Source organism: Haliotis cracherodii, unplaced genomic scaffold, assembly GCF_022045235.1.
Source record: "Haliotis cracherodii isolate W230 unplaced genomic scaffold, xgHalCrac1.p SCAF_5, whole genome shotgun sequence".
NCBI lineage: Eukaryota > Metazoa > Mollusca > Gastropoda > Lepetellida > Haliotidae > Haliotis > Haliotis cracherodii.
This window is the reverse complement of record NW_027266308.1, coordinates 37,457,076-37,578,971: the sequence shown is the minus strand read 5'-3', so window position 1 is coordinate 37,578,971 and position 121,896 is coordinate 37,457,076. Positions and strand designations below refer to the sequence as shown.

The following is a 121,896-nucleotide window of genomic DNA, read 5'->3' as shown; positions in this document are numbered from 1 at the left end:
GTATCATGATTGTAATTCCCATAATTTAACACAGACTTACGATAGCCGTAGCATCTAGTTTCTTGGTCTATCTCTATCCTATGACAATCACATGTACCATTTGAAAAATGGCTGATGTGTGTGTGTGCGTGTGCGTGTGCGTGTGCATGTGCATGTGCATGTGTGGGTCTGTGAGTGTGAGAGGTCTATATATACATATGGTTGTCTATGTCTCAGTTCTTCCTCTTCCTAACTACTTGACAGCATAATCATATGGGAAAATGACCCACGATGCAGAAAATATCCCAGTGTATCAAGGCAAGTATATTCCTGAAACAAACTGACCTATCAACTTGGGAAATCCAAATGTCTTTCTCAGCCTACCATGCAACTAATTATTCAAAAGTGATTCAGCATGTCATAACACTTCTTGAATGAACACTATTTCCAGACAACTACAACAGAACACTCCTAAATCGGTCATTCCGCAGCAACATTGTGGCAGGTTGGTCCCCCTTCTCCAGCAGGGTGTGAAACAAGGTTGTCATTTGAGGCCTGGTTTCTTACTGCAGTAGACTTCAGTCTCTTGACCTCACATTGTGAAAGGTTGAGCCTCTTGTATCTTTTATGGTCCCAATGTCATGAAGAACACTGACCTTATCTATTCTGTCAGACAGTTATTTATGGGATGCTTTGATAAATAATATGGTGTCAATTGTCTCTTTTCAATAATTTTGAGACCATACGGATTGCATTTTGAGACAGTTTGGCAGGCAACACAAAGGAATCTCTACATTAACCCCAAATGATGTTCTAATGTTCAAGGGTATCCTTAATTACAAATATTGCTTTTAAAGGTGAGAGACCTTTTTCTGCCATAACAACTGCCAGGGCCAAACCCAAGCAATAATGTATTGGGATATTCAATTCTTCATCAATGTACGTATATGAATGAGAGAAGGATTGATGGTTTGCTACTACAGAATTCCTCCATGGTGAGGCGTGAGCATAAATTGATTGATGTATATGAAGCAGGTCCATTATGTCCATTTTATCATCTTATTCGAACCCATCAATATCTTGCACATTCAATCGTGAACTGTTAAATATACCTTGACAAAAGGGTTCGAAAACTTTAGAAATGCATTACATATTGACAGTGGATACCAAGAATACATCCTTGGATGAACAGATGTTCATTCCCAAAGTGATAACACCAGACAACACCCACTAGTCCTATAGGCCCAACCCAAAGTGATAACACCAGACAACACCCACTGGTCCTATAGGCCCAACCCAAAGTGATAACGCCAGACAGCACCCACTAGTCCTACAGGCCCAACCCAAAGTGATAACACCAGACAACACCCACTGGTCCTATAGGCCTAACCCAAAGTGATAACACCAGACAACACCCACTGGTCCTATAGGCCCAACCCAAAGTGATAACGCCAGACAACACCCACTAGTCCTATAGGCCTAACCCAAAGTGATAACACCAGACAACACCCACTGGTCCTATAGGCCCAACCCAAAGTGATAACACCAGACAACACCCACTAGTCCTATAGGCCCAACCCAAAGTGATAACACCAGACAACACCCACTGGTCCTATAGGCCCAAACCAAAGTGATAACGCCAGACAACACCCACTAGTCCTATAGGCCTAACCCAAAGTGATAACACCAGACAACATCCACTGGTCCTATAGGCCCAACCCAAAGTGATAACGCCAGACAACACCCACTAGTCCTACAGGCCCAACCCAAAGTGATAACGCCAGACAACACCCACTAGTCCTATAGGCCTAACCCAAAGTGATAACACCAGACAACACCCACTGGTCCTATAGGCCCAACCCAAAGTGATAACACCAGACAACACTCACTGGTCCTATAGGCCTAACCCAAAGTGATAACACCAGACAACACCCACTGGTCCTATAGGCCCAACCCAAAGTGATAGTGCCAGACAACACCCACTGGTCCTATAGGCCCAACCCAAAGTGATAACGCCAGACAAAACCCACTAGTCCTATAGGCCTAACCCAAAGTGATAACACCAGACAACACCCACTAGTCCTAAAAGCCCAACCAAAAATAATAATGATTTACGTATCCATAGGATTAGAAAAGGTTTCCAGCAAAATGTTGGTTGTAACAGGCGACAGGCATGGTGAACTTGGATGATTGCATGTCATTGTACCCTGTTGGTGTGAATCGATGCTCACGATAGCAATCAAGGGATTGTCTGGTCTAGACTCAATCATATACTGCAGTTATATAGCTGAATATTGCTGAGTTCAGAGTTTAAATTAAAACAATAAACAAACTGATAGTAGAAGTTTGTAAAGAATGTTTTCCATATAGCTTCAGACCAAGGTCAGACCAATTTATTACTTGTTAAACAAATCTGTCTGTCACTTGAATGTTTAAAAATATAAATTGTCCTTAATCTAAAATTTACGATTTCCAGTTACATTGACATTTTAATTATGCTTGTTCAAAAATAAACTTCATATAGCATTTTTAACCTAAAAAATATGAGTATATGGTATTTTAGTTAGTGATTGTATTAATTTAAAATGTGATTTGTTTTTATATACATCCCCTCCTTAGAAGGTAAAAATCTTAAAACAAGTAATTAAATTAGTCTGGCCTAAGGACCACTTCATCCAAGGCCATGCCACTGCACCCTCAGTTTTCACCTGGATATAATGTCTCAAAGTCTGTCCTTACTGAATCTGGACAGCCTTCGTGGTCTAGAGGTAGTGCGTCCGCCCGGAGAGCGGAAGGTATGGAGTTCGATCCCAAAAGAAGTTTAAAGATGGTACTTGTTGTTACCCTGTCTTGTGCTCGGCATTTAAGGGCTAAAACAAGGACTGGTCGGCTTGGAGTCAGTATACTGTGTCTGAGTGGGGTATTCATGTTAAACTGCGGCATGGTATCTCAGTTGGGTAGCACTATAAATCGGCATCAGTCCGGACTAGTACAAGCAGCCACACACACACACGTGCATGCACGTTGCTATACAAGTGCAATAATCTTGGACGAGACATTAAACCCAATTTCATCTCACCTCACCTCACCTAACTGAATCTAGCAGAAATCACCAATAAAACAGAAGGTAAAGTTATATTATAGTTGCAATACAGAGCCTACAAGAAAGTATAACTGGGCACACATTACTGAGGGGGAGCTGGGTGTAACAGTTCTGAGAGTTCAGCTATACAATGATGTGTCTCCTTGACATGGTGAGGTGAGGTGAAATGGGGTTTAACGTCACGTCCAAGATTATTGCACTTATAAAGCGACGTGCATGTACGTGTGTGTGTTTGTGTGGCTGCTTGTACTAGTCTGGACTGATGCCAATTTATAGTGCTAGCTCACTGAGATACCATGCCGCAGTTTAACATGAATACCCCACTCAGACACAGGATACTGACTCTGAGCCGACCAGTCCTTGTTTTAGCCCCTTAATACCGAGCGCCAGACAGGGTAACAACAAGTACCATCTATTAACGTCATTTGGTATGACGCGGTTGGGGATCGAACCCCGGCCCTTCTGCTCTCCGGGCGGATGCTCTACCAAAAGACCACGGAGGCAGTCTTCCTTGACATGGAGGAAAGCCTGAAGTGATGCTGGTCTTAGACATTTACCACTTTGCTGAGACCCTGGAGCACAGGTATGGTGCTGACAAACCTACAAACATAATCATGGTGAATGTGGGATGCAAACCACCAAATGTGCTTCACAAATGAGACTACAATGAATTACCCGAGTATGTTGAATAAATAATTATTCCCCCGCCCCCTCAAAAAAAAAAAAAAAATTACTTGAGGATTTTTACTTATCAATGATGACCTCAAAATGGTCCTCAGTCCTGCAGTGATGATGGTCATGAGACCTAGTTAACAGGTCTTAAGTTAACACTGCACCAAATACCACCATACACACATGATTGATCACAAAGAAAACGCATGAAATCACACAAGCGTCAAACGATAAACTGTGCTACCTTCAGGACAGGTGACTATTAAATAGTAAATATGATCAGCATATATTATATATGGCCTACATTGCAGATGCGTGTATACACCTAGTACTGGGCTATTCCTTACAGTAGCAAGGATGATGCAAAAACTGCTTACACAAACTATACCCTGGCTTTAGAAACCTTCAATGATGTAATGTATTGTTTTTGGAGGTTGATGATATTGGCATAATGAGCTCTAATGATCTTTATTGCTGCATTCAACTATGCACAATGACGGAACAAAATCTGATGGGCTTTATACAAATTTGATAATAACCTTTATCACACCTCCATGTCAGAATGATGAGATCTGATTGGTCCACATGATCTTGATAATGTACTATGTATCCCACTTTGGATGAAAATACATTTATCAGTGGGAGAACAAATCCCTTATACCCCGCCTTGAAGCCATTGAAACTCTGGTCATGGTTGTTGTTTTTTTGTCCCTCATTGTGTATAACACCTAACATGGGACTCATAAAACCCCATGAACCCCTCGTCGCCCTGCTACAACTTATAGTACCTCTGTTGAAATAGTTCCTTACAATCAATTTAATAACCTGATTCTTCTCAGGTAATTTTTAACAAACATCCTTCAATACAAAAAACTGTCATACCCAAATCAACCTTTTCAAAAAATAGTTCCCGGTCCTGGGATTTGAATCCGGATACCTCATGGCATTTTGTTAATGATTCCGAACTCACTATCACTTCGGTAATTGAGGCCTTACGCACACAAGGAAAACATTGTGATATCATCCTTTGGAAATATTTGAAATTATTACTTGGAATAGGTAATAAATATGTTGTTTTTTCATCCTTGTAAATGGATCATAAACTGAGATGAAATATTAAATCTGAATGATTTAAAAAAATACTTATTGTCTTAACACTGATGAAAGACATAGACGGGCACTAATTGGTGTGATGAGAAACATGTTGCACGTGAGAAGTTGAACATGATCTGTATAGGGGATGTTGAAGCAGCCAATACTTGTTTTTGCTCAATATTTGACATATTTTTTCAATATATTCTGACATATTTGATCAGTATTTGTTGGTATGTACGTTAAAAAAAACACTCCTCCTTGGTCTTGATTTCCCTCAGCCATTTTTTCTCAGGTTTTACGATCATAAGCATAACCTCAGAGTCGTGTCTTATCCCATATATAGAACGACCCTTGACATGATATGATTATACCTGTACATCAAGGGTAATGGGGTATAATACCTGACTCAGTCATGTGTACCTGATACCAGGTATGGGGCATACCAATTACAGGTAGGTCAACTTCACAGGCGTTTCACATACATGACTAACTTCCAGGTAATGTGTTCAACACAAAAAGGTGATACAGTCCAAGTTGTTATTCATCTGTATTACTGCAAGGCTTGAATGTTCACATGAATATTTAATTACCTACTTCATGCTCTTGGAGTCATATCAACAGATTGTTAAAGTAAAAATGGGGGCGGTTGGGTAGCCTCGTGGTTAAAGTGTTTGCTCGTTACGACGAAGACCCAGGTTCAATTCCGACATGGGTACAATGTGTGAAGCCCATCTCTGGCGTCCCCCTTCGTGATATTGCTGGAATATTGCTAAAAGAGACGTAAAACCATACTCACTTACTCATGCATTTCGTCACTTGAAATCATGGGCAATCTTTGAAATCTTATGGTTTTTTCATATAAAAGGAAATATTGAGACAAGGCACTTTTTGACATTTATACATATGGTATCCAAAATGTAAACAAAGAGTGAGTGAGTGAGTGAGTGAGTTGAGTTTAACGCTGCCTTGAAGCGTATTCCAGTTATACCACAGCATGTCAGGTTGATATGAGGGGGGAAGCCTGAAGCAAGGTCTCAGACATTAACCACTTCGGTGAAACCAGTGGGCACGAGTCTGGTGCTGACAAACATACAAACATAATCGGGGCAACCTGGGATTCAAACCCATGCTCACATTTTCTGGCGTGTCCAAGGGACAGCATAAATAATCAAGGCTTGTCCAGACAATCCAGTGATTGACATCATGAGCATTGACCCACGCAACTGGGATACAATGACATGCATCAACCAAGTCAGCTACCTGTGAAGCACTAGAAGTTTACCAGTCACATAACAATCTTATCCTACCAGGTACCCATTCACTGCTGGGTGAACGGAGGCACATTTGACCAAAAAGTCGCTTGCCTAAGGAGACACCTACGAGACCAACTTTGCTTATCTTCACCTGATTCCTGGCCTGAGCTCTCAATCCTTTGCTTTCTTCTAGTATGTTGTTTGTAGAGTGAGTGAGTTGGGTTTAACACGGCTTTTAACAGTATTTAGATTGCAGCATGTCAGCATAATGTGGGAGGAAAGCCCGAAGTGATGCAGGTCCCAGATGTTTACCACTTTGGGGAAACCCATGAGCATGGGTATGGTGCTGAGAAACCTAGAAACATAATCGGATTCAAACCCACAATCACACATCCTTCCTTTTCCAAAATCAGTCAGTCTAGATAACTTGGTATATTCCCTTTCTTCCCTATAGTTTTACAAGAATCATAAACTCTGTAAAATGAAAGATATATAATCTACCAGGTATGTGTTTTGGATTTCAAACTAAGTGCCCTCGCTGGGCATATTGAGAAAAAAAAAGAGAATTTAAACCTATTATTTCCTTAAAAATAGAGGTATTTGACAATTAATACACTAATAATAACCTCTTTATTGTTTCTGTTGTCATGAAATACAACTTTACACAAGCCATGTATTTGTCATAACAACATCAAAATGAATTGGGATATTCTGAATTCCAATTTGCGAAATAGCACACATTTACTGCAGACTCGGGGCCACTTGTCCAGCCCTGAGCATGTCTAGGTACATCCCTACCTACCAACCTGTAAATGAACTGCTAGATTAGAGGTAACATGAGCATCACACTTACCATACTCAACAGTACGTGGGATATGCCAGCAGGGTGGGGAAGACAGACAGGTATACCCACCGGAGTATGAGAACTGCGGAGACCTCACTGCATGCTCATGCAAGTGCTTGTCGTCCTCCTGGAGAGGGGGGACGTGCAAGGACAATAAGACCAACATGACAATCATGGAATTAAATATTGACAAGGAACAGCCACCATGTGATCACGTTTCACCAGATCTTACCACAAACGGTTTCCAAATACAACTAAAATGTCTGCAGCATAACTTGAGAGGCTTAATGAAATATTCACATGCTATCCTATAGGATATAGTGACATGGAAGATATGAGAAATAGCAATAAGACTGGCACCATATCATACTGGCACTTTATGGCTTTATAACTTTGAAGCTTGGTAAAAATTAAAGATTTTGTTGCTTTAGTTATCAATTTGGCAACCTTTGATAAGGTGTTACAAATCTTTCATTAGTTTCAATAGGGTTTAACTGTATGCATGATCTTAAAAGGTCGGTTTGGTTTCCCACGTCACACTTTGAAGTGGTAGGAATCAGACAGCAATACTTGTATCACGAATGTGTGAACAAACAAGAAGAATGGTGTATCATGGCCATCAAACAGCCATTACAAAAGTCATGAAGCAATATTCACCACCGGTAAGTGCCCCACCTCGTTCTTCCTATCTCATAACTGATCTACAGCTATATTGTGCTAGAGGTATCGCAGAGCACTGAACACCTCATCAGCAACACTTCAGTACTTGTGATTGGTTCACATGAAGGAGAGAAACACTTCACACCACTTTGTGACCAAATTAGGTGACGACGATGCCCACAAGAACAGACAAGCCTTATATTGTATTTCAGGTGATACTTTTTTACCTTATAAGTTCATGGATTTGACCAACCAGAGCCAAAAGTCTCAATCAGTGACATAAACAAAATTAATATCAATGAAATTTTGATTGCCAAACAGCTCCATGTTTTATGCAAAACTATAATAACTATTACTTGATCAAATGTTGTCTCTGATGCTGTCAATCTCTCATAAAGTGAACAAAGGATTCTTAGAAGTAAACACATATACTTATCCTACCTTTCATGTAAAAAAATTGAATTTTACTGGTCAATGAAATATTGATAATGTCCATTACTATCCTACAGCATTAGGGCCAGCTGCCTGGAATACTCCGGACTAATACCAGTTGTAAAGTGCTACTGCACTGAGATACCGTGCTGCAGTTTCACATGGATACCCCACTCAGACACAGTGTACGGACTCCAAGCTGACCAGTGTTTGTTTTCTCCCCTTAATGCCAAGCGCCAGGCAGAGTAACAAACAAGTACCATCTTTTAACATCTTTTTGGTATGATGCATGACCCCTCCCCCACTCTGGACAGACGCAGTGGACCGCAGAGATCACTACTGATTCTGCTGCTGACAAATGTTATGCAGTGTTCATTACGACTACAATATGCAAACTGACATACCTAACGTTATAAATTCCCTATCTTGCCATTGGTAGGTATTTAGTGAGGAAAGTATCTAAATGCTGGTTTGATTGCATCACATGAGTGAGTGAATGTGTGGGTGGGTGAGAGTGAGTGAGTGAGTGAGTGAGTGAGTGAGTGTGTGGGTGGGTGGGTGAGTGGGAGAGAGTGAGCAAGTGAGTGAGTGAATGTGTGGGTGGGTGAGTGGGAGAGAGTGAGTGAGTGGGTGGGTGGGTGGGTGAGTGTGAGCGAGTGAGTGAGTGAACGTGTGGGTGGGTGAGAGTGAGCGAGTGAGTGAGTGAATGTGTGGGTGGGTGAGTGGGAGAGAGTGAGTGAGTGGGTGGGTGGGTGGTCGAGTGTGAACGAGTGAGTGAGTGAACGGGTAGGTGGGTGAGTGGGAGAGAGTGAGTGGGTGGGTGAGAGGGTGAGTGAGTGGGTGGGTGGGTGGGTGAGTGTGAGCGAGTGAGTGAGTGAACGTGTAGGTGGGTGAGAGTGAGCGAGTGAGTGTGTGGGTGGGTGGGTGAGTGTGAGTGAGTGAGTGAGTGAGTGAGTGTGTGGGTGGGTGGGTGGGTGAGAGTGAACGAGTGAGTGAGTGAGTGAGTGTGTGGGTGGGTGGGAGAGAGTGAGCGAGTGAGTGAGTGGGTGGGTGAGTGTGAGCGAGTGAGTGAGTGAACGTGTGGGTGGGTGGGTGGGTGAGAGTGTGCGAGTGAGTGAGAGTGTGGGTGGGTGGGTGAGTGTGAGCGAGTGAGTGAGTGTGTGGGTGGGTGGGTGAGTGTGAGCGAGTGAGTGAGTGTGTGGGTGGGTGGGTGGGTGAGAGTGTGCGAGTGAGTGAGTGTGTGGGTGGGTGGGTGAGTGTGAGCGAGTGAGTGAGTGTGTGGGTGGGTGGGAGAGAGTGAGCGAGTGAGTGAGTGAATGTGTGGGTGGGTGAGTGGGAGAGAGTGAGTGAGTGGGTGGGTGGGTGGGAGAGAGTGAGTGAGTGGGTGGGTGGGTGAGTGGGAGAGAGTGACTGAATGAACGTGTAGGTGGGTGAGTGGGAGAGAGTGAGTGAGTGTGTGGGTGGGTGGGTGAGTGTGGGTGAGTGTGAGCGAGTGAGTGAATGAACGTGTAGGTGGGTGAGTGGGAGAGAGTGAGTGAGTGTGTGGGTGGGTGGGTGAGTGTGAGCGAGTGAGTGAGTGAACGTGTGGGTGGGTGAGAGTGAGCGAGTGAATGTGTGGGTGGGTGAGTGGGAAAGAGTGAGCGAGTGAGTGAGTGAGTGGGTGGGTGAGTGAGTGAGTGAGTGAACGTGTTGGTGAGTGAGTGAGTGAGTGAGTGAGTGAATGGGTGGGTGAGTGAGTGAGTGAGTGAGTGAATGAATGGGTGGGTGAGTGAGTGAGTGAGTGAATGAATGGGTGGCTGGGTGAGAGTGAGTGAGTGAATGAATGGGTGGCTGGGTGAGAGTGAGTGAGTGAATGAATGGGTGGCTGGGTGAGAGTGAGTGAGTGAGTGAATGAATGGGTGGCTGGGTGAGAGTGAGTGAGGGGAGGAGTGTGTGAGTACAGGACATCAACAGAGTGAGAGAGTGAGTGAATGGGTGGGAGAGAGAGTGAGTGAGGGAAGGAAGAAAGGAGGGAGGGAAGGAGGAGGGAAGGAGGAGGGAAGGAGGTATTGATGTCATCTAGGATACTACAGATATGTACCCCAGGTACCTTTCTCTATACTGAAAAGAACCCTACCAAAAATCAGAATGCTCAAAATGTAGCATGATTCGGTAATAGACAGCGCTGAAACCAGGATGAGTCTATTATATAATGTAGGAAACCAGTCTCCTTGCAGGCTTGTGTAGCCTAGACAATATGTCTCGTGGGTTGGGTAGGGGTGGCTGCTTGTATTAGAACAACTGTATTATAACGGTAGATGATACACAAATATTTTCGGGGTGGACTTGGCCTTTGTTCAAAACATGTGAAGAAGTTATTGTAGTCACTCACTGGTTTAATCTGAGTCTCCACAAGGAGACCTAATGATAAATCATGGTTGCCAAACGTAAAATGGCCACATAGGGGTATATCTTGAGGAACGTCCACAGGTTAAGCATCATTAGATATGATACAACGGTTATCCATCAAGCTTCACGTCTATCAGCTTTGATACAGATAATCTACAGGCTTGTTTGCATGATCACAAAAACTAGACTGATTATGAGTATTTCAAGCAAGTGTCAACCTGCCCCTGTATAACAGTAGATTTACAATATCAGTCATCTCTAGAAGTCAAGGTGCCTACTGAAGAAGACAAGAACCAGTTTGGATGGCCAGATTAAAACACTGAACAGCAAAAGATAAATCCAGTGTTGACACTGACAGCCAAATCATTCATTTTGTTGGTCCTAATAGTCTGACATGTCTACATTTCTCTGCTGATACCATGGTGATTGACCTTTATTTCCTGCTTTGACATTGATCAAACGAACGTGAGAATTGGTTTAAAATGGCTTTGAACAATATTTCAAATGCACAATATAAGCACGACTTTCATTCCCATGCGCTATACAATGATTTCATAACATTATATATATAGAGAGAGATTTTTGGTGAAACAAACATTTGGAAAATGAGAGAATCTTTCTTTGCAACTCTATCCTATTTGTCAAGATGCACTGTCTATGGTACCATTATCCCGAAGTCTGTAAAGTGCAGTTGTAATCCCTGCATGTAGACTGCCCCAGATCAATAGCCATTAGATGCCCTGTCACCTGTAACAGGTAAGTCAAACAGCCATGATGATAGTCTGTCAAACAGGTCACTGTTTGTCATAGTTACGACTGTTTCTAAAACAAACTAGATGCAGAGGTTGTTTTAAGGGGTAGGTATCACGGACGTCTAACAGAGGGCTGACTTCGAGTTTTTAGACAGAGCATATGACCCAGTATCAAATAAAGGCTGGCGTGTATTGGAGACCTGGCGTCTAATAGAGAAGTGAGTGAATGAGTGAGTTGGGTTTAACACCGCTTTGAACAGCATTCCAGTTATATCACGGCGTGTCAGCTTAATGAGGGAGGAAAGCCCAAAGTGATGCAGGTCTCAGATGTTTACCACTTCAGTGAAACCCACGAGCACGGTTATGGAGCTGACAAACCTAGAAACATAATCGGGGCAAACCGACATTCGAACCCCCAATCATAGGTTTGTGGCGTGCCCAAGGGATGCAACACAGCACAGCGAATCGCAGCGCCTTAGACGACTTGGCCACCCGTGCCCCTCTAATAGAGAAAATACGCTAATGTGTATTCAGTATGGTAGACCTGCTCAGTGGATAGTAGATGCCACAAACTCATTACAAAAATCAATATCAAGTTGTGCCATACTGCAGGATTTCATTTCTAATTTTTTAACATGCATGATTAGCATGATTTAGAATAGATAGTAATTATATTTGGGTGTAGGGTTTATACTGTAAACAAATGACAGGGTTATTTTTGCTACAGGACTAAATGTCGTGTTATCGATTCATGACATCCCTTTTTACTTATTTGTCCTTTTTATGTCGATATAACAAACCAATTCATTAATGGTTATTTTTTCAAGAATCCTCACACGTGTGTAGATTTTACTTGGTAGTGATGACTTCACAATTAAGAAGTGGTCAATGTTTCTTCACCATTGTATGCATCTTAGAGAACATCCACTTACTCACTGATTTGATTTGATTTGATTTAACAGGTTATTGATGTATATTCTATTGGATAAATGTACCATGAACTACTTTGTATACTATAGGTCTATGGCTGTCTAGGTATAAAGAATAATGATTGATTCATTCATTACAAAGTTAGTACCAGTAGGCACTTTTTTCCTAAAACCAAAAATAAACTTGAAATAATTAGAAAATTGTATTTGCAATGTACTTGATATGTTTATTTATGGCTTTGATGATATTTAGTGGTGTGACAGAGGAACCACTTAAATATGAAATATGATATAAAGATAGCCTGTGTTTGGAATATATAACATTCTAGTAGGCCTGGGATGGGTAACTCTAGTTCTCAGACCCGTGGTTAGTCACATGATTATATTGTTTAATGACAAAAAATGATATAGAACTCTATGGTTACACTACAAGTCACTAATGTTCACATTTCTTCCGGACTATGCACCAATTCCTTCTGACTTTGATATATTTGAATAAAGACAAAACTTCAGTTAACTTCAGTGTATGCATGACCAATATCCAGGGCTAGGGTCAAACTATTCCCAATCGGACATTTGGTATCTATCTCTTGAGACCTACAGTGAGTACCCAGGTTAAGTCGGGTAATAGGGGGGCGGATTCCCGGGTAGTAAATTTGGACTTGTCCCAGCCCTACACTCTAGGTCTCAGCCAACGGCTGGTCATAATAGTGTGTTTCCTGATGCAATCTACCTGAACACTGAACACAGTGAATAGGACAAAAGGACCTGAATTTTTTAAAGATACAAGTTTATAAATTTGAATGTCCCAAAACAACAGCATCTGATCCTCAAAAGCTTCTTGGCACTACAACTTCATTAAAATTATGTTAAAGAATGGGAGTTTAAATAAAAAAAATGCATTGTACACATACAATTAAACATTCACATTCTCAAACACAATATTTAAACAGTTTATACATGTAGAATAAAACTAACACAAACATATTACATATTTGGCCAGATATCATTTATATAGTACAGTAAAAGAGTATTACCAGTATTACCTTCCCTCTAGGCTGTTTTCATTGGGTTGTTATAAGTGTTTTGCAGTAAAAAGCCTTATAAATGTCAGGTTTCAGGTGGATATTGGTTTTCATACTAGCTGGATATTAATATTCAGCAGATATTCCCTCTCCTCATTGATGAAAGCAGAATAAAAATTGTGCTATCAGATGACAGTAGAATACACATCTGTGTTATGTATATGATACAATCAGGTCAACCTGAGTGAGTGAGTGAGTGAGTGAGTGAGTGAGTGAGTGAGTGGGTGGGTGGGTGGGAACTTATCTAGGATGTCAAACTAACTTGGCAGGTAAACTGAAAAGTAAAAAGTTTCTATGTTTAATTGAGATTTTGTTTTGAAATTCTTATTTTTCGCAAATCAGAGCGTTTAACATTGCATTCAATGCAATACCTTGTAAAAAAATAAGCAAAAATGCAACTAGTATACTTGGACGTGTGAGCAGTGAAATGCAGTCACTCAACTAAGCCATAACATTAGTTTAATATAATGATTTGGGAATTCTTAAATTCCAATTTAAGAATGTTTACAAACATTTGTTGCAGAATAATGGGTTCTGACAGGTCTAGATAATTCTTGAGTTAACAATATTATATGATCGACCATATGTTTATGTGACTTTTACCACTACTCCAGTTATATCACAGTTATACCAAGAAAAGACTTCATACCCATATGGGGAAATGAACCCAGGTCATCTGTGTGGTGAGCCAACACTTTAGCCACTAGACTACCACAAAGCCCTTGCAGCATCATAAAAATTACAAGGAGTCTTACAAGTAGGTATTCAAACTTGAATAAGACGAACAGTGGTCAATGAGTGACTGGGTCTTCCTTATATGCACGGTGCGCCAACATTTTAGCCACTAGGGGCGGTTGTGTAGTCTAGTGGTTAAAGCGTTTGCTCGTCATGCCGAAGACCTGGGTTTGATTCCTGACATGGGTACAATGTGTGAAGCCCATTTCTGGTGTCCCCCGCCGTGATATTGCTGGAATATTGCTAAAAGCGGCGTAAAACCATACTCACTCCCTCACTCACTTTAGCCACTAGACTACCTGACAGCCCCCAGCAATATTGCAAAGAATACCAAGGTGGCTTGTAGGTGTTCAGTGTCTGAAACTCAGCAGAGTAAACTGATTGCCCAAGGGCCAGCACATTTAACAAAACATTTTATCAGAAGCTGGGAGACATACTCTGGCAATCTATATTACAAAACACAACCAGTCAACCAGAAGCTTTTACTGCTATCACACCGAGTTCCCAGAGACTCGGGGGTGATAGATGAAGCCTACATTTATCAGGAAAATATCAGCTTGTAAAACATCTTTGCTACTGTATGTCATACACCATTTGAAAGGGCTAATCCTATTGTTTATAAGTATGAAAGTTATGTTTATCACATAACTTAAATAATGCTTAATAAATAATTAGTACTTAAACTGTTGGCCGTAAGGGCCTGCTGAAAATTAAAACAGCTGGAGAACAAATCTGTCGGCCTCGGGATTATGGGCTGATGTCTGTATCGAACACTATAGGTATTCAAACTTGAAAATATGACACATGGTGGTCAACAGAGTGACCAAATCTTCTGCGTGATGAGAAACACGTTTACCACTAGGCTATGCTACAAACCCCAGCAATATTATAAGAATATGAAGCTGGTTTGAAGGTATTCAACCCTAAATGGTTGTCAATAGAGTGAGAGATACTATACTATAAGGAAGGTGGTACATATAGCAGTTATTACCTGACTATCCTGTAATCTGGGTCTAGTACAGAACACTGACGATGGCGTACACATTCTGTGTCACCTGATCAATATGCTGTATGGCTGCACAGTTGGAGCAACATGATCAATATCACATATGAAATGTATGGTAGAATATTGCATGCAAATGACATTCATACAATTTCTGAACACTAATCCGTCATATTGGCACAGACGTCACAGTGTGAACAGTTTAAGTAAAGCATGGGGACATGCTGACCAATATCACCTGAAAAATGCATTGTTACAACACTCATTGTAGCAGGGCTGCTTATTTAGCAAATTTATCCTATTTTGTTTGTTTTAGACTTTCATTAACAGGGCAGTTGTATATATGTGATACACATGTCAATAAAGATATCTAGGCCCTCGCTCCCCTGATAACCAGACCAATGAGAATTACTTATTACTCCATTGTTCTACACTAAGTGTTTCTGTAGTAACCAAAATTCCCAACCAACCCCCGAACCAACCTTCATAAGGGGGCATTTTATTTTTATTTTTGGTCAAACATCAACTATGTTCAACCAAATAAGGGGAGGTAATTATTTTTTATTAGCATTAGTAAGGTAACTTTCATAGAAAAGTATGGTTCATGGTTTAAAACAATGTACTCAAAGCGTTATTGGTTTCAAAGTTAACAATATCTGCATTAGTCGACTGATTTACTTCATTATAAAATAATATAACAACGTAGCTATTACTTTGGAAAGATTAATTATGAAGAATTATTAATAACTTTACCACTGTAGATTTATCAATGTCAACAGTATTATGTATACCACTATGACTGGGTCCACTTAATACCCGTTGTTCTTTGAAAACAATAACAAATATTTCAGGAAGTCATTATTGTGAAAATATATTACACGTTTTGTTTTCATGATAATGTTAGTTTTCTACTTTATATATTACATGAATACTTAAACTGAAATGTTCCATTTTCTCATTCCTGATTCTGAGGGTGCCACTTGCAAATTACAATTTGTTTTACCTTCCAGGCAACACATATGCGCTTTATGACATGATAGGTACGAGCATCAATACTTAGGTATCCTACGACATTTGTTTTGTGTTGATGCTGTAGATCAAAGTTATCTTGTATATATGTATGTGATATGAATCCATATCACACAGCAGTATACATTGATTGGCCTCCGTATAGCTATTGTAGTATTGCCACTCCATCATGTCCATTGATCCTCCTGCACTGCAATGCATAGTAACCAATCAATGCCTTGGAAAGTAGATTAAATGTCAGTAGATTATGAATTTACTGAATAACATGGAAGCATTAAGGGACATTTGCATTTTAATTTTATTTCTTAAATTTTCAAGATCCTTAGTTGAAATTTAAATATATTAAGTTGAAATTTTAAGGTTATAACTTGAAATTTCTGAATATATATCTTGAAATTTCAAGAAAAAAACCCAAAAAACAAATGCCCCTGAAAGACTTCCGTACTAAAAATCTTCCGTAGAATAATGCCATGAAAATAATGTTCTGAAAAATATACTGCTGTCAGTATGGGGACATGCTGACCAATATCACCTGAAAAATGCATTGTTTCCCTCTTTACAACACTCATTGTAGCAGGGCTGCTTATTCAGCAAATTTATCCTATTTTGTTTGTTTTAGACTTTCATTAACAGGGCAGTTGTATATATGTGATACACATGTCAATAAAGATATCTCGGCCCTCGCTCCCCTGATAACCAGACCAATGAGAATTACTTATTTCTCCATTGTTCTACACTAAGTGTTTTTGTAGTTACAAAAATTCCCAACCAACCCCCGAACCAACCTTCATAAGGGGGCATTTTATTTTTATTTTTGGTCAAACATCAACTATGTTCAACCAAGTAAGAGGAGGTGATGATTTTTTATTAGCATTAGTAAGGTAACTTTCATAGAGAAGTATGGTTCATGGTTAAAAAAAATGTACTCAAAGCGTTATTGGTTTCAAAGTTAACAATATCTGCATTAGTCGACTGATTTACTTCATTATAAAATAATATAACAATGTAGTTATTACTTTGGAAAGATTAATTATGAAGAATTATTAATAACTTTACCACTGTAGATTTATCAATGTCAACAGTATTATGTATACCACTATGACTGTGTCCACTTAATACCCCTTGTTCTTTGAAAACAATAACAAATATTTCAGGAAGTCATTATTGTGAAAATATATTACACGTTTTGTTTTCATGATAATGTTAGTTTTCTACTTTATATATTACATAAATACTTAAACTGAAATGTTCCATTTTCTCATTCCTGATTCTGAGGGTGCCACTTGCAAATTACAATTTGTTTTACCTTCCAGGCAACACATATGCGCTTTATGACATGATAGGTACGAGCATCAATACTTAGGTATGCTACGACATTTGTTTTGTGTTGATGCTGTAGATCAAAGTTATCTTGTATATATGTATGTGATATGAATCCATATCACACAGCAGTATACATTGATTGGCCTCCGTATAGCTATTGTAGTATTGGCCACTCCATCATGTCCATTGATCCTCCTGCACTGCAATGCATAGTAACCAATCAATGTCTTGGAAAGTAGATTAAATGTCAGTAGATGATGAATTTACTGAATAACATGGAAGCATTAAGGGACATTTGCTTTTTTATTTTATTTCTTAAATTTTCAAGATCCTAAGTTGAAATTTAAAGATATTAAGTTGAAATTTTAAGGTTATAACTTGAAATTTCTGAATATATATCTTGAAATTTCAAGAAAAAAACCCAAAAAACAAATGCCCCTGAAAGACTTCCGTACTAAAAATCTTCCGTAGAATAATGCCATGAAAATAATGTTCTGAAAAATATACTGCTGTCAGTTGTAAATTTTATCTGGCGTAGTTCAGTATGACACAATTGAAAGCAATACGTACCAGTCTGAAGTAATTCCTGAAGACTATCCAGATCTCCGAAGGTGTCATGAAGGAAATGGCAACACACAATACAAAAACTATGCAGACTTACATCCAACGGTGTCAGGAGTTTGGAAGACACACCCGCCATTACCGAGTTCCATATACTACTTTCGTATTCAGTGTCTACATTAAATGTTTCTTTTTCACGTTTGCCATTCATTGGTATTATCTTTTCATCAACATTTTCAACACTGAAACTTAACTTTACCATTAATGCATAAAATCGATATCGCAACATTATGCATTCGTTTTACGGTTCATGGTTTGTATTGAGAATCGATGCTTCACACAATAAATAGCCCCAGACGCTTTTGATATATTGCAGCTTTTGACAACGCTATTATGCTATGATATGAGCGTCTGTTGTTGCTTGTGTTTTTAAGTCGTAGATCAAAGCATGAAGCAATACGGAGCCCTCAAAATGTAAAACTAGAGTATTCTACCCTCTCTATTCTATGGGGAAGATGTACATAAATTACTTTCATAATCTCTCACATGTATGGGTGCTGATTTGAAAAAGCGATTTATGTTTTTCCGATGATTTCTTTCAAAAGGCAATATAATAGGTACGAGTTGATGCTAGTAGCGCAAAGGCTTCATTGCTTAAGAAAATAAGAAAAGGAAATATAACACTTTGAAGAAACCGATTTTGAGAACATGTTGTATTAAGCGATATATTATGTACGCTTCAAGGGACATTGTCTCGGGGACAGCGATCCGTAAAGATCCAGTGTAGAATAGGTCTTCAGCAACCCATGCTTGCTGTAAAAGGTGACTATGCTTGTCGTAAAAGGCGACTAACGGGATCGGGTGGTCAGGCTCGGTGACTTGGTTGATGCATGCCATCGATCCCAATTGCGTGGATCGATGCTCATGAAACCAATCACTGGATTGTCTGGTCCAGACTCGATTATTTTACAGACTGCCACCAATTAGCTGGAATGTTGCTGGGTGCGGCGTTTAACACCAAACCAACCAACCAACTCGGGGACAGTCAGCAAAAAACAATATTCAGTCTGGGTCTTGGAATAGAATACCTCCCAATGGAGATTCCATTCAGTTCATACCAGAGGTAACACTTTTTCAAAGCGGTACCAGAAACCAGTGAATAAAACAGTATCAGTTGACAGAACCGCGCCCTTAAAAAAGAGGAACATTACCCATTTCGATACATTCGCAAGCGAATGTTACACGTTCGTTATTAGCGTCGATGATCCCTAGACACGATGTATGTGCAGCAGGGTGTGGAGATGACCTCCTTACCTTATCAGCTTGCTGACGGGGTTAACCTTTGTTTATGTGGACATGGCGTCCGACCTCTAATCAGAAGGAGGTGGTTCGAATCTTATCACGGGACTCGGAAATTTTATGGCCGCTACATATGCACAAGATTTATTTCAGCTATCTTGATGAGTCGCACGTAAAATCTTCGCTCCCCGCGTTTAATGTTTGCAGGAATTCTGCCGCCAGAGTATGAGCCAACACCCTCCGGTGGCAGAGGCCAGTCTGGGTCTTAACAAAATATTTTGTGTCCCACTCATATTTTATAAACCTCCGAAAACGTGTCCCGTCTCTAGCCAGGATGTAAATTCTCCAATACATGTCATGTCTCTAGCCTGGATGTAAACTCCCCAATAAGTGTCCCGTCTACAGCCAGGATGTAAATTCTCCAATACATGTCCTGTATCTTGCCTGAAGGTAAACTCTCCAATATGTGTCCCGTCTCTAGCCAGGATGTAAACTTCCGAATATATGTCCTGTATCTAGCCATAATGGCTCCCCAGTGAAAAGATTGTGTTGATGAGCAAGCAACATTAATACTTAGAAGAAAACATTTGATCTCATTCAGTAAATTATACTACTCAAAAGAAGATAAGTACCACCCAGTCCTTTCATATTACTATAGTTTTACCCGTCATGGCTGAAGCGGGTGGTCCTTAACTTCTTGTGAGTTGTATATATACCGTCGTACACGCACGTGTGTGTGTTTTATAGTGCATGTCAGTTTGCCAGCCCACTGTGATACCCTACCGCAGGTTAACCTGGATACCCCGTCCAGACACAACACAACCCAACACAACACAACACAAATGCTCTCTTTAACGTAGTTACGTTTGACGCGGCTAGGGGAGCGACCCACCGACCTTCCGCTCTCCCAGCAGAATCGCTGTCCACTACATCACGGAGGTGGTCAGAAAGAAACAGGGGTGTCTAGGAACAACAGTCTTGTGATATCAAAAAGTCTTTTACGAACGCGTTAAAAAAACACACAGCTAACCTTACAAGTTGTAGATCTAAACTGCAATATAAGCAATATTACACTTAACCAACTCAACGCAATGCATGCTTGTCCGTTTCATTAACCCTTTCTGATCAAAATGTTAACCCTTCCAGGCCTGAATGAACATAGAAGACAAAACTGAAATTCTCTTGATCGAAACACTTAAGCACACAATTTCTGTGAATGAAAGTTATAAGTGGTTTGGTTTGTTGTTTAACGCCACACTCAGCAATATTCCAGCGATATGACGGCGGTCTGTAAATAATCGAGTCTGGACCAGACAATCCAGTGATTGACAACATGGGCATCGATCCACGCAAATGGGACCGATGGCATGCATCAGTCACCGAGCCTGACCCCCCGATCCCGTTAGTCGCCTTTTTCGACAAGCACAGTCGCCTTTTACGGCAAGCATGGGTTGGTGAAGACCTATTCTACCCCGGATCTTCACGGGCCCAAAGCGAGTGAGATAAACTGACACCACAAGGGAAACGTGGCAATCCTCTGAGTGTATACAACGGTCAGAGATAAGACTATAGCTCGCTCAGCCAGTGATCTGACCAAACATACAATATGGCCATTTTTGTGTGGGCTGTAGTGGCTCTTCTCCTAGGACAATCTTCAGCACGTTTAGACGGTAGGTAGGTGGTGTGTTGAAATGTATGTGTGTTTGTACAAAGAACGTTGACGTCACGTAATATTTTGAGATAAGATGCTCATATTTTCAAAAAACGTTGCCTGATCACGTGACTGATAGGAACTGAAGGTCCAGTGTATCATGTAGTGTATGGGATTCAGTATATAAACATTCACAGTGAACACGTGTAGGTCTGCTAGCTCAGTATTAATAACAAAGGTGCGTACCATTTAGAACATGTGCTTTAAGTGTTGAGCGTTGCCTGTAGATTTACCCGCGCTGAATTGCGTTTGGGTCCGCTTATATTAATATTAGGTCCCGCGGTGATCAAATCAGCTGTTTCAATCAGGCTTGAAACCCCGTAATGGCCAAAGAGATTCGGATATTTTCCATGGTGGACTATTGTGTGTTGTATGTGCAGAAATAGCTGGCTGTGGTAGAAATTTTGTTTAACATGTACACTTGCCCGTTTATTTTTTGCAGAAGCGCTCGCAAGATTGGACCTATCTAGATCTGTTGTTATCCAAGGTGAGATTATGGTTTTATGATATGATAATCTATGCCACCGAGGGGAAAGCATTTGAAGTTTTTACCCCATCAACGGATCAGTGTGCGTTCCCACCGTAGTGTTTCCGGTTTATAACTGGTCCCTATATCCTATTCTTGTCGTTATAGGTCGATTGATCAGCCTCTTTAACTTGGCTGATTGGTTGTGATCGTGCATTCAGAACTGGATAGCCTGGTCCAGACTCGCTTATTAACAAGACTCCCTGATATAACGTGAATATTGCTTGCCGTGGCGTCAAACAACTTTCATTCCAATTGCATTTTCATCTGCCGGAAGTATACAACCTAAACTGCCTCTAAGGCGCCAGACGGTTTCGTATACAATCTCATTCTGCCGGTTACCCAACCGCTGATTGGAGAACAGAGGCAGATTTCGAAACAGCATGCCTCAAAAAACACTATCCACTTTTACCATGCGCTTCATTGTGGAATATGACTGAAGCCCCACTCATTGTGGGATATGACTGAAGCCCCACTCATTGTGGGATATGACTGAAGCCCCAGTCGGTGTGGGATATGACTGAAGCCCCACTCATTGTGGGATATGACTGAAGCCCCACTCATTGTGGGATATGACTGAAGCCCCACTCATTGTGGGATATGACTGAAGCCCCACTCATTGTGAGACATGACTGAAGCCCCACTCATTGTGGGACATGACTGAAGCCCCACTCATTGTGGGATATGACTGAAGACCCACTCATTGTGGGATATGACTGAAGACCCACTCATTGTGAGACATGACTGAAGCCCCACTCATTGTGGGATATGACTGAAGCCCCACTCATTGTGAGACATGACTGAAGCCCCACTCGTTGTGGGATATGACTGAAGCCCCACTCATTGTGAGACATGACTGAAGCCCCACTCATTGTGGGATATGACTGAAGACCCACTCATTGTGGGATATGACTGAAGCCCCACTCATTGTGGGATATGACTGAAGCCCCACTCATTGTGGGATATGACTGAAGCCCCACTCATTGTGAGACATGACTGAAGCCCCACTCATTGTGAGACATGACTGAAGCCCCACTCGTTGTAGGATATGACTGAAGCCCCACTCATTGTGGGATATGACTGAAGCCCCACTCATTGTGGGATATGACTGAAGCCCCAGTCGGTGTGGGATATGACTGAAGCCCCACTCATTGTGGGATATGACTGAAGACCCACTCATTGTGGGATATGACTGAAGCCCCACTCATTGTGGGATATGACTGAAGCCCCACTCATTGTGGGATATGACTGAAGCCCCACTCATTGTGGGATATGACTGAAGCCCCACTCATTGTGAGACATGACTGAAGCCCCACTCATTGTGGGATATGACTGAAGACCCACTCATTGTGGGATATGACTGAAGCCCCACTCATTGTGGGATATGACTGAAGCCCCACTCATTGTGGGATATGACTGAAGCCCCACTCATTGTGAGACATGACTGAAGCCCCACTCATTGTGAGACATGACTGAAGCCCCACTCATTGTGAGACATGACTGAAGCCCCACTCGTTGTAGGATATGACTGAAGCCCCACTCATTGTGGGATATGACTGAAGCCCAAGAAAATATCAAAGAGTGGTCATCCATCCTGAGACCCATCTTCCAAAAGCAAGGGAGTTATCTGACTATAAATATTCAGTTCCCAGCCTTGTCGAACAAGGCTGGAATTATGAAGTTATATTTTGGCTTGATTAACGAGTCTATGCATAGTCCAATTAAAATCGCGTAACGAAATCGACATCCGGTTCCTAAACTGCCGTGCAGATTTCTGACGATTGCACGATTTGCAAGGCATCCTGGCGTCGTAGTGATTTGATGCATTTCGCGAAGTAAGACCCGTTTTATTACAATATACATCTTGATTATCGGTCAGATCTTTACCTTGCGACGCCATTTGATTTGATGCAAATGCATGTGATATGAGAGATGGAATCTGATTCTGAATCTCAATGGGAGGGACATAGAAGGGACATAACTCGTAATAGCCACTGGTGGCGCTACGATAGAGCCTAGAAATTGCAGTCCAGTTCAGCAAGGGTGGAAACTGGACTTTTACAGTTGCCTCGGGAAGATGCCTAGGACCATATACCAGAATATGGTCTCTACACCCATCCAACTACTCTCCGACACACTCGTTCCCTAACACATCTCATCTGTGGCTTGTGCGCTATATTAACTCTTCAATTACTGTACACGATAATAATAATTATACTGACACACTGTTTGTGTTGCAGACCCAACAGCTGCAGTGAATAACACTATAACAGGTAACTACTTCTGAGACTGTTACAACATAATCAATCGAGACTTCGTTCTCGTTATGTCGCTTTCCAGATGTCACTATCTAACAGTGAATATCGCCTAGACAGTTTGAAACGATATGTACGTGTAGCAGAGATAATTGATGCACAAATATGTAAATATAAGAGGTGGGCTATATTCCACGGTTTTTAATATGAATGAAAGTAAATATGAAAATCCGAGGTATATCTATTTCCTCGTCATTTCTGTGTTCCGAATGTAAAATATTTTTGGATTATGTGTACAGGGTTTCAAATTATATTTGTGTTGTTGCATTGCCTTTCCTTGTTAAAGGTAATGTGAGATATTATTAACATTTTGTCATGATAAATGGGGACTGCTCCAGCCTTCAGTTGGTTGGTTTGTTGTTTAACGCCGCACTCAGCAATATTCCAGCTATCTGACGGCGGTCTGTAAATAATCGACAATCCAGTGCTTGATAGCATGAGCATCGATCCGCCCAATTGGGATCGATGACATGCATCAACTAAGTCAGCGAGCCTGACCACCCGATCCCGTTAGTCGCCTTTTGCAACAAGCACAGTCGCCTGTTTAATCAAGCATGGGTTGCTGAAGACCGATTCTACCCCGGATCTTCACGGGTCCTCCAACCTTCAGTGCCGGCTTGAGTGCTATATAGTTACAGACAGATTATTACGGTTTTGTTTCTGAAAACAGGCCTTCGTTTTCTGAACCAATTTAAGAATATACAATATAGTTACAAGTCTAGTTACATGTCTTACATCGTCAACACAGCTCCAGGCAATGGTATGACCAAATAGGTTATGTCCCTACGAACACAAATGTTTGCTTGTGACATTTCTACAAATGAAGGTTTTTATAAAAACATTCTTGTGCCACCACAATTCATAACCACATTGACGCAGTAGTAGTAGAGATATCATTAACACAAACATATAAGGAGTCACAGTTATCTCCATATACATAAATTAGAAGACATTTCATTGGCTAACGAAGCAATTTCCTTGACAAAAGCAAATTAGGCCACGCCCAATAACGGGCTACTGTTTCCTGACTGGCTGATGATAGAATGGGTGGGGCTTGTGTGACATTATTTCACTAAACGATGTCACGGATTTCGTATCATTGCACACAGTATTTTGGTGTTGATGATTGAATAATTAGTCTGTAAAGTTAGTATTGTTGACGTATTTATTGACAAGAATTGACTTTAATGTCTTTTTTTTCGTTTATGAAGGTATACACGTAAAACTCTTTGTGTAGATCCGCGTACTTACACAAAGTCTGCACACCGGTTTTGACGTTTTTACCTCCATAATCAGTTATTATTAGTGAATTCTTGTAAATAAGTACGTTAATTTGTCATTGGCATCCCAGAATGCAGAACCCGTCCGGCCGACATCGTGTTCCTTCTGGACTCCTCAAGCAGTGAAGGTCAAGACGGCTTCACGACGCAGGTCAACTTTGTATACAACGTCACAAAAGCTTTCAACATCGGGCCCGAGGACGTTCAGGTGCATTGTCAAATCATACTTTCTTGTTAGAAGTTCAAAAGGAAAAACACTATTTTTGTGAAAATACATTGATATCTGTTATAGTCAGGGGAAGGCGTAACTGATATTCTGTCGTCCGAAAAAAGACAACAGAAGGGGACTTGCTATGATATCATGTCGATGGTGCATACTCACGCACAAATATATGTCCCTTGCGTAACCTTGATTCGTGGATATAGGGAAAGTTCACCCAAGTTAGGGGTTTAAATGTCCGATTTTGTTTTTTATACTCACTGATAATTTAATTCATCTATTAAACTCTAAGAAAATGACGAAGATTCCACTCGTGACTGAAAGGTTTGTTTACCGAAGCCATTTGCATTCATCAGCCATTCATGTAATGTACTGATGTACCAGTCACTTCAGCATGGAAGTTTGGTGCTTAAATGACCATACAGAAGTGAGTTAGGAAGGGCGAATCCACCTTATATAAAAGGGACCTGCAACATACTACATTTGCTTTTCAAAAGGTGAGGGGTGGGGGTCCGGACCCCTGTCAACCCCCCCTCTGGACCCGCCTTGGGTTAATGTGGTTTCAAGCCGCTTAGAACAACTCAAATACGGCTTCGAGAAAAGGAACGGCACATTTTGTGACCCAGAAGCGATTTTAGCAGGGTAGATTTTTGTTGAAAACATCCAACTTGGGTAGATTTAGCTTAGTATACCTGATAGCCGAGAAGGCTACTACTCTCTGCGAACAAAGTAGAATTTTAATATTACCTTTTCGTTGTGACCAGGTGAGTGTTGTGGTGTACGCATCGAGTCCCTTCAATCAGTTCTTCCTGAACGAATTCACCAAAAAGGCGGATGTGCTGGCCGCCATTAGAAGTGTCAACTATCAGTGAGTACCCGGATCTGGCTCTCGTTCCGTTATTTACAATGCAGACAAGGGCAGCAGCCAATAGTGGAAAACCAATGACAGGGTGTCCCTCAATACTGACAGGTTGAATGGGATTTATAGTGCGGTAGTTTTATGGACGTTTTCAACGTAATTTTCTTTATAATTTTCTCGCCACGCATTCATTTAGAAACCTTGATAAAAGCATGTTGGCGTGAATGTCCTTCACGTATAGAAAGTTATGCCTAGGGGATATTATATAGATACGTTTTGCTATCATAGAGAAATGTCGTTCAACAGTTCCAAATGATTCTTCTGCTCTCAGGCCCGGGAACACGCAGACGGATGACGGTCTCGCCTTCGTCCTGCACAACAGCTTCCTTCCAATACATGGGGGGCGGAATGCCTCTGAAAAGATCCTCATCGTCCTCACCGATGGCAAGTCAACCGACACGACCAGTACAGCCTCCGTAGCAAATCAGATCCATAACACCGACATCAAAGTTATTTCCATTGGGATCGGTAGCGGCATCGACAGGGCGGAACTGGCCGCGATCGCCTCGGACGCTAAACGCATGTACCTTGTGGCCAGCTTCAGCGTCCTGTCTGACATTGTAGACGAAGTTGCAAAGAAGACGTGTACTAGTATGTATTTGTGTATTTATTAGCGAGATGAGGCTTGGAGGTATATAATCATACCCTTCATTAGACAAGAGCATTTACTTTATATATAATTCATTGAACTAAACATGATATGATTTTACAAAAGTGATCCACTGACGGTTTTTTTGTGTTACGTACTTTCCAGTCAAACATGCTAAGATAAAGAGTACTATGATTAGACATCATTTGAAAAAGAAATTCCTCCTTCTATTTTGAAAGTATATTATTCTAATTTTTTTATCGACTTATTTTTATTTTACCAGGAAAAAAGACTTTTGAAAAAAAGTTGAAATTGTTATTGGTTATAAGCATCGGTTTGAGTAGAACACATCTTTCGTGTTTGTTTTTTATTTTTTACTTTTAGGACAGGTTCATAATAAATGAGTAGAGTGAGTTGAGTTGGCCGCCAATTCGAACAGTTTTTTAGTTATACCACGGCATGTCACCTTGACGCGGAGGAGAATCCGGAGTGATGTGGGTCTTGATAATTACCGCTTTGGTGAAACCGACGAGCACGGATATCAGGTCGAATGTGGCATTCGAACCCCGAAAATAGGTATCTGGCTCGCGTAAGGGACGCAACTCTGCGCGGCGAAATGCTGCGCCCGTGCCCCGTAAAGGCTTAAAAGTATATCAAGAAAATGTACTTGGTCATTGCTGTGGTATTTCTGTGCGGTGTCAGGCAAACAAACAAACGTTTACTGTTATGCAAATTGTGTGAGTGATGATTGGTCCTGGTGGAACGTGACAAGCTTACCCTTGTCGCGAACACCTGGTGCCATATCTCCGAGTTTCAGTGATCCATTCAATGTTAACCCCTATTTTCACTTTTCCGCCCAGTGGAATCCGTTTCGGCAGATAATCGAGACAGAATATTCTTTGGTGTTGACGTTCTATATCTACCTGCATTATTTGATGGTTTCAGGCACTGAATTAGGTAAGTACCTTTGTTAAACCTTTAAAGGCCTTTCCATCAACGTAACATGGCAACATTTAACCAAATCAGAGAAGTATTTCTTTTACTGGAAACGTAACGGTGATAAAATAATAACTTTAAGAATAAATATGAAGTAATAAAGAATGACAAAATCCTACACTATTGCTAGTGCATCTATTACTACTTCTACTACTGCCAGTTCGTCTACTACTTCTATTGCTAGTGCATCTACTACTACTTCTACTACAGCTACTTCTATTGATAGTACATCTACTACTATTTCTACTACTGCTAGTACGTCTACTACTTCTATTGCTAGTGTATCTACTTCTACTTCTACTACAGCTACTTCTATTGCTAGTGTATCCACTACTATTTCTACTACTGCTAATACGTCTACTACTTCTATTGCTAGTACATCTACTACTTCTTCTACTAGTGATAATACGTCTACTACTTCTATTGCTAGTGTATCTACTACTACTTCTACTACAGCTACTTCTATTGATAGTACATCTACTACTGCTAGTACGTCTACTACTTCTATTGCTAGTGTATCTACTACTACTTCTACTACTATTGATAGTACATCTACTACTATTTCTACTAGTGCTAATACGTCTACTATTTCTATTGCTAGTGTATCTACTACTACTTCTACTACAGCTACTTCTACTGATAGTACATCTACTACTATTTCTACTACTGCTAGTACGTCTACTGCTTCTATTGCTAGTGTATCTACTACTACTTCTACTACAGCTACTTCTATTGCTAGTGTATCTACTACTATTTCTACTTCTATTGATAGTGCATCTACTACTACTTCTACTACTGCTAGTACGTCTACTACTTCTATTGCTAGTGTATCTACTACTACTTCTACTACAGCTACTTCTTTTGATAGTGCATCTACCACTACTTCTACTACTTCTATTGATAGTGCATCTACTACTACTTCTACTACTGCTACTTCTACTATTGCTAATAGGTCTACTACATTTATTGCTCGTGCATCTACAACTACTCCCGCAACTGCTACTTCTACTGACAGTGTGTCTATTGCTACTTCTGTTACTATATTTCCTGCTTATACATCTACTACTACTTCTACTACTGCTAATACGTCTACTACTTCTATTGCTCGTGCATCTGCTACTACTCCAACAACTGCTACTTCGATTGTTAGTAATACTATATATACTGCAGTTACTACAATAACTTCTACTGCTAATATATCTACTACTACCTCTACTCCCGGTACTTCTACTTTTACAACTACAACTACTGCTATTTCCACAAGAAGGTTGTTTGATGCATGTCATCGTACCCAAATTGCGTAGATCAATACTCATGATGCCAATCCCTGCATTGTCTGGTCCAGACTCGATTATTTACAAACTGCCGTCATACACCTCGTATATTGCTAAGTGCGGCGTTAAACAACAAACAAACAAAAACAACAACTAGGACTCCTTCTAGAGCCGCCCGGAGAGCGGAAGGTCCTGGTTCGATCCCCGACCGCGTCATACCAAAAGACGTTAAAAGATGGTACTTGTTGTTACCCTGTCTGGCGCTCGGCATTAAGGGGCTAATTAAACAAGAACTGGTCGGCTCGGAGTCAGTATACTGTGTCTGAGTGGGGTATTCATGTTAAACTGCGGCATGGTATCTCAGTGAGCTAGCACTATAAGTCGGCATCAGTCCGGACTAGTACAAGCAGCCACACAAACACACACACACACGTACATGCACGTCGCTATATAAGTGCAATAATCTTGAACGCGACGTTAAACCCCATTTCACCTCACCTTCACCTCACCTTCTACAGCCACACTCACGCTTACCTATATTGACTTCAGTCTGCAGGTCGACCCCGGCCGACATCCTATTCCTGTTGGACACGTCCAGCAGCGAGGGCACACCCAGCTTCAACATTCAGCTGGAGTTTGTCAAGAACTTCACCAAGGACTTCGAAATCGGCGCGGATAAAGTCCAGATTGCTGTCGCCACATTCTCAGACACCACCCAGTCGGAATTCTGGTACAACGACCACGACAATAGCTCCAGCCTCATCGCTGCCATCGGCCGCATCATGTACCGCTCTGGAAACACGCATACAGAGGACGCGCTTAGGTAGGTGACGTGGTCAAGTAAAACTGAATCGGGATGTAAAACCTAAAACTTGTATATAATCCACCGGACCACTCCTTAATTACTAGTTTTCTAAGAAGAATCAACCCGAAAATACCCATAACATCTGACAATATCCGATGACATCTAACAAGAGAGAGTGTGTATCATTTAATCAGTAATATGCCCCCCGTGAAGACCCGGGTTAGGATTGGTCTTCAGCAACTCATGCTTTCGGAAGAGGCGACTAAGGGGATCGGATGGTCAGACTCGCTGACTTGCTTGATGCAGGTCATCGTATCCCAACTGCGTGGATGCTCATGATGTCAATTAATAACAATGTAGTCCAGACTCGATTATTTACATACATATATCTGGAATAGAGGGGCGTTAAACAACAAACAAACAAATGGTGAGTGACATATAGAACTCATCCTAAAGGTAAATAAGGGGTAAAAGGGATTTTGATTTTCCCTTTGTCTGCTACCTCAAGACTGATTAGGTATATCAATCTAGCAGTAAACGATTATCCAAATTAAACACAAAATATAATTACAACGACTGAACCATGACTGGAAACGCATTCCAGATTATTGAACGGAGCCCCCCTTTAAGAGTCGTTAAGCCTGTGTCGGGGTTACCTAGACCGTCCCCACGTCGAGAGTGTTTGAATTAGGCTGGTGACGGGTGGACTTCAACTGGGAGACGTGTCAACGTTATTTTATTTAGTAAAATTTAATGTACAAAAATATTTTTTTCTCAGATAGGTGACAGTTTATAGTCTATTGATAACCTTCACAATACAGATAGAATGTTGAACTACTTCGTAAATTGTTAAATTTCGTTTTGTCAGAGGGTTGTTGACTTTAGTCTCTTGATGACCTTAATATTCTAATAATTCTTAATATTGCCAACCTATGCCATATGACGGGTGTACTTTCAAGAGACCCTATGGTACACTGCACTTAGATTTGCACGAACTGAGGGCTTCGCCGCTAAGCACGGCGCCAGGAACGACTCCAACCACATCATCATCATCTTATCCGACGGCCAGTCCATAGACAAGAGTCAGACCAAGAATGAGGCGGACGGCATCCACAGCGCCGGCATTCAAGTCATCGCCATCGGCATTGGCGTCAGCATCGACCAACAGGAGTTGAGGGACATCGCTTCCGGTTCCGGCGACCAGAACGCCTTCTCCGTGGCCAACTTTCAGGCTCTGCGCACCATCGAACTGCCGATCCAGAAACAAACATGTGAAGGTGCGACAAGTGGACAGGGCGTCCGACAAACGCATTTCGAAACCTCTGTTTCTCTTTTCCGAGGTTTCTGTCATTCGTATGAAAACCTCTGATGATCTTTACTGCCTTGCTCAAGTATGCTCAATGACCTGCTAAAGTCACAGTTGATGGTGTTTTTTACCAATTTTATATAAACCTGTACCTAAGCTGAAATAGTTCCTCACTTTAAGGATAAAACACATCCGAATGTATTAAGTAAGATATTTATCACATGTATCCGAGGGATGAAACAACGGGCGTTAGCACAGCGTTTTTATTTCTGGGATGAGTATTTTAAATCTCATAAGAACTCTTATAACATATAAACCGTTTTCTGCCCTATAAAATGAATGAATGAATGAATGAATGAATGGTCTCTCGAATACAATGCAGGAGATGGATGCGCTGTCGTGAGTTCTTTGTCGCCTATACGGAATTGGAATCGATCGGCGCCTTGCTTCTATTTGAATAGTTATTTTGTCAAAAATTATTTATGAAGACTAATATTTTACCACTTTTTGAGAGAGTTTTGAAGCATCGTAAGGTAACGTAATGTTATTTATGTGAAGATATATACGAATAAACCACCCAGTTCAGTTGCACCTTTTGTGTTTTTTCAGTTCAGGAAGGTACAGTATTAAGTCCAAGGTTGTGAGTATACTGCTGCCTAAACTGTCGGAGCATTGGCAAAGTGATTTGACGTATGCGTTGGTGACTGTAAGATCTTACACCACTTTTAGCGGGTGGACACGAGACTTCAGCTTCATACATTGTATCAATGTAAGGAATCGAACGCGGATCTTCACAATGCATGAACCAATAGGTTAATCCACGGCCCCTTTTGATGATAGTCATAAGAGTCACGATGGGCGTATTTTGTGACAGTTGGCGTTAATATAAACAATCATTCGTATCTTTACAGGCTTAGTTATAGGAGTTGAGGTAGTGATTGGATTGAGGGCAATTTCTTTGTGGTATGGGTTGACCATGGAGTCGGATCCAATAGTCGCCATGACTGCGATCCTTGGTTTTCACCTTCATGGGTTTCACCAAAGGCGAACGCCGTCACTTTTGGCCTTTTACTCTGAAACGACCTAATATTTCTATGGAAAGGTGTGCCAGGCTGCGTTATCCCCAACTCGCTGCCGACTTACTTGTCTCCACCCCGGGGGATTCCGGGTTAGACTTGTTCCCCTGCATCCTATGCTGGTTGCTGGTAAGGCAACCAAATGGATCGGGAGGTCAGACCCGGTGACCTGGTTGATTGCGCGTCTTGGTACTGGTTTGGATAGTTGCTCACAATAACTATCGCTGGATTGTCTGACCCAGATTCGATTACCAACAAGCCGCCGTCATTTAGCTTGATAATTGCTGTGTGCGGCGCTAAACACGCACGCACGCACGCACGCACGCACGCACGCACGCACACACACACACACACACACACACACACACGTTTAAATGTCTCCCTTCATTTTTAAGTGTGTAGTACCCGGCCGTCAGATATCGTTTTTCTACTGGACACGTCCAATGGGGGTGAAGACAATTTCAAGAAAAGTCTTGAGTTTGTCCGCAATTTCGCTAGCAAACTCATCATCGGCCCCGATAACGTCCAGATCACCATCGTCAGCTACTCAACGTCATGGCAGACTGAGTTCCCTCTCAACAAGTTCAGCAAGAAACAGGGTCTCCTGAATGTGAGTACTTTGGGGGCTTCTCGAGAACTCTTTAGAGTTATCACAACTATCCTTTTGGATAGGGCATTTGAGTTCCTGATTACGTCGGGATTGGGTTTTTTTAACGTCAAAGCAACGATTGTTGATTCCTTTCAGTGAGATGTTTTGCTGCGGTAATGAAATGTCCGTACATATTGAATACCATCAGCTTAAACATCGAACATCTTCCCGAGGCAAGTGAGTTAACTGACTGTTAAAGTCCAGTTTCCACCTTTGCCGAACATTCCTGGAATTCCTGGGCTCGATCGTAGCGCCACTAGTGGCAATTACGAGTTTTGTCCATTCAATGCCTCTCCTACGGACCAATCAGATTCCACCACTCGTAACACTTGCATTTGCTTCAAACAAACTGGCGGCGCCCAGTCAAGACAATCTGATCGATAAAACGTTGTGATTAAACGGGTCTTACATTGCGAAGTGCATCAAATCAAGTGAGCACCTTGATTAAAAATATGAAGAGATTTGGAAAGTATTTGTTCTGAAATCGACCGAAATCTGCATGACGATTTTGATTGGACTATGCATAGACTCGTTAGTCCAGCCAAAATGTAACTCCATAATACCAGTCTAGTTCGGCAAGGGTGGAAACTGGACTTTTATAGTCAGTTAACTTAATTGCCTTGTGAAGATGACCTCAAAGGAAACTCAAGATAATTTGGAGCACATTATAACGGCTACGGTATGATTCTATTACTCGTTGCAACGATTTTTCTTACTTCTGATCCTAGTCTAGTACAATATATGTGCTTGTACCAGTCATCTAGCTCCCATTTGCGTTGATCGATGTTCATGATGTCAATCACTGGAATGTCTGGTCCAGACTCTATTATTTACAGGCCACCGTCATATATCTGAAATATTGCTGGCATTAGAAAACAAACAAACAAACAAACAATCAACCATCTATTGGTTGTTGAAGCGACAATCGTCAAGGTATGGTGATACTCAGATTAAACAACGGTCACCCTGCCAGTAACTATCCATACCCAGCAACCAGTGTGATTCCCCGATCCACATTTGGATCTTACAGTTACCATGGGTGACCGGTTTGCATAATGCTTCAGTACCCTCACGGGCCTCAGAGACAAGGGGGTAAAGCAAGACGCTATAGCATGTCCTATGAATGGTACTAAACAGGTAGACCATTTCTTTGAGACAAGCGAAATATATACCCCCCGACGCCGAGAGCATAGCTGCTACAATAATTTTCTACACTGAGTTTAAGTTGCCTCATCCCAGGCTGTCATCAATATCCCCTACCGACCGGGCAACACACCAACAGCTGATGGCCTCCACTTTGTTGGCGAGAACAGCTTCCAGAGTGGAAATGGCGCACGTCCCAACGCTAACCAGATTGTCGTCGTTATCTCGGACGGGGGTTCGGCGAAATCAAGCCAGACGGCCGTCGAAGCTGCCGCTCTGCACGAAAAGGATATCAAGGTTATCGCCCTTGGCGCCGGTCTAATGATCGACAGCAACGAGCTGAACAACATCGCCAGCGGTAACGCCTTCGTCTTCACCGCTGTCGACTTCGACGCTCTGTTGAAGATGGAAAAGGATATCCGAGATACAACGTGTAAGTTCGCGACATCCTCGGAGAGGTGGGGTGGGGTGGGGATGATGAGGGTTGGGGGTGGGGGCTAGACCTCACGATTTTCTGCTCAAGCTTGTGGTTGCGTGAAATTGAGACATTGTTTCCGCGTATTTAGGGGAATCACTTAGTGTTGGTTTATTATAGACCATATACCTCAGCCGATGAGTAAAGTCACGTCGAGAGACCGGTTTTAAATTGTCTGGGCCTGCCAAATACTCAAGGCCTAGACCGCCTTTTCACCAGAAAAGTGTAGACCTTTATTCTATTATGATATTGTCAATCATTGTCAGAATATCTTAGTCGTCAACTCGAGATAAAACACACGTATATATATAACTCTTGAAAATCACATTCGTGAAACCGGTTGAATAAATTATACAGCTCCTCATTGGACTTATTTTAATGGCACGTGGAGTTAAGTTGCTTATGTGTGTGTTTTTACAGGCAAGACTCAAGTACCGAGTAAGTATATCCTTAATATTTTCTTTTAATATTGTTACATTTAGTTACATATTCAGAGTTTCTTCACGTGTAGTCATTTGGATAACGTAAAACGATGTGAAACATTTATTTCTTTTATTTATCTCTTTAAAATATCTTTTCTTCTTGAGAGAAAAAGTGAGTACACTTAGGACATCAATTCAAAGGTATCGAAGTTAGATTCGATTCCTGTAAATTCCATACGAAACCCACCAGCACTTGTATGATGCTGATTCACCAAGATTCAGGCGAATCTAGGTTTTGTACAATTTAAAGCACATCTGAACATGTGGGATTATACAGTATGATTGAACACATTTAACTGTGCCTTGGGTATATTTTAAGATGCAAGATATATGTAAAATCAAAATTATTTCTCAGGGATTCTTTGACGAAGAACTTGAAATCATACGTGCATTCTGATTGGTTTGTCGTATTTTCGCACATAACATTCATCGATAGGGGGGACGAGGCGTCTTACAGGTTACGGAAAGGGGCGAATGGTGACGAATGCTCCACACAGTGTTTACTGAGAACATCACGCCACCCGTACTCAAAATTGTGTATACTGAGAGCATCACGCCACCCGCACTCCATACAGTGTATACCGAGAACATCACGCCACCCGTACTCCATACAGTGTATACTGAGAATATCACGCCACCCGTACTCCAAACAGTGTAAACTGAGAACATCACGCCACCCGTACTCCAAACAGTGTATACTGAGAACATCACGCCACCCGTACTCCATAAAGTGCATACTGAGAACATCACGCCATCCGTACTCCATGCAGTGCATACTGAGAACATCACGCCACCCGTACCCAAATATAGTGTATACTGTATATCTTACAAATGTGGGGAACTAAGGATAATAACATGGTTGAATAAATCGTAACTGAGATGCAATTTCTTGAAGATATATTGTATTTACTCGCAAAGTGCCTTTCGTTTGAGTTTCATGCATTCTGGCACAGCTATTTCAGTTTATACACGCATAACACCATTTTGCGTTCTATAACCTAGTACAGTTCACTGTTTATTCTTATTGGACAGCATGTTCCACAGAGCCAACAGAAATCGTCTTCCTTCTCGATTCGTCCTCAAGCGAAGGCTCTGTTAATTTCAAGAAGCAGCTTAACTTTGTCAGCAACTTCATTGACGGTTTTGACATCAGTCCTAGTGCTGTTCAGGTGGCAGTTGTAACGTTCTCGACTGTTGCCACCAACCGTTTCTTCCTGAACGATTATATGAGCAAGGCTTCTCTGAAGAGCGCCATCGCCAGGATCCCTTACAATTCTGGCAATACCCACACGGGGAACGGGTTGGAGTTCGTCAGACAGACATCTCTCAGGTACGTCAATGTTGTCAGACAGACATCTCTCTCAGGTACGTCAATGTTAGACCAATCTCTCTCAGGTACGTCAGTGTTAGACAAATCTCTCTCAGGTACGTCAATGTTGTCAGACCAATCTCTCAGGTACGTCAATGTTAGACAAATCTCTCTCAGGTACGTCAATGTTGTCAGACAGAGCTCTGTCAGGTACGTCAATGTTGTCAGACCAATCTCTCAGGTACGTCAATGTTGTCAGACCAATCTCTCAGGTACGTCAATGTTGTCAGACCAATATCTCAGGTACGTCAATGTTGTCAGACCAATCTCTCTCAGGTACGTCAATGTTGTCAGACAGAGCTCTGTCAGGTACGTAAAGTTGTCAGACCAATCTCTCAGTTACGTCAATGTTGTCAGACCAATCTCTCAGGTACGTCAATGTTGTCAGACCAATCTCTCAGGTACGTCAATGTTGTCAGACCAATATCTCTCAGGTACGTAAAGTTGTCAGACCAATCTCTCAGTTACGTCAATGTTGTCAGACCAATCTCTCAGGTACGTCAATGTTGTCAGACCAATCTCTCAGGTACGTCAATGTTGTCAGACCAATATCTCTCAGGTACGTAAAGTTGTCAGACCAATCTCTCTCAGGTACGTCAATGTTGTCAGACCAATATCTCTCAGTTACGTCAATGTTGTCAGGCCAATATCTCTCAGGTACGTCAAAGTTGTCAGACCAATATCTCTCAGGTACGTCAATGTTGTCAGCCCAATATCTCTCAGGTACGTCAATGTTGTCAGACCAATATCTCTCAGGTACGTCAAAGTTGTCAGACCAATCTCTCTCAGGTACGTCAATGTTGACAGACCAATATCTCTCAGGTACGTCAATGTTGTCAGACCAATATCTCTCAGGTACGTCAATGTCAGACCAATCTCTCTCAGGTACGTCAATGTTGACAGACCAATCTCTCTCAGGTACGTCAATGTTGACAGACCAATCTCTCTCAGGTACGTCAATGTTGTCAGACCAATCTCTCTTAGGTACGTCAATGTTGTCAGACAAATCTCTCTCGGGTACGTCAATGTTGTCAGACCAATCTCTCAGGTACGTCAATGTTGTCAGACCAATATCTCTCAGGTACGTCAAGGTTGATAGACTAATCTCTCAGGTACGTCATTGTTGTCAGGCACATCTCTCAGGTACGTCAAGGTTGACAGACTAATCTCTCAGGTACGTCAATGTTGTCAGGCAAATCTCTCTCAGGGATCATCAGACAGAGCTCTGTCGGGGACGTCGGTGTTGTCGAAATCATATTGGAATGTGCAAGTGTCACTATTGTTATTACAATGTATTATGTAGTGTTATTGCTTTTAGCGGAGTTATACATCGCAACATGACGTATATCAGGGCAAAACATTTGCCATATTTCTGTGAATATCATCTCCGTGAAGATGCGGGTTAGAATTGGTCTTCAGCCATACATGCTTGTAAGAGGCAACTAACGGGATCGGGTGGTCAGGCTCGCTGACTTGGTTGATGCATGTCGTCGTATCCCAATTGCCTGATGTGAATCACTGGATTGTCTGGTCGTGACTCGATTATTTACAGGCTGTCGTCATATAGCTGGTATATTGCTGAAAGCGGAGTCAATCAAACAAACAAACCAACAGCGCCATAATATAACTGATATACTGTTCAAACCGGCGTATCCCAATTGCATAGAGCGATGCTCATGATGTCAATCACTGGATTCTCTGGCGCAGACTCGATTACGTACAGACCGCCGTCATATAGTTGGAATATTACCATTATTGCCACATTTCAAACAAACAAACAAAACATTCTGACAGACGGTTTCGTTTCCAGCCAAGCACACGGGGCACGGCCAGGGTCCAAAAAGGTAGTGATCGTGATGACCGACGGTCAGTCCCAACAGAAACTGTTGACCGCCAATCAGGGCATCCTGCTCCGCAAAGAAGGGGTCATGGTCATTTCCATTGGCATTGGTGCAGCCATTGACCTGCCGGAACTCGCAGTCATAGCCTCTGATGACAAACACATGGTCAAGGTTGGTCGTACACAGACAATTTATAACCGTTTGTTCACAGGAGGAAGCGTCGTGATTGAGTGAGTATGGTTTTACGCCGCTTTTAGCAGTATTCCAACAATATCACGGCGGGGGGTACCAGAAATGGGCTTCACACATTGTACCCATGTCCGGAATCGAACCCGGGTCTTCGGCGTGACAAGCGAACGCTTAAACCACTAGGCAAACCAACCGGCCCGGAAGATTCGTGAAGGAGCATTGCATTTTAACATTAGTGAGTGCGTGAGTAAGATTTTCGTTGCCTTTAGCAATATTGCAACAATATTACAACGAGGGACGCGAAAAACGAAAGATGTGTCGTGTGGAATCCCAGGCTTTTTTCAGCTAATCAACTTATTTTCAAATGACTTTAAATAAAAAATACTGTCTGATAAATAGTGCTTAAAATATACTTTCAGAACATTCGGATCCATCCCTCTTTCAGTTGATATCTAAAGATACTATTCTGTGTTTGTGTCATGTTTGTGCTGGAAACTCAGTAACACGAGTGAGTGAGTGGACTGGGTCTTGCGCCATTTTAGCAATATTCTAGCAATATCACGTTGGGGGACACCAGAAATTGGCTTCACACATTGTACCCATGTGGGGAATCGAACCTGGCCATCGACGTGATGAGCGGGCGCTTAAACCACAAGGCTACCCCAGCATTAGATCACGAGAGGGATTAGCGTTTAATTAACATGTTTATTTCCAGGGTGTAAAAAAATATGGTTTTGTTTAGGTCAGATGTTAAGTTTATATGTGAGAAGAGATATTTGGTCAATAATTGGTGTATTGTGAAAAGTTGGAAAACGGAGGGGGTTTCTGTGAAAATTTCCTAATCTCAAATGCCATCTTATTGGCATGAATGTACAGACGAATATCTATTTTGTAATGACATACGCGTAATGTTACGATTTCATAATGTAACGTGCGTGCGTGCATGCGTGCTTGCGTGTGTGTGTGTTTGTGTGTGTTGTAAAGGACTACAGGTCAATATTTCGTCTGTGTAGGTGTCTAATTTCGACAACCTGAACGCCATTGAAAAACAGATCCAGGATATAGTTTGTAAGTAGTAAACAGTTAGAGGTAAATGAATTGATTCAACATACTTAGTCTTTATACTGTAACATGTTCATTAAATTTTTTCTGTGGTTAACTTATTTCTGCATGAAGAATTATTTTCTTATGCACAGCCAAGAGGTGAGAGAACATTTGCATATTGTCAGTGGTCACATGGGACGACAGATAGTGGTACTTAATTACGCACCGTGAAGATCCGGGGTAGAAAAGGTCTTCAGCAACCCATGCTTGCCATAAGAAGCGACAAACGGGATCGGGTGGTCAGGATCGCTGACTTGGTTGATGCTCGTAATCTTATCGCAATAGCGGAGATTGATGCTCATGATGTGAATGACTGTATATCTGGCCTAGACTCGATTATTTACAGACCGCTGTCATATAGCTGGAATATAGCTGAGCGCGGCGTTAAACAACAAACAAACAAACAAAGCGTAATTACGTGCAAGTTGAGATGTGATTAGTGCAATGTTTACCTCGATATGTTTGCTCATATTTCAGGTAGTGGTCTAGGTAAGTTGTAGCTTTGAGTTTCGTTTATGTGGCATTAACCTTGAAAAATAATCGCAAAGGCGTAATTTTCACAATTCTCTCTTTAGACACAATATTTTTATGGATAACAACTTCTTTAATACTGTGAAAAACGACGTTTCGGTATAGATCCTTAAACCGTTGTCAAGCAAGACAGTCTTGCTTGACAACGGTATAAGGATCTATACCGAAACGTCGCTTTTCACAGTATTAAAGAAGTTGTTATCCATAAAAATATTGTGTCTATCTTGTCATCCGTCAACTTCCAGGTAATGCCTATCAAACAAATTCTCTCTTTGTTAACAAAGAGCAACAATACATTTCCATGGTCATAAGAAATAATCTTACTAAAAGTATTGTTCATTGTACGATTCCGACAAAATCATAGCATGTGTTTATGAAATCAAATAGTGCTGATACCAGATATTCGCCTAGAGGTGAGCCTATCCTTCCCTACCGGTGCACTGATACAAACACACGCAAAGTCAAGTCAATTGTTAACCTGAAAAAAACAACAGGAACATATAGTACAAGTATTTCGACATCGATACCTAGTGGTCATTCCCAAGGTCAAAATTAATCCTGAAAGATAATGCTCACGAACCAGCATACATTTGAATAAGGTCTCATCTTGAGTACTTATGTATCTACATTTCAGTGTGTGCGTCCACGCCAGCTGATATCATGTTCGTCCTCGACTCTTCCGCCAGCATCGGCCCCTTCAACTTCCACGTCATGCTCAACTTTATCACCGACTTCGTCCGTAAGTTTGACGTGGGCACAAGCGCGGTACAGTTCGGTGTGGTCACATTTGCTAACGATGTTCACCCACAGTTTGATCTTGGACACTACGAGACCAGAGCCCAGGTGATCGCCGGCATCAGCAACATCCTCTACCGCTACGGCGGTACGTACACGGAGAAGGCTCTGCAGTACGTCAGGACAACAAGTTTCTCGCCAGGTCACGGGTCAAGGTCACTGGCCGCTAAGATCGCCATTGTCCTCACCGACGGACAGTCACAGTCAGTCGAGAAGGTAACGTGAACCCTCGATTATCCAGCGTTATATCTCCGTTCTATATCAGAAACTCTGAACACATTCACTCTTTCAGGAATTGACGCCAGCCTCAGTTTCCAACCCTCTTATCAGCAACTGCTGTCGTAACTGTGTTTGGGGGAGCTAAGGGACCCACATCAGTTACCTATACGGATTGCCGTTCTGTGTCGGCATGGTCTGTTTAAAACATTACTCTGCAACTCTCACGGACGTGAGGGTTTCGCTAAGACCTGGAGCGAGTGGTCTGACTGGTCTGTTTAAAACATTACTCTTCATCTCTCAAGATCGTGAGTGTTTTGCTAAGACCATGAGCGAGTGGTCCGACTGGTCTCCATAAAACATTACGGTCGTGTATGTTTCGCTAAGACCTGGAGCAGGTGGTCCGACTGGTCAATATAAAACATTACTCTGCAACTCTCACGGCCATGAGGGGTTCGCTAAGACCTGGAGCGGGTGGTCCGACTGGTCACTATAAAACATTACTCTGCAACTCTCACGGCCATGAGGGGTTCGCTAAGACCTGGAGCAGGTGGTCCGACTGGTCACTATAAAACATTACTCTGCAACTCTCACGGCCATGAGTGTTTTGCTAAGACCAGGAGCGGGTGGTCCAACTGGTCTGGTTAAAACATTACTCTGCAACTCTCACGGCCGTAAGGGGTTCGCTAAGACCTGGAGCGGGTGGTCCGACTGGTCACTATAAAACATTACTCTGCAACTCTCACGGCCATGAGGGGTTCGCTAAGACCTGGAGCGGGTGGTCCAACTGGTCTGGTTAAAACATTACTCTTCAACTCTCACGGCCGTGAGGGGTTCGCTAAGACCTGGAGCGGATGGTCCGACTGGTCACTATAAAACATTACTCTGCAACTCTCACGGCCATGAGGGGTTCGCTAAGACCTGGAGCGGGTGGTCCGACTGGTCACTATAAAACATTACTCTGCAACTCTCAAGGTCGTGAGGGTTTCGCTAAGACCTGGAGCGGGTGGTCCGACTGGTCTGGTTAAAACATTACTCTTCATCTCACGGTCGTGTATGTTTCGCTAAGACCTGGAGCAGGTGGTCCGACTGGTCAATGTAAAACATTACTCTTCAACTCTCACGGCCATGAGGGGTTCGCTAAGACCTGGAGCGGGTGGTCCGACTGGTCACTATAAAACATTACTCTGCAACTCTCACGGCCATGAGGGGTTCGCTAAGACCTGGAGCGGGTGGTCCGACTGGTCTGTTTAAAACATTACTCTTCATCTCTCAAGATCGTGAGTGTTTTGCTAAGACCAGGAGCGGGTGGTCCAACTGGTCTGGTTAAAACATTACTCTGCAACTCTCACGGCCGTGAGGGGTTCGCTAAGACCTGGAGCGGGTGGTCCGACTGGTCTGTTTAAAACATTACTCTTCAACTCTCACGGCCATGAGAGGTTCGCTAAGACCTGGAGCGGGTGGTCCGATTGGTCTGGTTAAAACATTACTCTTCAACTCTCACGGCCGTGAGGGGTTCGCTAAGACCTGGAGCGGGTGGTCCGACTGGTCACTATAAAACATTACTCTGCAACTCTCACGGCCATGAGGGGTTCGCTAAGACCTGGAGCGGGTGGTCCGACTGGTCACTATAAAACATTACTCTGCAACTCTCACGGCCATGAGGGTTTCGCTAAGACCTGGAGCGGGTGGTCCGACTGGTCTGGTTAAAACATTACTCTTCAACTCTCACGGCCGTGATGGGTTCGCTAAGACCTGGAGCGGGTGGTCCGACTGGTCACTATAAAACATTACTCTGCAACTCTCACGGCCATGAGGGGTTCGCTAAGACCTGGAGCGGGTGGTCCGACTGGTCACTATAAAACATTACTCTGCAACTCTCACGGCCGTGAGGGGTTCGCTAAGACCTGGAGCGGGTGGTCCGACTGGTCTGGTTAAAACATTACTCTTCAACTCTCACGGCCGTGAGGGGTTCGCTAAGATCTGGAGCGGGTGGTCCGACAACCGTTACTCTTAATTACTTACATAAACATGCATGTACCCGCGCACATGTATTAACGCAACATAAGGCTTGATACTCACATAAACTTTATCGAGCTCTAGTCGAACCATATCAGAATACACAACTGCATGGACAGGACAGGGTAAGCTCTTCACAGAGTGGGTGTCAGGAATGACCGAGATTCCACTGGATCAACTGACTGTTAACCCGCAAAACTCTCATAACGATGCAGCTATCTTTATAAAGTGTTCGAGCTCGACCTGCCTCTGTCACATGTCCTAATACATCACTTTGATTCGTTAAAAAAACATATCACACCATGAACCCTTGTTTGTATTTAAATCGAAAAAATACCGAGAACTACTGACCGGTTAGTCATCCTTTTTGGTTCTCTTCCTGGTCCTTATATTCTTCGGGGCGGTCGGGTAGCCTAGTGGTTAAAGCGTTCGCTCGTCACGCCGAAGACCCGGGTTCGATTACAGACATGGGTAAAATGTGTGAACCCCATTTCTGGTGTCCCCCGCCGTGATATTGCTGGAATATTGCTAAAAGCGGCGTAAAACCATACTCACTCACCTTATATTCTTCGTTACTGCTGAAATCCACACGAGTACATTTGCAGCTATTCGCTCTCACAACCGGGTAGTTGAAATACTATCAGGGAACACACGGACTAACAAAACGTCCTGAAATGACTTCAACAAGTTTTCATCAATATCCCTGCTGTATAAATCTTTTCAAATCAATGCTACATGCTTATCACGCTACACCCACTACGCAGACAGTATTCCAACAACCTTACAGTACATTTGTCCATGCAGCCAACTTCAATTAACTAAAATATCTCAAATGTATTCGTTATACAAAGGTTATACATTGGGAGAAATCCTAAAATAGCCCAACAAAGCTAACATTGGCACAAAAGTGCACTAGTATGAATTAGTAATGTTGTATCCAAGGTGAAAAGGGCCTAGTTTTCGACTCGTCTGTGTGCCGCCAGATGACACGAAAAGTAAAGTAAACAATATGGAACTTTTTACTTAGTGAGTGAGTTGGGTTTAATCCCACTTTCAATAGTAGTGTCAGCTTAATGTGAGAGGAAAGCCCGAAGTGATGCAGGTCTCAGACGTTTACCACTTCGGTGAAACCCACGAGAACGGGTATGGTGCTGACAAACCTAGAACATAATCGGGGCGAACCGGGATTCGAACCCACAATCATAGGTTTCTGGCGTGCCCAAGGGACTCAACTCTGCACAGCTGAGTGTCGTTTATACATACTGTAACGATTATTGTCTGGAAGCCCTTCGATGAATGAAGTAAGTTTGATTTAGTTCAAAATAATAACTAAAAGGGCTAAAATCTTGCATAAACCATATTCCATGTACTCGGGTGAAATCGCAACTTTTATTGTCCAGCGAGAAAATGGAAATTGCTACCTACCAACTTAGTCGACCCTTACCACCAGTTTGAATTGTGTACACATACTGACCATTTGATAGGAATCAATAATACTTGTACGTGTCCTTCACATACCCCTTGTATTGATAGTTCCATGCAAGACAGGGGTATTTGCTGTGGAGAGTTGCTTCCCCAAACTGCCCGGCCCCATTGGTGATGGGTTCAAATCCCCCATTTATACACCTAGTATGGAATACTATAAGAAGTATTTTCGCATTCTCGCATTCTCGACTTTCGGAAATAATCTAAGTATGTTTGTCATCACCTTACCCATGCTTGTGGTATCACCTTCCAACTAAATCTTATACACTGTGATAAGAGTGAAATACTGATCAAAGCGGTGTTAGCCTCATCTGACTCACATAGTTTTCGAGCTGGTACACTCTATCATATCTTGTTTGTTGTCAACTTAGACTAAGGCAGAAGCTCAAGCTCTGCACTCTGCTGGTATCGAGGTAATTTCTATCGGCATCGGCAGCGCCGTCAACGCCAAAGAGCTGACCAACATAGCAACAAACGTGTCCTACGTCTTCAGCGTGGCCACCTTCGACGCCCTCGACACCATACAGGCGGAGTTGCTGCAGGCGACTTGTTCAGGTATACTGAGTACTATGTATGATGGATTACAATAAAGGTGGTGGGGTAGCCTTGTGGTTAAAGCGTTCGCTCGTCACGACGAAGGCCCGGGTTCGATTCTCCATATGGGTACAAGGTGCGAAGCCCCGAACCCCCGTCATGTTGCTGGAATATTGCTAAAAGCGGCGTTAAACCCCACAATAAGCGAGTACAATTCCAGAGTAAACAGCTCCTGACCATGTAAACAATATGAAGACTGATGTAGACATGTTACGTAAACTAACAGTCTTGTTTAAAATGACCCGTGAAGATCCGGGGTAGAATAGGTCTTCAGCAACCCATGCTTGTCGTAAAAGGTGACAATGCTTGTCGTAAGAGGCGACTAACAGGATGGGGTGGTCAGGCTCGCTGAGTGGTTGATGCATAGCATGGTTTTCATTGCGTAGACCGATGCTCATGATGTGAATCGCTGGATTGTCTGGTCCAGACTCGATTATTTACAGACCGCCGTCATATAGCTGGAACAGCTGCGGCGTTAAACAACAAACAAACAAAAAGATGATGTACGGATGAACGAACACGGTAACGCAGCTGCTGGTAGTATCTAGGAACTGCGTGTCCGGTAGGTACTAAGAAAATATCCCTGACAAAATATAATCACAAACATGAATGTAATACTTATGCTAGTTATTCATACTTAAATTGCGTATCGAACCCTTGACTAATACGCACACCTGTCACCATTGCAGCACAGGTGACTCAACCGCCAGGTGAGATATTCCCTACTCTCTTTAGTTAAACAATATGATGACACACTATTGTTGTTGCAGTTGAGTCAGGAATTCACTGTTTTTTCTAAACTTACATTATAACATGAAAACTGACGCAACCATGTGCCATTATGCAAAATTACAGAGAAACTATCTATCAACCATAACATGGTTTAAGCCGGAGAAATCACTCGAAACGCCCAATACCTGATTCCCTCGGCTTCTTGTTTAAATGACTCGGTCAATTGGATTTACCTGCCTTAAAATACCCACTTCAGACGATAAACACGCGAGGTCAGTGCCTCCATCACAAGCACATCCTAAACTTCTCCTAAACTTCTCCTACTAAGAAAGGCATCCACATTCCATGTTCGCCCGACCCGTGAAGATCAGGGGTAGAATAGGTCTTCAGCAACCCATGCTTGCCGTAAAAGGCGACTATGCCTGTCGTAAGAGGCGACTAACGGGATCGGGTGGTCAGGCTCGTTGACTTGGTTGATACATGTCATCGTATCCCAATTGCGTGGATCGATGCTCATGATGTCAATCACTGGATTGTCTGGTCCAGACTCGATTATTTGCAGACCGTCGTCATATAGCTGGAATATTGCCGAGTTCGGCGTTAAACAACAAACCAACCAACCAACCAATCCATGTTCGCCCACAAAACCAACTCCTGTTATGTTCTGAAGCCATCTTGTAACTGTTTCAGCTACCGTCAAACGTAAGTATCATTTAGTAATATTATTTCAAAATTTCAATTTTTATTTATTATGAACCCATTTTTTGTAAGCTTTTTTACCTGGTATCATAACTATTTGATAGTGATATAGTCAGTGTCGCATAGTGGACTTTTAATCTGTTATGTTTGTCGAAATGGTTTTTGTCCCTTTTTGTAGCCAACACGTAGCCTCATTCAGTGGTATAATTAAGGGAATTGACACATTGCATGGATGAATTGATCTGAATGAAACAGCGTGTCAGCCGTGCTCGTAGGAAAACGTCTAAAGTCTGCATCGCTCCGGCTTTTATCCCACGTTAGGCTACAACCCCGTGGCCATGTGAAGATCCGGAGAAGAACTCGTCTTCAGCTACCCGTGCTTGTCGTAAGAGCAACTAACGGGATCTGGTGATCAACGTGCCGTATATCAGGGCAAAACATTTGCCATATTTCTGTGAATACAATCTCGGTGAAGATGCGGGTTAGGATTGGTCGTCACCCATCCGTGCTTCTTGTAAGAGGCAACTAACGGGATCGGATGGTCAGGCTCGCTGACATGGTTGATGCTTGTCATGGTATCCCAAATGCGTGATGTGAATCACTGGATTGTCTGGTCCAGACTCGATTATTTACAGACCCCCGTCATAAAGCTGGAATATTGCTGAGTGCGGCGTCAAACCGTCAAACCAACCAACAACATACAGCGCCGTAATATAACTGTTATACTGTTCAAACTGGCGTTACACCAACTCACTAATTCGCGGGAGTCGATCGGAGATGACACTGTTAACGACCGATATACAAGCGAATTATTTGATAGGAATTACTTAGACGTTGACGGATGACAAAGTAGACACAATTCATGGATAACAACTTCTTTGTTTATACGAGCGGTTGTTCTCGTTTTCTCACATATACTTCTCAACGTTTGATAGGGATACTCAGATAATGAAGGTACAACTATCCCTATCAAAAGCAGAGTGGTATATTCAGGTATTGTTGTCTGCTGCTTAATGTCCCATTTATTCCGTCAATACTGACAGCCGGGCCGTGTGTGTCGACCGACTCTGCCGACGTCATCTTCCTCCTCGACTCCTCCAACAGCGAGGGACCCAGCAACTTCCAGCAGGAGCTGGACTTCGTCGTCAAATTCGTCGACGACTTCCCCATCGGCCCCAACAACTTCCAGTTTGGCATCATCACATTTGCATCTAACGCGCGCATGCAGATCAGTCTGAACGACAACCCCACGGAAAGTGACTTGCGGCTGGCTATTCTTCAGGTAGGACACACAGCTGTATTGGTGGTGAGGTGAAATGGGGTTTGACGTCGTGTTCAGGACTACTGAATTCATATAGCGACGTGAGGGTGATTACGTGCATGCGTGTATGCGTGTATACGTGTGTCTACTTGTACTTGTTCGGACTAATGCCGATTTTATAGTGCTAGCCTACTGAAATACCATGCCGCAGTTTAACATGAATACCCCCTACACAGTGTAGTGACTCCGAGCCGACCGGTCCGGTCTTCGGTGTGACAAGCGAACGCTTTAACCATTAGGCTACCCGACCGCCCCCCTAACTGTGGGTTTATACAAATAATAATACTCAGAAAACCTGTTTGTAAACATTTAACATATGCAACCATGCTATGTTATCGTAATAGGGTATTGTCAGACGGGGAATACCCTTCACACACTACAATCGGATATGTATTAGAGTTGCGTCATGGTAGTGCCAGTTGTGACTCTGTATACGTCTTCCTGAATGAGAGTCGTGTGTTTGTTTGTTTGTTGTTTGACACCGCACCGCAATATTCCAGTTATATGACGGCGGTCTGTAAATAATCGAGTCTAGACCGGATAATCCAGTGATTGATATCATGAGCATTGATCCACGCAATTGGGATACGATGACATGCATCAATGACGTCAGGGAGCCTGACCACCCGATCCCGTTAGTCGCCTCTTACGACAAGCATGGGTTGCTGAGGTCTATTTTTACCCTGATGTTCAAGGGTCGAATCAGAGTTGTGCCCCATGCTTCTTAAGAGGTGAGGTGAAATTGGGTTTAACGTCTCGTCCAAGATTATTGCACTTATATAGCGACGTGCATACACGTGTATGTGTGTGTGTGGCTGCTTGTACTAGTCCGGACTGATGCCGATTTATAGTGCTAGCTCACTGAGATACCATGCCGCAGTTTAACATGAATACCCCACTCAGACACAGTATACTGACTCCGAGCCGACCAGTCCTTGTTTTATCCCCTTAATCCCGAGTGCCAGACAGGGTAACAACATGCTTCTTAAGAGCCGACCAGGATGAGGACTGGGTGGTTACAGTTTGAAACCTGGCTAAGTGTGTCATCGTTCCCGATTGTGTAGATCCGCCATATAGCTGGAACATTGTTGAGTACGGCGTTAAAGAACAAAGAAACGATAGTGTAGATCCTTGATCATGCAGACAACCACATGACTACATGGCCCAGACTGATTTATTTTACATGTCTCCATCATATAACTGTATTACTTACAGCTGCGCAAATCACAATTCACTCTCTCTTGTCCTGTCAGGTTGCCTACGATGGCGGCCTAACCTACGCCAACGAAGCTCTCGAGCTCGCCCGCACTGTGGGCTTCACCGACGTCAGTGGTGCCCGGAACGGGACCCGTAGATTTGTGATAGTCGTTACTGACGGTGCATCCACTGCACCCGCAGCCACCCTGAAGGAGGCTCAGCTTCTGAAGGACGAAGGTGTGACTATCATCACCGTCGGCGTTGGAAAACAAGTGGCGGAGACGGAGTTGAGGACGGTGGCCACTGACAGTAGTGGTGGTGTTTTTCTTGTCAACTCTTTTGGTGACCTTCAGACAGAAGAACATGACATCGAACTGAAGCTCTGCTCTGAGGTAGGCCAGTAGTTCTTGAAGAAACGTGGATTGAATTGCTCATGTCGGGCCATAGCTCTGCTCTGAGGTAGGCCAGTAGTTCTTGAGGTGAGGTGAAATTGGGTTTAACGTCGCGTCTAAGATTATTGCACTTATATAGCGACGTACATGCACGTGTGTGTGTGTGGCTGCTTGTACTAGTCCGGACTGATGCCGATTTACAGTGCTAGCCCACTGAGATACCATGCCGCAGTTTAACATGAAAACCCCACTCAGACGCAGTATACTGACTCAGGGACGGCTTGTTTTACCCCTTAATGCCAAGCGCTAGACAGGGTAACAACAAGTACAATCTTTGAACGTCTTTTGGTATGACGCGTCCTGGGACCGAACCCCGAACCTTCCACTCTGTGGGCGGACGCTTTACCACTAGATCACGGAGGCGGTTTATTGTTTCGGTCCGATTTGTAGATTTAAAGATGCCTTGTTATTGATGGTGTTGTGTTGTTGCAATGTTGCAGCTGCGGACGACGCTGCCGGCAGTCGTCCCTACAGATGTACCGACAGTGGCAGATGCTTTGTGATGCTTCAATTTATGTTTGCAATAAATATTTCGTACATGTTATCTCCTGTTTTTGCTGGCGCATGGCCATCTTGTTCGTAAGAAGGGCCACAACGTGGCAGGAAATTGATGCCATCTCTGTATGTTAGACGTTTCTATTCATGAGTACACAACGCTGTATCCATCCTGTGCCCCCCTTACAAGAATTGGAAGTGTGCGCTGTCATGTCAAATTATCTATTCTTTTAAAATGGAAACGATTGCCACGTAATACAACCCACAAATATAAATGATTGATTCATGTGATGAAAGCTCAAAATTCAGCTATATGACGGCGGTCTGTATATAATCGAGTCTGGACTGGACAATCCAGTGATTGACGTCGTGAGCATCGATCCACGCAATTGGGAACGATGACATACATTAACCAAGTCAGCGAGCCTGACCATCCGATCCCGTTATTGGCCTCTTACGACAAGCATAGTCGCCTTTTTGCGGCAAGCATGAATTGGTGACGATCTACGTGTATTCTAACCCGAATCTTCACGGGTCTGTCCTTAAGAAGAGAGCAAGAAATTGGAAATACCATGAAAGGTTGTTTTTCAAGAATCCGAAAAGAATGCCCAGAAGTTTGTTGTTTGTAGTTCAACACCGCATTCTACGAGATTCTACCCCGGATCTTCAATGGTGCCCAAGTAGTAAATACCTCGTGCACGGATATGGTGTTGAGAGACCAAGAACCATACTATTGACCTCGCCACTTGTAATAGAATCACGAAATATCGTCGATGATTAAATAATATGTAGGCTATATTTGGCAACGTGCACAGCATACGTTTATTGCCAGCGCGAACTTGAAAAAAACCCATGTTCAGATTGAGTATTTAATGTGATCAGGAGACATGTACGTTTCGACCAGATTCCATGAAGGAAATATACTGTGCCGGTTATTGCTAAGGCTGGAATAAAATTTGGCTAACCCAAAGTAGTTATGTCAGTTCAAGGGTCGAATTTCATATCAGGGTTGATTGAGCAGGTCATGACTATGAGTTGGGAACATGACAGATCAAATCTAGCATTTATCAGCCTGAGTCACAAGGTGCATTGGAGACTCCATCACACTCTAAAACTATGATCAGGATTTCCTGCTTTAAACTGAGGAGGAGGACGAAGGGATTTACTTGTTGTTTGCTGTAAGGGACCTCAGAAATCGTTAGGGTTCAGTCTTTGATCACATGTTTAGAGTGAGTGAGTTGGGTTTAACGCCGCTTTTAACATTATTCCTGTTATATCACGGCGTGTAAGCTTAATGTGGGAGGAAAGCCCGGAGTGATGCAGGTAGTGGTGTGGTTCTGACAAACCTAGAAACATAATCGGGGCGAACCGGGATTCGAACCCACAATCATAGGCGTCTGGCGTGCTCAAGGGACGCAACTCTGCACAGCGAATCGCGGCGCCTTAGACGACTTGGCCACCCGTGCCTCAACATGTTTAGAGAACATCTTAAGTATTTAAAGAACAATGGCTTAATGATCAATAATGTTTGGATTTACTAGACTATGTGTCTACTTGCTATCAGACTCTTGAGGGCCAGGATAAATGGAAGTTACCGCACGACAAATCGAAAGCCAGTTATTATTTTTTATGCTTTATTTCATTTTGGAGTACAGAAAGCCAATTATGAAAAAAATAAAATTTCAAGCTTCACTTGGTAGTTATGGCATCGTTGTGGTTAGCACGAGTCCAGAATCTGCAAAGACAGGCTACAGATAGAAAAGGCATATGGCCTGATACCTTTATTCTACAGTCCAACAGGCCATAAATCATGCACTTAACGTAATCCGTTTTTTTTAGATCAACCATTACCAACATGCAAATAGTACATTCAATGTTTGTCCAAACAAGAAATTATGTGTGTATTAGATCTTGGCGTTCATTGCTCAAATGCAAATTACTTTTTGACCAACTAACCATCCACAGTATGACTACATAGTACACCTAACGTCGAGCCAATCACCCACCTGTGCACGTTTTCTTCTGAACCTCTTTATGGATGGTCTGCAGCACATTGAAATCCTTCACCGTGAACACATGTGTCTTGTCCGTCGCCATCCCGTCCAGCTCGGACTGGCGCACCTGTGTCCCGACCCCGATAGTGATGACACTGACACCGTCATTCTTCAAATTAGTTGCCGCTTTTAATGTCTGAGTCGGCGACACGGACTCTCCATCTGTGATGACAATGACGTATCTCTTGGCGCCAGGTCGAGCACCATGAGTAGAAGTGAAGCCAGTTCCACGAGCCAGAGCCAGAGCCTTGTCGGTGTAGGTGGTGCCGCCCGTGTAGGATATGGAAGCGACTGCCATCTGAAGGGATGCCTTTGTTGTGTGGGTATTAAGGTCAAACACTAGTGAGGCGGAGGTACTGAACCGGATAGCCCCGAATTGCATGTGATCTGGGCCAATGTCGAAGTCGTTGACAAATTTGGAGACGAAGTCTAGTTCCTTTTGGAAATTTAAAGCTCCCTCGCTGCCGGAATCGTCCAGGAGGAAGATGACATCAGCCTTCTCTGACACTGGGCATGGGCCAGCTGGGGAGAGAAGGGGTGAGAGGGGATTGAGTGAGTATGGTTTTACGCCGCTTTTAACAATATACCAGTCATATCACTTAGCGGGGACACCAGGAATGGGCATCACACATTGTACCTGTAAGGTCTTTCTTCATGACGAGCCAACGCTTTAACCACTCGGCTACCCAACCGCCCTGTAAGAGAGGACCTCGTAAGAAGGGAGCCAGAGCGTGCTGGAGAAAGATCAGCTGCCTAAGGGACGAGCCATGGTAGTAGTGGAACGCCATGTTAGTAGTGGAGAGAGTTACACATATTGCATCTTTCCTAGGCAAGGGAGTTGACTGACTATATATGTCCATTTTCCACCCTTCCAAATCTTCACGTTTTTTTTATCAGTGCTCACGTGATTTGAGGCACTTCGCAAAGTAAAACCCGTTTTATAACAACATAGATCTTGCTTATCGATCAGATCGTCTTCACTGGGTACCGTCATTTTGATATCTGATTGGTCACTAGGGACATAGAAGGGACGTAACTCGTAATAGCCACTGGTGGCGCCACGATCAAAATAAAACACCAAACTTTATTACAATAATCCAATCCATTTAATTGTCTGCCACTTATGGGTGAATGGGTGTTTTCTTTGTTGCTCATTTTAGAGTGATCAAACCAGGATCAAGACGATGTTGGCAATCGAATTATCCTGACAGCTTCCTTTTATTACGATCTACACGTCACTGTCACGTATACTGCTTATCTGGACACATACAACTGAGTGAGTGAGTATTGTTTTACGCCAATTTGTACAATAATCCAGCAATATCACGGCGGGGGACACCAGAAATGGGCTTCACTCATTGTACCCACGTCGGGAATCGAACCCGGGTCTTCGGTGTGACGAGCGAACGCTTTAATCACCAATGGACGCATAGAAACATATTATTATAATTTTAACAACATAAGAAGTATACTTACGTTTTGTTGTTGCTGAATGCATGCAAAAAGAAAAGAAACATTAGAGATTATTTTGGAATACACTGTATGTTTATGTATTCATTAACAGTATATATCATTGACACTGCAATTTACTCTCAAGTTAGACTGTCTGGGTTCAGGCAATAGGTTCCATGGACAACTGGGTTCAAGAGATTGAAATATTCAGCAAAGAATCGACTCATACCTTCCCCGTAATTTTAGTTCGTAAAAATGCACAGTACCTGGGATAGCTGTTCCTTGAACTGTCAAAATAAAAATATATATAATGATGACTTTATAAATTTCCTGTATAAATAGGACATATCAACGCCAGAGAATAGCCAGTCTCGATTATCCGACGAAAGAGATTCCATGGGTTGGAGAAGGCAAAATAGCAGTGAAACGTATATGAAAGTATCACTGAAGATGATACCAACACAATTCAACAGTGCCTTAAACACGTTTCGATCATACGAGATACATAGTTTTGAAAAAGCACATAGTCATGTTTTGATGCAAATATTCCCATACCACCTACCAGCGCACGTAGTCTGCTGTAGCTCATTCTGAATGGTTTTGAGAGCATCGAAGTTGGTGACGGAGAAGACGTGCTTAGCGTCGCTGGCGATGTGGGCAAGTTCCTGATGGTTTACTCCAATACCTATACCGACAGCCATAACCTCAACTCCAGCCTTGTGCAAGATGTTAGCTTGCCGTATTGTCTGTAGACAGAGGGAACACGAGGGGTTATTGTCTGTAGATAGAAGGGGCCCAAGTAGTTTTGACTGTGACAGGGGTCATAAGGATTTATTATCTGTAGACGGAGGGAACACGAGGGGTTATTGTCTGTGGACAGAAGGGAGCAAGGTGCTATTGTCTGTAGACAGAGGGAACACGAGGGGTTATTGTCTGTGGACAGAAGGGAGCAAGGTGCTATTGTCTGTAGACAGAGGGAACACGAGGGGTTATTGTCTGTGGACAGAAGGGAGCAAGGTGCTATTGTCTGTAGATAGAAGGGGCCCAATTAGTTTTGACTGTGACAGGGGTCATAAGGATTTATTATCTGTAGACGGAGGGAACACGAGGGGTTACTGTCTGTGGACAGAAGGGAGCAAGGTGTTATTGTCTGTAGACAGAGGGAACACGAGGGGTTATTATCTGTGGACAGAAGGGAGCAAGGTGCTATTGTCTGTAGACAGAGGGAACACGAGGGGTTATTGTCTGTGGACAGAAGGGAGCAAGGTGCTATTGTCTGTAGATAGAAGGGGCCCAAGTAGTTTTGACTGTGACAGGGGTCATAAGGATTTATTATCTGTAGACGGAGGGAACACGAGGGGTTATTGTCTGTGGACAGAAGGGAGCAAGGTGTTATTGTCTGTAGATAGAAGGGGCCCAAGTAGTTTTACTGTGACAGGGGTCATAAGGATTTATTATCTGTAGACAGAGGGAACACGAGGGGTTATTGTCTGTGGACAGAAGGGAGCAAGGTGTTATTGTCTGTAGACAGAGGGAACACGAGGGGTTATTGTCTGTGGACAGAAGGGGAGCAAGGTGTTATTGTCTGTAGATAGAAGGGGCCCAAGTAGTTTTGACTGTGACAGGGGTCATAAGGATTTATTGTCAGTAGACAGAGGGCCCTTCAAGAGTCGTCGATTAAGACACACTACTTTACAATAGCTCCAGGTAGTTGTTATAGGAATGATATTAAATTTCATATCAGTAATGTTAAAATGTTTTACATTGAATAATAATAATTAGTCTTTTATTTACAATTGATCGATTCGTGGACTGCCCATCAGTGATGACGATCACGATCTTGGCAGCAGAAGGTCTAGCACCGTGAGCCGTCGTCAACGTCTTTTTGTGGACGTAGCGGAGGGCTTTGTCGGTGTAGGTGACGCCGGAGTGGTACTTGACGTTCTTGATGGCAGCGAGCAGGGCAGCCTTGCTGGCGTACTTGTCAAGGTCGAACTGAGAATACACGGCAGTTGAGAAGACAACGATGCTGAACTGCACTGCCGTGGAGCTCACGTCAAACTGGTCCACGAAGTTCTGGACGAATGTAACCTGTTTGTTGAAGTTAGTAGGTCCTTCACTCACAGAAGAGTCGAGGACGAAGACGATGTCGGCAGCGGAGGAGGCGCAAACTGGAGCAGGTGTTATGCACGTGTTAGAGAGTCACAAAGCATCAATATTTGTGTAACATGAGCACTATAGTACATGAGAGTGTGAGATTGATTTAACGATGGTTTGAACAGTATTTCAGTAATATGGGTGTCTCAGACGCTAACCACGTGGGGGATCACACGACGGATCATAGACGTTTACCCACGAACATGGATATGGTGCTGACAAACCCGTAAGACATAATCAAGGTGAACCAGGAATTCGAACCACGACCACACATTTCTGGAATGCCTTAGGTGCACAAAGGGATTTATAGTGCCTAAGACCACGGGGCCACCCATGAAACTATATATTTACTATAAAACTGTGCCACAGTGCAAACGTTGTGTATTATGTGTGTGTTGTGAAACACGTCAACTTTATACCGACAGATACTTGAGTGCCAGTACAAGAGTAATGAAACCTGTGTAACACGTGTCCTATAGATTAAATACCCATGGAGGGAATACCCTACTACTATTGCCCGGGCCAAGTGATCACCAACTAATCCCCCGGGTACCCTACTCTGATGGTTGAATGCATCATTGTCAATTATGACGACGCACTGATATGACTCTATGATAGTAGGGCATCAACAATGAATCAATCACCAGGAAGCCAAAATATTAACATTCTATTTCCTAAAACGAATACATTTCAGAGTACATCAGGTATATAATATATGCATTGTTAACCCACCACCTATTTCACACTGTATACGACATTTAGTAGTTCATGCTGATGTAATGGAAAGGAAATGCCTTACCAAGCTTGTTACCTGTAAAGAAAAGTAACATGTCATTAATATCATCGTTTAAACGTCAATGATATCCGCTCAGACTTATCTTCTCACAAGCAGTATACTTTAACACAATTATTGGCAGCCTGGTTGAATCCTAAGATGATTAACTGAATCTAATTGTGACCGAGAGAGTGAGTTTATATTTGCTTTCGCATTCGCTCAGTAATCTCATGTGGAGATCACCAATAATTGACAGCCAAATACTTTTAATGCCTTCCGAAATTATTTTATGTGCAGATGTGTTTGGAATCTAAGGTGATGAAAAATCCAGATCTTTGGCTTCTAGACATATTAAATATGTTCTCATTCAAACAAGTGTGGAAGCACCCATGTTTTTGTATGGGACATAAAAAGATGAAATTCAATCGACAGATAACAATGTTTGTAATAGTAGTCATCCAATAGCGATCAAGTATGAACGTCGAATGGTGACATCTGTGAACAAGGTAACTCAGACATTACCTTTAAAACCTGTAGTGTCTTTTTATAAAGTCACAAGAATGACAATGATGACAAGAACGCGTATGACCACCCTGGAAGTGGCCAAAGAATATCGTCCCCATAGCCAAGACCTGTCAGATTTCCATTGACATGATAAAGTTGGCTTCTGTGATTCAAACTGAAGCCTCCCGATACCATCACAGCACCAACCAAACCAGTCCCGCTCCCCGACTGTGGCATCCTGAAACTGTTCTCTGCAGCTGAACACTCTCACACGACCATTATTGAAGCCAATGCAGAAACGAGACTCGTCTGTGAACGCACCTTGCGACCACTGCTGCCTGTTCCAGCAGAGATGAGCTCGACACCATGAAAGACGTGCGGTTCTGTGACGTGCCAGTGGAGGTGGTCTTACAGCTGGACCCCTGGAGTTGATACCAGCAGCTCTGTTCCTGATAGTATGTGCACTGACATTCGTATGCGTTGCTGCCCTCAGATGAAGTTCCAATGGTCTTGCTGTCGTGAACATTTAGCGTAAAGCTGCCAGAATAACATGACAGACCCCAGCAATGGATGGCTGATCTCGGTCTGCCTGAAGGAGGTCGATCCTTGATTTCTCCATGGGCCTGGAACCTGTGCTACAGGTGATGGAGAAGAGAAGGTGCATTTTGTAGTCCTCTGGCAGGTTGTCTGATGGCTTTTCCACCTTGCAGCCATGCGATGACTCTTCATTTGTCAACTTGGCTTAATGGGGCGGTCGGGTAGCCTAGTGGTTAAAGCGTTCGCTCGTCACGCCGACGACCCAAGTTCTCACTCACTCACTTGGCTTAATGGTCGTCTAGATGCCATGGTGCCTAAACCAATGCAATGACAGGATTCAGCAGTATCAACTTGGATACCCAGCATAACCACAGACATCATGGAAAGGATGTGCATTGTTGTATTTGGATGATGCTTTCCTCCTTATCCTGACATCTGACATTGACATATGCCAAATTTTAACCCAAAAACTGTTCTTGGGACTAGTCTCCCAAACACAACAAATGTTGGCCAGTCAAAAATCATACTGGAATTCGAGGCATGGAATGTCCAGTTTTTGATATGTTACCAACAACATTAAATTGACGGTATATTGCAAGAACTGCGGCTACATGAATGTAGAATGGTGCAATATGTGGGTGTTCCTAACCTGGTTTGAATGAGAATTTATACCTTTGATATTTAGTTAGGCTACGATAATGGTGTAACATTTATATTTTATATACATGGAGCACATGATTTTGCCTACATGACTTCTGCTGTAGCTCCTTCTCGATAGTGTGCAGCGCGTCGAAACCTGCAACCTGAAATAACCAAACATATTTAAAGATGTCAACTACGATGAGACGGCACTTGCTATACAAAGCATAGGGGAGAGGAGTGAGCGAGCGAGTGAGTGAGTGAGTATGGTTTTACGCCGCTTTTAGCAATATTCCAGCAGTATCACGGCGGGGACACCAGAAATGGGTTTCCCAAATTGTACCCATGTAGGGTATCGAACCTGGTCTTCGGCATGACAAGCGAACGCTTTAACCACTAGACTCCCCGACCGCGCTTAGAGAGGGGAGAGGGGGGGGGGGGGGGGGGGGGGGGGGATGGTGAGTTCTGTACAAGATGACTGTAAAACATTAATTCTAAAATATCTGACATTCATCAGTGTGCAGAGAGTACATCACTTCCAGACCCGTTGCTATGTTTGTTTTGTTATAACCTTTTACATATGCTACCAGGTTTCTGAGATTAAATAGGCTAATTGACTTTCCCCTGGCCACAGTAAAATTCAACATACCATGAAGACATGTTGTTTGTCGCTTGCTATGCTGTTTAGTTCTCTGGGGCGGATTCCAGTACCTATCCCCACGGCTATGACCTTGACGCCTCTGTCATGCAACAGCTTGCCCTGCTCCTTCGTGGATAAGATGTTCTGGGACTGACCGTCGGTCATCACAATCACTACCTGACGGGCATTAGCCCGGGCACCATGGGCAGCGCTGAAAGGGATGGGATGGATTGAGATCTAGAGAAATTGTGATAGCGATAGAAAGTGGGAGATATACAGTAATAATAGAGAAGGAAGAGATATAGTGACATAAAGAGAGAGAGAGAGCGGGGGGGGGGGGGGGGGGGGGGGGGGGGGGCGTAGAGATGGGAGAATGAGAGGGCGATAGAGGGTGAGAGACAGAAATTGTGACGGGAGGGGGATTGGAGGGATAATACATAGTGACAGAGAGAGATTTATTTAGTACTAGGCAGAGAGAGGAAGAGAGTCGGAAGAAGGGAGAGGGGAGAGGGCAAGCGATACAGGACGTGCGAGTAGTAGGAGGTGATGATAGAAGGTGAGACTGACACTTCCAAAAGTACAAGTGAAAGTTGAAAAGTGGAGGGTTATAAGTACAGGCAATGGTTCAGATTTACCTGAGAGAGTTTGTCCGGATAAACTCCAGTCCGTCGCCAGTGTCTGTGGTACCTCCAGTGTAGGGGATGCTGGTGATTGCTGCTTTTAACGCTGCTTTGCTGTTGTAGTCGTTTAGGAAGAAGCGATTGTGGACAGCTGTTGAAAAGGTGACAACACCGATCTTCACGTTGTCAGGACCAATGTCAAAGCCGTCGACGAAGTTGCTGACAAAGTCGAGTTGCTTCTTGAAGTTGATGGACCCCTCGCTTGAGGATGAGTCCAGGAGGAACAAGATGTCAGCAGGGTCAGACTTGCATGCTGTTGGTGCCAGAACAAAATATAAACTGCTCAGTTACGGTATTGTTCTTGTAATGAAGCATGTCCTAGCTTACAAATTGGTGGGTGTCATTAATAGAACAAAGGCTGTCGGGCAAGGTTGTGTCGTATTCTCTCTAAATGTGCTGGCGGTTTGTTGTCATTGTTTGATTTAACAAGTTGCTTTTTGGACCCCTCGCTGGTGGATGAGTCCAAGCGGAATACGATGTCAGAAGGGTCAGAAATACTTGATCTTCGCGTCAAAGTACACTTTCATAAAACCAACATGTTTCTGACAAACGACGGTTTATCTTCTGGACAAATCTGGAATTGTCACGGCTTATGAATTCAGCTCTACCAAGGAAGACGTACAGACTATTGAACCAGTGGTGCCCCTGTGTGCGCCATAAACGTTGAGGTGAAGTTTTGCGTGATAGCCATGAACTTCAATTATTTCTTTTTTTGAAACGCATTGACCACATGTTAATAGGAAATTACTATCTCTTCAAAAATTTCACTTACCTGTTTGTGGAGCCTTACCTGCAGAAACAACAAGAGTTGAATTTTATAATCTGCAACAATAACTGTCTTACCTGAATGTATATACTGGAACTGAATCCACAAATGTCTCGGTGTTTCAAAAATGTTTAGCACTATTTGCATATCAAAATGTTGTTGACCAATTACCGATTTGCTTAAGTGTCCAATATTAACATGGACAAATCAGTCTGGGTTAATACAAACTTACATATTCTCTCATATCTTGGTGGTGGCTAACAACTATGTTGCATGGAGTGTCTTGTATCTGGTTCTAGGTTAACAACCACTTGAATCTATTTGGGTAAACGTACATATAGTTTCAAATACATGAAGTTGGGTTAACTTAGAACAATCTTACACAATCTTACATTCTAGTATCTCGGTCTGGGTTTACTGACCATCTTACAGGTAGTTTCTAGTATATCGAAAAGGTTAAACTAAATCTTACATGTAGTCTCTCGTATATCTGTCTCGATCTTCTGCAGAGCATCAAAATCTGACACTTTGAACACGAAGGAAGGATTACTGGCAAGAGCTGTGAGTTCTCCGTTGTCGATCCTCGCACCGATGCCCACTGATATGACCTTGATACCGGATTTATGGAGCTTCTCCGCTTCACTGGCTGTGACTGACTTCTGCCGAGATTCACCATCAGTGACGACAATGACCACTTGTTGAGCGTCGGGGCGGCCGCCATGTTGTGGTAGAAAACTGTTCGCCCCAACAAACTCTAGTCCCTTTCCTGTTTCCGTCAATCCCGGGCGGTACTGCACCTTCTGAACTGCCTGTTAGGAATAACGTTGTTGAGGCCAAATGAACATCATGATGTTTGCCTGACATCATCCACTACCAACCTCTGCCTGAGCCTCATTTTGTTTTGTATATCAATTGCATTCTACATTTGGTAGCATCATGGCTACCTTTTGTTTTATTCCGAAGTCACGTTTTGATGTACCACGTCATGGCGACTAGCGAGATGTTTTGCAAGTCAATGAAAGCGACGGAGCAATTTCTAGAATCATAAGACATCCATTGTTCGTAGTACGATTCCGACGACAGCATAAGCATATGTGCATGAATTACTAATACTTGGTAGGGATGATACTAGGTGTTCGCGGAAATGTGGGCGAATCCTGCCCAAATGGAGGCACCCGTCACAAACACACGCAAAGGCGAATCAGTTTACTTGAACAAACATGGGAAGGTATAGCACAAGTCAAATAGGGAATGGCATCAGACATTATTTTGGTCACTGACGCGACAAATTTGGAAATCTCATCCACGTGTCAAGAAAGGGTGCAATGTTTTGAAACCACCGAATGGCGATTTGGTACAAATGTGAATTGTGATAAGAAACAATTTTTATTTATTGACATAAGGTATATATGAACACACGTGTTTTTATTCTGTGCAGTCATTGGTATCTTTTAAAGATGACAAAGAACCTAATAGTATTATTATCCATAAATTTACCTGAAATATGAAGGGAGTTTTATCTTAAATTTATGTAATACTTTCTTTTAGACCCCAAACAATTTGAGAACAAAAATTAACAATCTTCTATTTTTAGCAATCTCAAATAAAATCTCCGCGTTGATAATAAAGTGTATTACACAAAACAGTTTTAGTAAAGTAAATAGAAGAAATTCATGAACACTTAATAAAAACGACCTATATGTTACAGCTCCATCATACAAATGTCATCCGAAAAGCTCCTTTCTTCTATCGTCCCAACATGAAGCTGGGTTCTTGAAAATTCCTTTATAATTAAATAATACTTTTATAGTAGCTATATTTTAAATAAACATAAAAAGCATACAGGGAGAATCAAAATGAACTTGCCACGGAATCCACCCAGGACACCCAAGCATCAAAACTACATCAAATAATATTCCTTCCATTTACTCACGTTGAGCAGATCGGCTTTTGAGTTAAAGTTGTTCAACCAGAACTCATTCTTGACGTTAGTCGCAAACGTGACGACACTAAGCTGCACGTTGTTGGGCCCGATGTCCAGCTCGCGGGCGAAGTTGTTGACGAAGTCCAGCTGCTTCTTGAAGTTGTCTGACCCTTCACTGCTGGATGTGTCCAACAGAAACACGACATCCGCCGGCCGTGAGCTGCACGCTACGACACAGGTATGAGACTTTTGTACCGAATATATTTCTGATTCTGAATTTAGAAAACATTCGATTCTGATTGGTTAGTCAGACGTTTGAAATGACAATAAGCACCTCTGATTGAAACAGTTGATTTGACGACCGCATCAACGCAGAAGCTAATATTTATAGAAAAGAACATCTTTCTCTATCACTGTCGGTTTGCGTTTTGAAATAATGTGGTGTACAATTATAGGTCACAAAATATATGTAGATTTACAGTTAGTGCAATTTTCAAAGTATGTGTGGCAATTAACTCCTAACTAACACCCTGTCTCGTAGAGTTTTAATAGGGACTATGCTCCACTGTCTAGGGCCCATTTCCAGGTTAGTTCAAGATGCATTCAACACTAATGCCTTGTGTGATACTGAACCTTCGTCTCTGTTTACCAAAGGAAATCATTAATAGCTAGATTGATATACATAATTTCAGTTGTCAAAGTCAACACGCAGTAAGAATCCATGTTTCATATTTACACTGTGGTAACATACTTACATTTACCATTTCCTTACATATGATAAACACGTACCCGTTTGTGCTGAAAATAGAACAAGACGAGAACATAAGTAAGCGTTCGCTGTATCGGTGTTTGTCTGATTGCGTCATAAGTCATGTCTAACTGTGACATTGTTTGAGGTATCTAGATCGAAGAGAAATTATTGACTGAAGGTTAATCGAGGTTGACGATGGGTTTTCCGAAAAATGGCTATTTAGAAATAGTCCGGGGACACAAAGAATGGGATTCACATGTACGCACCCAGGGAATCGAATCGGCATGACGAGTCCGCGCTATAAAACTAACGGGCTATACCACTTTCACTTATTCAATGTTAAATTATTTTCGAATAGTTTTTTTTTCTATTATGGGTTTTATCTTCTAACATTATATATTTGTTTAGGCTTACTTTTACATGTCTGAGTTTGGATCTCCTTCTCGATGGTGTGCAGGGCGTCAAAGTTGGCCACGGCGAAGGCGTTCTGGTCGCCGTCCCCGGAGGCGATGTCTTTGATCTCCTGTTGGTCAACGCTGTTACCGATGCCGATGGCGATGACCTGAGTACCGGCGTTGTGGATGCTGTTGGCTGCTGCCTTGGTCTGTGTTTTTTCTGACGACTGGCCGTCGGTGAGGATGATGATGAGGTGGTTGGAGTTGTTCCGGGCACCATTAGCTGCTGTGAACGCTGTCTGGGCGAACCTGTGTGTATATATATACGTCTGTTTGTCTATTTGCTGTTTAACACCTCACAACATCAATGATACCCATTTAACCTTGTCACCGAGCCTGGCCACCCGATCCATTCGATCACCTCTCACGACATGCCTATGTTGCATTTTCTAAGGGGCGGTTTAGAGGGGCGGTCGGGTAGCCTAGTGGTTGAAGCGTTCGCTAGTCACGCCGAAGACCCTGGTTCGATTCCCGACATGGGTAAAATGTGTGAAGCCTATTTCTGGTGTCCCCCGCCGTGATATTGCTGGAATATTGCCAAAAGCGGCGTAAAACCATACTCAATCAATCAATCAAACCATAGCTTTAGATGGTTTTAACAAAGCTATATTCTACTATCCTATCGCATAAACAATACATCCAAACGGAGGGTGGAAATATATTGATTACAATGATCCGACGTCACATTGTTTCTAATCTGCATTTTACTGATTTATGGACGTTAGAAAAGCTACATTTCACCTCCATTGGACCGGACATAGGTTTAAATTATTTTCAGGAATTTCAGGAGTATTCTGATTGGTTTGTGCGTTCCAATTGTTCCAAAAAATAAATGCATTGTCGCAAATTATTAAAGATGGCATTATCACTTGTAAATGTCTACACAAACAATTTTATTTGATCCAATGGTGGAGTTAGTGAGTTAATGTCCCCAATTCAGATGAGAAAACATATAGTTTTCTCAATTTTCTCAGTTAGAAGACTAATGGCAATATAAAGAATATATTCAGTAGTATTCACCCGGGACAGATAATACGTAATGCCTCATGGCTCGCGGGTAATTCTCCGAGTGTATAACTCACTTAAGCGCAATTTCCGTGTGCGTATTGCCAGTCCGATATTTGACCTTGTCTATGGCATTCATTAGATCTGTACTATTGTCGTAGTCGCTGAACCAGAACTCGGACATTGTCGTGGTGGAGAATGTCGCCAGAGCGATCTGGACGGCGTCAGGGCCGATGTTGAAGTCCTTCGTGAAATTCTTTATAAAGTTCAGCTGCTTATCAAAGTTGTTAGTCCCCTCGGAAGCGGAAGCGTCCAGCAGGAACAAGATGTCGGCGGGGGTTGATTTGCATACTACAGGAAGGGGAGACAATCAGCAAAACATGAGTTATATATCTCAATATTTCTCAATCTTTATGTAAATGTCTCTTATATATGTATAAATTGTGTTGTTATTGTGCATATTATTTAAAGGAATACCCAGTTTTTACAGAGCTTGGTTTGTACAATGAATACACTGTGTTCGGTATCGTAAACCATTACCAGCCCGTACACGATTAAACATGCAACGAATCTTTTTTTATCATCGCGGGTTCCCACCATTCGTGACCAACTCGTGTTTTTTTCCGGGAAAGGCCGAATACCGACTCGTGCCCCTATCATGGCCATTTTTGCGACCGGGTTCCGTCTTAGCGGAAACGGGCATACCTAAAACAATTGTCAACTCGTTGCGTTATGGTTCACGTTTATTTCCCCATATATTATATAAATTTCAGATGCAATTTAAAGCACATCGGGACATTCGGAATTATACAGTATGATTGAACACATTTAACTGTGTCTTGGGTATATTTTAGATGCAAGACATATGTAAAATCAAAAATTATTTCTGAGGGATTCTTTGACGAAGAACTTGAAATCATACGCGCATTCTGATTGGTTTGTCGTATTTTCGCGCATAACATTCATCGATAGGGGACGAGTCTTCTTGCAGGTTACGGAAAGGGGCGAGTGGTGACGAATGGGGTTCACACGTTCAGGGAAATATTTGTGTGTGACAAATGATCTATTAAGTCAAACTTTTATCGAAGTTGTGACGTAACAAGCAAGTGGCGTCAAACATTATGACGTCCGAACAAGCCGGCCAGCCCACATGTTTGGCTTTTGACAAGACAGCGACTGGCCAATCAGGTAGCTAGATTCTGTAATTACCGATGAGATTGACATTGACACCATTGTCTCCTTGACACTATCGTTTAATATTTTGTGATGGGAGACGGTGATGAAAGGAAATAATACTTACATAATCCCTGGGCTGCATGGAAATGAAAAAAAACAACCAACAAATTAGTCACCATCAACTCTATAAGTATTATATAACAGTGTATATCAAAGCAGAATCGTTTCAATCGCAGAATTCATTAACTTCAGATACTAAAGACACTGTACAAAAAAACATTAAAGACTATTCAGTGTCTGATATATGGTTTCGATATTTTCAAAATGTGTTTAAGAACACTAAGAACTGTCGTGGAGTACTGTCGTCATTCTCCGAGTTATATGTAAAGGATTGAATGATTGATTGAGTGACAGGGTAATGGTTGGTTTGTTGTTTTGCGCCGCACTCAGGTATATTCCAGCTATATGACGGAGGTCTGTAAATAATCGAGTCTGGACCAGACAATTCAGTGATTAATATCATGAGCATCGATCCATGCAATTGGGATCGATGGCATGCATCAACCTAGTCAGCCAGCCTGACCACCCGATCCCTTAGTCGCCTCTTACGACAAGCATAGTCGCCTTTTACGGCAAGCATGGGTTGCTGAAGACCTATTCTACCCCGGATCTTCACGGGTTGACAGGGTAAAAGAGTGATAGCGTAAAAGAGTGAGTGAGTGAGTGCCATGTACGATGGAAACAGTTGCAATATCGACCACCGGATGACTTGAAACATACTGATAGAAGAGAGATAAATATAGACGGCGGCAGATGTTGTGTAAACATATTTCATGTAATCTTACTGGTGCATGTCTTTTGGGACACCTCTTTCTCAATACTGGCCAGGCCAGTAAAGTTAGCCACTCTGTATACGTGCTTATCGTCGGTGGCGATGGTGTCCAGTTCGGAAGGGGAGATGTTGTCGCCAATGCCGATGGCGATGACTCGGATGTTGGTGTTGTGGATCTTATTAGCAGCCTCTGCAGTGTTGGTTGACTGGGTTGAGCGTCCGTCAGTCAACACAATCAAGATCTTGTTGGAGTCGTTTCGTCCGCCGTGGGTAGTTGTGAAACTCTCATTCAAGGCAAACTCCAGCCCTTTGTCGGTGGCAGTGTTGCCAGTTCTGCAAGAGAATGGAAAGACATTGCCAATAAAATCGATAATTGATCAGGATGTTTACTTAACGAAATAGGGCGGTCGGGTAGCCTAGTGGTTAAAGCGTTCGCTCGTCACGCCGAAGACCCGGGTTCGATTCCCGACATGGGTACAATGTGTGAAGCCCATTTCTGGTGTCCCCCGCCGTGATATTGCTGGAATATTGCTAAAAGCGGCGTAAAACCATACTCACTCACTCACTCACTTAACGAAATAATACTTTGAGTTGGGATTATAGTTATCAATGAAATACAAGTTAATATCCGCATACTGTTTCCCCCCCCTGAATATCTGATTCATTGAAACATTGTCATTTTAGGTGATTAAAAGATCCTCTGATTGTGGGTTCGAATCCCATATTCGACCTTTTTATCCTTGGTTGCAATCACAAATCCGTTTCCACAAAGTTTTGAACTTCAAAGACCTGCATCATTCTGGGCTTTCTTCCACACTAAACTGACGTGTTATAACGCGGTACAGAAAACTATGATTACGGGTTCGAATCCCGGTTCGCCTCGATTTTGTTTCTAGGTTTGTCATCACCATACCCGTGCTCGTGGGTTTCACCAAAGCGGTAAACGTCTGAGACCAGCATTACTTCAGGCTTTCCTCCCACATTAAGCTGACACGTGAAATAACTTGAATACTGTTAAACTGTTTAAACCCAACCAAATCACTCACTCACCAACTATTTGTATTTAAAACATAACCATTACATAAATTGACAGACTGATCTATTTACATGTATTTTGTGCTGTTGATGGCGTCGATGACGGCGGTCTTGTTCTCATACTGGTCAAGCCAGAACGCGTTGTGGACGTCTGTAGAGAACGTGACCACACTCACCTGAAAAAGGAAGTGTATAGGCGCATGATAATAACTCATATTTAATATTCATATTCGAAAGTAAAGATTATGGATAATTATATATTTTTTTATTCATGTTTTGCTAAAAAGATCGTTCTAACGGGTTGCAAAGTTACGCCCCTTAGTGCCTCTGTGGATCCGCTGGTCGTGGGTTCAAATTTCAGAACACCATTTTGTTTTGCCAGCACCAACATAGAAGTTTCATATTGTTTCACCAACATAGAAGCGGTGTACGACCGTCGTTACGTTGAAGCATAACTACGGGCGATGAACCGGTCTTGCGATCAACGAACTGGTGATTCACAACGCTCACGAACCATATGTGAAATGAAACATCAGAATGGCAATGGCAGACCTGGCAGAACTTTTCAGGTCCCTGGAAATGTGTAAGTATTAGATTGAAAAGAGTGGGGAAGACTCGAGATAATAATCAATCCCAGGAGGTTTGCCTCAAGTCGTCGAAAGACTACTTTACGGTCTTCGTCACGCAGAAGACCCGGGTTCGATTCCCGACATGGGTACAATGTGTGAAGCCCATTTCTGGTGTCCCCCGCCGTGATATTGCTGGAATATTGCTAAAAGCGGCGTAAAACCATACTCACTCACTCACTCACTATGCTGTCTGTTAATTCGGATGTTTTGACATGGAGTAGAACTTAACTTTAAGATTGCTACACAGACGCAATGTCTCAGTTCACACAAGGAACTAATTTCGATGGCAAGAACTTTACAATGTGCAAAGTCTCCCTTTAAGGTATTCAAACACCTACTACAAGTTTTGTGTTAACATAGGTGTTCTACAGGAATAAGGGGCGGTCGGGTAGCCCAGTGGTCAAAGCGTTCGCTCGTCACGCCGAAGACCCGGGTTCGATTCCCGATATGGGTAAAATGTGTGAAGCCCATTTCTTGTGTCCCCCGCCGTGATATTGCTGGAATATTGCTAAAAGCGGCGTAAAACCATACTCACTCACTCACTCACTCACTCTTCAGGATATATAACATAGACATGATGGTGATGGGGACTGTGTGAGTGGACACCTGAACTGCATCGGGTCCAATGTGGAACTTGTCCGCAATGCTTGTGATGAACTGAAGCTGTATCTTGAAGTTGGCCTTTCCCTCGCTACCAGACGAATCCAGCAGAAACACAAGGTCCGTTGGTTGAGAACGACATTCTGGGGAAATATGAGCAATAAACCCCTCGCCTTGGATATGCACCGCAGAATAACATGATTCATGAAATCAATAGCAACTGTTACAACATAACACACTTACAACATACCTCATGGAATATTATGTTTATTATGCTGTGCTTGGTAGATCTTTGTCCCTAGGAGAATTCCATGTTATGATGATCTGCGAACACTAGTGGGAAGAGAATGTCCCTCCTGGATCTTATTTTCCCATAACAAATGAGACTTTAATGAGGCTGATGTGAACGGAAAAAAGTTATTGCATTGAACGTCAATTTCAAGTACTAAAAATACGACATATATTTTTTTCATAATCACTTAAATTATGGTCCTGTTTCTGTCTGTTTTAACCTCATATTTAAATCTAAGCTTCTTATTTTACTCTTTTTATTATAAGTTAATATATAAATATTGTGTATGTGTGTGAGAGTTGGGTTTAACGCAGTTTTTAACAGTGTTCATGTATATCACGGCGTGTCTCCAAGTCCATAAAACAGTAGGTAAAGTTGTATTATAGTTGCGGTAAAGAGCCTACAAAAATTATAATTGTAATAATTATATATATAAACATATAAATATTAAGTAACCCAAGGCACACATGCTTGTATGTTTCGATATGTTTTTTTTTTAAAATCTGATCATCTATAAACTGATAATTGAATTGTAGTTGGTTGAAACAGAGACAGAAAAACATTTAAAAAGCTGTTGTATCTACAAAAACAAAAACAATGATCGATTCTTTTACGATTCCTCCATTTATTCTACAATTGGGATCCGACCCCAGGAGAGCTCGGCTCTTTAAAGGGAGACTACTCCACGACCTGGTGCTCATTTCCGATCTATGAATGATCATTGTAAACAGTACAGCGTTTGCAATTGAAAGATTGTCCCTGTGGAATTAGGGCAATTATTAATAGCTAGATGCATCTACACGTTCACATTACTGTTCGCAAATTACGAATGCGGGTTTATAACGAAAAAACAGGCCAGGTCTGCTAATTTGTATTGGGATTATCCCGATATATTCTCTTAGGATATGAGTGAGTGAGGTTTTTTTTACGCCGCTTTTGGCAATATTCCAGCAATATCACGGCGGGGGACACCAGAAATGGGCTTGTACCCATGTCGGGAATCGAACCCAGGTTTTCGGCGTGTGTGTGTGTGTGTGTGTGTGTGTGTGTGTGTGTGTGTGTGTGTGTGTGTGTGTGTGCGTTTATGTGAATGGTATCACAGAAAATCAGTGATGACACCCGGTGTTCATCGAAAGGGTAAGCATGTCCTGCCCTACCGGTAGCACCCGCCAGTCACGCAAGTTGCATAAAAAGTGAGTGTTTGTTGCCTGACGAGACACAGCAGTACTCCTTGAATAAACTTCTGTTTGGAAGTTGTTTGAAGTCGTAATTTTTTTTATCTGTAATGGTAACGCTTGGAAAGTTTCGACTCCAGTGAAAACTGTCTCAAGTTAAAGCCACAAATATTAACATATGTAAATGTATAGGTTTTCATATTGACCAACTGACCTGCGGCGATGTCCTGAAGCTGTCCCGTTACAGACGTTGCCATCAGCAGCAGCAGCCTCAGTATAACATCCATTTTATTTTCGGGTGAGAGAGCAGAAAATACCTCTCTACACAATCACAGTCTCACAAATCTCCACATACATTTATCGAGAAATCTATATAAAACCAGATAAAAAGCCTTATCAAATGATCATTTTATCAGATACCATTAGTCACTGCCAATTCCCTAGCAATATACTATCTATGCAATAGCAAACCTGTATTTGCCGATGAATTCCTATCCTGACCTCACTCAAATCGTCAAATGTATGTGTATCAGCCAATGGTTAATATGATAGGGTGACTGTAGAATTTCATCCTGAATGAATAACTGAATAATGTATATTTGGACCATAACTGGAGAAAGGAATTAGTTCATCTTGAACACGAAATTGGAGCAGATAAAAATACTGTGTTTGTTTGTTGTTTAACGCCGCATTCAGCAACATTCCAGCTTTATGACGGCGGTCTGGAAATAATCGAGTCTGGACCAGACAATCCAGTGATTGACATCATGAGCATCGCATTTTGGACACGATGACATGCATCAACCAAGTCAGCGATCATCAGTTAGTAGCCTCTTACGACAAGCAAAGTCGCCTTTTACAAGCATAGGTTGCTGACGACCTATTCTAACCCGGATCTTCACTCGTTGAAAAAAAGTAGTCCGATGACCTTCAACCAAAGTGGTTGAGGATCTGGTACAGAAAGACGAGTTTAGATTTGTTACTGAAAGATGGACAAAGGAATTATAACGATGTGCATAACTGTCGGTCAAAAACGTCTCAGTTTAATTTGGGTAACGTTTGCCCGTCATGCCTAAGGCCTAACATTGGTAAAATGTGTGACCATTCTCGTTGTTGCCCGTTTTCATATGGCAGGGATATTGCCTAAATAAAGAATACTAAACGAACTCCCGTGTAATACCAATTTTAAGAAACTATTGAATAGTTCTGGTATTTGACGAGCGAAACTTGCCATTTATAACTTTTTTTCCAGAATTTCACTGTCGTGTGTGAATAGGCAAACACCTACACGGTCCACAACGTAATCCAATTGAGTTTAATAGAATAGTTCTTCAAACACGTCAAACGTTGACACATATAGATTTAATAACATACAACCTTTAGAATTCAGACGTCCCTTCCACATAGTTGTCGTAGGGCTAAGGTTATCGTAACTCACATACTTTAACAGAAACTTACGACTGTCGTTGCGCTATGATGTGATTTGTGGAATTTTGTTGGAAGATCCACCGGCGAAACAATGCCATGTGACGTCAGCCTAGCAATGGGGTTGCTGGGGTCATTGAGTGTGCATAAGCTCCTCTCAGTGATCTATCATCTCTTCACGCAATGTCGTTGAATAAGCCAAGCGATGTTGAGAGCTTTCAATGTCTGTTAGTGGAACTTGTTCCCGCAGTACATAAGCACGCACTTTGGTTTTTTACACAATGTGTAATACAGCTGTATGTTTATTAAACAGGTGGTCTCTTCACGGGCAAGTAATAAAGCGACTTGTAGCAAAGCAGGCTTTATCGGAAAAGTCTTTGTGTGATATCCTATAGGGCTATCTGGCGTGTAAAGTTATGACAATATATGTTACCAAAGCCACGAGGAACCATGCCGGACCTTGCAATGAGTGAGTGAGTGAGAGTGAGTTTGGTTTAACGCCGCTTTTAACAGTATTCCAGTTATATCGTGGCGTGTCAGCTTAATGTGGGAGGAAAGCCCGAAGTGATGCAGGTCACAGACGTTTACCACTTCGGTGAAACCCACGAGCACGGGTATGGTGCTGACAAACCTAGAACCGGGAACCGGGATTCGAACCCACAATCATTCGAACCCACAATCAATTCTGGTGTGGCCAAGGGACGCAACTCTGCACAGCGAATCGCGGCGCCTTAGACGAGAGGGCCACCCGTGCCTCCCTCAGTACCTTGCAATGAGCAGAACATTACCAGACATATGCAAAATAAACATAGAGGCATTATCAAAGTCTGTACAACAGTTGCGATTAGTGTAAAAGTTCTGCTTTTTTATACCATTCAACGCATATTGGTTTTAATGCTTTTAGTAATTTAACCATAAAGTGAAGGGTGACACTACGGATAGGCTTGAATTAGGCGGCGTAAGATGGTGTTCAAGGTTATTGCACTGCTATAGTGACGTGGATATATAGATATGTGCGTCTGTATGCGTGCGTGTGCGTGCGTGCGTCTGCTTGTAATTGTCCGAAATAATGTCGATTTTATAGTACTAGCACACTGAGATAACATGCCACAGTTGAACATGCCGACCTAGTTCAGACACAATATGCTGAATCCGAGCCGACCAGGCCTTGGTTTAATCCCTTGATGCCGAACGCCAGGCATGGCAACAACAAGTACCATTTTAACCGTCTTTTGTTATGACGCGGGCGGGGATCGAACCACCCACATGTATAAAAACATCCGAAAACATGGAAAATGTACTTTTAAGTAGCTATTGAGTCGCTGAAATGTGAATTGAAAATGTCAAAAACTAAAATGGAAATGTCAAAAACCAAAACGAAAAGGTCAAAAACTAAAATGAAAATGTCAAAAACACAAAACGAAAATGTCAAAAACTAAAATGAATACACAGAAAACTATTTCCACCGCGGTGTAAATATTATCACCGCGGTGGAAATAGTTTTCACCTCGGTGGAAATAGTTTTCACCGCGGTGTAAATATTATAACCGCGGTGTAAATAGTTTTCACCGCGGTGTAAATATTATAACCGCGGTGGGAATATTATCACCGCGGTAGAAGTTTTAGTTTTTGACATTTTCGTTTCGTTTTTCAGCGATTCAATATCTTCTTTACACATGATTTATCACATATTTGTAAGACAAATCGTGTTAATTTGCAAAAGGTTACGATAAATGTAAGCGAAATATCAAAATATGGAAAAACAGACTCCATGTCCCTTATGGGCCACCGTAGAAAACGTCATAACTAAACGTGGTGACCATGGATGTAGTGCAATATATATCTTCAATGGTTCGGGACAATTTGTTAATATGAAAGGAACAGCCATCTTAAGTTTTGCTCAGGAAACGTGAAATACTAGACTTGGCCATTGATGACATCTATGCGAAATTTGGAGACATATTAAGGCTAGAAGTAGATCTATACCACAATGAACACTTAATGCGATCCACGATTTGATTATCTGTTTCTGCAGGCTGAAGAGACCAGTGAAATCGCCTCATCTGTTTCATATTTAGATTTACGTTGTAAAGACAAAACCAATCCACATGACTGCAAAACAAGGGGATGACTTCAACTTTCCAAATGTCGACTTTCTGTTATGTTGAGCCGGTTTCATGCAGCTCCAGACCTTGCTGTCTACATTACACAACCTTTGAGGTCCACCGACCATATTCTTTGTGCGAAGATTTCAAAGAGCGGCTAACGAACCTTGCTCAAAAGTTGTTTGATCAAGTTACAACATTCAAGGCCTCAGTAAAGCTTTCAAAAGGTCATATGGCAGACATGTGAAGGACATTTACAAATTTAAGGCATCACTGACAAACTGATATCCGATGCAATACCGTATTTAAACTAGCACCAATGTTCCCGGGCTTTTCATGTGAACAATTGATTTGCTTCTGAATATGTTTGTGACCGTTGCCGCCTCTTCGCGATGGGGATTAATAAAGACATGCTCATGATATTGTCGGAATGGTAGCAGATATTTCTTATGAATATGGAAAGGTTTTATCGCTTTTAGTTATTATGGTTTTGGTATTAATTATAAATATCATTATGGACAGTTTTTGTCACTGTTTATCCATGTGGAAAATTAAACCCCGTTCTTTGTTGTGTTCGATCGTACGCTTTATCCACTAGGGTACTCACCGCCCTTTTCTGATGTGAAGTGTATCTACCAAACTGGCGTATCAACACACAATATCTGTATGTGTACACGTGTATACATGTTTAACTCTTTCACAATATTAAAATACACCCGACAAGAACCATTTCCACTGTTTGATAGTGATTCATAAACACATGCGCATGATATAGTCGGAATCGTACAATCGACTCTGCTCTTAGCACAGATTTCTATTGAATATGGAAAGGTTTTTGTGGCTTATATTTACAATACTGTACACGTGATTGAGTTAAGATTTAACGTCACATCGGCAATATTTCAGCCATATTGTGACTACAATACTGTACAAGCAATGGCAGACGACATCTGGTGCAAGATAGGAGGTCCTTATTTTTATCCCACACTCTGACCACTCTCAGCAGATAAGGCATGACCACGTATAGAATCAGGTTATCTGACCCGGAGAAGTGTGTGAGCGTTGGGCGTCTCTGTACAACGTTCACCTGTTTCTGTTACATTAGGGCAGCCTGTTGCAAGTGTCTCTCTACAACATTCACCTGTTTCTGTTACATTAGGGCAGCCTGTTGCAAGTATCCAGGGCTTTCTTATATGTTGAAGTTTTCAATTTAGATAATCATTAACGATCACTGCCGCCCCCATGGGTGTAATTGATACATTGGGACCCCCTGCTGCATTTCTCCTGGCAGCTATGACGATGCACGACACATGCGCAGATGCTCTTATCAGAGGACTTCCGTAGTCTAGTGAACAGGCCTCAGACCACAGTTATCCCCCGGAAGGAAAATAGGAGAATATAGTGCCCTGTTCAAATGGACTGTTCAGCCTGTGCCAATTTTTTTGGAGTGACTTGTGATAGCTTAAATGAAAGATTAGACATTGTAGTATGTTGCCAATTTTTTGTTAGCCACATGCTGTGAAGGTATTGATTCCAGCCTCCCATGACTTGACCCCAAGTTGAAGGCCGCTCTGTGCGTTTCGGCTCAAAACTTCCGGTGAGCACTGTTGACAGTGGTTACCGCGAAAGGGGGCTGGTCAATACATGCCGAAACTTTGTGTATTAAGTGACAAGTGGCAGGTTGGTCAGCATGCAACAGGAGAACGGCCTACGACCGATAATACTTATGGTGGGCTGTCATGTCACTGTAGATAGCAAAGAAGGAAATTAATTGTGGTCTGAGGCCAACAACCATACGCTGAGAGTTAATTCCCCTTGCTTCCCCTCACGCGCACATGCTGACATGCACTGGTATTTCGAGCATTAGGCAAAGCGGAGTCAAAAACTACATCTTATCGCTTCAGGGGAACGAACATTTCAATTATGTTTCCTTTTCTGTACTTCTAGGCATTTTTGTCTATGCAGAGATTAGCATTACCGTGTGTATTTGTCTCGTAAACCAAAGTCTTTGCGTAAACTAAGCCGGAAACACATTTTCTCCAATCTTCCCGAGACAAGGGCTTTAACTGACTGTAAAAATCCACTTCCCACTGGACTTACATAGTCTCGGGAAGATGATTTTCTCACGGATGTACCGGTGACTCGGTGAGTTGGAGCGATCTGCCGATCAGTTGACACACGACTTCGCCGAAATTAATGTAAACAGTAATGAATGAAGTTTTGAATGAAATTAATAAAATTGATAACTAACAAAAGTCCAGATATACAATGGATACAATTGTAACCAGGGGGCACGGGTGGCCCAGTCGTCTAAGGCGCCGCGATTCGCTGTGCAGAGTTGCGTCCGTGGACACGCCAGAAACCTATGATTGTGGGTTCGAATACCGGTTCGCCCCGATTATGTTTCTAGGTTTGTCAGCACCATACCCGTGCTCGTGGGTTTCATCGAAGTGATAAACGTCTGAGACCTGCATCACTTCGGGCTTTCCTCCCACATTAAGCTGACACGCCACGATATAACTGGAATACTGTTAAAAGCGGCTTCAAACACAACTCACTCACTCACTCAATTGTAACCAGACAGAGGGATAACGGCATTAATATGCATACTTTGTCAAATGACTCCCGCCTCACTTTGTTTCAAAAGATGGATGAGAATCTGGTAATTAATTATGGCGTCGAGAACGACAACAGAAGACGAGGAAGAAATAATCATTATTATAGGTATGTTATGGTAAAGTTGATACGATATTACTTTTGTATTTAAACCAAAACAATTTTGTTCACTGATATTCTAATCAGTTATGATTATGTTTTTAAAGATTATTTTGAAAATGTAAATTATTTGATCAAATTTATCTGTCGTTCAGCAGAGAAAGTAGTCCAAACATTCCGTCTTTTAAACTGTAAATTTCAGCAAACGCAATCTCAACAAGACGATAATCAGTTAAAATGTTTTTTCTAAAAAAATCAGACGGAGACTTCAAACCTTTTAAGCATGGCTGCATGCACAAAATAATGGTCAAATGGTAAAATCTACTTTCAGTTTATTATGATAATGTTTTACCGAGATACATATACCGTAAGATGTGGCGTAATGAAGTGTTGTCCACAAAAAATAACAAGGTAATAAGTTTCGTGATACTTTCTGATGGACGTCCTTTACAAAACACCTAAATAAAAAACGAAAAACCAACAGGCCACTAGAAAGACATATAATAAATCTTCCGACGGACACCAGTAACTAAGGACTTTGTTTCATATTTAATTATGTTTAATGGAGTAATTTGTACAGGAAAATGGATAAATTGTAAATTTCTCGCAGGACGCCATTTGTTTCTTTTTGTACGATAAAAAATGGGATATGGTATGCTGTTTCTGTTCGTTAATTCAGAAGAATGTCAACGTACACATATAGTCACTTATATGTTATAAATGTCCTTTAACAAATCAAGAAAACTAACATAACTCAACATTTATAAATAAGTAAAGGTTTGGGGAAGTGGATACGTAGCTGAGAGGTTAAAGCGTTCACTCGTCAAGCCTAAGGCCGGGGTTCGATTCCCCACATGTTGGGTACTGGTGTCCCCCGCCGTTATATTGCTGGAATATTGCTAAAAGCGGCGTAAAACCATACTCACTCCCCCACTCACTCGTTTATCTGGAGATATGTTAATCGGAAAGATAAAGTTCGGTTTCACAAGATTTCATGTTGATCCTCTCTACAAAACACAAAAGCATGCATTTAGATCTGTATATTTCTTACACATTTTACACAACTATGGCTTCACGCTGTGTTTATGGCTTCGTTGTGGTCAGCGGTAGTCCGGCATCTGAAGACGTAGACAAGGCAGGTTACATAGAAGAGGCATATGATTCTCTAGTAGTTATGAATGCCTATAGATCAGGAATTTGATGTCAGTTGACAAGCTTTATTTCCCCAAATATTACTTTACGTTCATACAGTCACCGAGTGAGTTAATATTAACCGTATCATTAGCAACATTTCAACCACATGACACTTCTTTATCACAGATTGTCAATGGCAATTAAAATATCCACTTGTTCTCTGAATGCAAGAACGTACGGATATACGAAAAGTACAAGCTATCTAGGCCAACAATGCTACCACACATATACCAACATGTGTCGTGGGTTCGAATCCCGGTTGTGGGTTTGACCACTCACTCTAAAATACTCAAATGCAAACGCCTTTTTTTAACAACCAGTCATCCACAGTATGTCTACACTTTAAACACTTGACGTCGAGCCAATGACCCACCTGTGCACGTTTTCTTCTGAACCTCTTTATGGATGGTCTGCAGCACATTGAAGTCCTTCACCGTGAACACATGTGTCTTGTCCGTCGCCATCCCGTCCAGCTCGGACTGGCGCACATGTGTCCCCACCCCGATAGTGATGACACTGACACCGTCATTCTTTAAATTAGTTGCCGCTGTTAATGTCTGAGTCGGCGACATGGACTCTCCATCTGTGATGACAATGACGTATCTCTTGGCGTCAGGTCGAGCACCATGAGTAGAAGTGAAGCCAGTTCCACGAGCCAGAGCCAGAGCCTTGTCGGTGTAGGTGGTGCCGCCCGTGTAGGATATGGAAGCGACTGCCATCTGAAGGGATGACTTTGTTGTGTGGGTATTAAGGTCAAACACTAGTGAGGCGGAGGTACTGAACCGGATAGCCCCGAATTGCATGTGATCTGGGCCAATGTCGAAGTCGTTGACAAATTTGGAGACGAAGTCTAGTTCCTTTTGGAAATTTGAACTTCCCTCACTACTGGAAGCGTCCAGGAGGAAGATGACATCAGCCTTCTCGGACACTGGACATGGACGAGCTGGGGAGTTAGAAGAGAGAACCTGTAAGAAGGGAGCCACATGGATCTGCATGGGAAAGGAGTTACGTGTCTGAGGGACCTGTCATGGTGGTCCTGTGGAGAGAATTACATAAAATGTGAAGGTTCAGAGCTCAGCCGAGGACAGAGACGCTATAATAAACAAATTCAACTATTTCACAGTAATCCAATCCATTTATATGTCAAATAAATTGTCTGTATATTTGGGGTATTTGGGCGCTGCATCATTCAAGAATTGTCACTTTTATTATTATTTTTCTGTGATGCGTAGACTTATTGCTAAGTTATCAAGCCAGGATCAGGATGTTGACAATAGAATTGTTGACAGCTTCCTTTTATTACGATCTACACGTCACTAGCACGTCTACTGCTTATCTGGACACGTGGGTACATCATCATCATCATCATCATCATCATCATCATCATAATAATAATAATAATAATGTTAACCAACACAATAAGCATACTTACGTTGTGTTGTTGCTGAGCACATGAAATAAGAGCAAATACATTTAGTGAGTGAGTGATTTAAAATTTAACGTCGCATCGGCATTATTCCAGTCATATAGCGACGAGAGATACATCTAGAGACAATGTATTTTCTAAAATATGCAACTTTACACCTGTGGAAAAGTTAAGCACCACCCATAATTTTATAAACGTGTTAACTTCACACTGACTGTAAATCTTTTACGTTGTATGCATGAAATGTTACTTCAGTGAGTATGTGGCGTGTAATGTTCATTTGCACCAACACCTCAATAAAAAGTTTAAAATTATTTCGCATTTATTGACCTTTTAAAAACATGTGACATTTCAATTATTTTTAACCCAATATATGTATGGGCCCATGTGTAATGTTTTGAGGCCTATTTGTTGTCAGTCATCGAAAACATGTTGCTGAATCTGACAAACACACTGTTTGGGTGTAAATAGCTGGCGTGATCTGATGACATTTACAGCACGCCTACCTATGGAGGTCACCAATGGCTGAGTTCGCAACAGAGGTGTGTCCTTACGCTCCCCACGTAGGGCAGTTTCACATTCCTGAACAGTTTGTATAGGTGGGTTCTTGCTCCATGTGTAGGCGTGTATTATATCATTGACACTAAAGGCTACACGGAAGTGAGACTGGGTTCTTGGGGATTGTATTTCAGTGTGATATTCTTGTCTGCAACCAGGTTACAGGGTCCCTTGGTACTAGGATTCAGGAGAATGAAATATTAAGCAAAGAATTGTATCATGCCTTCCTATGAATATTAGTTGATAATTAAAAAAAGCCAATACGGTACCTGGGACTGCTGTTCCCTGAACTGTAAAAAATATTTAAAAAATTATATATAGTCCTGACTTTAAGAATGAATATGTTTGATACTCCTGTGCCATACATTAAACGTTATCTTAAACACACCTCCACCATACAAGATGCACAGTTTACCAATTACGCATTTATAATTAGTTGGTAAACATTCCCATACCACCTACCAGCGCATGTAGTCTGCTGTAGCTCGTTCTGAATGGTTTTGAGAGCATCGAAGTTGGTGACTGAGAAGACGTGCTTAGCGTCGCTGGCGATGCGGGCAAGTTCCGCATGGTTCACTCCGACGCCTACACCAATAGCCATAACCTCAACTCCAGCCTTGTGCAAGATGTTAGCCTGCTGTTGTGTCTGCAGACAGAGGGAACACGAGGGGTTATTGTTTGTGGACAGAAGGGGAGCAAGGTGCTATTGTCTGTAGACAGATGGAACGCAGGGGGTTATTGTCTGTAGAGAAAGGAAACACAAAGGGTCATTTTCTATAGACAGGGGTAACACAAAGGGTTGTTTCCTGCAGAGAGAGGAAACACAAAGGGTTATTTTCTGTAGAGAGAGGTAACACAAAGGGTTGTTTCCTGCAGAGAGAGGTAACACAAAGGGTTGTTTCCTGCAGAGAGAGGTAGCACAAAGGGTTGTTTCCTGCAGAGAGAGGTAACACAAAGGGTTGTTTCCTGCAGAGAGAGGTAGCACAAAGGGTTGTTTCCTGCAGAGAGAGGTAACACAAAGGGTTGTTTCCTGCAGAGAGAGGTAACACAAAGGGTTTGTTTCCTGCAGAGAGAGGTAACACAAAGGATTGTTTCCTGCAGAGAGAGGTAACACAAAGGGTTTGTTTCCTGCAGAGAGAGGTAACACAAAGGGTTGTTTCCTGCAGAGAGAGGTAACACAAAGGGTTGTTTCCTGCAGAGAGAGGTAACACAAAGGGTTGTTGTCTGTTGAAAGAGGGGGCACACAGAGGTGATTGTCTAAAGACGTGGGGCACGGTGGGGTGGGGTGTTAAAGGGTGATAGTATGTAGGCAGAGGGAACATAAGGGGATATAATCTGTAGACTGGGGGGACACGAAGAGTCATTCTCAACAGGTGTATTGAAGGCAGACCGAGTTATAATTTATCAGCTATGGTCGAAAGTAATTTAAGGTACACCCTAGCCACCTTTCAAGTGTCCACAGTCATAAGTCATCGAGACACTGTGTTATATATAGTTATACATGTTATTGGTCATAGATGGTTTTGGGTCACGTTAAATCTCATCGATTATGTGGAAATATTATATAGTGAAGAAGAACATTACATATCATTTCTGAATAAATTTGGGGATTCCCTTGATTATTGTTCCTTGTCTATTTCTTTGGATAAAATAGTATCGTATACTAGTGTGTACATTATATCGACTCGATGACTGCCCATCGGTGATGACGATCACGATCTTCGCAGCAGAAGGCCTAGCACCGTGAGCCGTCGTCAACGTTGTCTGGTTGACGTAGCGGAGGGCTTTGTCGGTGTAGGTGATGCCCGAGTGGTACTTGACGTTCTTGATGGCAGCGAGCAGGGCAGCCTTGCTGGCGTACTTGTCAAGGTCAAACTGAGGATACACGGCAGTCGAGAAGACAACGATGCTGAACTGCACTGCCGTGGAGCTCACGTCAAACTGGTCCACAAACTTCTGGACGAATGTAACCTGTTTGTTGAAGTTAGTAGGTCCTTCACTCGAAGAGGAGTCGAGAACGAAGACGATGTCGGCAGCGGAGGAGGCACAAACTGAAGCAGAGGGTCACAATGCTTCAGCAGTGATGTAGTTAATGAGTGCGTAAGTTTGATTTAACGGCGCTTTCAACAATGTTTATGTAATAGGGGTGTCTCAGACGCTAACCAACAAGCCAAGACTACGGTGGCCCATAAGGGACATGGAGTTGGTTTTTCAATTTTTTGATATTTCATTTACTGTTATCGTAACCTTTTGCAAATTAACACGATTTGTCATGCAAATATGTGATAATATTTATGGAAATAGTTTTCTGTATTTTCATTTTAGTTTTTGACATTTGCGCTTTTGATTTTGACATTTTCGTTTTTGTTTTTGACATTTTCATTTTAGTTTTTGACCTTTTCGTTTTCGTTTTTGACATTTTCTTTTCATTTCGCTTCACATTTCAGCGATTCAATAGCTACTTGAAAGTACATTTTCCATGTTTTCGGTTATTTTTATACATGATTTATCACACATTTGTATGACAAATTGTATTAATTTGCAAAAGGTTACGATAAAAGTACGTGAATTATCAAATTATTGAAAAACAGACTCCATGTCCCTTATGGGCCACCGTACAAGACACCTAGCACCGAATCAAAGGTTTCTTGTACTACTGTGTATTATGTGTGTTGTTTAACGCCGTACTCAGCAATATTCCAGCTATATGTCGGCGGGCTGTAAATATTCGAGTCTGCACCAGACAATCCAGTGATTGACATCATGAGCATTGTCACCTTTTCGCTGAAGACCTATACTCCCCCGGATCTTCACCGGTCCTGTGTGTTATGAAACATATTAACTTTGTACATTTAGCTACTTGAGTGTCACAGCGAAAGAGTATAATGTGTGTAACACATGCCTTAAACATCTACATACACATGTAGTGTGCATTCCAGTGATTCAGTGCGCTGGGTGTCTATGCATTCACATCACCATCTAAGTACGCCTGGTACCCATTCACTCCTGGTACCCATTCACTCCTGGTTGAATCAATCGTCGTCAATAGTGGCAATGCATTGACATGACATGTATTGTTCTTTTGCTTGTTGTTTAACGCCGTACTCAGCAATATTCCAGCTATATGACGGCGGTCTGTAAATAATAAAGTCTGGACCGGACAATCCAGTGATTTACATCATGAGCATCGATCCACGCAATTGGGATACGATGACATGCATCAACCTGACCACCCGATCCCGTTAGTTGTCTCTTTCGACAGGCAAAGTCGCTTCTTACGACAAGCATGGGTTGCTGACGACCAAATCTAACACGAATCTTTACGGGTCGATAATTCAGTGGAAAAGAAATGTCTTACCAAGCTTGTTACCTGTAAAGAAAAGTAACATGTTTTATTGATTATACTTTTTGGCATCAAGTTATGAAGATCATCGTTTACCATCATATCCGTTCAGGCCTATCTACTCACAAGCAGTTTATTTTAACATTTATATTTTGCTGATAGCCAGGTTGACTTACGAGTAACTGAATCGATTTGTGAGAGTGATTTTGGATTCGCCTTCGCGTTCACCAACATCATGGTAACATCACGCGGATGACACCAATAAGAAGCCCCAAGCGTTGTTCCCATCAGAGGGATGGACTTCCAATCTATTTTATGCTTAAACTTGTTTTGTATATCTTGAGATTTGACTTTTTTAAAAGTATGATGAATATATATCCATATAAGGGAAATTCCACATGTTTGACGTCTAGACTTGTGTTGGTTGGTTGGTTGTTTAACGCCGCTATCAACAGTATTCAAGCTATATGACGGCGGTCTGTAAATAATCGAGTCTGGACCAGACAATCCAGTGATTGACATCATGAGCATCGATCCACGCAATTGGCATACGATGACATACATCAAGCAAGTCAGCGAGCCTGACCACCCGATTTCGTTAGTCGCCTCTTACGACAAGCATAGTCGCCTTTTACGGCAAGTATGGGTTACTGAAGACCTATTCTACCCCGGATCTTCACGGGTATCTAGACTCATGTATGTATGTATGTATGTATGTGTGTATGTATGTATGTATGTATGTATGTATGTATGTATGTATGTATGTATGTATGTATGTATAGAGAGAGATAGAGATAGATAGATAGATAGATAGATAGATAGATAGATAGATACATAGATAGATACATACATAGATACTCGAGATTATATATATACACGCATACATGTTTATATTTTTTTTATATTTTATATACACGGATAACGTGGCATTGCCTACATGTTTTCTGCTGTAGCTCCGTCTGGATAGTGTGCAGCGCGTCGAATCCTGTAACCTGAAACAACCAAAGTGAGTGAGTGAGTCAGTTGGGTTTAACGCCGCTTTTAACATTATTCCAGTTATATCACGGCGTGTCAGCTTTATGTGGGAGGAAAAACCGAAGTGATGCAGGTCTAAGACGTTTACCACTTCGGTGAAACCCACGAGCACGGGTATGGTGCTGACAAACCTAGAAACGAAACAACCAAAGAGTATTAAGATGTCCACTGTGTTGGACAAAGCAAAGGAAGGTTCAAGGTACCAGGACACTAGACAGTGTCATGCCTAAAAAACACAACTCAATAACCAAAGCTTGTGATAATTCTAAAATATCCGACATTGGTCAATGTCGTGGAGAATTAGTTCATTAATACCCCACTTCCGGTATCGCTGCCATGGTTTTTCCTTCTCACTTGTAAGTGTAGGTGTATAAAACACATACCTTTTTCTCCTATTTCTAAAATTGTATATGAAAATGATTTTGGCTTGTCCACAGTGAAGTCCAACATACCATGAAGACATGCTGCTTGTCGCTGGCTATGTTGTTTAATTCAGTTGAGACGATTCCATTACCGATCCCCACGGCAATGACCTTGACGCTTTTATCATGCAACAACTTGGCTTGCTCCGTGGTATATGCGGACTGCTGGGACTGACCGTCGGTCATCACAATCACTACCTGACGGGCATCAGCCCGGGCACCATGGGCAGCGCTGGAAGGAATGACACATCCTTTAGCAAAGGAGAGAGAGAGAGAGAGAGAGAGAGAGAGAGAGAGAGAGAGAGAGAGAGAGAGAGAGAGAGAGAGAGAGAGAGAGAGAGAGAGAGAGAGAGAGAGAGCAGCGCCGGAAGGAATGAGTACATGAGTACATGTAGCGTTTCAGACTTTACCTGAGAGAGTTTGTCCGGATAAACTCCAGTCCGTCGCCAGTGTCTGTGGTACCTCCAGTGTAGGGGATGCTGGTGATTGCAGCTTTTAACGCTGCTTTGCTGTTGTAGTCGTTTAGGAAGTAGCGGTTGTGAACAGCTGTTGAAAAGGTGACAACACCGATCTGTACGCTATCAGGACCAATGTCAAAGCCGTCGACGAAGTTGCTGACAAAGTCGAGTTGCTTCTTGAAGTTGATGGACCCCTCGCTTGAGGATGAGTCCAGGAGGAACACGATGTCAACAGGATCAGACTTGCATGCTGCAGGAGCCAGAACAAAATGTAACTACTGCCTTACGGAATTATTCTTGAGGTGATTTATAATTGCCGGATATGACATCAGGGGTGTCATGTATAGAACAAAGGCTGTCCTGAAGGAAGTATCGTGCTCCCTCTGAGTTTGCTGGAGGTCTTTTGTCAGAGTTGGATGTCATTTAACACCAGTAGGATATAGCCGATGTTACTTAACACATGAGTGAGTGAGTGAGTGAGTGAGTGAGTGGGTTGGGTTTGAAGAATATTTCAGTGGTATCACGACATGTGATAGATGTGGGAAGATGTAGGGGATGCACAGGTATGAGCCACAGATACACAATCGGACAAGCCGTGCGAACGTGTATTCTAATAACATTTAAGGGCAATGAGTTACGATCGTCTAACAAAAAGAAGATGCTAAATATTAATATGTTTTACGTGAAGGCCATTAACTTCAATTTCATGATATGCATTGTCGATAAGAAATACATTTTTACATAATTGTTTATCGGTCACTATATATTTTATTATTCGTCCACACTTTGTCAACAAATACCGTATCATGCTGTCTTTGCCATATTAATTCCTTCTGGCATGTTTGTCAAAGGTTGCTTTGTATATTATAGCTTTGTATGATATTATACACACATGTCACTTACCTGTTTGTGGAGCCTTACCTGCAAACACAAAAATAATTAATTAATATCATTTTTATATACATGTTTCTTTTTATGTGACGAGTCTTCATATTTCTCCGTTTTACAGAAATATTTTTCCCGTACCTGGTCTGTGTTAACATCCGTCTTACATGGAGTTTCCTGTACCTGGTCTGTGTTAACATCTGTCTTACATGGAGTTTCCTGTACCTGGTCTGTGTTAACATCCGTCTTACATGGAGTTTCCTGTACCTTGGTCTGAGTTAACATCCGTCTAACATGGAGTTTCCTGTACCTTGGTCTGTGTTAAAATTCGTCTTACATGGAGTTTCCTGTACCTTGGTCTGAGTTAACATCCGTCTTACATGGAGTTTCCTGTACCTGGTCTGTGTTAACATCCGTCTTATATGGAGTTTCCTGTTCTTTGGTCTGAGTTAACATCTGTTTTACATGGAGTTTCCTGTTCCCGGTCTGTGTTAACATCCGTCTTACATGGAGTTTCCTGTACCTTGGTCTGAGTTAACATCCGTCTAACATGGAGTTTCCTGTACCTTGGTCTGTGTTAACATTCGTCTTACATGGAGTTTCCTGTACCTTGGTCTGAGTTAACATCCGTCTTACATGGAGTTTCCTGTACCTGGTCTGTGTTAACATCCGTCTTATATGGAGTTTCCTGTTCTTTGGTCTGAGTTAACATCTGTTTTACATGGAGTTTCCTGTTCCCGGTCTGTGTTAACATCCGTCTTATATGGAGTTTCCTGTACCTTGGTCTGAGTTAACATCCGTCTTACATGGAGTTTCCTGTACCTGGTCTGTGTTAACATTCGTCTTACATGGAGTTTCCTGTACCTTGGTCTGTGTTAACATTCGTCTTACATGGAGTTTCCTGTACCTTGGTCTGAGTTAACATCCGTCTTACATGGAGTTTCCTGTACCTGGTCTGTGTTAACATCCGTCTTACATGGAGTTTCCTGTTCCTTGGTCTGGGTTAACATCCGTCTTACATTGAGTTTCCTGTATCCGGTCTGTGTTAACATCTGTCCTATATGGAGTTTCCTGTACCTGGTCTGGGTTAACAGTCGTCTTACGTGGAGTTTCCTGTACCTGGTCTGTGTTAACATCCGTCTTACATGGAGTTTCCTGTACCTTGGTCTGGATTAACATCCGTCTTATATGGAGTTTCCTGTACCTGGTCTGTGTTAACATCCGTCTTACATGGAGTTTCCTGTACCTTGGTCTGGATTAACATCCGTCTTACATGGAGTTTCCTGTACTTTGGTCTAGATTAACATCCGTCTTATATGAAGTTTCCTGTACCTGGTCTGGGTTAACATCTGTCTTACATGGAGTTTCCTGTACCTGGTCTGTGTTAACATCTGTCTTATATGAAGTTTCCTCTGCCTTGGTCTGAGTTAACATCCGTCTTACATGGAGTTTCCTGTACCTGGTCTGTGTTAACATTCGTCTTACATGGAGTTTCCTGTATCCGGTCTGTGTTAACATCTGCCTTATATGGAGTTTCCTGTACCTGCTCTGTGTTAACATCCTTCTTACCAAGAGTTTCCCGTACCTGGTCTGTGTTAACATCTGTCTTATATGGAGTTTCCTGTTCTTTGGTCTGTGTTAACATCTGTCTTACATGGAGTGTCCCGTACCTGGTCTGTGTTAACATCTGTCTTACATAGAGTTTCCTGTACCTGGTCTGTGTTAACATCTGTTTTATATGGAGTTTCCTGTTCTTTGGTCTGAGTTAACATCTGTCTTACATGGAGTTTCCTGTACCTTGGTCTGTGTTAACATCTGTCTTACATAGAATTTCCCGTACCTGGTCTGTGTTAACATCCGTCTTACATGAAGTTTCCTCTACCTGGTCTGTGTTAACATCCGTCTGATATGGAGTTTCCTGTTCTTTGGTCTGTGTTAACATCCATCTTACATGGAGTTTCCTGTATCCGGTCTGTGTTAACATCTGTCTTATATGGAGTTTCCCGTACCTGGTCTGTGTTAACATCCGTCTTACATGGAGTTTCCTGTATCCGGTCTGTGTTAACATCTGTCTTATATGGAGTTTCCTGTACCTGCTATGTGTTAACATCCTTCTTACCAAGAGTTTCCTGTACCTGGTCTGTGTTAACATCCGTCTTACATGGAGTTTCCTGTACCCGGTCTGTGTTAACATCTGTCTTATATGGAGTTTCCTGTTCTTTGGTCTGAGTTAACATCAGTCTTACATGGAGTTTCCCGTACCTGTTCTGTGTTAACATTCGTCTTACATGGAGTTTCCTGTACCTTCGTCTGTGTTAACATCCGTCTTACATGGAGTTTCCTGTACCCGGTCTGAGTTAAAATCCTTCTAACATAGAATCTAATATATAATTTCCGGTATATCCATACGGGTTAACTCACAACAATTCCACGTGCATGGCATGTAGTTTTCCGTATATGGATCACGGTTAATTAGCAACTATCTTGCTTACCTTGCGTGGGTAATTAACATTGCTACATGCAGTTTTAGGTATCTCGGTCTGGGCTAAGAGTAATTTTATATGGCATTTCCCGTATCTCGGCTTTTGTTAACAACTATCTCAGGTGACATGGAGTAGGCTTGGTTTGGCTTGTTAGTGGTTTAACGCCGCTCCCAGCAATATTCCAGCTATATGATGGCGGTCTGTAAATAATCGAGTCTGGACCAGACAATCCAGTGATAATTATCATGAGCATCGATCGACGACATGCATCAACTAAGTCAGCGAGCCTGGCCGCCCGATATCGTTAGTCGACTCTTACGAGAAGCAAAGTCGCCTTTTACGGCAAGCATGGGTTGCTGAGGACCTATTATACCCCGGATCTTCACGGGTCTTACATAGAGTAATATGTGTATCTATTTGGGTTAACTTACAACGATGTTACACGTTGTTTCTAGTATATCAATCTGGGTTCATTTACAACGATCGTACACGTACTTTCTGGTATCTCAGTCTGGCTTTACTGACCATCTTACAGTACTTTCTGGTATCTCAGTCTGGCTTTACTGCCCATCTTACACGTACTTTCTAGTATCTCAGTCTGGGTTTACTGCCCATCTAACAGTACTTTCTAGTATCTCGGTCTGGGTTTACTGCCCATCTTACACGTACTTTCTGGTATCTCAGTCTGGGTTTACTGCCCATCTTACACGTACTTTCTGGTATCTCAGTCTGGGTTTACTGACCATCTAACACATACTTTCTAGTATCTCAGTCTGGGTTTACTGCCCATCTTACACGGAGTTTTTAGTATCTCGATCTGGGCTAGCTCACAACCATCTTACATGTAGTCTGTCGTATCTCTGTCTCGATCTTCTGCAGAGCATCAAAATCTGCCACTCTGAACACAAAAGAAGGATCACTGGCAAGAGCCGTGAGTTCTCCGTTGTCGATCCTCGAACCGATGCCCACCGATATGACCTTGATACCGGATTTATGGAGCTTCTCCGCTTCGCTGGCTGTGACTGACTTCTGCTGAGATTCACCATCGGTGACGACAATGACCACTTGTTGAGCGTCGGGGCGGCCGCCATGTTGTGGTAGAAAACTGTTCGCCCCAACAAACTCTAGTCCCTTTCCTGTTTCCGTAATTCCCGGGCGGTACTGCACGTTCTGGACTGCCTGTTAACAATAGCGTTGTTGAGGCAATATATATTTTTTCATAATTTGATTCTCATCACAGCCGACCCTCAAACTATGCCAAAACCAATGTATTTGTATCATATGCATTCTTTATGTGGTTCCCGTTTCGCATTTATATATTCTATTTCGAATTTTCATTTTTTAATATAACCGAACATGACGACTAGCGATGCTGTTGATGATTTTTCAAGTCAAGGAAGGCTAGGACGTTTTGAAACCATTGAATTGCACTTTGGTATAGTTGTGAATTGTGCCACGAAATAAGACTGTGAGTTATGTAACTTAACGTAGATATGAACATAAAAGCGACAAAACCCTTCCATGTACAGTATATATTCAGTTCAAATATTATTCTCGCTAAAAAATTATTAATGAAAATTATATTATTGTTATCTTCCATATTCAGTATATATTCAGTTCAAACATTATTCTCGTTAAAAAATGATTAATGAAAATTATGTTATTATTATCCACAAAATAACCCAGAAATATACGTCAATGTAAGTTTTATCTCAAGGTTGTATAGAACTACTGATATACAACAAAGGGATTATATAAACTGAGAAAAAGTGTTTATATTTCATGTTGAAGTTTGAATCAAAGCGTAAACTGGTGTACGCCTCTTCAATTATTTAAAGCTAAAAAGGAATCCCGAGTTGATGGTAAAATGTACACAAATAAAATTCTTTAATTACTGAAGTATTTGTTTAAAGATACAAATGTTATCCAAAAAGCTTTCTTCTTCAATCTCGTCCCATGAAGCTGGTCTCGCCAAACATCATATAACATTTTTATAGCAGGTTTGTTTTAAATATGCATAAAAAACATACGGGAAAAATCAACACGAAATTTCAGCAAAATCCACCCTCGATACCCAAGTATCAATGATGCACCGTAAGTCTCAGCATTCATCGTCCTGACTCACGTTGAGCAGATCGGCTTTTGTGGTAAAGTTGTTCAACCAGAACTCATTCTTGACGTTAGTCGCAAACGTGACGACACTAAGCTGCACGTTGTTGGGTCCGATGTTCAGCTCGCGGGCGAAGTTGTTGACGAAGTCCAGCTGCTTCTTGAAGTTGGTTGACCCTTCACTGCTGGATGTGTCCAACAGAAACACGACATCCGCCGGCCGTGAGCTGCACGCTACGACACAGGTATTAATACAAGAATTGTATTGAACATCATCTTATGAATTTGGAAAAAGCTGGATTCTGAGTGTCGGAGGTTTCAAATGAAATTAACCAGCTCTGTTTGAAGCAGATGATTTTGATGGCCGCATTAACGCGAGAGGCATCTTTCTCAGGCATTATCGGCAGGCATATTGAAAGAATGTTTTGCACAATTATAGGTTACAAAATGTAGAGTTATAGTAAGTACAATATCCAAAGTAAGCGTGATTCCTAATTGAAATGCAGTCTCGCAGTGTTTAAAGAGGGAACTTGTTCCACTGTGTGTAGCACACTTCCAGGTTAGGTCCAAATGCATTCAGACCCAAGAAGATCCCGGGTAGAAAAGCTTTCAGCAACCCATGTTTGCCGTAAAAGGCGACTATGCTTGTCGTAAGAGGCGACTGACGGGATCGCGTGGTCAGGCTCGCTGACTTGAATTGATGCATGTCATCGATCCCAATAGTGTGGATCGATGCTTTTAATATTAATCACCGGAATGTTGTTTAACACCGCACTCAGCAATATTGCAGCTATATGACGGCGGTCTGTAAAAAATCGAGTCTGGACCAGACAATCCTGTTATTGACATCTTGAGCATGCATCAATCAAGTCAGCGACCTGACCATCCGATCCCGTTAGTCGTCTCTTACGACAAGCAGAGTCGCTTTTAAGGCAAGCCAAGTAATTACTTACCGTCATACCTATGTTAACATAAGTATATCATGAAGTGTATCATCTGTATAATTAATCATTTATGGAATGTCAAGCTTCTTAATTCGAAAATATTCATTTGTTTTGAAAATAATACCATGCATTTTATAGCATTTCAGAGGTACGCCCTTTGGCAAGCATATAGTTGCCTTTTACGGCAAGTATGGGTTATGAAGAGCTTATTCACCGGATCTTCACGGGTATCAAAATATATGAAGGAATATATATATATAACTTCTTGAAGCATGCGCAAATTTTAGGGTGACTTGATAAAAGGACAAGAGGTAGCCATCGAACGCTATAATACGCGATATTATGGAAAGTGTTTTCCATCATGTTCCTTGTCATAGGTATATCAAACTTCAAAATACCGAAATTATCATCGGTGTTATTTACCTGGCGCTGATACCACTTTGGATCAAACGTATACAAGCAACAGCCTTGTAAGAATCCATGTTTCATATTCACACTGTGGTAACATACTTACATTTACCATTTCCTTACATATGATAAACACGTACCCGTTTGCGCTGAAAATAGAACGAGACGAGAACATTAGTAAGCGTTCGCTGTATCGGTGTTTGTCTGATTGCGTCATAAGTCATGTGATTGTGACATTGTTTGAGGTATCTAGATCGAAGAGAGATTATTGACTGAAGGTTAATCGAGGTTGACGATGTCAATGTTAAAGGTACGAGGAAGCCTATCTTAGCAATATTGCAGCCATCACATCAAGATTGGGATTTATATATTTTACTCACGTTGGGAATCGAGCCCGGGGCTTCGGCGTGAAGAATTAATCTTTGAACCAATAGGCTACCTCACGTCTCTTACTCAACGTTAAATTGTTTTCGAAAAACTAAAATTTTTTCTTACTTTTACATGTCTGACTTTGGATCTCCTTCTCGATGGTGTGCAGGGCGTCAAAGTTGGCCACGGCGAAGGCGTTCTGGTCGCCGTCCCCGGAGGCGATGTCTTTGATCTCCTGTTGGTCAATGCTGTTACCGATGCCGATGGCGATGACCTGAGTACCGGCGTTGTGGACGCTGTTGGCTGCTGCTTTGGTCTGTGTTTTATCTGAAGACTGGCCGTCGGTGAGGATGATGATGAGGTGGTTGGAGTTGTTCCGGGCACCGTTAGCTGCTGTGAATGCCGTCTCACCAAGTCTGAATATTGAAAATGTATGTTTTCAGTATTGAGTATCCCAGTATACTTGACCTTTCTTTGCAGTATGACATTCTTCAGTATCTTTGGAATATGGTTATTGCAATTTTGCAAAGCCATAATCATACTTTAGAACACGGTCCTGGGTTATAATGTCTGAAGGAAAAGAAACAAACAAACAAAACAGTGTAACGTAAAAACGGTATTTACAATAACTAAACAGGAGTTATCTGTAGGAATAACTGAATAACCAGACCATCTTAACACATATTTCCTAACAAAACGAGAGGACCCCGAAAGTTATTCATTTTTATCAAATCCTTTGACCTTTGTAACGTAAATATGTTTAATTAATTAAACTATTATACAAAATACATTAATTTAAGACCGACCTACTTGAGAGCCGACTCTGTGTGGGTGTTGCCACCTAAATATTTGACCTTGTCAATGGCATTCATAAGATCTGTGCTATTGTCGAAGTCGTTGAACCAGAACGCGGGCGTTGTCGTGGTGGAGAATGTCGTCACGGCGATCTGGACGGCGTCAGGGCCGATGGTGAAGTCCTTTGTGAAATTCTTTACAAAGTTCAGCTGCTTATCAAAGTTGTTAGCCCCCTCGGAACCGGAAGCGTCAAGCAGGAACAAGATGTCGGCGGGGGTTGATTTGCAGACTGAATTGGAATAAATGATATGGCGATATTGGGCAAGACGCGTGTTGATATATATCAATACATGTATATGAATGTATTCTTAATAACTAATAAAATGAACTATTATCATAATCTATATGTGAACTTTAAATATCTAGACACAAATGGTATACAATAAATGAAATTACTTCTGTAGTGCCGTCACCACATTAATACAATTATGCCATTTCCCGCTTCGAATATTGACTGATGTTAATTAATACTTACTTAATCCCTCGGCTGAAATACAAGACGTTTTGATTTAAGAAAGTATTTCTTCATAAATTGCAGTGTCATTTGAAATGCAAACAAGGAACTCATGCAAGCTCGTATTGTATCAAATGGTGTCTCAGAATAACTGGTGAGCTAATATATCACGATGTCAAATAATAATTTATAAGTTCGTCATTCTTATGGCATGAGACGCAGGTACATGAGACCTTGTGAAATACACGTGTTAATACAACAATATATTCCAGAAAAAAACTACAACAATTTCCTCAAGATCTTCCCCCGATCGTTGCGGAAACTCAGTTGCAGTAATATCTGGTCCAGGATCGAGTATTTACAGGCTGGTTGCGTCGTAAAACGACATTCACTCACTTACAAATCAACCAGATCGGGGCCAATTTACCCAGACCGATATACTATCCCCCATTTAACACTAACTAACAACAGTTAAAGCGTTACAATAGTTTTGTGAAAGTTGTCCAACATTCCAATCCCACCAGGGCATTGTACCCTTGAAGATCCGGGTTAGAATAGGCCTTCAGAAACCCATGCTTGCGTAAAGCCCCTATCTCACATTCACGAATCTGAACACGAATGAACACGATTTAACGTTTTTGCGTAAATCGTGTTAGAACGTATGAAGGTCGCGCACTTATTTGTGTTCATTCGTGTTAAGTCGTGGTCGGTCGCGTGCGGTCGTATGGACGTCGCAGCTCGGCTTTAATCGTGTTATAAAATTTTGCAATGCAAAAAATTATAACACGTTTTCAGCCGAGCTGAAAAGTCGTGTTCAGTCGTATGAAGGTCGTATGAAGGTCGCATGACAGTCGTGTTCAATCGTATGAAGATCGTGTTCGGTCGCATTCAGTCGTGTTGGGGAGCGAGGGAAGAAACGTCATACGTTTTAACACAATTCAACACGACTTTCATTCGACTCTCATACGCCTGAACACGAAATCCATACGTTTGTCATACGACCGGAAGAGCCAATCACGTGACTGAGTGAGAACGTGGGAAACCACCTAAAGTGAAACCTCATTCTATAGCCATGCCAAACCTCAGGCGGCCGAAACGGAAGCTCAACAACCATGGTCGAACCCAGAATCTCTTCCTGTTCCTCACTCACTCATTTTTCAACTTTTCTTAAATCGTGTTCGCAATTTCTTAAATCGTGTATGTGAGATATGGGCTTAAGAGGCGACTAATGGGATCGGGTGGTCAGGCTCGCTGACTTGGTTGATGCATGTCATCGTATCCCAATTGCGTGGATCGATGCTTATGATATCCTTCAATGGGTTATCTGGTCCAGATTCGTTATTTACAGACCGTCGTTATTAAGATTGAATATTGCTGATAGCGGCGTTAAACACCCGGTTCCCGGTTCGTTTGTTTTGGGGGACTCACTTTTGCACGTCTGTTGTTCCACCTCTTTCTCAATGTCGGCGAGGCCACTGAAATTGGCCACTCTGTATACATGCTGTTTGTCGGTGGCGATGGTGTCCAGTTCGGAAGAGGAGATCCTGGAGCCAATGCCGATGGCGATGACGCGGATGTTGGTGTTATGGATCTTATTAGCTGCATCTGCCGTCAGTGCAGGTTTCGTAGACTGACCATCGGTCAAAACAAATATAATTTTGTTGGAGTTGTTCCGCGCTCCATGGGCGTCCGAGAAGCTTTCCTGCAGCGCATGCGTCAGAGCTTGGTCGGTGGCTGTGTTGCCACCTCTGCGGGAATATACATAAGAGTAAGATGCTGCTATAGACAGCAACCGTCATACACATTGTTGCTGGTACGTCATGCGAAGGAAAAGTATCCTTTGGGAGGAAAAGTGCCAACTAGTATGACGATTGGTTTGGTTCAAAGTGGACACTACCATGCGCGTGATGACAGTCCACTAATATTGGGCTTGGGTTGGATTAAAGATTGACAGTATGATATGGTGGCTAGAAGTCAACTCACATGGGGATTAGATTGGATAACAACATAAGAGACCCGTCAAGATCCGGGGAGGAATAGATCTTCAGCAACCCTCGTAAGAGGCGATTAACGTGATCGGCTGGTCAAGTTGTCCAACATTCAAATCCTACCAGGGCATTGTACCCGGGTTAAAATAGCTTTAGCATCCCGCAACAGGATCGGGTTGTCAGGCTAACTGACTTGGTTGATGCCTGTCATCGTATCCCAATCGCGTGTATCGATGATCATGATATCAATCACTGGATTGTCTGGTCCAATCTGGATTATTTACAGACCGCCGTTATATAGCTGGAATATTGCTGAGTGCGGCGTTAAACAACAAACTGAGACAAAATATAGCCCAGTCGAAATACAATAAAATAAAAGTAGTCAAGAATATCCTCTTACGAAAGTTTATAATCAAAGTGACCAAAGCAGGTGCTCAGGTGTATGTCCTGTCCTCCCGGTAGTACAGGTCAAGTGCTTCTAAAGTTATTAGGGAACACAACGACCTGGCTGTGCAGCATCATGTCCCGACGGCATGCATCATTGCTTTATTCAAACCACGATGGATTCACACCATGATGGATCAGATTCAAACCACGGACCTTCTGATCCGAAGTCGGACGCTTGTCCAAATTACCAAAGAGGTTAACCCCGTTGGCAACTAGCAAGGTATGTGAGACTGTCATCTTTGACTCCACGATCTGCTTAACAATCACCTGTCAAAAGAAGGCTCGTCCTTGGTCGCTTTTCTAGGGTATTGAGTCCTATTTTGCTCAAATTGGCTATGAACATGCTCAGCCCCACGTTGGGCGCCAATATCCACGCGACCGAAGAGGTTAAACCAACCAGGCTGACAAGGTAAGGATGTCATCTGTAGGATGACTCCATTCCCAGTTACAAGATTCACTCACTCACTCACTACAGGCTGTCGTAGTACAGTTGCACAACTGCTAACAATAGCACTCACTCGCTGATACATAAACTGTATCTTTATATATGAGAAACATCGCACGTCATATCGCACCAACATTTTACATTTAGAGAAAGCATGTGCGAGTATGTTATTAAACACGAAACTTTCTACTGTCGTCAATTATAACCGTGGCTACAATTTACCCGAATTGGATTTTCTTGATGGCATTGAGAACATCGGCTTTGTTGGTGTAGTCGTCAAGCCAGAAGGCGTTGTGTACAGTGGTTTCAAACGTGGCAACACTCACCTAAACCGAAAGTAGTTGGATTGCACCGTCATATACAACACACTACTTGACAAAGACCGATAGCCCTTTTCAGAAGATAGCAACTGCGGGTCTCATAACATCGTTCACAAGAACCAATACTTTATTATCATATATGCAAAAACATTTGACAAAAAATCTATCTTAGAAGTTTATGATATTTATTAATATATAACGTCAATTCAAGAGAACCGAGAGCCTTGATTATCAGCTGGCAGTAAAACTTATATGATTGGACAACTGAAAAGTACTGATGACACCGGGTATCCGCGAAAAGGACTGTTTAATGGAGTGAGTGAGTGAGTATGGTTTTACGCCGCTTTTAGCAATATTCCAGCAATATCACGGCGGGGGACATCAGATATGGGCTTCACACATTTTACCCATGTCGGGAATCGAACCCGGGTCTTCGGCGTGACGAGCGAACGCTTTAACCACTAGGCAACCCGACCGCCCCCTGTTAAATGGAAGAGATCTGGTTTGTGGGCCTCTATTCCTGACAGTTGATGATAATAGTTTCCCATAAACCCAGCTGAATTATGATTGACCTGCTGTACTTATCTTAGTTTGTACTTGTAATGTTTTTGCTGTCCAGCTGTCACCCATGATCACAATACCGATATGTGTTGTTGTTTTTTTAAAAATGCGACAAAAATATTTCCATATTCATAAGAAATCTCTGCCCAAACAGTCGATTTACGATTCCGACTATATCATGAGCATGTTTTTATGAATCACTATCAAATAGTGATGATATCAGGCCTTCGCGAAAAGGGGAGCGTACCCTGCCCAACCGGTGGTACCCGTTACAAACACATGCAAAGGCAAGTCAATTGTTCTCCTGACAAAACATGGGAACATATTATACAAGTCAAAATAGGGACTTGCATCGGACATAATTTTTGTCACTGATGCGTAAAATGTCTAAATGTCCTCTACATGATGTTTGTCATAAATCGTTTTGAAAGCTTTACTGTGGCCGTGAGTTGTATGACGCTCTTTGAAATCTTGGTTGAAAAAGCATACTCGATTGTACCTCAAAAGTTGTGAAATGTAGACACATAGGGCTGGAGCTGCAGGAATATTGCTCGAGATAAAGGGAAAGTTGACTATTAGAAAGTTGAAGTCATCCGTCTTGTGTAGAGTGTTTTGTCACTAAATAAATCTAAATATGAAACACGTGAAGCCGTCTCACTGTTATCCTTTGTTTCTAGTTCAGGTGGGTAAATTGATGGTTATAGAACGATATCAGATCATCGATATACCTGAAGCTTAAGTTAAACCTCTTGGCCAAATTACCTTGTTTTGACTGAACAATCCCAGCAGAAACTCTGATTCATATGCACAAAGAAACAGATCAGCAAGAAGGAGATTAGTGTGAGTGACATGTAGACAGCTGTGTATTTATGAATACACTATGGTCAGTGGTCAAATATAGTGTAGTAAATGCATAAACTGTGAGTTGATATACAACCTGCACTTTGTCAGGTCCAATGTCGAATTTGTCCACAATATTGGAAACAAAGGTCAACTGGTCCTTGAAGTTTGTGGCCCCCTCGCTGCCCGAAGAGTCCAGAAGAAACACCAGATCGGCAGGCACTGAATGGCATTCTGCTACTAGGGAAGACGTGTAAGAAAATGGTCGTCATAATAGTACAAATAGACACAATTATTGATCTATGCACGTACAAATACAACACAAGATATTCATAACATGAAGTAAGGTTAAGCCCAATGTGAAACTGATTATTACACGTGTGCGTGGCTCCTTGTACTTGTCCGGACTTTGGCTGCTTTTATAGTGCTAGCCCACTGAGAAACCACGCCGAAGGCTGACATGGATACCACACCGACCAGTCATTGTTTTATCCCCTTAATACCGATCTCCAGGCAGGGTAACAACAAGTACCATCTTCCAACGTCCTGTGGTATGACGCGACCAGGGAATCGAACCACCGCTATCCGAGGAGACACCAACCACTACACAAGGGTAACGGTTGAGCCATCCACCGATAGTTTAAAACCACCATTTATACATAAATATAAATGCATAAAATATTTCTTGAAAGACCGAATCGATATACTAGTATGAGCTAAAATATGTCTACGTAATGGACACCGAAATTTTATTTAGTCACAATGTTTTTTACATTTCTGCTCGCGACCCACCTTTGGTGGTCGTGGATGGGGTCGCTGTCACTGCTGTAATCAAAAAAATGTTAAAGCGGTATTCATATTGATATATCTGTCATAATAAGCATTGGATGATAACAAAATCCAAACAATATCACACATTGAGTCAGTGAGTAATATTTAACACTGTTTTGGACGGTATTCCAGTTATACCACGGCGAGGCGACTTGAAGTTGGACGAAAGCCAACGCACATTGAAGCTATAACAGTGTACATATATAATATGGTGACTGTAGTTATATTGATTTTTTACTGTCCTCAACGTCACTTCACAGATGAAGTTTATATATTATACGATAAAGTTCAGTTAACCGAAAGTGAATGGTAAAGTAAGTATATTTATGTATACATATTTCATCTATGTGATACAGATACCTGGTGCTGAAGGTGAGGTGAAGACACTGGCTGTTACACGAAAGATGCATATGTCACTATAAGTGTATGTATGAACTTATTGTCATTGGTTACACTTCCCATTACATGTGAATGGGGATTCAGGATGTACAGTTGCATGTATTTGGTAACGACGTTGTTAATATCACTTTACGGTTACAATATGATGTTTATAAGGAGAAATCAACTCAAGGTAATATTTAAAAAACAATAATTAACAGTTATCGCCAAAAGAATATATAAGATTCATCAATGAGGTGAGCATAAATTTGATTAATATTACAAATTTGGTGGAAATATTTACCCTTGAGAACTGTTGACAAAGACGCTCCTGCGTTGATGGTGAAGACATCTGGATTAAAGACATACTAAAGTCATTGAAAATACTTTCATGCATGTATTCAGGTATAATGTGTGCGTCAGTGAGTAATTGAGTGAGTTAGTGAGTTGGGTTTAACGCCGCTTTTAACAGTATTAAAGCTTAATGTGGGAGGAAAGCCCGAAGTGGTGCACGTATCAGACGTTTACCACTTCGGTGAAACCCACGAGCACGGGTATGGTGCTGACAAACCTAGAAACATAATCAGGGCGAACCGGGATTCGAACCCACAATCATAGGTTTCTGGCGTGCCCAAGGGACGCAACTCTGCACAGCAAATCGCGGCGCCTTAGACGACTGGGCCACCCGTGCCCCCCAGTGAGTAATTGAATGAGTGAGTGAGTGAGTGAGTGAGTGAGTGAGTGAGTGAGTGATGATGCGGTAGGATGAATGCCCATTTTTGGCCCAATTGCTTATAAAACTTTGAAATATTGAGTCAAAGATTTTCTCATATTCAAATATTATAATAAAAGCGACAAAACCCTTTCTCTATTCATAAGAAATCTCTGCCAAAAGCAGAGTCGATAGTGCGATTCCGACTATAGTATGAACACGTTTTTATGAATCACTATCAAATAGTGATGATACCAGGTGCTCGGGGAAAGGTGAGCGTATCAAGCCCTACCGGTGGCACCCGTTACAAACACATGCAAAGGCAAGTCAATTGTTCATCTGAAGAAACAGGGGAACATGTCAAAATAGGGAATTTAATCGGACATCACTCTAGTCACTGATGCGTCTGATTTCGAAAAGTCCTCCAAATGTCCATCATTAACCTTTTTGAACGCTTCACTGAGACCTTGAATGCTGTTACCTTGAAAACTTTGAAATCAACCTTTTGTTTTACCCATTTTAACTATATACCTAAAGTATTCATTTAGTGTTTGTCATAAGTCTCAAACATGCAGTTGTTGAAATGAACAAGGTTAAGTTCTCATGCCTTTGGACACCTTCTGGTAACTTTCATAATTTCTTAAAGTTATGCACAATTTTTAAAATATCCAGGTCCTGTCCGCCACAAGTGCCCTTATCCTACCCCGTCATTTGTTAATATACCATCAATTTCAGGAGCAGGGCGCCTTAAAAAGGACATATGTTATACCTGGGACCACACTTTCTACGTGAAGAAAAAATTCTAGTTCTTTTTGGGGTACAGTTCACTTCTCAAAGTGAGCCACCAAATCTCCAGCAAACACAAAGTCAGCGATCTAACCTACTCAGCCACTGAGGCTTCCACAAAAAATGAATGTCTAGCCTAGAGCATGTATTTTTTGTCCATTGGCAGGCTCCCATGTCCGAAAGCTATGAATAAGCAAAGCCTTTCAGTAATTGCTCAAATGTAACACATCTTTGGGATAACACTTTTTATAGGAAGTATAAAAAGCTCTGAAAAGGGCTTCATATATTGCTCGCTTGTGTGGAATCCAACGTAGGTCTTCGGCGTGACGGGCAATTCGGCGTGCTCCTTGTTAAAGCACAGCTACATACATGGACCCTCATGTACAGATGAGCTACACACATGAACCTTAATGTACTGATGAGCTACATACATGAACCTTAATGTACTAATGAGCTACATACATGAACCTTAATGTACAAATGAGCTACATACATGGACCTTAATGTACAGATGAGTTACATACCTGAACCTTAATGTACAAATGAGCTACACACATGAACCTTAATGTACTAATGAGCTACATACATGGACCTTAATGTACAAATGAGCTACATACATGGACCTTAATGTACAGATGAGCTACATACCTGAACCTTAATGTACAGATGAGCTACATATATGAACCTTAATGTACTGATGAGCTACATACATGAACCTTAATGTACAAATGAGCTACACATATGAACCTTCATGTACTGATGAGCTACATACATGAATCTTAATGTACAGATGAGCTACATACATGAACCTTAATGTACTGATGAGCTACATACATGAATCTTAATGTACAGATGAGCTACATACATGAACCTTAATGTACAAATGAGCTACATATATGAACCTTAATGCACAGATGAGCTACATACACGAGCCTTAATGTACAAATGAGCTACATATATCAATCTTAATGTACAGATGAGCTACACACATGAACCTTAATGTACAAATGAGCTACATATATGAACCCTCATGTACTAATGAGCTACATACATGAACCCTCATGTACTAATGAGCTACATACATGGACCCTCATGTACAGATGAGCTACATACATGAACCTTAATGTACAAATGAGCTACATACATGAACCTTAATGTACAGATGAGCTACATATATAAACCTTAATGTACAAATGAGCTACATACATGAACCTTAATGTACTGATGAGCTACATACATGAACATTAATGTACAAATGAGCTACATATATGAACCTTAATGTACAAATGAGCTACATACATGAATCTTGATGTACAGATGAGCTACATACATGAACCTTAATGTACAAATGAGCTACATATATGAACCTTAATGTACTGATGAGCTACATACACGAACCTTAATGTACAAATGAGCTACATATATGAACCCTCATGTACTAATGAGCTACATACATGGACCTTAATGTACAGATGAGCTACCTACATGGACCTTAATGTACAGATGAGCTACATCCATGAACCTTAATGTACAGTTAAGCTACACACATGGATCTTAATGTAATGATGAGCTACATACATGGACCTTAATGTACAGATGAGCTACATACATGGACCTTAATGTACTGATGAGCTACATACATGGACCTTAATGTACAGATGAGCTGCATACATGGACATTAATGTACAGATGAGCTACATACATGGACCCTAATGCACAGATTAGCTACATACATGGACATTAAAGTACTCGCACGAGCTTTCTCCAGTTCCCGGGCATACCATATAGACGTGAGACATATCTGGAATAGACGAGACGAGACGAGACGAGACGAGACGAGACGAGAACTTATCAGGTCCCGGTGACTTACCCGAACATTTAAACATCACCATTCTGTTTCAAAGGTCAACGGGATATTTGTGTAACAGGGATGACCATCAACGTCAAAGATCGAAACGCTTTACCTGGTGTAACATCAGTGGTCTGAGCACTGGTTAACCCTAGCAACAAAACCATCACCATGGAAACGCGGAGCTTCATCATTGGACCCTCTTGGTTGACAGATTACCTACGTCTGAAGATTGTCTTGCATTTGGTCATTCTCATAGATATACAGTTTAATCTGTCCAAAAGCCCGCCCATCTAAGATAAGCTGTATCTTATCTCTGCAACAAAATTTAAAAAAACATTAAATGTGTTTCGAGTTTCTTTTAAACTGAGTGACATTAAGGTCAACTTTTCTGGATATGAACACCAACCCCAGAGATTAGTCAGTCTCGATTGTCTGCTGAAACAGCAAAATAGTGGTGAAAATTATATGAATTTAACATACACAAATCTTAATGTACAGATGAGCTACATACACGAACCTTAATGTACAGATGAGCTACATACATTGACCTTAATGTACAGTTGAGCTACATACACGAATCTAAATGTACAATTGAGCTACATACATGGACCTAAATGTACAGATGAGCTACATACATGGACCTTAATGTACAGATGAGCTACATACATGAACCTTAATGTACAGATGAGCTACAGACACGAACCTTAATGTACAGATGAGCTACATACATCGATCTTAATGTACAGATGAGTTACACACACGAACCTTAATGTACTGATGAGCTACATACATGAACCTTATTGTACTGATGAGCTACATACATGAACCCTAATGTACAGATGAGCTACACACATGAACCTTAATGTACTGATGAGCTACACACATGAACCTTAATGTACTGATGAGCTACATACATGAACCTTAATGTACAGATGAGCTACACACATGAACCTTGAGGTACAGATGAGCTACACACATGCACCTTGAGGTACAGATGAGCTACACACATGAACCTTGAGGTACAGATGAGCTACACACACGAACCTTGGATCGCAATGTAGAGATGAGCTACATACATGGATCGCAATGTACAGATGAGCTACATACATGGATCGCAATGTACAGATGAGCTGCATGCATGGATCACAATGTACAGATGAGCTACATACATGGATCACAATGTACAGATGAGCTGCATGCATGGATCACAATGTACAGATGAGCTACATACATGGATCACAATGTACAGATGAGCTACATACATGGATCACAATGTACAGATGAGCTACACACGTGGACCGTAATGTACAGATGAGCTACATACATGGATCGCAATGTACAGGTGGGCTACATGCATGGATCGCAATGTACAGATGAGCTACACACATGGACCGTAATGTACAGATGAGCTACATACATGGATCGCAATGTACAGGTGGGCTACATGCATGGATCGCAATGTACAGATGAGCTACACACATGGACCGTAATGTACAGATGAGCTACATACATGGATCGCAATGTACAGGTGGGCTACATGCATGGATCGCAATGTACAGATGAGCTACACACATGGACCGTAATGTACAGATGAGCTACATACATGGATTGCAATGTACAGGTGGGCTACATGCATGGATCGCAATGTACAGATGAGCTACACACATGGACCGTAATGTACAGATGAGCTACATACATGGATCGCAATGTACAGGTGGGCTACATGCATGGATCGCAATGTACAGATGAGCTACACACGTGGACCGCAATGTAGAGATGAGCTACATACATGGATTGCAATGTACAGATGAGCTACATCCATGGATCACAATGTACAGATGAGCTACACACATGGATCGTTATGTACAGATGAGCTACACACACGGACCGTAATGTACAGATGAGCTACATACATGGATCGCAATGTACAGATGAGCTACATGCATGGATCGCAATCTACTAATGAGTAGGGCACCCCAGCTATTCTAACATGTGACATAACATGTAAACGAATGACGAACACGTTCGTCAACATAACTGCAACTGCCCTTAATGTCAATATGAAACACTTGAATGTTAAACAATGGTCCAAAGTTCAGAAACGTTTTGGGTTAAAATAAAAATATAATCAGACCTCTTTCCATGATTGCGCAATGGAAAGAAGTAATCACATATTACAAGTTTAGCTGTGACCCTTCTCGAAGACGTGTGATTGAGCAGGTGGTAGTGACGGCCACTGGTACCGATGAACCCGGTTGTCTGTCGACCTGCAACACACCGTTACACCGTGGCGAAACGTGAACACATATGTTAGTGAGTGAGTCGGGTTTAGCGCCGCTTTGAACAGTATTCCAGTTACTCGTATATCAGGGCGTGTCAGCTTAATGTGGGAGGAAAGCCCGAAGTGATGCAGGTCTCAGACGGTTACCACTTCGGTGAAACCCACGAGCACGGGTATGGTGCTGACAAACCTAGAAACATAATCGGTTCTAACCGGGATTCGAACCCATAATCATAGGTTTCTGGCGTGCCACAGGGACGCAACTCTGCACAGCGAATCGCGGCGCCTTAGACGACTGAGCCACCCGTGCCCCCTGCGCACATATATCTTTCTTTGTGCCTGTCTGTGATCAACAGCTGTGCATTACCACACCTAGATATGTCCGAATTCAGTACAGCTGAATACGTTTATCGCGGTTTCCCACCTTCACACATATGCATTAGCGTTGACCAGTATTTGACAGATACTCTCCGACACCAGATTGGGAGAATGAGTGAGTTTTTTTAGCGTCGGTTTGAATGAGTGAGTTGGGTGTAACGCCGCTTTTAACAGTATCCCTGTTATATCACGGCGTGCCAGCTTGATGTGGGGGGAAAGCCCAAAGTGTTGCAGGTCTTAGACGTTTGTATATAAATTACCACTTTGGCGAAACCCACAAACACGGGTACGGTGCTGACAAACCTAAAAAACATAATCGGGGTCAACCAGTATTTGAATTACCAATCGCGGTGACTTAGACGACTGGGCCGCCCGTGCCAGCATGTCGGTTTGAGGAGTATTTAAGTAAAATGGAAGCGTACTCAAGTTCGCCCATTTGCCTTCTTACTGTAATGACTTTACACAGCGAAATTGACTCAGGCTGATATATCTCTACGACATCATGTAATGTCCACAACCAAATGTTTCCCTATTACGCAATTCCTGCTTTGTGGGGCTGAAAACGTATCAATCAACTCTTGTACGTTGACAGGGTGCGCTGACTTAACACTCCAAATATATATAACTATTTAGTTTGAGTGTTCCTAAAACATTGTCAAGTATTGTCGTACAATGACGGCTTCCCGCATGAGTAACTCGTTACTTAAACTTACAAACATTTGACGAAATTTAATCACTCTTCCCTTGTAAGGTTAATAAAATGAGAAGCAAAAGAAACTATATATCTCTGCCGATTTTATCATATGTTTTCTATTGAAATATATATTTAAATAGTGACATAACTTAAACAGTAATGAACAGGCGCTTTGTCAGCACTCAAAGTATACTTCTACATGGTTTTATTTTTATAAAATTTAATTTGATTTCACATTTTTCAAAATTGAAAAAGAAAATGTTTTGATTTAAAACATAATAAACTGCTGATTTGTATCTGAGACATGCTATCTTTGAAAATCAATAAAGATCCTTTTTTCGGCACAAGTTTACAACATTTCAAACATGGTAAGGTAATATGGTTGCGGATTCATGTCTTACACCAGTCGTACATGTACATTTAAAACGCATCGCCTTTTTGAGTTTGTTAGAAGTCACTTTCAAATAACCGTTTATGGATCCATGTGGCCTTTTGGGTTTCCTTGTTCTGGTTGGGAACATGACCACATAGGTAGTTCCAGCTTCGTCAACCCATCGCTTCTTTGACGAGTGATAGCAGATGACAGACTATGTATGGTTTGATAAGATTGTAATTGTTTGATGAGCTATAATAAACAGCCTCTAGTCACCGACATTAAAGGTACGTGTAAGGACATGGGATTGAAACAAAACAATCGTTAAAGTACTGGAAACTAGGGATATGACGTGATGGCAAGTAGTCCCAGAACATCCACTGTCAGACCAATACCCACAATACTGTCAATGGTGTTTGCGGTCCTAATATTTTACAAGCGTTTCGGTTGATTTCATCTGGTAATCTGTGTCTCCTCTGCAGTTACTCTCGCACACAGTTATTCTTTCTTCATCTTTAAGCGTGTGTCGAACTCATCAATAGGATGTAAGCTCGGGGAATCCGTTGGTTCATCTGTGGCCCTACGTTGGTAGATGTACGTCGCCGTTCTCTCCCTGCTTTGTGATACACGTGGATGTGGGATAGCCTGCGTCGTGACCAACTCGTGTTATTCCGGGACACGCCGATTAGCGATTCGTGTCCCTCTCGTGGCCATTTTTGCGACTGGGTTCCGTCTACGCGCAAACGGTCATACCAAAAAGAATTGTCAACTCGTTGCGTAATGATTCACGTATATTTCCCCCATATGTCATACATATTCCAGATGCTATTGAGACTTACATTATCATACGGAATCATTGAATACATTTAACTGTATCTTGGGTACATCTATAAATGCAAAGCATATGTAAAATAAAATATATATATATGCCTGACGGATTCTTTGACCTAAGTACTTGAAGTCATACGCGCATTCTGATAGGTTTGTCATATTTCCGCACAAAACATTCATCGATAGGGAAGGGAGTCGTGTTGCAGGTTACTGAAAGGGGCGAGTGGTGACGAATGGGATGGCCTGCTGAAGAATGAAAGAAGCGCCACATAAATACTCAGCATCTTTTTCCTGAATAAGCGTGGCTGTGCATTGGTTGATTGTTCTACAGATTTAAACTCTGATAGTAGGTCCCTCTCATTTACACAAATTGCCAGATGACTTCAGTGCAATGACGCTTCAAGTGATAATTATCAACATGTAACAAAATAGCAAGATAAATACTATATGAAATAACATGTGGAATTGCACATTCTACGAATATCATCACACAAATAGCAACTCAATCATTGCATTCCGTTGATAAGGCTATATTATCAGTATTCACTGGGAATACCACACCGTAGCCATATTTACGTAATGTTGTTGTATAACGCCACACTCAGACATATTCCAACTATATGTCGGCGGCCTTTAACTGATCGAGTCTGGGCCAGACAATCCAGTGATTAATAAGGTCAGGAACGATCCACGCCGTGAGGGTGAGATGACAAGCCGTGAGGGTGAGATGACACGCCGTGAGCGTGAGATGACACGCCGAATTCACCGAGCCTCACCACCCGATTCATTTTGTCACCTCTTACGACAAGGAACGACAAGATATATGTTTGATTGCAAGACCCGAACTTCATATTTACGATAAATATTACAAAACCTCATACCCAACGTTGGAGTGAATTAAAAAGAAAACTCAAGTTATTGAAAACATCAAATCCGAAATGAAGAACACAAATCTTAAAAGAAGGAAAAATACACAACTACCAAACAAGAACAGAAAAAGAGATTTTGTCACAGCTTACGGTCGACTTATAATATCATAGACAACATGGCGTATACGGAGCATACTCACGAAGGATGTTTAGTACACCCTTATGTACGTGCATACAGTTATGTATGTTTGACATACTGTTACATAGCAAGGTTTCACATAGATTGAAGCTTAAAGTCTTGTTTATCGATAGATAAGTATAATATACATATATGGAGTGAGATTCATAGTGGCTGTCTGCAAGAGCTGGTGATGTTGAATGAGGCATTCTAACAGTCCGATTTTGAAACAAATAAAAAACCAGTCATCAACATGACTAGGTATTCCCTATTGCTAAAAATGGACATGGTGCTACTGAAACTATAAAATGGAGGCAGCTGAGTTCAAGAGGGGAAGAGAGAGCCTCGCTGATGATCCAAGATCGGGAAGACCTTCATCTGCCGCCACTGAGGACATTGTTGACACAATGCATGCTATGATTATGGACGATTGACGATTCACCACACTTCACAAAGCCAATACAGAAGGCGTCTCTCTTGAGAGAGTTGAAAACGTTCTAAAGAATGAACTGGGCATGACAAAGGTTTCAGCACGCTGGGTCCAAAGGCTTCTGATTCCTGATCCGAAACCCTCCATGTTCATCATTTTTCGTGGGAATTTACGTTTGTTTGACGCAGACCCAGCCTGAGTCTTGATTGAGATTTGTAAATAAGTTTTACCACGACTTTGAAGAGTATCACTGTTACATCAAGCTGAATGTTGGACAAAAGCCCGAAGTGATGCAGGTCTCAGACGCACGAGGAAGTGTATGGTGCTGACGGACCTAGATACATAATCAGGGCGAACCGGGATTCGGAGGCACGACCATTGGTTTCTGGCGTGCCAAAGGGACGCAACTCTGGAAGGAAAATTGCAACTACCTCAGGCACTAAACTGAGCGCGAGCGCAGCATACCCAAGGAACCAGGCTGCGCCTTAGGTGACTGGGCCACCCGTGCACCCGAACAAATGGTAACCATGGATGAGTTTTCACCACTATCAGCCCGAGACTGAACAACAGTCAAATCAGTGGAAACATCTAATATTTCCTCCTACGAAGAGCAAGTGTGTATATGTTTACGCCGCTTTTAGCAATATTCCAGTAATATCACGGCGAGGGACCCCAGATATGGCCTTCACACATTGTACCCATGTGGGGAATCGAACCTGGGCCTTCGGCGTGACGAGCGAACGCTTTAAACACACAACCCCCGTCAATTTGAAGTTACAACTGTTATTCCTTGTATGCTAAGTAACCTTGCATATGTAATATTTTATCCCACCAGGAGAGAGTAACTACCTTTGACCGCTTCATAGGCTTGTAGTGCTGTTCGGTGCTTGTATCGTGAAGGTAATGATTACATGTGGCTACACTGATAAACCTGATAAGTGGAAGCTATAACCACAGAAATGTTCCTATGGATAGGGTAAGTAAAGTGTAAACACAACCTGTACCATGCTTCCTATAAGTCATAGTTGCTTCAACATTTAGAAGTTTTTTGTTGTTGTTGTTTTATTTGTTGTTTAACGCCGCACTCAGCAATGTTCCAGCTATATGACGGCGGTCCGTAAATAATCGAGTCTGGACCAGACAATCCAGTGATTGACATCATGAGCATCGACCCAGTTGGGATACGATGACATGCATCAACGAAGTCGGCGAGCCTGACCACCCGATCCCGAAAATTGAATAATGTCATCTCTCTGACATCATAAAGCATCCTTTAGCATCAGTACTGCTTAATTATGTTAGTACGACACAAGGGATAAATGGTGCATCATGGGTGTGTCGTCAGAGACCTGAGGGCGAGGATTGGCCATGTTACTACCAGGCACACACCTTACAACGAAAGGGTCATCGGCTCTTGGAAACGGTATAGGTCCTCTGTACTGTCTATATGAGAGATATCTACAGAATTAAGGGTAGAGCACTTAGTTTTCTCCGGAGACGTAGAATTAACCCAAGGACTGAGAAAAGAAAAGAATTGTGTACAGAATTGAATGATGATATTTTACAGGAACTTCATTCATTTCGATATGGAATTAGTTCATATAGCCTCTACTATGTGTTGAAATTAATACTAGCAATAGTGATTTATGTGAGTAAGTTTGGTTTAACGCCGCTTTTAACAGTATTCCAGTTATATCGCGGCGTGTCAGCTTAATGTAGGAGGAAAGCCCGAAGTGATGCAGACGTTTACCACTTCGGTGAAACCCACGAGCAGGGGTATGGTGCTAACACACCCAGAAACATAATCGGGGCGAACCTGGATTCGAACCCACAATCATAGGTTTCTGGGGTGCCCTTGTAGGAAACAAGACAATTCTTTCGTTACAGTGTTATGTACACTGCAATGAAAATATCACTTTTATCAACCACAGAACGGTTCGTCTTTCACACTGAAGTATATAGTAGAAATTCATATGCATAGTGTCACTGATATGTATTTATGGTTAGATGTGACCATAGTTTATGTAGTCATAATGCCCCAAGAACGTATAAAAGTGAGGGATTATATTTTACAAACAGTTTTACTGTAGGATTCATATTTTGTATTTCTGAATGGTATGTTAAATGTTTGGACATAATTCGGGCTCAATATTTTACAGAAAGGCTTGAAATTAACAAAGATTAGTGCACTGATTGATAAAAAATGGCACATTCTGCGACTTTTTCTCCAATTCTGCGGTAGGTTACATTTTCTGTAATCTTTCCGCGATCGCGGAATCGTAGAAATCCTCTGGGACTGGTTAATACACATTGACTTACAAAATAAGCCAAGCTTCATCTTCACATGGGTAAGGACACACAGATTTTATTAAATGTACTCGAAAAAATATGTTGTCCAGAAATTGCTTGAAAAAATAATCATGCTTCAGGTTGATGAAAAAATGAAACTGTCTGTCTGATTAAAAAGTAGCTGAAACAAGTCTCCAAACAAAAATCCAAAAATATCGTACAGAACATACGGAGATCAAACAATTCTGAGAAACTGGCAGACAGAATCCGAATACTGGATTAAGGTCAGGAACTGGACTTATCACTATCAGAATATGTCTTATAGGACTCCTGATTATAAATACTTCTTCTCGAAAACGACAGTCGACGTTTTGGAACAAATGACAAGAATGTCCACATTGTCCAGTGATCCTTTGACGTAAACACACGTTATACAAACCCAATTTAAAAACCCCTACCTGCACATGGCGACATTAAATCCTACTGATCGTTGAAACTTGACGTAAATAACGTATTATTGGCACTAACAACAACTTTTGGATGTTGCAAATACTGGCCTTACGAAATGACGTCAGATGCCTCACACAGCGACAATATAAAACACAGTATCATTTTGGACTTATTCGACCAATTTTAATGATTTTGCTTAACCTTTGTCAGACAGTTTTTTAATGTCCCAGATATACTTTATGTAGATCGAATGGAATGTCGGTTATGAAAGCCTAGTGTCGATCATCCAGCTGGCTATCTCGGTTTTGTCACATCATGTCAGGGTGCCTATATATATGTATACCACCACAGTCTCTGGCCGCTTCAAACAGACTCACCATCATGATCGGGCATTGTCTCGCTCTGCTGCTGGCGTTCGTCGCCGCCACGGTTGCCGACCCACAGTACATCGTCGGTTCAAGTAGGTCTGCCTCAAAATGTCATCATAATATAAGTGTAGGATGAGGACATTACGTCAATAATGATGTACAATTTGATCATGTTCAGGTAGGTATGGTGAATTGCGTCCCTTGGCCGCGTCAGGATCAGTTGGTCATGCAGTCAAAGCGTCCTCAAATGACCATCCTTCTGTCTTTGTCTGGTCCAGATTCGATTATTAACAGGCCGCCGTCATATAGCTGGAACATTGCTGAGTGCGCAGTTAAATAACAAACAAACGTAGCTGAAAGCTGCGACCAGTATTAATCTTGTGGCAGCAGGGACGATATGCTGATACCCAATCATTATGTGATCCGGGATTATATATAGGTTACATATTGTCAATAACACGTATTCACTTTGAAATATCCTTGGTCCCCAGAATGCCCCGACAAGCCAGCTGACATTGTGTTCGTTCTGGATGGGTCCGGCAGTCAGGGACAGGCAAACTTCGGGAAGGAACTAGACTTCGTCAGTAACTTCACCAAAAACTTCAACATTGGCCCATCGACAGTCCAGATCAGCGTTGTGCAATTCGCCACATCTGTTCGTAACGAGTTTTCCTTGAAAGACGGGCACTCCTCAACAACTCTCATCAATTCTATCAGCAACATCAAATGGCTCAATGGCGAGACCTACACCGGGGACGCATTGAACTACGTCAACAGGAACAGCTTCCAGAAAGTAAACGGCGGACGTGACCACGTGGCGAAAGTCGTCATTGTGTTGACAGACGGAGGGTCCAACCACCCTAATGAGACAGCTATAGCTGCAAAACGCCTTCATGATAATCACATCAATGTGGTCGCTATCGGAATAGGCAGCGAGGTCAACAAGGACGAGCTCAACACCATCGCCAGCAACAGCAAGCACGTGTTCACTGTGCCCAACTTCGATGCTCTTCACACCATCCACAACGACATCACGGACACAACCTGCAAACGTGAGCCGCAATTACGACTTAATAACTCAAACGCAAACATAAGCAGATACCTTTACTTTTTCGCATTTATATCACTGGAAAGATAAATTGTGAAATTGCACGCATAATGTCCTGAATGGCAATCCCACAGCTAATACACAATTGTTTTACAGAGAAAGAATAATTTTGTACATACACTGCCGGACAAAAAAAAGTATACACCCATGTTTGATGGTGGCTAAAACAAGAAGGGGTTATTCGATGGTGATGTATGTGGTGCGGATAAGGTTGTGTTTCAGAGCATCTTCTTCTCCAAGTTATGAAAGGGCAAGACGTAGCCCTGAAACGTCTGTACAAAGAATTAAGAAGTTATCCATAAAAAGTTCTATTTCGTCATGTTCTTCCAACCTTTAACTAGAAAAGACAAGGAATAACATGAGCGTGACAGCACAACTTGAGAAAGCAATGAGAAAATACCAGCGCATGGGTTAGTTGTCAGGACGTTCGTGGAACATCCAGGAATTTCTTCTGCACAACGGGCATATACTGAGGAGCAAAAGAAACCATACCTTTCATTTTATCTTATGTTGGAACTATCAACTGAACATATCTTAAGTTGGCGATATTATATATACAAAATGTACTGTACTGGCACTTGGTACTTCTACATGCTTTATCTAATTTTTTTTTAATATTTTGATTTAAATGTTTCATTTTTTTATATATATTTTCGCATAATACACAACACAGCTGTTATCTTAGACATCTTATCTTCGAACATCTATAAGTTTGCTTTGTTCGGGACAAATTTACAACATTTCAAACATGGTAGGGGTCGTGTGGTTGCACGTTCATTTTTGTTGCACACTGTTGCAGGAATGGGTAATGGCTAAATAGACACAATCAAATTTAACAACAATTCCTTCAATTTTCAATGACAAAGACAAACACAAACTCGGTATACTTTCTTTTTGCCCTCAGAGTACATCCCCCTCTCATACTGGCTGCATGTGGTATATAAACCTCACCCTACACAATGTAATTTAAGCCATGGTTTCTGCAACTTATACCTGTGACCGGTTGATTTGTTTCAGTGTGTGATTCCACACCAATGGACCTGGCATTCCTTCTCGATGGCTCTGGCAGCGAAGGCAACAAAGACTTCGGCTATCAGAAGAACTTTGCCAAACTCGTTGTTGGAGAACTCCATATCGGCGACAATGCAACCAGGGTAGCCATGGTTACCTTCTCCACAGGTGCGAACAAAAACTTCGACTTCAAAGACGGAAGGTCCCCGAACACAGTGAATCATAATATAGACCGAGTTCACTATCCAAATGGAGAGTCGTACACGCATCTGGGTCTACAGTACCTCCACGACCACACCTTCTCACAAAGGGAGTCTAGGTATGGTACGAAGCACATCGCGGTGGTTCTAACTGACGGAAGATCCAATGAGGAAAACCTCACCAAGCAGGAGGCAGCACGTCTCAAGGCCAGCGGTGTCCTGGTGATTGCTGTAGGCATCGGAGCTGGCGTACAGATGACGGAGCTGAAGAATATCGCCTCTGGAGATAAGTATGTCGTCACGGTTGATGAGCCTAAAGACCTTGACAAGATCCACGACAAGGTGGTCGATCTGCTTTGTGCATGTGAGTGAAAAATGCATGTTTTGTTGGTTTGTTTAACGCCCAAAACACCAATGTTTCAGCTATATGTCGGCGGCCTGTAAGTAATCGACCCGTAGAATAGGTCTTCAGCAACCCATAAAAGGCGACTATGCTTGTCGTAAAAGGCGACTAACGGGATCGGGTGGTCAGGGTCGCCGACTTGGTTGATGCATGTCATCGATCCCAATTGCGCGGATCGATGATCTTGATGTCAATCACTGGATTGTCTGGTCCAGACTCAATTATTTACAGATCGCCGTCGTATAGCTGGAATATTGCTGAATGCGGCGTTAAACAACAAACAAACAAAAGTACTCGAGTCTGGACCAAACAATCCAGTGATCGATATTGTGAGCTAAGATTCATGTCGTTGGGGTACGATGGTATGCAGCCAACCAAGTCGCCGAGCCTGACCATCCGGTCCATGTGGTGGCCTGTTGTGGCCAGCACAGGTTGCTAGGCATATTGTAACTCGGAATCTCCAAGTGGTGATATATGCATGTAGACATATTCAGTAAGGCAAATGTCTAATTCTATTATATCTGTTTTGATGTTTTATGCCGACTATAACTTTAAAACAGTATGCAAATAAAACAAATTCTATTTTGATACCCATTGAATTTAAAGGATTTTGACAGATTCACCTTTATGTCATCTACTGTTTATGTTTGTATAGTAAGCGAGTATGGTTTGTCGCCGCTTTTAGCAGTATTCTAGCAATATCATGGCGGGGGACACCAGAAATGGGCTTCACATATTGTACCCACGTGGGAAATGGAACCTGCGTCTTCGGCGTGACGAGCGAACCCTTTAACCACTAGGCTACCCACCGCCCCGATGTTTGTATCGACTTGTACATGAGAGTATCAACGAAACAGTGATCGAGTGGGTTCAATTTAACGTCACTTTGAATAGTATTTCAGTTAAATCAAGGCGTGGCAGCTTGTTGTAGGAATAAAGGTCGAAGTTTGAAGTGGGTGCGTTAAAGAACGAGCTCACACGTGCCCCGATAAAGAAAGGAGTTTTATAGATTATAGTATTCACTGACAGTAGTTCACTTTTTTATATATTTATGTCTGTGGTGTTTCATTTTCTTTGTATTTTATTTATTTTCAGCCCATAATGTCTTCCGTACAAGTAAGTTTTAAATTACAGATTACTGATCTTAAGATACTTAATTTAGTAAATGGAAATATGCATGATGTACATGCATGGCTTGTGATTGAGTGAGTTAAAATTGAACGTCACATTGGCAGTATTTCAGCCATGTCGTGACGAGCATGGCTTGTGAAGTATCAACCTTACGTAACCTAGACACCGTTACCCTTCTTCCATCCAGTTGTGTAAAGTGAGTGAGTGTGTATGGTTTTACGCCGCTTTTAGCAATATTCCAGCAATATCACGGCGGGGGACACCAGAAATGGGCTTCACACATTGTACCCATGTCGGGAATCGAACCCGGGTCTTTGGCGTGACGAGCGAACGCTTTAACCACTAGGCTACCCGACCGCCCCAGTTGTGTAAAGACATATATATATATATGTATATATATATATATGTATGGTGTTTGCTACAGTTGCACTAAATCCAACACGGTACATATATGTTGATGTTTTGTTGAAGTGAATAATGCATCCAGTTTACGTATACGTACGCAGGTGTTTGATGAAAGAAGCCATAATTTCTTTCCGATGGAGGCATCAGCTATTGCGAATGCATTCTGTTGCATAAGATGTCTTTATTGAGATGTATGCCAAACAGGTTTCTATACACAGCGTGTAACGTGAGGTTTCAGTTTCCCGGATACCGGCCCACTTTGAATACGGAATGTTTCCTAGCCGGAAACCGTACCATAGTGCATTGAATAGTGCATTTTGTTCAGTTAAGTGGGAAACACGTTAAAAAGGTTTCCGGGTCGGAAACATTCCGAATTCAAAGTGGGAAGGTTTCCGGAAAACGGAAATATGACTTTTCATGCTGTGATATTCTGATACAAGTATGTAAAGTATATCAACCTCCATGTAATGTGAGTGAGTTAAAATTTAACGTCGCATCGGCATTATCTCCTGCATATAGCGACCCATGTACTGTATTATATACTATGGGCAGGTGGCGTTTCAGTACAAGCAAATACATGACTGACTGATTAATATGTTATGCCCTATTAGCCATCATGACGACAACAAGTACCACAGCGTTACCGACGACGACGACGCCCGAGCCGAGAAAAGGTTGGTCAACTTACATGGTTTGGTAACATTAAAGCCAACATGTGACATAATTGGACTTATGAAACGTGTTATGAAAATGTCCAAACGTTAAGCTTTGGGTTATACACACACAAAGTGTGACTTTATACAGTATACACGCGATTACGGATTCATGTTTTATATACGATGTATTGGTGAGACGCGTTCCTATACTGTGACGCCCGTTTGGTGGTGACATGAAATCGGGTTTAACATTCAGAGTTACAGCATTTACGGCCATCATAAAGTTTCATGGTAAATATGTGGAGGATAAATTTTTGTGTGCGTGTGTATGTGTGTGTGTGTGCGTGCGTGCGTGCGTGTGTTTGTGTGAGTGAGCGTGTGTGTGTGTGAGCGTGTGTGTGTATGCGTGCGTGCGTGTGTGTGTGTGAGTGTGTGTGTGTGAGCGTGTGTGTGTATGCGTGCGTGCGTGTGTGTGTGTGTGTGTGTGTGTGTGTGTGTGTGTGTGTGTGTGTGTGTGTGTGTGTGTGTGTGTGTGTGTGTGTGTGTGTGTGTGTGTGTGTGTGTGTGCTGTTCCGATTTTATAGGGCAGGGCAAAGTCCCCTAAACAGTATACAGCTTTTGGTTTATTCACCTGATGAAGGAGTAAATATATACTCCGAAACGTTGTGTTCCTCATATTAAGGAAGTTGACATTCATAAATTCTCTTCCTTATGTGTATCACTTCTAAATGACTTTCAAAGACTTAACCAGTATACTGACAAAAAGCCGACCAGTCCTTGTTGTATCCCCTTACAACCGTAACACGTACCATCTTTCAACGTCTTTCGGTATGACTTGGCAGGGTATCGAACCTTCTACTCACTGGGCAGACGCGCTGTCCACTTGACCACGGAGGCGGTCCTGTGTTTCAAAATGACACGAAGTACACCTATGTCATCTGGTACCTTGTTTATGATATAGTAGGCATAGTACAACGGTGTTTGTTTGTATCTTTTATTGAGAGGAATGTTTGTTATGATTATAGAAATGGTTTTGTCGCTTTTATTTAGCAGAGATATAGTTTTCGGAATACAAGTAATCGTACACGATGGTTTCAGTAACAGGCGTGTCTGTTCCATAGTAGATTACACGACCGTTGTGATACAATCTCATTAAAATCACATCTTAGTTCTCGCTGCCGCTAAACAAAGAACTGAGGACATCCCATTACTGGTCACGTCAGACCGAACTTTCGCGAACTTTGACCGACCAACAGAATGACTAGCAAGAAGTCGACAATAGCCAATCAGAAGGCAGCTTAACCGAGCTTTACGGCACGAGTTTCAAACTGGCAACTACGCTTCGAAACATATTTTGACATACACTCGATTAAAAACTTAAAAACTGAACAAAAGAACATTCTGAAATGGCTAATAGATGGTCTAGATTGTATGAATACAGACATAAAGCCCATAAATGTCGTTCGGAATACCCTGTGTTTTTTTTCCGAGGTTGCATGATCAAAAATCACATTCCAACTGTCACTTTCATGATCTGATAAGCGGTGCTCTGATTGGTCAGATGAAAGGTCGTTCAGACATACCCGCAATGGGATGTCCTCAGATCTTTGTTTAGCGGTAGCAAGAACTAAGATCTGATTTTAATGAGATTGGTTGTGATATAGCTGTAATATTTCTGACTCTGTCGTAACACAACATTCACTCTCTGACTTTCGTATAATAACGTGATGATAAGTTGTTCTGATGTTTTCCCAGTTTGCGGACCTCGACCTGCCGATATCCTCTTCTTACTGGACAGCTCCGACAGCGAGGGAGCCGACAACTTCGCAAAGGAGACTGGCTTTGTCAGCAACTTCGCCAACCGTTTCTACATCGACCCCCAGCACAATCAGATCAGCGCTCTGACATTTTCAAATAATATTCAAAACGCGTTCTGGTTTAACACCTACAAAAACCGCCATGACGTCACACACGCCATCAACAACATCAAGTATGTCGGCGCGGGCACGAACACAGCTGATGCTTTCAAATTCGCCAGATCCCAAAGTTTTACTAAAAACCATGGATCCCGGGCTAACGCGACTAAGATCGCTATCGTCATTACTGATGGCAGATCCAAGGATGAAGCGGCTACTTTAAGAGAAGCGACCAGTTTGAAGAACAGTGGAGTTGTAGTTATCTCTATCGGGGTCGGCTTCGGACAGGACGACCATGAACTGAAGTCCATGGCAAGTAAGTCAAACTATGTGTTCAGTGTGAAGAACTTTGATGCCCTGAAGACCATCCAAAGGCAGGTGATCGAGACGACTTGCCAGGACCATGGCGCCCATCACTGACCATTAACACACAAGGAGTAATACAGATGATGTTGTGTTGTATCTTGACACTTTTGATGAAACGTGGATTCTTTCCTGATTTAAAAATAAAACCTGGTGTCGTCATGTGTTTAAACTTTCTCCTTTATTAGTTCCTTATGCACAAACTTTAGTGTCCCCGTCATGGTATTGCCAGAATATTGTAAAAACGGCGTAAAACGTTATACATGCCTTTTGAGCCGAATTGTGTCGATGATGTTCAAGGCGGCTTTAAGAAGAAACAACCATCAACATGACTTCAAACATAATGTTAGGTCATGTTTTAACTACATGAAAAAATACTGGAATATTTATTCATTATTAGACTACGATTAACGACACAAAAATAGTTTGTTTGTTTTTTGTTTTGTTTTTTTGTTTAACGCCGCACTCAGCAATATTCCAGCTATATGACGGCGGTCTGTAAATAATCGAGTCTGGAACAGACAGTCCAGTGATTGACAACATGAGCATTGATCCACGCAACTGGGATCGATGACATGCATCAACCAAGTCAGCGAGCCAGACCACCCGATTCCGTTAGTCGCCTCTTACGACAAGCATAGTCGCCTCTTACGGCATGTATGGGTTGCTGAATACCTATCCTACCCCGGATAGACGGCGGGATCTAACCCATCTAGTCTAACAAATAACATCGGCTGACTAATGTCCGTCACAACCCCGATAAAGAAAAAAAGTTTTATTAAATCAGACAAAATATACATTTGTCCATTACCCTGTGAAAAACAGTTTTGAACTTTGTGCTTGGCCAGAATATTTTCCTGAAAACCGCCCAGCCAGTGTGATATATATTGGGCATATATTGATATGAATCTTTTTATAGAAACACGGTCTGTATTGAGAAGAGTCCATGGATGTCAGTCCGTGAAACCAAACATATGGACAACTCAAATATTATCGGATGAGTGAAAAGCTTTGTAGGTCATCCAGGTTATTACATTTATTGTCACGTGACATGAAATGGAGAAAGTCTTTTTGCGTGGTTTTATTAAATATGACTTGGATTGTAATATCAATGCCATGTTCTATTCTGCTAACGATGACATCATCACTATTTGTGGTGACGTCATCAGTCCATGAGTACTTAGGTACACAAGTACTATTGGGTACAAATATAACAGTAGCAATAACCTAACTGTTATAATACTCTGATGGCTATGTTGATGTTGATACTGCATGCATCTGTTAACCTAGACTGAGCTAAACTAGAGCTATGGCGGTCGGAGGTCAGTGTTAAGGTTAGGGAGTTAGGATCGTCTTAGCTTTCGACCCATTTTGGAATAAAGCCCCGAGCCGTTCTGTGTGGTTTCGTTATGAGATGTTTTTCAGACAGGAACATGAGTTTGAATAGATTACATCTGAGGTCATAATATATACTTTATCCAATCTGTCGGTGTTTAGTCCATTGTACGATGCTGACTATATCATGAGCATACGTTTATCAATCAATATAAAATAGTGATGATACCAAGTGTTCGCAAAAAGGCGGGCGTATTGTGCACCACCGATGACACCCGTCACAAACACATGCAAAGGCAAGACAAATACCTTCAACCTAACAGTTCATTTCCAATAAGCGCCATTCAGATAACCTTGCATTAGTTTCATTGTGCCTTCTATTAGCAGTATGGTTCGTCATAACTGTTGTCTTTATTCGCGAAATAACACATATTAGATAACTTACAACCTATGGTTTGGTTTTATGGATGTGTTGCATTGCTGGCAAACATTGTATGAAATATATATATATATATATATATATTCTTATAGTTTCCTAAAGAATATTTTCATCAATAAGCCACTTTCTTAACCATGTAACATATCAATTTCCCGTTGGAATTCCGGTTTAGAATTGGTCCCCAGCAGTTTATGCTGGTCGTAAGTGTCGACTTAAAAGATCGGGTGGTCAGGGTCGGTTACCTGGTTGATTGTGTGTCATCTTAACCCGATGGATGGCGTGGATAGTTGCTCACAATATCAATCACTGGATTGTCTGGCCCAGAACTGCCGACATATGACTTGAATATTACCGAGTGTGATGGTCTACAGCAACACCACCGCCACCAACAACATCATCATCATAACCTTAGTACGTTTGGGGTGTGGTGAACAAAGGATTTTCAGATTGATCAGTCCTATAGCTGGAATATTGCGGAGTGGGACAAATAAACGTTTACAAATCCGGGTTCGGGTTCTTGGTTCCTCGCGCTCACTCACTCACTCACTCACTCACCCACTCACCTCACTCTCCAATTAAGGCATACATTGGAACAATGTGAAGAAGTATAGTTTAATTCAAAGTCAGTTTACGAAGTTAGGTTTTCGGTTACAATAAGCATGTACAATAAGTAAGAATTAATTATCTCATAAGATCCTGTTAGGAAATAGCCACAGGCCTGCAATCATCCTTTGTGCTCCTGGCAAGTCGTCTCAATCACTTGCCTCTGGATGGTCTTCAAAGCATCAAAGTTCTCCACACTAAACACATAGCTCGGCGTGCTGGCCATAGTTTTCAGCTCATGGTCGTCCTGTCCAAACCCGATACCTATGGAGATGATAGTTACTCCTGTCCTCTTTAGACTAGCTGCTTCTTTCAATGTCTCAGTTTCATTTATGGACCTACCGTCTGTGATAACGATAGCGATCCTTGTAGAGTTAACCCTTGCCCCGTGGATCTTCGCGAAGCTCTGTATCCTGGCCATTTTCAGCCCGGCTGCGGTGTTGGTGCCCGCACCGACATATTGGATGTGTTTAATGGCTGCTGTCACCCCGGCGTGTGTTTTGTAAGTGTTGAACCAGAACTCGTTCTTGGCAGTTGTGGAAAATGTGAGGGCGCTGATCCGGGTGTGCTTCGGATCAATGACGAATCGGTTGGCGAAGTTGTAGACGAAGTTGACCTCTTTGGCGAAGTTGTCTGCTCCTTCGCTGTCCGAGTTGTCCAAGAGGAAAAGGATATCGGCCGGGGAAGGACCACACACTGCAGGAGGGATATAGCGGTTACTTGTTTACATTCGTCTTGAATTTCAGAGTAATGAGGGTTGCGAAGGTCATCTTTATGCAAAATTTTGAGTGGCGGGTTTGCCCTTTTCGAGA

General features: G+C 42.0%; 5 protein-coding genes across 5 annotated transcripts in view; 2 read left to right on the top strand and 3 right to left on the bottom strand.

Moving 5' to 3' along the window:
• Positions 1-20,696: 20,696 nt before the first annotated feature.
• On the top strand, positions 20,697-49,991 carry LOC139444333 (collagen alpha-6(VI) chain-like). The gene is made up of 23 exons (XM_071225270.1): positions 20,697-20,812; positions 21,296-21,340; positions 23,620-23,652; positions 25,046-25,182; positions 25,959-26,062; positions 26,385-26,704; positions 27,648-27,659; positions 29,522-29,795; positions 30,762-31,054; positions 31,693-31,701; positions 32,555-32,769; positions 34,048-34,384; positions 34,847-34,864; positions 35,941-36,238; positions 38,088-38,289; positions 39,321-39,375; positions 40,577-40,953; positions 44,829-45,012; positions 45,741-45,761; positions 46,474-46,485; positions 47,526-47,764; positions 49,057-49,392; positions 49,893-49,991. The coding sequence occupies exons 1-23, from the start codon at positions 20,749-20,751 to the stop codon at positions 49,953-49,955; spliced, it is 3,648 nt and encodes a 1,215-aa protein (XP_071081371.1). The 5' UTR covers positions 20,697-20,748; the 3' UTR covers positions 49,956-49,991.
• Positions 49,992-51,634: 1,643 nt separating this feature from the next.
• Positions 51,635-70,349, bottom strand: LOC139444335 (collagen alpha-4(VI) chain-like). The gene is made up of 21 exons (XM_071225272.1): positions 70,240-70,349; positions 68,565-68,701; positions 67,402-67,505; positions 66,308-66,627; positions 65,587-65,598; positions 64,364-64,637; positions 63,241-63,530; positions 62,865-62,873; positions 62,085-62,302; positions 60,624-60,960; positions 60,158-60,175; positions 59,341-59,638; positions 58,715-58,916; positions 58,175-58,229; positions 56,410-56,421; positions 55,248-55,624; positions 54,016-54,199; positions 53,720-53,740; positions 53,478-53,489; positions 51,954-52,523; positions 51,635-51,682 (listed from the first exon to the last, which is right to left on the bottom strand). Exons 1-21 carry the CDS (start codon positions 70,310-70,312, stop codon positions 51,648-51,650), a joined length of 3,558 nt encoding a protein of 1,185 aa, XP_071081373.1. The 5' UTR covers positions 70,313-70,349; the 3' UTR covers positions 51,635-51,647.
• A 6,946-nt stretch (positions 70,350-77,295) lies between these two features.
• LOC139444334 (collagen alpha-4(VI) chain-like) lies at positions 77,296-102,599 on the bottom strand. The gene is made up of 22 exons (XM_071225271.1): positions 102,486-102,599; positions 99,328-99,375; positions 98,607-98,639; positions 97,912-98,054; positions 96,316-96,419; positions 94,642-94,961; positions 93,235-93,246; positions 92,715-92,988; positions 92,031-92,320; positions 91,676-91,684; positions 90,200-90,417; positions 88,917-89,253; positions 85,610-85,627; positions 84,659-84,956; positions 84,279-84,480; positions 83,729-83,783; positions 82,807-82,818; positions 81,123-81,499; positions 79,911-80,094; positions 79,718-79,738; positions 77,838-78,407; positions 77,296-77,388 (listed from the first exon to the last, which is right to left on the bottom strand). Exons 1-22 carry the CDS (start codon positions 102,562-102,564, stop codon positions 77,354-77,356), a joined length of 3,639 nt encoding a protein of 1,212 aa, XP_071081372.1. The 5' UTR covers positions 102,565-102,599; the 3' UTR covers positions 77,296-77,353.
• Positions 102,600-111,496: 8,897 nt separating this feature from the next.
• On the top strand, positions 111,497-118,869 carry LOC139444331 (collagen alpha-5(VI) chain-like). Its single transcript, XM_071225268.1, has 6 exons — positions 111,497-111,606; positions 112,006-112,566; positions 113,640-114,197; positions 115,332-115,352; positions 116,384-116,446; positions 118,184-118,869. Exons 1-6 carry the CDS (start codon positions 111,528-111,530, stop codon positions 118,762-118,764), a joined length of 1,863 nt encoding a protein of 620 aa, XP_071081369.1. The 5' UTR covers positions 111,497-111,527; the 3' UTR covers positions 118,765-118,869.
• A 2,210-nt stretch (positions 118,870-121,079) lies between these two features.
• Positions 121,080-121,896, bottom strand: part of LOC139444332 (collagen alpha-6(VI) chain-like) — a 6,090-nt gene continuing 5,273 nt past the window's right edge. The window contains exon 6 of the mRNA XM_071225269.1: positions 121,080-121,780. Within this exon, the coding sequence (XP_071081370.1) occupies positions 121,206-121,780 (575 nt within the window). The 3' untranslated portion in view covers positions 121,080-121,205. The remainder of the gene's footprint in view (positions 121,781-121,896) is intronic.

Excerpts from the sequence above, each read along its gene's own strand:
- LOC139444333 (XM_071225270.1), top strand. The coding sequence starts at position 20,749 with ATGGCCATTTTTGTGTGGGCTGTAGTGGCTCTTCTCCTAGGACAATCT. Across the intron at positions 21,341-23,619 it reads TAGATCTGTTGTTATCCAAG|ACCCAACAGCTGCAGTGAAT; the intron begins GTGAGATTATGG and ends TTTGTGTTGCAG. Across the intron at positions 49,393-49,892 it reads AACTGAAGCTCTGCTCTGAG|CTGCGGACGACGCTGCCGGC; the intron begins GTAGGCCAGTAG and ends GCAATGTTGCAG.
- LOC139444335 (XM_071225272.1), bottom strand. The coding sequence starts at position 70,312 with ATGGATGTTATACTGAGGCTGCTGCTGCTGATGGCAACGTCTGTAACG. Across the intron at positions 66,628-67,401 it reads ATCAACAGCACAAAATACAT|AACTGGCAACACTGCCACCG; the intron begins GTAAATAGATCA and ends ATTCTCTTGCAG. Across the intron at positions 58,230-58,714 it reads ACAAACAACATGTCTTCATG|GTTGCAGGTTTCGACGCGCT; the intron begins GTATGTTGAATT and ends TGGTTATTTCAG.
- LOC139444331 (XM_071225268.1), top strand. The coding sequence starts at position 111,528 with ATGATCGGGCATTGTCTCGCTCTGCTGCTGGCGTTCGTCGCCGCCACG. Across the intron at positions 114,198-115,331 it reads GGTCGATCTGCTTTGTGCAT|CCCATAATGTCTTCCGTACA; the intron begins GTGAGTGAAAAA and ends ATTTATTTTCAG. Across the intron at positions 116,447-118,183 it reads GACGCCCGAGCCGAGAAAAG|TTTGCGGACCTCGACCTGCC; the intron begins GTTGGTCAACTT and ends ATGTTTTCCCAG.
- LOC139444334 (XM_071225271.1), bottom strand. The coding sequence starts at position 102,564 with ATGATGAAGCTCCGCGTTTCCATGGTGATGGTTTTGTTGCTAGGGTTA. Across the intron at positions 98,055-98,606 it reads CCCATCCACGACCACCAAAG|TAGCAGAATGCCATTCAGTG; the intron begins GTGGGTCGCGAG and ends CGTCTTCCCTAG. Across the intron at positions 89,254-90,199 it reads CAAAAGCCGATCTGCTCAAC|GCAGTCCAGAACGTGCAGTA; the intron begins GTGAGTCAGGAC and ends TATTGTTAACAG.